Source organism: Equus caballus, chromosome 8 (assembly GCF_041296265.1).
Source record: "Equus caballus isolate H_3958 breed thoroughbred chromosome 8, TB-T2T, whole genome shotgun sequence".
NCBI classification, from domain to species: domain Eukaryota; kingdom Metazoa; phylum Chordata; class Mammalia; order Perissodactyla; family Equidae; genus Equus; species Equus caballus.
In genome coordinates, this window is record NC_091691.1 from 4,892,214 (window position 1) to 5,006,263 (window position 114,050).

The following is a 114,050-nucleotide window of genomic DNA, read 5'->3' on the forward strand; positions in this document are numbered from 1 at the left end:
ATATCCACAGTATGGTCTATTTCTTGACTACTTTCTCCTTTGTGTTGCAAGACTATAAAGTCACAGACAGTGTACTAATATTTGTGTGACTGGAGGTGAGCACCGTGCTCCCAGCAGACCTCTCAGTCACCGTTGAATGATGGTGACAAAGGTCTGGGCATTAAGCCTCAGTAAACCGAGGACACTGCAGATGGACATGGGACCAGCAGGGGGTGCTGTGGACCTGCTCTGGGCCTGCAAGGGGCCTCCTCACAGCTGGGGGAGCCCCCACTGTCCTCAAGACTGGGCTGAGACTGAGCTGCCCCCTGTGCTCACTGATCACAGCCAGCAGTGTGGTGTCCTCAGGGCCTGGCGGAGGGCCCTGGGCAGGGTCCTGTGGATGTTGTCACAACTCCCTCCATGACCCTCCTGGGAACCCACTGGGAGCAGGCTCCTCCTTCAGCCTCCTCTGCCCTGGATCTTTTCTCAGTCTCCTGAATCAGTCATCAGGTGGGTGTGAGACAGCCAGGAAGTGGGAGAGTGAATTGGCATCAACAGCCCTTCTTCCCCTGGGCACAGTAGGGAGGATAAGACAAGGCTGGGCAAGCCGAGCCCCACTGTGGGGGCCAGGGGCTGTGTGCACAATGGCCTGGACTCCTCTCCTCCTCGTGCTCCCCTCTCACTGCAGAGGTTCAGACAGGACTCAAAGATTTGGGGAGCTCCCCAGACTCCGTCAGCCCCTAACACTCAGAAACTCCCAGCTTAAATGCCCCCTCACCATGTGTGGCTGTGCTTTGGGTTCCCTCTCCCAGCCTGTGCTGACTCAGCCTTCCTCCATTTCTGCATCCCCAGGGTCTTACGCTACACTCACCTGCACCCTGAGCGCTGGCTTCAGTGTGGGCAGCTCTGCCATACACTGGTTCCAGCAGGAGACAGTGAGTCCTCTCTGGTTTCTCCTGGGACTTAGATCACGCTCAGATAAGCCCCAGGGCTCGGGGCCCCAGCCACTTCTCTGGATCCAAAGGTACCTCGGCCAATGCAGGGCTTCTGCTCATCTCTGGGTTCCAGTCTGAGGATGAAGCCAATTATTTATCCTGAGATAACATCTACCAATCCTCCTCTTTTTGCTGAGGAAGACTAGCCCTGAGCTAACATCCGTGCCCATCTTCCTCTATTTTATATGTGGGATGCCTACCACAGCATGGCTTGCCAAGTGGTGCCATGTCCACACCTGGGATCCGAACTGGCGAACCCTGGGCCACTGAAGCAGAACATGCACACTTAACCGTTGCACCATCGGGCCAGCGTCTGAAGCAATTGTTACTGTGCAATCCGGCACAGAGGTGCTTCTTCCAGTGGCACACAGATGGGGAAGTGGGACCAAACCCCGGCCTGATCAGAGTCCCAGATTGTTTCTTTTTAAAAGTATGAAATTCAATGTACTCCCATTTTACGTGGAGGTAACTTCTGGTTCATAAAACTCTCCTCTCAGTTTCTCATGCAATGTTTCTGAAGCCTCAGGAAAATACAAAAGTAATATCAAATAAACAAAAAAGAACACCCACAGAAAACTGAAACTATGTCTGGTGATGCATACACGATAGAATCAGAACTTTTGGAGGTGTATACATATATTATACGCATTACATATGAATATATATACATATATATATGTTTTTCTCTTGAAAAAAGGGCAATCAGGGACCGGCCCGGTGGTGCAGCAGTTAAGTTCTCATGTTCTGCTTCTTGGCGGCCCGGGGTTCGCTGGTTTGGATCCCGTGTGCAGACATGGCACCGCTTGGCATGCCAGCTGTGGTAGGCGTCCCACATATAAAGTAGAGAAAGATGGGCACAATGTTAGCTCAGGGCAAGGCTTCCTCAGCAAAATGAGGAGGACTGGCAGTAGTTAGCTCAGGGCTAATCTTCCTCAAAAAATAAAAGAAAGAAAGAAAGAAGGGCAATTAGCCTTCCCTCGCTTCCTTCTGGGGGCATGTACATGGACCATCCAGCAGGTGAACAGTCCTCTGCAGCATGGACCCTGCTCTGGGAGGGGTCGGAGCAGAGCCCTTCCCTCCCTTCCAGGCTCCTGTGCGCATGGCCGGCTGAGGCTCACTGTGCCCCAGGGCTGAGGCGCTAAGATGTGAGTGCTGTGTGAGGATGCAGCCCTGGAGGAATCCCAGGCACAGAGCCTTCTGAAGCCCTCACCGTGTGCCTGAGCCTTCAGTCAGTGTCAGGTGAGGGTGGGTAGGCCTGGGAGCGATGTTGGGCCTCAGGCCGGTAAACCTGTCTGTGGGGCTTTAGAGGGTAAAGGGGAGGCGCCATCATTGCTGGAAAATGCTGATTCCGCCCCAGGGAGCTCTGATGAAGTAGACCCCGTAGATGTGGGTTTCCTACTGCTGAGACCACTCCAGACTCACAGAGACTCCCATAACTGGGTCTCCCTGAGTCCGCAGGTAGCAACCTGTGTCCTCCTCTCCTTTTATACCCCGTTGGAGCTTTGCAACTATCTAGGGTGTGGGGTGGGGCTGTGCGACATCAGGAGCAAGGAACTCCCCAGTATGTGCATGTGTAACTCCCCCTGTGAAGGTCTTGGTGAACCCAGATCTCAGTGTCACCTCCTCCTGCAGAAGGAGCAATAGAGACATTGGGGGTCACCATGGGAGTGCCAAGAGCTCCCATGCAGAACCCCTATGTGTGTGACTTGGGACAGCAGGGAGGGATCTTCTAGGGGTCCCAGCCTGATTCTCCAGACCCCGGTTTGTTCACAGAAACTCTTTGACCAGCTCTGGGTTGAAACCTGCAGATGAGGCTGATTATCATTTTTGCGGAGCTGAACACAACTCCAAAGCCACAAAGAGCCCCTGTTCCATGGGGAATTGTGATTAAATCTGCTCTCCATTGTCCTGTCTGAACCAGCACACCCCTGTCCCTGCCTGTGACAAACACCAGATCAGGTTTTGGTTTCTGCTGTCACTTATGCTACTAAACCAGAGGGTTCGTGCTGGTGACTCAGTCTTCTTTATGGGGTCAATGAAAATTTCTCCTTTGGAGATCAGTGTCTCCCCATGCAAACAGAATTGCATTGTTCCCAGAAGCAAAATAGCCCCCACAGTTACTGGGTGGGGAGGAGAGGGTAAAATGCAGCATGTGGGACCCGGGGGAGCCAGGTGACCCTCGGCTTAGCCACCTGGATGTCCACAGTACCAGCACGTGCTTTGCCAATAATTCCCTGAGCTCTGAAACCTGAAAGAAGCTGTATTTCTCTTTCACCTGATTTGAGAGCTTTGTGGGGCTCCTGAATCCCAAGGTACTGGCAACAACTCTTCATAGAGTATCTCTGAGCATTCCCATTACCAAGGAGGATACACAGATTGCAAATAAACGTGTGAAAGAATGCTCAACATGAGATCACTGGGGTATTACAAATTTATACAATGAGCAGTAAGCAGACTCCTGTTAGAATGGCTACAACTCAACACTGTTCAACAGTAGATGCTGCCCGGGATGTGGGCTGCAGGACCCTCATTCACACTGGTGGGAATGCAAAGCACCACAGCCTTTCTTGAAGACAGTTTGGTGTTTCTTACGAAACTGAACAACCTCTTACATGATACAATATGGAAATCACTCCCCTAGATATTTACCTAAATGATTTACTTGTGTTGACAGAAGAATATGCCCACAAATGTTTACAGCTGCTTTATGCATGATTGTCAAAACATGAAACCAACCAGTATGTCCTTCAACAGGTGAGTGGATAAACAAGCACAGATACATCCATACACTGGAATATGATTCAGCAATAAAAGAACAAGTTATTGGGCCATAAAAAGACATGGAGGGACCTTACATACAGATGCCTAATTGAAAGAAGCCAATCTTAAATGGGTGGAACTGTGAGAGATGCAGGATGGGGAGGGCAGGAGCACCGAGTAGCAGCTCCAGCCCAGGTCTCCTGCACGCACCAGAGGCCGTCAGTGCTCCCCTCAGCTGTGAGCTCCTCTCTCCCCTGCCTCTGGCAGGTGTTTCTGTGTAATCCTCGGGGTGAAGCCCTCCCCTCCCCTACACTTCCCTTTTAATCGAGGCAGGTTGGCTAAGGTTGAAGGAGAACTGTGCACAGGTTCCAGAAAGGGGAGGATTTGCATGGAGACCTCCCACCCTGAGAATGAGGGAGACACTTGAGAAGGTAGGCTCAGGCCTAGCTGTGGGGCTCAGGAAGACTCTGGGGGCATCTCCACCATGGCCTGGTCTCTGCTTCCCCTTAGCCTCCTCCCCCATTGCACAGGTGGCTGCCTGCAGAGAATTCTGGGAGGGCACTTGGATGTTATCTGGGATGGTAACCTCTCCTTCCTCCCTGAGGACAGTCTGTCGTTTCCTCACTGATCTCTCTGTCGCTTCCTCCTTGCTGGGTCTTGGGCTGAGGCTGTGCTGACTCAGCCTCACTCATTGTCAGACTCCCTGGGGCAGAAGGTCACCATCTCCGGCACCCACAGCAGCGGTGACATTGGAGACAAATATGTACACTGGTACCAGCAGCACCCAGGCAGTGCCCCCACCACCACGTTCTACAAGGATGACCAAAGACCCCACCAGGGTTCCTGATCAGTTCTGTGGCTTCACTGACAGCTCCTCCCATGCTGCCTACCTGGCCATCTCTGGGCTGCAGCCTGAGGATGAGGCTGACTAGGACTGTCAGTCCACTCATGACAGTGGCTATAAGAGCACAGTAATTCGGACTCTTGGGAAAGTGAGATGAAAACCCCTCAGAATCTCCTCATCCTATGTCTGCCCTCAACATGTCCCCACCAAGGACGGTTGTGCATCTTGTCCCCTCTTGGAATGTTCATGTTGAGATTATATGTTTATGAGTCCCTCTATTTTCTTTCCAAAGATTTTCCCCTCAGATCATGATGGCTCATTTTCTATCTCTTTGCAATCACATCATGAAGGTCATTTGAATCAAACAGGGTTTCTGAGCCTCAGCACTACTGATCATGTAGCTGGATCATTCCTTGTGCAGGGGGCTGTTCTGTGCATGTAGGATGTTTACCAACATTCTCTGGACTCCAGACATCAGATAACAGGAGCACCCTACTCTCCAGGTCATGACACATACAGACACTTTCAGACAATTCCAAATATCCCCTGGGATGGGGGTAGATAGCCCCAGTTTGAGAACTACTGGGTGAAAAGCACATATTCTCAGCTATTAGGAGGCCTTTGACGTTGAGTCCTGTTCCTGCCATTTAGCTCGACAGAAGGCTGGGTGGGTCACCTCTCTGTGCTTCCGCTTTCCCACCTGTTAGACAAAACAGGTGCACAGACTCAAGTGAAGTCAGAGAACCTGTGACCTGATGACACAGAGTCTCCTCTCAATCCAGAGTGTAGAGTACAATTCTTGTCCAAATAGGATGTCCAATTAATATGATAAATTTTTGCACAATGCATATGAAATATAGCAGAATGCATCTTCATTTGTTCTCTTAGGGAGTATTTCTCAACTATAGGATACAAAGATGAATAAAAACATGACAGAGTCATGTGCTCTTGGAGTTTGCATTGTAGTGTGGGTACAAGACCACAGACGGAGCAGCAGGTGGATGGTGGCATCATTCTGAGGACAGAAGACGACCCCCAGGAGCAAATAAACTGCTAAGTGCACCTTAGTTGTTTGAATGTCTGCTCACATTTCAGTCAACTGAGACTATAGGTATTCAGTTGTCAAGAGATACTAAATACACAGCTCAAAACCCACCATATGATGGATGGAATTTGATATTGAACTTCTCAACCTCAAATCCACAAAGGACCTGGCTAGAAAAACTCAGGAAGGAATAATGACGAGTTTGAAATCTCAGTGTCCAAAGACCCGATCCTGCCCTGGGGAGAGTGCATGAAGGAGACCCAGAGAACATTGTCTGAGGACGAACACACTGGTCTTGACTTTCTTCTGCTCAAATATGTCATCCATGAACCTCACGGCTCCAAAACACAGGATGCCTTGCTCTTCCTTCACTTTCTCAATCAGCACAACAAGCAGATTAGCTCACCATTCAGGAGCTTTCAACATAAATCCCTTATGTGAGAGTACCTGGACTCCATTGTTTTAATGAACAAGAGCATTTGAGCAGTCACAATGTATGCACGTGCTAAGCATACAGCAATGATGTGATATGTTGTTTGTCATGTGTTTTCATGTTTAGTGTGGTATTAGGAGGAGGGATAGAGAAAGGTGGGAGATCAAAGAAGATGAGTCCTACTGATGAGGGTTGAGGTTGGATGATGGGTGGAAGTGGTTCTTTGAAATATTCTGTATAGTTTGTGTAACTTCAATATTGTGCACAATATATATGTATATATTTTTTAAATGTTCTATTCTTATTTGTAATGATACGGGTATGTCCAGCTGTTGAGACACTCAGAGTTGCCACAATGTGTGTTTTCACCCTGATCTCAAGTTTAAGCCCATGTACCCCTGACAGACAGAGGAGGAGTTGGCTTGGTGACCGCAAAAGGGACAAAATTCAGAGTTTTGAAGTTGCAAGAAAGTGAGGGAAGCTGGAGGTCTGAGAACAAGGAGAGGGGCTGGGAGGTGCTGTGGAGGGGGCAGGGACCAGACCACAAAGGCGCCTTAGGGGAGCTGAGGAGTTGGGGTTTGATGCAAACAGCAGCGAGGATCAATGAAGGGCGTTAGGCAGGGGGTTTGTTTATCTCGAGCTGAGTGGGAAGGGTCCCTCTGAGGGCCTCGAGGAGAGACAGCCCGAGGGAAGCAGGGCTCCTGGTCGTAGGTCAGTTAATAAAAGGCCCTGTGAGTCTAGAAGTTTGGGGATCACGTGCACAGATACAGCAGAGTTCATTATGGCGACAGTGAGGAAGCGATGGTTCATGGATTCAGCTGCCCAGGCATTCACCACATCAGTGAGAACTTTAAAATCTCTCATTTGTCTTGTTACTAAACTAAGATGTGTAGGAAAATACAGGTAGGAAAAAGTTTGTATAAAACATAAACAAATTTTATGACACTTAAGACAAAATCCTGATAGGAAATATAGAGCTTAACAAACACAGAACTCAATTCATAAAATAGAGAAGTATGTATCCCATTCACTGGTAAAGGTAAAGCTCACCAAAGCCATTTTTTTTCTAGCCAACATTAAATGAAAGCTAGTCTCTGTCAAAACTTAAATTGCATTGCACTACTTTTGAAATCTTTGTAGAATTGTCCCCTTTTGAATATGCCACTAACTTTATTCCTTGAAAATTCCCATTCTGTTCCATTCCCCTGGACAGCCTCTACATACCCTTCGAGCCAGATAATTGTCTCCTTGTCTGTGACACCCGCCCTGATGCACATCTGGGTCATTTAGCTTTTGTGAGAATGGACTCTAAATAGTTATGTATGTGTGTGTTTGCACATCCCATGGACAAGGACTCCTTCTGAGAGTGAGAAACTATAGTAATCACACACACTGTATCATAATCACAGTATTTGGGAGTCAGAGAGGGATGTGTGACAAGAGACAGTGACCTGCTGAGCTGCAGAACCAGCTGGGCTCTTAGGGCTTTGGGCCATGGTGAGGGGTGTGCCCTGTGACCAGGAGGGGGCACTGTGGGACTGTCCTGTGGTCCCTACACAGCTGTTCAGTGAGGATGATTCACTCAAAGGAGCCATGGCCTGGGGGCTGGGCCCTGTGCTCACTGATGAAGACTCAGCAGCTGTGTCCTCTCTGGCCTGGCAGAGTCCCCTGAGCAGGGACCTTTCTGTTGTCTCAGCAGGTGCTTCCTCCCAGGGCTCTCCCAAGGGGTGAAGACCACCTCCATCCTCCTCAGTCTGTGGTGTGAACTGAGCTCCAGCACCAGGGCTCAGGGAGGGGTTGGGCAGTCACTGGATGGAAACCCATTTGCATGGACAGCCCCTGCTGGGACAGAGGGTGGAAAAGGAAAGGAGGCCTGGGTGAGCCCAGCCTCACTGTGGGGACCAGGGCGTGTGTGCACCATGGCCTGGACTCCTTTCCTCCTTGTGCTCCTCTCTCACTGCACAGGTAAGGAGAGGGCTCGGGGACACAGGGCATCCTCCAGCTTCTCTCCTTCCTTGCACAGGCTCCTGAGAAACCTTAACCTGGTCTTGTCCCGTCATCTAAAGAGTGCCTGTTTTTGCAGGATCCCTGTCCCAGCCTGTGCTGACTGAGCTGCTTTCCCTCTCTGCATCTCCCAGAACATCAGCCAGGCTCTCCTGCACACTGAGAAGTGACATCAATGTTGGCAGCAAGAATACATTCTGGTACCAGTAGAAGCCAGGGACCCCTCCCCGGTATCTCCTCTACTACCACACAGACTCAGATAAGCACCAGGGCTCCGGGTCCCTAGCCACTTCTCTGGATCCAAAGACGTCTTGGTCAATGCAGGGCTTCTGCTCATCTCTGAGCTGCAGCCTAAGGACGAGGCTGACTATGACTGTGCAAGCTGGCACAGTGAAGCTTCTCACAGTGACACAGGCAAATGGGAAATGGGACAAAAACCTCAGCCTGCTCAGTCATTTGGAATAGACTCTTCTGCAATTTAAAAGTAATTTGTATGTACACTAACTCTACCTGGAAGTAGCCCCTGGTTCACAGCGACAGTCTGCTCACTTTTCCAAATAATATATCTGACGTCTCAGGAAAACCAACATGAAAATGAAAATCAAACCAAATAAAACAAAAATCTCATGATTACACTGAAACTTTACCTCGTGGCCCATATGTGATAAAATCAGAGCCTTTCTAGCTGGGGTTTTTTGCTTGAAAGCTGGCAAATCAACCTTTCCCAGATTCTTTCTTGGTGGGAAGCCAGGGTCCATCCAGCAGGTGCACAGTCCTCCACAGCAGGGACTCTGCTCTGTGAGGGGTCAGAGTGCAGACTTCCCTCCCTCCCAGGCTCCTGAGCTCAGATCTGGCTGAGGCGCACTGTGTTCAGGGTCAAGACAATAAGATGTAAGATGCTGTTAGGAGAAACATCCCAGGAGGAATTCCAGCCACAGATCACACCTGGCACACTTCCTGGGTGCCTGGACCTACAGTTGTGATGTCTGTGAGAAGGGTAGTAAAATGCTGAGTCTGCTCCAGGGGAGTTGGGTGAAGTAGGTCCTCTGGATGTGACTTTCCTACAGCTGATCCCACCCAGACCTCACGGGAACCACTGAGGGTGGGTGATCCTGAGCCTACAGGTCCAGAATTGAGTTGTTCTCTCCTCTTATATCCCAGCGGACCTTTCCAGCTAGATAAGAGTTAGGAGGGAGTCAGTGGAATGTGAGGGACCAGAAACTCCCCAATATGTGCGTGAAGTAAATCCATCCTGTGAAGCTCTTTGGAAGGACCCAGCCATCTATTGTAATGACAAACATTGTAGGTTGTCATGGAAACCCTCAGCAAGGACTCCCAGGCAGAGCCCCTAAGTTTGTGACCTAGAACAACAGTGATGGGCCTTCAGGGATTCCAGATAAATCTCCAGATCCGGGTCTGTCAACCTTACCTCCTCAACCAGGCTGACAATGAGGCTGATTATCACTGTCAAACAGCTGCATACACCCTCCATGCCACTCCCAGTCTGTGGGGAGTGACACAGGGATCTGCCCTCCACTCCCCAGTCTGATCTAACTCTCCGCTGTCCCTGCCAGTACCCGACACCAGCCCAGGTTTTGGCTTCTGCTGTCACTTGTGCTACTAAAACCAGAGGGCCTCATGATTTTGAGTCACTCAATTTATGAATGCAATGAAAACAACCCATTTTACTACTGGTTTTCCAAAGCAAGAAAATCACTTTGTCACCAGAACTTATCATAACAAACCCCCTGCCTCATGCTGGCTAGGATGACATGGAGAAGAGAAGGCCAGCCAGCGTGACCCAGGAGACCCAGGTTCTCCTCTCCTCAGTCCCCTACATGTCCCATGAGCCTGGCCCAGGCTTTGCTGATCATTCAGTGAGCTCTGAAACCTTCACAAAGTGGGGTTCTCTTCTTCTCAGATCACATCCTCGAGGAACTCCTGGATCCCAGGTGCAGGAGAGGACTCTTCCCATTAAGGACCTGGCGCTCCGACCCATCACCTCCTCTCTTTCCCCAGTGTAATCCCACAGATCTTAGTTGCGTTGCAGCTCTAATTTTTTGTTGTTTTTTTTGGGGGGGGTTAGAGGATATTTGAAAGTGTCTTAGTTCTTTGGGATCTAGCGTCCATGACCCAACCCTCATTATCACAGAGAACCCTGATACGACAGGACAATTTACAGAAATCCCTGTCCTTTCTTCAATGTCGGCATATGGAGCAGTTACCAAGTAAATCTGATCGGGAACCAGTGTGGGTTGGGTCACAGATCTTGGTTGCCACCAAGTCAAGGAGGAAGGATGAATCTCAAAAAATGAGAGAGATTCATAGTAATGTTTTACTCACCAGTCTTCAGACTGAAAACGATAAAACTAGACTAAAATAGTAAAAACCAACCATAAATATATCATAGATTCAGAAGAGAAAAGAATAAATCTCCAGAATAGCCATTAAGGTTAAATGAAACCACAGACTGGTCAGCAGGAGAGAGGACATGTTTTGTCCGACAGCGTTGTATTCTAGTGGCCTCGAGAGACGCCAGGCAGCGGTACTTGTGCAGTGGGGGTGAGGGGTCTACCAGGAGTCCCTCACAACAACAGCAGCAACAGTAACAGTGACAACACCAAGAAAAGTCAGCCTGTCAGGGTATCCCATATAGATTTTTGGTCTTCATGAACCAACAAGGTTCATTGCAGGATTTTGGGCCTTGAACGTGCTTCAAGGTGATCTTACACTAATAGTGACCCCAGACACATGGCAGAAGCAAAGTTAAATGTCAGTTAATCCTGAAATAGTGGGCAACATAAGGAATGTGCAATATATGCTGTATTCAGCAGCCTGGAGGTCATTAGTTATCTGGAGACAAATAATATCTCAGCCTGTACCTCCAAGAAGAGACCTACTCATTGAATGATTCTGACAGTGACATCACATAAATCCATATGCAAAATAAGGACGCTTTGGAGGAGTGCTGAGTGGAGTCAGAGGGGCTTGTAGCCCCTAGATCCGAGACCAGCAGGGGTGCTCGTGGACGGGTCCTGAGAGGGCAGTGTCCTATGCAAGGCAGGCACAGAGAATGCTCTACTGGCTCTGTCAAACTTGGGCAAACAGTGTCCTCACTGAAGTGTGGCTCTTCTGTACCCTTGTTTGTTTGTTTGGTCAAAATGAAGATTCTCATGCCCACTACAGAGAACATGGTCTATAGCACATAGCCCCATCCTCCCCATTTGTTCTCCCGAAATCTGACCTTGACAGAAAAACATTATCTGATAGTCTCACATTTACCAGATATTTCTCATGGCTGGGTCCCATGGGGACAGAGTTCCTGGTGGGTCAGGGGAATACCAGGGACACAGAGAGTCCAGCTGAGTCTGACTCAGGATAGCCCACTATTCAGGTCCATCCATGCACACTATTCACTGAACACCAACTATATGCTTGGCTTGGATGGGGGATAGGAGCCGTTAGAGGATTTGACAAGGAAGATAAGGAATCTGATTAATTTATGAAGTCCAGCTGTTGATAGAAGATGAGTGGGGAGGTGGGTAGAGTGAAAGCAGGGGCCTGGTGGGGTTAGTGGATTTGGTAGAAAGATCAGACTAGAGTCCTGGATGAGGGCTGGAGCAGGTGAGGTGGAGAAGGATGGTCAGCCTCTGCATGTTTTTTGGAGGTGAGGAAGGGGATGTGGGAAAGAGGTTTGGAGGCTGGTCCTTCGGGACTGGGTGCGATGTGAGTGAGCTGTACCTCCTGGATGAAGGTCTATGGACACAGGTGTGGGGTTGAGGTCCTGAGCTCATCCTTGTGATGGAAATGTAGACAACAGCCCTCCTGCCTTGTACAGCGGTGACGGGAATGTTGTAGTTGTCAAGTGTGTAATCTCAATGGACTTCACTCCTTCTCTGAGATTTATTTGAGTTGTCCAATCTCCTGATCTCACATGTCCCCAGGCCGATTTCCCACACAGGTCAAAAATGTCCCTGCAGTCCCAGCCATCACATCCACACAATAAACCCTCCTGAAAGAGAGAGTTGCCCTCCCTCATCCATTGAACAGGAATCTCAGGCCTGAGCAGGACTTGACTAGATCACTCACACTGTCTCTCCTGACTCCATCACGGTGAGCAGGGAGGGGATTGTCTGATTGGTTTGGAAAATGAAAGGCCTGTCCCTGGGGCAGGAGCTGGGGTAAATCACATGCTCACCACATGACTGAGATATTTGGGTCTGACAGGAGAGGAAAGGACAGAAGTTTCCCTCAGTGGCCCCAGCATGTGCCTCACTCTGTTCTCCACTGTCATCATTCGTTCATGTTGGGTCTTCTACTGTGCACACTGGGAGCTGGGCAAGGGAGACTGGCCAGGGGCACCTGTCTCATTACACTCTCCTTCTGGTGCCTTGATCTTTCTAATGTTCTGCAAAGGATCAGTCTCAGGTGAAATGACACCTACTCCAATCAGTGAGGCCACGGTGTGAAATTCAATAGTCTCCGGAGAGGGAGAAAGGAACAAAACTCCCTCATGAGGATGTCCTCTCCGCAGACGGAGTGAGAAGGGTGATTACATCTCAAGAAACCACACTAGTGGCCACTGTCTGCCATCACCTGGCTCTTCCCCTGCAACTGCCTCCTCTCTCAGGTGAGGACCAGTCCCAGAGGCCCAGCTCATGGATGTCTAGACACACACTCCAGTCCAGATCCCTTTTGTCCCCTTCCCCAAGCAAGTCATTCCTCAGGTCACTGAGGGCTCATTGCTGAGATTCTCCACCTCACAGGGCCCAGGTCTCAGGGGCTCTGTCCCAGTTACCTTCCTCTTCTGTGTCCTGGAGCTGGGATCGAGTTAGCCTGACTCAAAAATGTGAACACCTGACTCTCATACAAGTATAGAACGAGCCATGTGAAACATTTTCTTCAACTCATACATTAGTGAGGAACCAGTCAATAGTAACGATTGGTCAAAGAGAAGAGTGTAGCAAAAATCACAGTACTTACATTCCACCAGGAACAGAACATTTGAAACAAAGTTTTGGAGTGTTGGAGACAGGCTGCTTAATCTGTAACACTGAAGAGATCACATGAGAGGAGAAGAATCTGGGTCCTGCACAGAAGGGGACCTGCCTCCATGGGGCCGCTCACTGCTCTTCACTTGATCCTGATCTAAGAGGAGTTTGTGTAAGAGACACCCCCTCATTCCTGACCCCTGAACAGCTAAAGGAGTTGTGGACAGACTCACTCCTGGAGAGTATGAGTAGAGACAGCCCTGAGGTGATGTGGAGGCTGCACAAGGGGCCACCTGGCCTGACCCTAAGGCAGGGAGACAGTGGACAGAGAGTGGGGATGCAGGAAATGTCTCTGATGGGCTTTGGTCACCCTGTGACACAACTGTGGGTCTTGGCCTGGACACCATGGGGCACTCAGTGCTCCATCCTGAGGTTCCTGGGGCTGATCACAGCTGGGACCAGCCACCTGACACTGCCTGGTGCCCTCTGCTCAGGGCTCATGGCTGAGAATGCCCCACCCCCTGGCCACCCTTGGGCAGGGGGAACTGACCCAAGTCCCAGTGAGGGATCAGAAGGCTGGGAGGGCCTGATTTGCATGTGTGGGCCCGCCCTCTCTCAGAGTATGAAGAGGGGATGGAAGAGATTTGGGGGAAGCTCTGCTTCAGCTGTGGGGCCACTGAAGGCAGGACTCGGTGACAATCTCCACCATGGCCTGGTCCCCTCTCCTCCTCACCCTCATCGCTCTCTGCACAGGTGACTACATATGGGGATAAGAGAAGGGGACCGGGGAAGATGCCTGGGACCCTGCTTTCTCTTGTCTCTAGACTCCAGAATCACCATCTCTGTGTCTCTCTCACTTCCAGGATCCCGGGCCCAGTCTGTGACGCAGCCCGCCTCAGTGTCTGGGACCCTGGGCCAGACAGTCACCATCTCCTGCTCTGGAAGCAGCTCCAACATCGGGAGTGGTCATGTGTCCTGGTACCAACAGATCCCAGGAACAGCCCCCAAACGCCTCATCTATTCTTCCGCTAGCAGGGCTTCCAGGGTCCCCGACCGATTCTCTGGCTCCAGGTCTGGCAACACAGCCACCCTGACCATCTCTGGGCTCCAGGGTGAGGACGAGGCCGATTATTACTGTGGTACATTGTACAGCAGTTGGAGTAGTGACACAGTGCTGCAGGCCTGTGGGGAAGTGAGACAAAAACCTGCTGTCCCCCCAGTGATGGGGCTTCTCTGTGCAGCCCCCACTCCTCGGCCGAGGCAGCTGCTTCCTTGGCTTGTTTGGTGAAAAGCAGCTCTGATATTTGATCCCAGGAACTGAGTCTAGAAGATGTGTCCTCATCCTCTCAACATCTGTCCCCACTGCTTGTCCTTGGTTTCAATCCATGGTCTGTTTTCCTCAAATCGAGCAGACATTCCCGGATGCTGGGGCAGGATGCACTGGGGACAGAGTCCACCAGGGGTGTGTGTGTCTGCCAGGGCTGCCATAACATAACACCACAGATGGGGTGGCTTAACCAACAGAAATGTCTCTTCTCACAGTTCTGCAGGCTGGAAGTCGAAGATCAAGGTGACGGCAGGTTTGGTTTCTCCTTGTCTTGCAGATGGCTGCGTCCTCAGTGTCCTCACAGGGACTTTTCTCTGTGCACTCACCCCTGGTTTCTCTTCCTCTTCTTATAAAGATGCCAGCCCTACTTGTTAGAGCACCAACCTTATCATCCCATTTACCTTAATTACCTCCTTCAATGCTTTATCTCCAAAGAGAGTCAGAACAGGGTTAGGGTCTCAACATAGGGTTTTGAGGGACACAGTTCAGTCCATATCAGGAAGTCAGGGCAGAACCAGGGACAAAGTGTCCAGCTGTGTTTGACTCAGGCAAGTTGACCTTCCAGATTATGTGCATCCACACCATTTACTGAACACCTACTATGGGTCAGACTTGGGTGTATGGGCTCAGGACAGGCAGTCGACATGATAGGAAGGGTTCCCATGCTCAATGTGGTGACACTTTCTGGGGGAAGACAGAGTACAAACAAGAAAAGTACACTGTACAGGAAAGCTGTTTTGGGAGAATAAGGAGGGTTGAGCTTGGTTGGGTGGAGATGGGAGCATTATATGGGTTGTCAGGGGATCAACAGAATCTGATGTAAATTTATGAGGCCCAGGTGCTGCATAGAAAAGGAAGGAGGAGGAGGTTTGAATGTAGATAGGGAGTAGGTAGGAACTGTGGATGACACAAATGTCAGACTGTGAGTCTGGTTAACGGGTGGAGCAGGTGGGATAGAGGAGAAAATTCAGATAATCTGTGTCTTGGAGGAAGGAGGTATTGAAGGATGGGGTTGGGAAAAAGCGGGACTGAGGCTGGGCTCTTGGGAGCAGTGTGGGGTGTGAGTGAGTCAATCAATGGAGACAACGTGATGGCCCCATCTAGTTCAGAGAGGACTAATTGAAGCTCACATTTTCAAGAGATATGATCAGCTCTGTCAAATTGGACTACTCATTAGGAATTCTAGGAATGCACATTTCTAGTTTACTCTCATCTTTCATTTGATCAAGACTTCACCTGTGCCTTTCCAATTTCAGTGTGTTGTTAGAGGAATAGAACGTGAAGGATGAACTCAGTCCCCTCGCTCTCAATGCTGCACCCCTATTAGAAACTTCCCTCCTTATAAAATCACGAAAATGACATTTTCTACCAGATTACTTAATCTGAACCTCATTAGTGGAATTCTGTAATGGGTTTGTGTTTAAATGCTTCCAGAGGGTTATTTTATGCATAAAGGATTGATTACACCTACTTGGTTTCTTTTCTCATTTTCTTGAGGAAGAACGTCAGCCAACAACACAGGAAGGCTGAAGAGGCTGAGACTTGGCTGCAGATGGGACCTCAGGCCTCAGAGCAGGGGGTCTGCTCTCCCACTGGGCAGGGTCAAGGCAGATGGGTCCACACATCCTGATCCCAGACATCCCCTGTGGGGGCTGGAAGGCTGTGCTGGGAAGCGGGTCTTCAGATGGGGTCATGTCCCAGGCAAGCAGAGTCTAGTAGGAGAAATCTAGAAAACACTCCTAGAAAACAAAGCATGATGGACGCACCTAAAGGGAGACAACTCCACAGGGCACTGATTAGGAGGACTCGGGCAATGTTTTTCCCTAAAGTAAAGAGAAAATAGTGGATGGACGTGTGGGGCTCCCTCCTGGGCACTGGACAGTTTCCTTGTTGGGTAGCGTTGGCCCTGGGCCACATCTGAGAAGGGCTGTACTGAGACAGAAGTCTGCTTCAGGGTCCACAGCTAGTGCTAGTCTGAAGGCCTGCTTCTTGTGGCTTGGATTGGCATGTCCCCAGCCCCTTTCCTGGGCTGACAGGAGTGCCCGCAGACCACTATGCACAGGGCTGGAACCAGGGCACATGGCTGCCTCAAGATTCCCAGTCAGACTGAGGTCAGCAGGCCTTCCTCCAGGGGCACTGATGGGCATGTGTCTTGTCTGGTGCCTGGATGGGCAGGATTGCTCCTGGACTGTGGCAAAGAGGGGCTGGAACTGGATCATGGGCTGCTTCAGTGTTCAGATCCAGGGACACGGTTGTCAGGGCTGCTAACTGAGGCATGGGCAGGAGTGACTCCTGCTGGGTCTCTGGCCAAGGGGTGCAGGTGGCAAGAAGAAGGCAAAAAAAAAAAAAAAAAGAAAAAGATTTGCCATATTCACATGGGGATGGCATTGTTCTGGGCCTGTCACCAGGACCCTCTGAGCATGGGGCTGCCTTCTCAGACACCACTCCTCAGCCTCAGGTTCTGCCAGGATTTCACGGTCTCCTGCCTGGATCCAGAAGCTCCCACAAAGGCACTTTTCTGCATTGATGGCCACCAAATCATGGTTGCTGAGTGAGGACACGAGTGGAAGACCTCCTGTTTCATCATCTTGCTGATGTCACTCTCCTGTTAAGCAATATTTTAAAAGTTTAGGTCATTTGTTTATTATTTTGTTCTCTTTTGGTTAGTAATTTTTGTGTTCAATCTAAGAAGACTTTGTCTATTCCAAGGACATGAAGATGTTACTGTATTATCATTAGAACTTTTATGATTTTAGCTTTTGTATTTATGACTATGATTCAAATCAAATTGAGTTTTACATATGGGATGAGGCAGTGGTCAGTGCTCACTATTTCCATACCACAGGCTTGTGATCCATTAAAGAAAAAACAGTGATTATTTCAACAGAAAAAAAATTGATAAAAATTGAGAACTTGTTGGTGATTTAGAAACGATCTCTCAGGAAAGTGGAATCAAAGGGAAGTCCCATTCCCTGATGGAAGTCAGGAAAATAAATAAATCAATGAAAATAATTACTCAAAGTGGTTTTATATTAGAGGTTCTCCATTTAAAACAGAGATAAAACAAACATCACATGTCAAAGAAGCGATGTCTTAGAATTGTTCTGATTTCCCCGTCCTTGGTCCTGCAGAGGATGTTCCAGATTGCGAGTTGCCCCACATGCAGGGAAGTCCCTGTCTGTCACAGTTTTCAAACTAAATCATCATGAGGAACAGTCCTCCAGGCTCTCTAACGTGTCCCATTTTTACAGATCGTCATAGTAAAGATGTTCTTGAATTCAAATGCTACAAAATCTGTTCTTGCAACAATTTGTCCTAGATGTCTGACTCAGTCCAAGGATAATAATTCCCAAACCAAACTGGAAACATGAAATTTTTAAATAAAAAGTAACAGCGCAACATATGTCCACTTCTTTGGAGAATGTAAACAGGGTCCACTCATCAGAAATAAAAATGATGATAAGAATCATAATTATGTTCTTTGTTCAATATTTCTATCCTTAAATTCTACTTAAGAGAATATGCACCTTGGAGGTTAGATTTAACTTTGCAGATTTCCTAGAAAGTTGTTATAATAAAACAAGTATTCGCTCATGTCAGTGTGGTCAGTATCTCCAGCAGGTGATGAGTGAGCCTGGTCCAGAAGGAAGAGGGACTGGAGGACCAGAAGTGCTCAAAGAGAAGCGGGCACTGGGGTTCAGGGTTAAGCATCCTCTTAGCAAAGGAGACCCGCTTCTGTTTTTGTACAGGCTCCAGGGGAGAAGTGAGGCAGGAGGGGGGAAAATGATGGCCACACACAAAGACTTTGAATGTGACACTGAACAGCTTTACATATCTTGATGGGGAGAGAAACTGTGGGAAAGTTTTAAGCAGGGAGGCACTTTTATCAGATACATGTGCTTGAAATATCACTCTAATTACGGAGTAAAGAACGGAATAGAGTGGGCAAACTGCGGGACGAGGCCACACTGAGGGACTCTGCAAGGCTCGGGGAGCAGGGCTGGGCTCTTCACATGGCACCTGGAATGGGGCAGAGCCATGTGCAGCTGAGGGGAGGCTGTGGACAGAGCACAGAGAATCTTGGTGTCAGTGTCCTGAGGAGGTAAAGGGCTCTCAGCCAGCAGGAACAGGCTCCGGATTCCCAGAGGAATTCTGTGAGTCTGTGCACTGTGTGTTTCTCCTGCTGGGAGCTAATCTCCGTGTGAATAGGAACTTTCCACCATTTTATCACTGCTCTATCTACAGAGCCCAGAAAACTGTGGCACAAAGGACAAACTTAGCAAGTGTATGTTGAAAGAATATTTGAATTCTCGTGAATTGCACACCTTGGTGAAGAGCAGATCTGAGGCAAAGATAATGATTCTCCTTCCTGGGCACTCTGAGTCTGGAGTTCTGAGTCAAATCAAGAGGAGACTTTAAGTGATAATGGTGATCTTATTGTCTATAGGACAGAAGAGAAACTCGCCCTTGACCCTGGAGAAGGCGACCAGGGAGATGGACTGGGTTCCACAGATTCATGCAGAGAAAGAGGAGAAGGATGCAATGGGCCAGCAGGGACTGAGGAGAGAAACCACGGGGAGCAGGTGGATGGGGGAACAATTGTGAGCACAGGAGACAAGCGCCATGAGCAAATAAACTGCAGAGTGTGGGTGAGCTGGATGGATGTCAAATAGCATTCCACTTAAGAACATGTGACATGGCCATTTGTCAACAAGATGTTACATATACAGCTCATGATCCAGCACAAGATCAGTGAAATTCTAATATTCAACTTTTAACCCCAAATCCAACAAAGGACCTTAGTGGGAAAACGTGTGAGGAAAGAATGATGGGGTTGGTAAGCTCTGTGTCCACAGAAGAGATGATTCTGAACAGGGAGAGATGGATGACGGAAGCCAACAAATGAGGGTCTCAGACTTTCTCTGCTGGGTTGGACTTTACTCTAATACAAGATGGCGTAATGGGAGCTGCACAGCTCAAATATTAGGATTCATTGTGCTTCTTTGACTTCTCATTAGTACAGAAAATAGATTACCTAAAAATTGGAGTTTAAGCCACAAATAAGGTTATGTGAGATTATTTGGAATTCATTGCTTTAATGCACAAGTGATGGAACACTGAACATGGATGCGCTCTCTAAACCACATAAAAATGAAGGAATATGATGTTTGCAACATCTTGTCTGGTGGTGAAAACACTTTAAATTCCCATTTCTGTACAGTTTTGCACCTTCCATGTGCACTGCCTTCTGAGAGAGTGATACAGGAGTCATCACCTCCAGTGTATGTGAATGCCATTGTCAAACGATCAGACCATGGATGTGTGAGTAGAGACAGTGACCTGGGAGCTGCAGAAACCAGCTGGGCTCTCAGGGATTTGGCCCTGGTGAGGGGTGTGTCCTGTGACCAGGAGTGGGCGGTGCAGCACAGCCCTGTGGTCCCTACAAAGCTGCTCAACCAGGACCATTCCCTCACAAGAGCTGTGGCCTAGGGGATGGGACCTGTGCTCACTGAAGGAGGCTCAGCAACTGAGTTCTCTCTGGCCTGGCAGAGTCCCCTGAGCAGGGCCCTTTGTGTTGTCTCAGCAGGTGCTTCCTCCCGAGGCTCTCCCAAGGGGTGAAGACGACGTCCATCCTCCTTAGTGTGTGATGTGAGCTGAGGTCCAGCACCAGGGCTCAGGGAGGGGCTGGACAGTCACTGAATGGAAACCCATTTGCATGGACAGCCCCTCCTGTGGCAGAGGGTGGAGAAGAAAGGGAGGCCTGGGGCAGCCCAGAACCACTGTGGGGACCAGGGGCTGTGTGCACCATGGCCAGGACTCCTCTCCTCCTCATGCTCCTCCCTCACTGCACAGGTGGGCACAGGCCTTGGGAATAGACAGAAGCCCCCAACATCACTCCCCCCTTGCTTAGAATTCTGAGAAATTTCCCATGGTCTTGCCCAGTAACCATGCCTGTCTGTTTGCAGTTTCCCTCTTCCAGCCTGTGCTGCCTCAGCCACCCTCCCTCTGCATGTCCTGGAATACCAGCCAGACTCTCCTGCACCCTGTGCTCTCGCTTCAGTGTTGATGATTACTGGATATGCTGGTACCAGAAGAAACCATGCAGCCCTCCCTAGGATCTCCTCATTTTCAAGTCAGACTCAGATAAGCCTCAGGGTTGTGGGGTCCGCAGCCACTTGTCTGGAGCTGAATACGCCTCGGCCAACGCATGGCATTTGCTCCTCTCTGGGCTCGAGCCTGAGGATGAGGCTGACTGTGATTGTCGTCCGTGGGACAACAGCACTAATGCTTACACAGTGCTCCAGAGCCGTGAGGAAGTGACACTCAAACCTCCCCCACTCTCCTGGCCTGGTGCAGCTATGGCAGTGACCTTCACCAAGTCTAGCTCAGCGGACAACTTCTGCTGTCATTTCCTTTCTGTCAGCACTTGAATTTCCTTACAAACATTGATCTGACAAGGTCACATACTTTTCTTCAGTTCAAAATGTTCGTTAGGACATTCACACCCTATTAATGTGTCCATGGAAGTGAGCCCTTGCTCACAGAGAAACAGCTCTCAGTGGAGAAACTCGGGGAGCCTGAGAAAGGCTGATTCAGGCCGTGCCCTCCTAGGCGGGTAGAGGGAGTCAGAGATGCTTCTGCTCTGAGGGCTCCAACCTGGGGCTGGGGCACGATACCCGCAGGCAGACGTGCACTGTATTCCATCTTCCAGCAATGAGTCGTCAGAACTGATGTCAAAAATAACACTATTTACAATAGCATCGCACATATGGGATGTATGAGGATGACAGAATAATGAATGTTTATGCACTGGAAACTATAAAACATTCTGAGATAAATATTTAAATAATGTACACATTTATCTAGTTTCTAAGTCAGAACATTCAATGTGTGGTTAAGATAAAGTTCTCCTCAAACTGATCAACACCATCTCTGCAATGACTTTGGGTAAACTAAACTTGCAATGATGAGGAATTTCACAAAAACAATTGCAAACACTAAGAAAATACATAACCTCCATTTAGCACTGGGAGAATCCTGCTCTGTGGCCCCTGCCCTGCCTGTGTCTGAGGAAGGGGAGGCGCAGGAAGGAGATTAGAAGCTTGAGGAACCATATTAAGGTGAGGCGGGAGAGCAGCTTTATCAGGGAAGAGGCACAGGCCGGGGGGGACGCTGCTCTGAGGGCTGAGGGGCAGAGGGTGGGTGCAGCAGGCCTGGGCAGGTGTCACTGGGTGATGAGACTGTGGTGTCACCTGTAATGTGCACCTGGAGTGATGTGTTTGTGATTGTCATCTCACCCCAGTGAAGGCCCCTGTGACCTGTTGGAGGAGAGTCAGGACCATAAAGGCTCTATATTGAGAGGGCAGCATGGGATTTCAGGGCCTCTGACTCTGATCGTATAAGAGTTAGACATGGAGCCTGCATCCATAGTTCCTGGGAAGACAATCTGAACACCCTTCTCATGAAGTAGACACCCCCAAGAACTGCCTCACTCTGTCTCGGAAAGCCTGTGAGGTTGTCTCTGCAGCACATGATGTGGTCTGCTGGTCCTGTGGGCATGTAGAGAGTGGGACGTCATGTCCATTGGGGAGATCTTGTATTCCCTGACCTATGTGTCCTTGAGACTTGGACCTCTCAGGGCCTTTGGAGGACCAAGAGCATGGAATTCCTCATTTTCCAACTCTTATCATAGAGTGTCCCTCAGAACAGGACCCAGGAAGGAGCCAGAAAGACAAAGAGGATGCTGTAGACATGGAATAGAGGAAGGGATGTGAGGCGGCTGTGCCTCAGCTCTGGGGCCTTAGAAACAGACTTGTGGATTGTCTACACCATGTCCTGGATTCCCCTCTTCCTCATTGACCTTAAATACCACACAGGTACAGGATCCTGATGCTCATGCTCATGAGGCACCCTCCCCAGCTCTGCTGTACTCCCCCCATTCAGTGGACCCTGCCCTGTGCTCACAGGCCTCATCTTCTCTCCCAGCTGAGCCAGTCTCCTTCAGGGACGGGCACCCTAGGACAGAAAACCAATATCTACTGCCCTGGGAGAAGCAACATCAGTGGCTAGAACAGTGTAATTTAGACAATCAGCACCAGCGATATCTCATCAAATCTCTGGACCCATTGGATCAACCCCATACTCTTGGAATGTTGGTGATCTTTTTTGTTTCCATGTCACCTACAGCGGAAGTGCTTGATCATGACTAAAGATGAGGTTTAATGTCACTGACCAGCACATCGCAAAGACCCCAGTGCTCCTCCAGTGCCCCGGCCATGGGAATAGCAGTCCATCCCCAGAGCCATTTCATCCATCCAGCAGTGTCAGGTTTAGGTGGATTGTTTTGTTGTTCTTGTGCTTTCAGAGTGTTTCCTAATTTGATCAGGTCAGGAAGTGAAAGACTGAGTTTGCACCTGGACTCTTCCTACCCCCTCACAGCACATGGGTGGCCAAGGCTTTCTTGCCACTTTATATTCACCTTCTGGGGCTCCCACACTTGGTGACACTCCTTTTTGCAATTTCCTCCTCAGTTGCCAACCTCTCTGGCAATCCCAAACTTTTCGCTCTGAATCCTCAAGTGAATTAGGCTATGAACAAAATAAGTAGGGTCCCCAAATCTCACCTCCTTCTATCTTTAAGTTTCCTGCTTCCAGGCTGTGCTGACACATCCACCCACAGTACTGGGCTGAGGTCTCATGAACAAGATCATCTACAGCAGAGAAAGCAGCACCTGGAGATGAGCAGTGTGGCCTGGCGACAACAGCATTCAGGCAGAAGCCCTAGAAACGTGGACCTGGGAGTTCTTGTAGCTTAGCCCTCCGAGATGAAACCCTCTGGCTTCAGGTGTGGCAAGGAATGCTTCCTGAGGGTCTCTTACAACCTGTCATAGGAAGAGGATGACTTTTGAGACCAGACATGAGATAATCCTGACACAGTGCTCCAGATCTGTGAGGAAGCAAGATGCCGCCCCTCCCCCTCCCCCTGTGGGCCCATCACTCTCTGGTCACTTCCTGCATCTAACTTCACATCACAGGTGAGTCTGCTGTGAAATCTACCACTCCCTGAATTTCTGAAGACTTTCCAAGTGTCTGTGGCCTTGAGGATGGCTGCAACATTTCTAACAGCATGTTCTCAGCCTAGTCACCTCTCCCCAGGCAGAAACTTTATGATCAGGGCACAGATTTATTCTAGATAATTGATGGAAGAGTCAACAGAAGGCTGATGCCAATGTGCCCAGCTCAGGAGTTAAGAACCTACCAGAATCTGATCACAAGGAACCCATGTAACCCAACCCCAGATCTTTGTTATGAACCCAAAGCTATGACTACTTTTCCCTGCCTGCACCCAACCTCTGCTGGTGGCCCGCTGCCTGTGCTGCTGAAGTCATCAGCAGTCACTTCCATCCTAGGCTCCTGGACCCGACACTCAGCTCTGGGCATCTTGCTCCCTGGAGGCTCCCTGCCCTCAGACCCCAGGCTCCCTTGTGAGGATGGACCTTCCTGCAGGAACAGGAGACCAAGGGCGAGGCTGCTCCGAGAGTTACAGGACCCACTCGGGCGGAGGGAAAGAGGGGCCCTTGATGCCTGTGGGTCCACGTCCTCAGGATGGTTTGTGTCCCTGATCCCACGGCTGTGTCAGGACTGCAAACGTGTGGTTCTCTGTCCAGATCAAGAGAATTCGGGACAGTTTATCAGGGCAGAAAGGAGAGCACCGTTCTTCATTTATCACTCAATGAAGCCACTGGCCTTAGGCCTGTCAGTTCCCTGGAAGATTCTGGAAATGGAAAAGACTCCATAGCCTGTGTTGGAATCAAGCATGAGAATTAGCGAATGTAAAGCTTAATAGTAATCCAAGGGAGACAGAAGCAGGGCTCAGTCATGAGAGTGAAATGAGTGAATTTATCTCAAAACCATTTTTGGGGGCTGCTATCTCATTGCAAAGATTTAAGTAGAAAAAGACAGATAACATTTTCAATAAACGCTTGAGAAGCTGACAATTAAATTCAATCTCCATTCCTGGCTTTGTAAAAATAAATATAGAAATAAAGCAATACGGATATTTCCTCAATGGCTTAATGACGGTGTAACTTTAAACTAGAGAAAAGCATTATCCTGGAAGACAGAAGACTAGAATTGTTCCATTTCAGTCTTGGACCGCATGTGATAACTGCCGACACAGCTCTTCTGAAAGGTTTACCCTCAGATTTGTGTCAAATCAAGAACAGAAAAAATAAAATATTTAAATGTATCAGTGTCTAATTATGAGTATGTATCTAGAAGTCCAGAGATTGTACTGAAAATTAATTAGGACGAATTAAAAATATTATCCGAGTCACAATTAAGAAAAATAGTATATAATTTTTAAAATACGTAATTTTGGGGCCGGCCCAGTGGCGCAGCGGTTAAGTGCACACGTTCCACTTCTCGGTGGTCCGGGGTTCGCCGGTTCGGATCCCCAGTTCGGACATGGCACTGCTTGGCATGCCATGCTGTGGTAGGTGTCCCACATATAAAGTAGAGGAAGATGGGCATGGACTTTAGCTCAGGGCCAGGCTTCCTCAGCAAAATGAAGAGAACTGGTGGTAGTTAGCTCAGGCCTAATCTTCCACAAACAAAAAACAGAGGAACTAAAATATGTAATTTAAAATATAGTTCAAAGTGTGTATTAATCTGTCTGCAGTGTAAAAAAATAAACACTAAGGCCATATCTGTAGGAAAACAATTACAAAATTCAGCAAGTAATAAAATTTAAAAAAGGAACAAATGGTGGAATGTTTTCTTGCATAAAAACATAGTAAAGATGTCGGCAGTGAGCAGATAAGTTATATGGGCACCTTTGTTATTCCTGTTATGACTTATTTGTATGTGTTTCCCCTTGAGAAAGTGTGGGTCAGTGTAAGCAGAGGTGATGGTGCACATGACACGCCACCACTGCAGAGCTTGACATGGAGCAGGCGCAGTGACCCCGTGTGCTGTCCACTAACTGGCATTTGCCACTAACTGATCCCTCCCTCTGACATCTAGGGGACCGTACTGGAGCAGCAGCCACTGTGGGGACAATGACATCCTCCCTTCAGCACCTCCCTTCTTAGGTTGTTCTGGAGCCTCTGCCCATCAGGAGTGAGGACTGAGGCTCAGCTTGACAGGAAGGGAAGGGTGGAGAGAAAAGAGCGAGAAAGAGACAGAGACCAAATTTCTTGGGTCCCAAAGTGCACAGGGACAGGTCTGTGATGCCTTTGTGCTTTTATTCCTTGTGCTGGGGATGGGTTATGACACCTCACCTCAGCCCAACAGTGGAAACAGTATGGGGACAGTGGAGACAGTTGTGGATGGTCCACAGTGAAGAGGCCACAGCAGTGAATTCTGAGCTGAATGTGACCAAGAGGCTGCAGCCTGAGGAAGGCCTGGGTGTGGCCCCTTCCTGTGGGGAGTGAGAGGCAGAAGCTGAGCCAGGGGTGCAGGCAGGGGATCTCTGTCTAGGGGGCTCCTAACCCCTCACATCAGGCAGAGAGGAATAAGGGCTGGGGTAGCAGGGGGCACTGTGGGCCAGTCGCTGGAGGTTCCATGGGGTGATGGCAGCTAGGAAAACAGCCACTACCTGAGTCTGTGACCCATATCCAGTGGTCTTCACTCCAGGGTCCCAGAGCCTCATGTGGCTCTTCCCAGCCCACTCCTCCCTTGACAAACACGAAGCAGAGGAAGGGGGCTGGGGAGCAGTGAGCAGAATGAAGTGCTGCTCCCCCTGGGGGCTGAGGAGGGGAGGGAGCCTGCAGCTCTGCCTCCTGGGCAGCTCTGGAGCCCCTGGTTGGAGGTCCTTGGGGTGCGGAGGTGACAGTTTAAGACTTGTCATGGACTCCTGTAGCTCAAGGTCCCTTGTGGATACACAATTATCATGTAGACAAAATGTGAAGACGAGGATTCAACTCTGAGAAGTCCTTTGAAGTTGATAAAATCGATGACCTCATAGAGTGTGTGTCTGAGGGAGACCCACAATGTGAACTCCCTCTCCCATCCTGCATGTTCATCACCCCCATCCTGACACGCTGTTGTCAGTGTGTGGTGGGAAGTCTGCACAAGTCCACACTTGATTTCTCCAAGAGCGTGAGATCAGGCAGTGGGGGGAAACTAAGTCACAGCTGCTGTCCAGATGCCCTGTGACCTGAACATCCAGCCCACCCCTGTCTCCTTTCCTGGGATCCCCTTTCTGTGTGTTCTCAGTGTCTTAAGATGCTGTAAGAACATAATTCCAAAACCCCCTGAGTGGTATGAATGATAATTTAAAAATTGGAAAAACACTATTTGGGGATTATAAGTAAATATAAGCAGTCACATTAGAAAGATGAACTTGGTAATCATTTTCTCCTAAATATCTTGATTCTCTCAATGTGGACTGAGGCCTGAGGAGAAAGAGATGTTAGAGGAGTGAGGAGGAGGGGTGGGTGTGACAGCACTGGGCGTGGAGTGGACACTGATGGCAGAGGCAGGGCTGAGCACAGCTTTGCCTTTGGAGCGCTTGTGGGAGAAGGGCCTTGAACCCGGAGTCTCCTGTGAGTCAGCAATGGCCCTTTGATCCTCTCCAGGCGCAATAGCTTACAGGATCCCAGCAAAAAGTAAGCTCAGTTTACACAGAGCAGGGCTTTGCCAAATGAGAGCAGTGAAGGCACTGAAGAGGGAATCACAGAGGAGGCTCAGAGGGCGATTCTAAGGATGAGAGAGAATTGACTTGAGGACATCAGGGGAGTGGGGGAGGGTGAAAATTCCATCTCACATCACGATGGGGCTCGGGTTTTCCTTCATTCCCCACTTATATTTGGTGCCCACTGATCTTGACACTTCAGCCTGACCTTGGACTCTGTGCCCAATGCACCCTCCAAGACCCTCCCCAAAACTGCTCCTCGGGGGTGTAATGGTCTGCAAATGTCACCCAACGGCATCTTCATAGTCTTCAGCATTCCCTGTAACTCTTGCTTTGGGAAGACAAAGAGGCACCACATTGTCCTTAACCTGCACCCTCCTCAACACTTGGGACCTGGAACAGGAGATACAACATCCTAATAAACATGCTGCACATGTGGTTAAGGGGATACAATGAGAGAGAGCCTTAACTCAGGCAATGTGTTTTTAGGACTCTTCTTCCAACTCTGTTCATGAGGATGCTGCCCAGGGTTCTGTTCCAAGCTGTGTCTCTGCCAAGTTTCCCCGCCCTCATCGGTGGCTGCTCATAGTGCCGAGTCATCACTCTCAATGCCACATCACATCTTACTGTCACACAAGGCCAGCGTCAAACATTTCTGAACTAACTTGGAATTCAGTGTTTTTAACTGATTACCACATGTCCAAAAATCATCTAATAACCCTTTTTTCTACTGCATTAAATACCAAAACTATCTGATTTTTATTCAAATAAAATTTCAAATTTTTAATTTACTCTTCCCTCAGTTTTTCCCACAGTTTCTTTTCCCACAGTTCCTTCTGGTCGACAGTCTTAGAGATTCTACCTTTGTATTTGGCTCTAATGCATCCTCTCCTCTTGTGTTTCTTTATAAAATCTTCTTTCAACAAAATGTACTTTCTCAAGGCTGCCGTGCTCTCTCCACCCCTCCCCTTGCTCAGTCCACCATGTCTCCTCCATGGTTTTGCCAGTCTGTGAGATCGCCAGTCCTCCCGCCGGTTTGAGCATCTTCACGTCTTATTTTCATTTTTCTCCTGTTATTCTATGTGGACGTCACTGTCGTCACCCCTCCAAACCCAGCTCCCTAAATGTCCAAGTAGTGAGAGAGTCTCCCACTTTGATGTGTTTTATAGAGACTCTAATATCCACAGTATGGTCTGTTTCTTGACTACTTTCTCCTTTGTGTTGCAAGACTATAAAGTCACAGACAGTGTACTAATATTTGTGTGACTGGAGGTGAGCACCGTGCTCCCAGCAGACCTCTCAGTCACTGCTGAATGATGGTGACAAAGGTCTGGGCATTAAGCCTCAGAAAACCAAGGACACTGCGGGTGGACATGTGACCAGCAGGGGGTGCTGTGGATCTTCTCTGAGCCTGAAATGGGCCTCCTCACAGCTGGGGGAGCCCCCACTGTCCTCAAGACTGGGCTGAGACTGAGCTGCCCTCTGTGTTCACTGATGACAGCCAGCAGTGTGGTGCCCTCAAGGCCTGGCAGAGGCTCCCGGGCAGGGTCCTGTGGATGGTGCCACAATTCCCTCCATGACCCTCCTGGGGTCCCACTCAGAGCAGGCTCCTCCTTCGGCCTCCTCTGCCAGAGATCTTTTCTCAAGCTCCTGAATCAGTCATCAGGTGGGTGTGAGACAGCCAGCAAGAGCAGGAATGAATTTGCATCAACAACACGTCTGCCTCTGGGGATAGTAGGGAGGATAAGACAAGGCGGCCCAGCCCCACTGTGGGGACCAGGGGCTATGTCCACCATGGCCTGAACTCCTCTCCTCCTCGTGCTCCTCTCTCACTGCAGAGGTTCAGACAGGACTCAAAAATTTTGGGGGAGCTCCCCAGACTCCGTCAGCCCCTAACACTCAGAAGCTCCCAGTTTAAATGCCCCCTCACCATGTGTGCCTGTGCTTTGGGTTCCCTCTCCCTGCCTGTGCTGACTCAGCCTTTCTCCATTTCTGCATCCCCAGGATCTTACAATACACTCACCTGCACCCTGAGTGCTGCCTTCAATGTGGGCAGCTCTGCCATACCCTGGTTCCAGCAGGAGACAGTGAGCCCTCCTTGGTTTCTCCTGGGACTTAGATCAGACTCAGATAAGCACCAGGGCTCGGGGTTCCCCAGCCACTTCTCTGGATCCAAAGGTACCTTGGCCACAACAGGGCTTCTGCTCATCTCTCAGTTCCAGTCTGAGGATGAAGCCAATTATTTATTTATTTATTTATTTTTGAGGAACATTAGCCCTGAGCTAACATCTGCCAATCCTCCTCTTTTTGCCGAGGAAGACTAGCCCAGAGCTAACATCCATGCCCTTCTTCCTCTATTTTATATTTGGGACGCCTACCACAGCATGACTTGCCAAGCGATGCCGTGTCCACACCCAGGATCCGAACTGGCAAACCACCGGCCACTGAAGTGGAACATGCGCACTTAACCACTGCACCATGGGGCCAGCCTCTAAAGCAGATTGTTACTGTGCAATCTGGCACAGTGATGCTTCTTCCAGTGGCACACAGATGGGGAAGTGGGACCAAACCCCGGCCTGCTCAGAGTACCAGATTGTTTCCTTTTAAAAGTATGAAATTTCATGTTCTCTAATTTTACATGGAGGTAACTTCTGGTTCATAATACTCTCCTCTCAGTTTCCCATGCAATGTTTCTGAAGCCTCAGGAAAATGCAAAAGTAAAATCAAATAAACAAAAAAGAACACCCACAGTAACGGAAACTATTGTCTGGTGATGCTTATGTGATAAAATCAGAACTTTTGGAGGTGTATACCTATATTATACACACTATATATAAATATATATATATATGTGTATGTTTTTCTCTTGAAAGCAGGGCAATCAGCCTTCCCTCGCTTCCTTCTTGGGTCATGTATGTGGGCCATCCAGTAGCTGGACAGTCCTCTGCAGCATGGACCCTGCTCTGGGAGGGGTTGGAGCAGAGCTCATTGCTCCCTCCCAGTCTCCTGTGTGCAGGGCTGGCTGAGGCTCACTGTGCCCCAGGGCTGAGGCGCTAAGATGTGAGTGCTGTGTGAGGACGCAGCCCCGGAGGAATCCCAGGCACAGAGCCTTCTGAAGCCCTCACCATGTGCCTGAGCCTTCAGTCAGTGTCAGGTGACGGTGGGTAGGCCTGGGAGCCATGTTGGGCCTCAAGCCAGTAAACCTCTCTGTGGGGCTTTAGAGGGTAAAGGGGAGGCGCCACCATTGCTAGAAAATGCTGATTCCTCCCCAGGGAGCTCTGATGAAGTAGACCCCATAGATGTGGGTTTCCTACTGCTGAGACCACTCCAGACTCACAGAGACTCCCATAACTGGGTCTCCCTGAGCCCACAGGTACCAACTTGTGTCCTCCTCTCCTGTTATACCCCATTGGAGCTTTCCAACTATCTAGGGTGTGGGGTGGGGTTGTGCGACATCAGGAGCAAGGAACTGCCCAATATGTGCATGTGTAACTCCCCCTGTGAAGGTCTTGGTGAACCAAGATCTCAATGTCACCTCCTCCTGCAGACAGAGCAATAGAGACATTGGGGGTCACCATGGGAGTGCCAAGAGTAGAACCCCTATGTTTCTGACCTGGGACAGCAGGTTGAGACCTTCAAGGGGTCCCAGACTGATTCTCCAGATCCAGGTTTGTTAACAGAAACTCTTTGACCAGCTCTGGTTTGCAAACTGCAGACGAGGCTGATTATCATTTTTGCAGAGCTGAACACAACTCCAATGCCACAAAGAGCCCCTGTTCCATGGGGAATTGTGATTAAATCTGCTCTCCATTCTCCTGTCTGACCCAGCACTCCCCTGTCCCTGCCTGTGACAAACACCAGACCAGGTTTTGGCTTCTGCTGTCACTTATGCTACTAAACCAGAGGGCGTCATGCTTGTGACTCAGTCTTTCTTTATGGGTTCAGTGAAAATGTCTCCTTTGGAGATATTTGTCTCTGCATGCAAACAGAATTGCATTGTTCCCAGAAGCAAAATAGCCCCCACAGTTACTAAGTGGGGATGAGAGGGTAAAACGCAGCATGTGGGACCCAGGGGAACCAGGTGACCCTTGGCTTTGCCCTCTGGATGTCCACAGTACCAGCCTGGGCTTTGCCGATAATTCCATGAGCTCTGAAACCTGAAAGAAGCTGTATTCCTCTTTCACCTGATTTGAGAGCTTTGTGGCTCTCCTGAGTCCCAAGGTGCTGGCGACATCTCTCCGTTGAGCGTCTCTGAACATTCCCATTACCAAGGAAGATATACAGATTGCAAATAAACATGTAAAAGGATGCTCAACATGAAATCACTGGGATGTTACAAATTTAAACAATGAGCAGTAAGCAGACTCCTGTTAGAATGGCTACAGCTCAACACAGTCCAACACTAGATGCTGCCCGGGATGTGGGGCTGCAGGACCCTCATTAACGGTTGGGGGAATGCAAAACGCCACAGCCTCTCCTGAAGACAGTATGGTAGTTTCTTACAAAACTAAACAACCTCTTACATGACACAATACGGCAATCACTCCTAGGTATTTATCTAAATGAGTTACTTGTGTTGACACAAGAATATGCACATGAATGTTTACAGCTGCTTTATTCATGATTGTCAAAACTTGAAACCAAGCAGTATGTCCTTCAACTGGTGAGTGGATAAACAAACACAGTTACATCTATACAATGGAATATGATCCAGCAATAAAAGAACGAGTTATTGGGCCATAAAAAGACATGGAGGGACCTTACATATGGATGTCTAAGTGAAAAAAGCCAATCTGAAATGGCTGAAACTGTGAGAGATGCAGGATGGGGAGGGCAGCAGCACAGAGTACCAGCTCCAGCCCAGATCTCCATGTCTTCTGCATCCACCAGAGGGCACTGGTGCTCGCCTCAGCTGTGAGCTCCTCTCTCCCCAGCCTCTGGCAGGTGTTTCTGTGTGATCCTCGGGGTGAAGCCCTCCCCTCCCCTACACTTCCCTTTTAATCGAGGCAGGTTGGCTAAGGTTGAAGGAGAGCTGCGCACAGGTTCCAGAAAGGGGAGGATTTGCATGGAGACCTCCCACCCTGAGAATCAGGGAGACACTTGAGAAATAGGCTCAGGCCTAGCTGTGGGGCTCAGGAAGACTCTGGGGCATCTCCACCATGTCCTGGGCTCTGCTTCCCCTCACTCTCCTCCCTCATTGTATAGGTGGCTGCCTGCAGAGAATTCTGGGAAGGCACCTGGGTGTCACCTGGGATGATAACCTCTCCCTCTTTCATGAGGACAGTCTGTCCTGTCCTCACTGATCTCTGTGTCGCTTCCTCCTTGCAGGGTCTTGGGCTGAGGCTGTGCTGACTCAGCCTCACTCGGTGTCAGAGTCCCTGGGGCAGAAGGTCACCATCTCCTGCACTCTCACCAGCGGCGACATTGGAGACAACTATGTGCACTGGTACCAGCAGCACCCAGGCAGTACCCCCACCACCATGATCTACAAGGATGACCGAAGACCCCCAGGGTTCCTGATCAGTTCTCTGGCTGCAGTGACAGCTCCTCCCATGCTGCCTACCTGGCCATCTCTGAGCTGCAGCCTGAGGATGAGGCTGACTAGGACTGTCAGTCTAGTCATGACAGCGGCTGTAGGAGCACAGTAATTCGGACTCTCGGGAAAGTGAGATGAAAACTCCTCAAAGTCTACTCATCCTATGTCTGCCCTCAACATGTCCCCACCAGGGAGGGTTGTGCGCCTTGTCCCCTGCTGGAATGTTCATGTTGAGATTGTATGTTTATGAGTCCTTCTATTTTCTTTCCAAAGATTTTGCCTCCACATCATGTTGGCTAATTTTCTATCTCTTTGCAATCACGTCATGAAGGTGATTTGCTTCGAACAGGGTTTCAGAGCCTCAGCACTACTGACCATGTGGCTGGATCATTCCTTGTGCAGGGGGCTGTTCTGTGTGTGTACGATGTTTACCAACATTCTCTGGACTCCAGACAGCAGATAACAGGAGCACCCTACTCTCCAAGTCATGACACATACAAACACCTACAGACATTTCCAAATATCCCCTGGGATAGGGTACATAACCCCAGTTTGAGACCTAGTGGGTGAAAAGCACATATTCTCAGCTATTAGGAGCCCTTTGATATTGAGTCCTGTTCCTGCCATTCAGCTGGAGAGAAGGCTGGATGGGTCACCTCTCTGTGCTTCCGTTTTCCCATCTGTTACACAAAACAGGTGCACGGACTCAAGTGGGGTCAGAGAACCTGTGACCCAATCACACGGAATCTCCTCTCAACCAGAGTGTGGAGCACAATTCTTGCCCAAATCAGGTGTCCAATTAATATGTTAAATTTTTACACAACGCGTATGAAATACAGCAGATCCATCTTCATTTGTTCTCTGAGGGAGTATGTCTCAAGCATAGGATACAAAGATGAATAAGAACATGACAGGTTCATGTGCTCTTGGAGTTTGCATTGTAGTGTGGGTACAAGACCACAGACGGAGCAGCAGGTGGATGGTGGCATCATTCTGAGGCCAGTAAATGACCCCCATGAGCAAATAAACTGCCAATTGCACCTTAGTTGTTTGAATGCCTGCTCACATTTCAGTCAACTCAGAGACTATAAGATGTGTAACTGTCACACGATACTAAACACACAGCTCAAAACCCACCATACGATGGATGGAATTTAATATTGAACTCCTCCACCCCAAAACCCCAAAAGGACCCTGCTAGAAAAGCTCATGAAGGAAGAATGATGGGTTTGAAATCTCAGTGTCCAAAGACCCGATCCTGCCCTGGGGAGAGTGCACGAAGGGGACACACAGATGATGGTCTGAGGACGAACACACCGGTCTGGACTTTCACCTACTCAAATGCGTCATCCGTGAACCTCACGGCTCCGAAACTCAGGATGCCTTGCTCTTCCTTCACTTTCTCAGTCAGTACAACAAGCAGATCAGCTCACCATTCAGGAGCTTACGACATAAACCCTTTACGTGAGAGTAGTTGGACTCAATTGTTTTAATGGACAAGAGCATTTGAACAGTAACAATATACATACATGCTAAAGCAGAGATCAATGACGTGATGTGTTGTTTGTCATTTGTTTTCACATTTAGTGAGGTATTGGGATGAGGGAGAGAGAAGGGTGGGAAATCAAAGAAAATGAGTCCTTCTGATGATGGTTGAGGTTGGATGATGGGTGCAAGTGGTTCTTTGAAATATTCTGTATAGTTTGTGCAACTTCAAAATTGTTCACAATTTTTAAATGTGCTATTCTTATTTGTAATGATACGGGTCTGTTCGGCTGTTAAGAGACACTCAGATTTGCCAAAATGTGTGTTTTCACTGTGATCTCAAGTTTAAGCCCATGTACTCCTGACAGACAGAGGAGGAGTTTGCTTGGAGAATGCAAAAGGGACAGCAATGCAGAGTTTTGAAGTTACAGGGAAGTGAGGGAAGCTGGAGGTCTGAGAATAAGGAGAGGAGTTGGGGGTGCTGTGGAGGGGGCAGGGACCAGACCACAAAGGACCCTCAGGGGAGCTGAGGAGATGGGGGTTGATGCGAACAGCAGAAAGGATCACTGAAGGGCGTTAGGCAGGGGGCTGCTTTATCACGAGCTGAGTGGGAAGGGTCCCTCTGAAGGCCTTGAGGAGAGACAGCCTGAGGGAAGCGGTGGTCCTGGTCATAGGTCAGTTACTAACAGGCCCTGTGAGTCTAGAAGTTTGGGGACCACATGCACAGATACAGCAGAGTTGGTTATGGGAACAGTGAGGAAGTGATGGTTCATGGATTCAGATGCCGAGACATTCACCACATCAGCGAGAACTTTAAAATCTCTCATTTATCTTGTTGCTAAGGTATGACGAGTAAGAAAATACAGGTAGGAAAAATTTTGTATAAAATAGAAACAAATTTTATGACACTTAAGACAAAATCCTGATAGGAAATATGGAGCTTAAGAAATACAAAGCTCAATTCATAAAATAGAGAAGTATGTTTCACATTCACTGGTAAAGGTAAAGCTCACCAAAGCCATTTTTTCACCCAACATTAAATGAAGTCTAATCTCTGTCAAAAATTAAATTGCATTGCATGCCTTCTGAAATGTTTGTTGAATTATCCCCTTTTGAATGTGCCACTAGCTTTATTCCTGGAAAATTCCCATTCTGTTCCATTCCCCTGAACAGCCTCCACATGCCCTTCAAACCAGATAATTGTCTCCTTTCCTGTGACACCCGCCCTGATGCACATCTGGGTCATTTAGCTTTTGTGAGTATGCACTCTAAATCCTTATGTGTGGATGTGTTTGCACATCCCATGGACCAGAACTCCTTGTGAGAGTGAGAAACTATAGTAATTACACACACTGTATCATAATCACAGTATTTAGGAGTCAGACAGGTATGTGTGACCAGAAACAGTGACCTGCTGAGCTGCAGAAACCAGCTGGGCTGTCATGGTTTTGGGCCATGGTGAGGGGGGTGGGCCCTGTGACCAGCAGGGGGAGCTGTGGGACTGCCCTGTGGTCCCTACACAGCTGCTCAGTGAGGGCTAGTCACTCAAAGGAGCCTGGGCCTGGGGGCTGGGCCCTGTGCTCACTGATGGGGACTCAGCAGCTGTGTCCTCTCTGGCCTGGCAGAGTCCCCTGAGCAGGGACATTTGTGTTGTCTCAGCAGGTGCTTCCTCCCAGGGCTCTCCCAAGGGGTGAAGACAACCTCCATCCGCCTCAGTGTGTTTTGTGAGCTGAGCTCCAGCTCCAGGGCTCAGGGAGGGGCTGGCCAATCACTGGATGGAAATCCATTTGCATGGACAGCCCCTCCTGTGGCAGAGGGTGGAAAAGTAAAGGAGGCCTGGGGCAACCCAGCCCCACTGTGGGGACCAAGGGCTGTGTGCACCATGACCTGGACTCCTCTCCTCTCGTGCTCCTCTCTCACTGCACAGGTAAAGGCAGACCCCAGGGACACAGGGAGTCCTCCAGCTTCTCTTCCTTCTTTCACAGACTCCTGAGAAACCTTACCTGGGTCCCTGCCCCATCATCCATGAGTGTCTGTGTTTGCAGGTTCCCTCTCCCAGCCTGTGCTGACTCAGCTGCTCTTCCTCTCTACATGTCCCGGAACATCAGCCAGACTCACCTGCACCCTGAGAAGTGACGTCAGTGTTGGCAGCAAAGATATATTCTGGTACCAGCAGAAGCCAGGGACCCCTCCCCCGTGTCTCCTCTACTACCACACAGACTCAGATAAGCACCAGGGCTCCAGGTCCCCAGCTGCTTCTCTGGATCCAAAGATGCCTCAGCCAATGCAGGACTTCTGCTCATCTCTCGGCAGCAGCCTGAGGACGAGGCTGACTATTCGTGTGCAATCTGGCACAGTGAGGTTTCTGACAGTGACACAGGCAAATGGGAAATGGGACAAAAACCTCAGCCTGCTCAGGCACTTGGGATAAATTGTTTTGCAATTTAAAAGTAACTTGTCTGTACATTAACTACACCTGGAAGTAGCCCCCGGTTCACAGCGACAGTCTGCCCTGTTTTCCATTCATTATTTCTGGTGTCTCAGGAAAACCAACACCAAAGAGAAAACCAAACGAAATAAAATAAAAAGCTTATGGTGACCCTGAAACTTTGCCTGATGACCCATAGTTGATAAAATCAGGGCCTGTGTAGCTGGGCTTTATGTCTTGAAAGACGGGAAATCAACATTTCCTGGATTTTTTCTTGGTGGGAACCCAGGGTCCATCCAGCAGATGCACAGTCCTCCACAGCAGGGACTCTGCTCACTGAGGGGTCAGAGCGGACACCTTCCCTCCCTCCCAGGCTCCTGTGCTCAGATCTGGCTGAGGCTCACTGTGCTTAGGGAGAAGACACCAAAACGTGAGATGCTATTGTGAGAAACATCCCAGGAGGAATTCCAGCCACAGAGCTGGCCTGGGACACTCGCTGGCTACCTGGACCTATAGTTGTGATGTCATAGAGAAGGGGAGTAAAATGCTGAGCTTCCTCCAGGGAAGTTGGGTGAAGTAGGTCCTGTGGATGTGACTTTCCTAAAGCTGATCTCACTCAGGCCTCATGTGAACTCCTGTGAGTGGGTGTTCCTGAGCCTACAGGTACAGATTTGAGTTTTTCTCTCCTCTTATATCTCAGTGGAGCTTTCCAACTAGAGAAAGGGTAGGAGAGATTCAGTGCAATATGAGGGACCAGAAAGTCCCCAATGTGTGCACGATGTAAATCCATCCTGTGAAGCTCGTTAGGACCCAAACCATCTCTTGTAATGACAAACATTGTAGGTTGTCATGGAAACACCAAAACCAAGGACTCCCAGGCAGAGCGCCTAAGTTTCTGACCCAGAACAGCAGTGATGGGCCTTCAGGGTGTCCAGATCAATCTGCAGATGCAGGTCTGGCAACAGAATCTCCCTAGACACTGCAGGGTCCAGCCTGAGGATGAGGCTGATTGTCACCATCAAACAACTGCATACAAGCTCCATGCCACTCCAAGTCCGTGGGGAGTGAGACAAAGACCTGCCCTCCACTCCCCAGTCTGACCTGACTTTCCTCTGCCCCTGCCTGTGGCCAACACCAACCAAGGCTTTGGCTTCTGATGTCACTTGTGCTATGAAAATCAGAGGGACTGATGCTTTTGACTCACTCCATTTATGAATGCAATGAAAATACCCCATTTTACTACTGGTTTTCCAAAGCAAGGAAATCACTTTGTCACCAGAACTTACTATAAAAACCCCCTGCCTCATGCTGGCTAGGATGACATGGAGAAGAGAAGGCCAGCCAATGTGACGCAGGAGCCCCAGGTCCTCCTCTGCTCAGTGCCCTACATGTCCCATGAGCCTGACCCAGGCTTTGCTGATCTTTCCCTGAGCTCTGAAACCTTCATGAAGCGGAGCTTCTCTTCTTCTCCTCAGATCACATCCTCGAGGAACTCCTGGATTCCAGGTGCAGGAGAGGACTCTGTCCATTAAGGACCTGGCTCTCAGGCCCATCACCTCCTCACTTTCCACAATTAAATCCCACAGATCTTACTGGTTTTGCATCTCAGTTCATTGGCATCAGAAGTTTATGACCGAACGCTCATTATCACAGAAAGCCCTGATATTACAGGACAATTTACAGAGAGGCCTGTCCTTTCTTCATGGTCAGCATATGGAGCAGCTACCAAGTAAACCCGATCAGGGCCCAGTGTGTGGTGGGTAAGAGACCTTGGATGCTACCAAGTTAAGGAGGGAGGACGAATCTCAAAAAAAGAGAGATGCTCATGGCAATAGTTTACTTATCATTCCTCAGACTAAAAACAATGATAAAACTAGACTAAAATAGGAAAATACTACCATAAATATGTCACACATTCAGAAGAAGAAAGAAGAAATCTCCAGAACAGCCATTAAGGGCAAATGAGCCTGGAGTGGTCAGCAGGAGGGACGACACCTGTCCCCCTACAGTGCTGTGTTCCTGCGGCCACTAGAGACGTCACGAGCAGTACTTGTGCAGTGGGCGTGGGGAGTCTAACAGGAGTCCCTCACAACAACAACAGCAACAATAACAGTGACAACAACAACATAAGTCAACCTGTCAGGGTAACTCACATAGATTTCTCATAAGTGTGAACCAACAGAGTACACTGTAGAATGCTAGGCTTGGAATTTGGTTTAAGATGGTCCAGGCACATGGCAGAAGCAAAGTAAAATGTCGCATAATCCTGAAATATCTGGCACCATAAGAGCTGTGCAGTGCAGCCTGTATTATCAGTCCAGAGGTCGTTAGTTACCTACAGAGAATTAATGTCTCAGACTCAAACCCCGTTAGAAGACTGGTTCTGCTATTTTTGGTAATGACATCACAAAGATCCATGTGCAACATCAGGATGCCTTCCAGGAGAGCTGAGTGGAGTCAGAAGCATTAGTGGACCCTGGATCTGAGACCAGCACGGGTGCTGTTGGAGTGGTCCTGAGAGCGCTGGGTTCTGGGCAAGGTAGACATAGAAAATGCTCAACTGGCTCTTGCATACTTGGGAAAAGAGTGTCCTAGTTGAAGTGTGGCTTTTCTGTACCTTTGTTTGTTTGTTTGGCCAAAAGCTAGGTTCTCATACCCACTCTAGGAACAGGGGCTATAGCACGCAGCCCCATCTTCTCAATTTATGCTCCCAAAGTCTGTCCTTGATAGTAACACATTACCTGATTGTCTCACATTCATCAAATATTCCTCAATGTGAAGAGCAGGCTGCCATGAGGACAGAGTCCATGATGGATCCGGGAAGAACCAGAGACACGTACAGAGTCCAGCTGTGTCTGATGTAGGGTAGCCGAATGTTCAACCGACCATCCATCCAGGCCAGTTATGAAACACCAACAATATGCTGGGCTGCATGGGGAATAGGGGCCATTAGAGGATTTGACAAGGAAGATAGGAAATCTGATCAAGTTTATGAAGTTCTGCTGCTGCACAGATGAGGGAGTTGGTGGTGAAAGTGAAGACAGGGGCCTGTAGGGGGTTGTGGATTTACTACAAAGAGCAGACTAGCGTCCTGGATGAGGCATGGAGCAGGCGAGGGGGAGAAGGATGGTCAGACTCTGCATGTACTTTGGAGGTAAGAGGTAAAGAATGGGATGTGGGGAAGAGGTTTGGAGGCTACTTCTTGGAAACTGGGTGGGACCTGAGTGAGCTGTACCTTCTGGATGAAGGTTCATGGACAATGATGTGGGATTAAGGGCCTGAACTCATCCCTGTGATGGAAATGTTGACAACAGCCTTCCTGCCTTGTTTAGCAGTGACACAGGAATGTTTTCTCTCTAGTTGTCGAGTGTGGAATCTCAATAAGCTTCATTCCTTCTTCTCTGAGATTCATTTGAGATGCTCACTCTCCATGATCTCATGTGTCCACAGCCTAATTTCGCACATGGATCAAAAATGTCCCTCCAGTCCCAAGCATCACATCCACACAACAAACCCTCCTGAATGAGAGAGACTTGCCCCGCCCCCCCCCCAGACCCATTGAACAGGAATCCCGGTCTTCACGAGGACTAGACCAGATCACTCACACCATTTCTCCTGAAACCATCATGGCATCCCAGGAGGGGATTTTCTGATCGGTTTAGGAAATTAAAGACCTGCTCCTGGAGCTGGATTTGGGGTCATTCACAGGCTCACCGCATGGCTGGGAGACTTGGGATCTAAGGAGGAGAGGAAAGGGAAGAATGTTTGCCTACATGGCCCCCACCAAGCACATCACTCTGCTCTCCATCCTCGTCATAGTTCATGTTGGCTCTTGTTCTGTGGATACCGGGAGCTGGGCTGGGGACAGAGGCCAACACTTCCTGCTTCAAAGAACTCTGCTTCTGGCTACCAGACGTTTCTAATGTTCTTCAAAGGATCAATCTCAGGTAAAATCACAGCCACTTCCATCAGTGAGGCATCCATCTGAAATTCAATATTCTCAGGAGAAATAGAAAGAAGCAAAAATCCCTCATGAGGACATTCGTTTTCCAGATTGAGTGAGGAGTGAGTATTAAATCTCAAGAAACCACATTAGTGGCCAGTGTCAACCATCACTTGGGCTCCTCTTCTCCACCTGCCCTGTCCCTCAGGTGAGGACCAGTCCCAACGGCCCAGCTTATGAATCTCGGGATACACACTCCATGCGAAGTCCCTTCTGATCCCATCCCCAAGCAGGTGCTCCACGAGCTCACGGAGGGGTCATTGCTGAGACTTTCCACCTCACAGGGTGCAAGTCACAGGTGCTCTGTCCCCATCACCTTCCTTTTCTGTGTCCTGGAGCTGGGATCACAGTTAACCTGACTCAAAAAGGTAAACAACTGACTCTCATACAAGTATAGAATGAACCGGTGTAAAATATTTTCTTCAATTCATATATTAATGGGGAGATTGGTAAGTGGTAAGGATTAGTCAAAGAGCGTAGCAAAAATGAAAGTCCTTACATTCCACCAGGAATAGAAGCTATGAAGCAAAGTCTTTGAGTGTTGGAGATGCACTGCTCAATCTCCAACAAGGGAGGGATTACATACGAGGAAAGAATCTGTGTCTTGCACAGAAGGGGACCTGCCTCCATGGGGCTAGTCACTTCTCTGCATTTGATCCTGATCTAAGAGGAGTTTGATAAGAGACAGCCCCTCAGTCCTGACCACTAAACAGCCAAGGGAGCTGTGGACATGCTCACCCCTGAGGAGTCTGAGTAGAGCATAAAGACTGCCCTCAGGTGATGGGGAGGCCACATAAGGGGCCACCTGGCCTGAGCCTAAGGCAGGGGGACAGTGAATAGAGCAGTGAGGACCAGAGTTGCTTCTGATGGGCTTTAGTCACTGTGTCACACATCGTGAGTCTGGGCCTGGACACCAGGGGGTGCTCAGTGCTCATTCCTGACATTTCTGGGGCTGATCACAGCTGGGACCAGCCACCTGGCACTGCCTGGTACCCTCTGCTCAGGGCCCACATCTGTGAATGCCCCACCCCCTGGCCATCCTAACGCAGAGGGACCTGAACCAAGGCTCCAGATCTGGTCCCTTAATCTCTTTGACTACTCTGGGCTCCTTTCTGAAGATGAAACCGGATGTAAATGAGGATGATTATGACTACATGGGACTTGAAAGCATCCCACTGTTAATGCAGGGAGCTATCCTGGAGGGAAATGAGCTATACACTTCCCATCTGATCCCCAGCCTGGTTCATAGACCCATTGCCACCTCATGTGACCAATGCTAGACTCGGGAGAAGTCCCTACAGGCGTTCCTCCCTCATGAACCAAAATTCCAAGGCCCTTCCCTGGCTGTGGCCCTTCCCTCCAGTGCAGTGCTTATACTGAAGTACTATGATGAAACCTTCCCAGCTGGTTAATGTCACACAGGCAAGAGGCTCAGGTGGAAAATGCCCTTCACTATCCCAGATGCTGGGCATTCGGTCTTCGTATGTATATCTTCCCATGATCTCAGGGTAGGATCGAGAGCAAATGCATGGGATTTGGAATCAAAGGACCCAAACTTCATCACCTGGTTCCCCGTCTGCAGGAGGCACAGCCCTACATGGGTCACCAACTTCTCAAGCCTTCATTTATCATATGAGAAGTAAAGGCACTGATGCTGCTCCTCTCCACCAGGATCAAGCAGACTGCTTGATGTAGCATAAAGGCCTGGACTGAGCAACCATTTAGTACTAAATGAAGTTGTTATTAACCAAAAGGAATGATGATTCTGAGGCACACTTTTGTCTATTTAGAACCCTGTAAACATGTTCTCAGAAAGTGATGGGACTTTTTCTACATTTATGGAGTCATACTTGGAATGCAATGAATCACACACATTCAAAGTGTAAAATTTGGAAGAAATTTTGAAACATACATAAACACGAACTTTTGGCTCGAGATTATTTCATTTAGAAGATGACACTGCCAATTGTGCCATTAATTGAGCCCCCAAACTCCTTATCTGTGGTATCAACAAGGGGCCCTCAAGTGTCCTGCCAAGATTCTCAGGATCCAGATCATGGAACACGGTCCCCCTGAGCATCCCTGGGCTGCAGGATGAGAATGAGAGTGACTATTACTGCTGAACTGGGAGAGCAGGCTCTGCTCATACAGTGCTCCAGGACGGAGGGGAGGGAGACACAAATATGCCAGCTGCCTAGAGATGGGGGTCCATGAGCAGTCCTTGACACGTTTTGCTTATTTGTCCAAAATCTAGCCTTTTAGACTGTATTAGTCAGAGTTTTCTAGAGAAACAAAGATGATAGAAGACATATGCTCACATATGAGGAAATTTATCATGGGAATTGGCTCAGACAATTATGGAGACCAAGAAATCCTACTATGTGCTGTCTGCAAGCTGGAGAACCAGGAAAGCTGCTGTAATTCAGTCCATGTGTGAAGGCAGGTGAGGGTGGGAGTAGGAGTGGGAGGCAATTGTGTAAGTCCTGGTCTGAGTCCCAAGTCCTGAGAAGCAGGAGCTCAAGTGTCCAAGGGCAGGAGAAGAAGGATGTCCCAGTTCAGACATCCAAACAAAGAGAGAGTGGATTCACCTTTCCTCCAACTTTTTGTTCTATTGGAGCCCTCAGTGGATTGGATGATGCCCACCCACACTGGGAGGGACACCCACTTTACTCAATTCACTAATTGAAATGTGAATTTATTTAAGAAACACCCTCGCAGATACCCCCTGAAATGATGTTTTGCCAGCTATCTTGGCATCCACTAGTCCAATCAAGTTGAAACATAAAATTGATCATTACACAGAACCATTCCAGGAAACTTCTAGAAACTGTATCCTCATCCTCTTAAATTCTGCCTCCAAATCCAGTCCTCACTGGTAACACATTGGAATATTGTCTCACGTTGAGCAGAAATCCCTCCATGCCAAAGTCAGCCTGCCTTGGGGACCACGTTCATGATGGGTCAGAGTAGAACCCAGGACACAGTCCAGCTAGGTCTGACTCAGGACAGTCAACTGACCAAGAGGTCCTCCTGTCCATATCATTTACTTAACACCTACTCTGTGCCATAATTGGGTCCAAAAGCTCAGGATACAGTGTGAACAAGACAGGTCCTTCTCTTCAAGGAGTTGACACTGTCTCAAGGAAGAGAGAACAATTAAATAAAACTATCAATACAAATAAGATGTTCTCATGGAGTAAGGAGAGGTGATCATGTTGAGACAGGTATAGTAGCCATTAGAGGGCTTGACAACGAAGATATAGGACCTGATGCAAGTTTATGAGGGAAACTCCAGATGCTGCAGAGGGGAACAATGAGGAGGAAAGATGGAAGGCAGTGGGACCAACTGTGGTTATTGGAAGAGAAGGGTCAGATTCGGCATGTTTTAAGAGGAAGGAGGTAGTAAAGACTGGGGTATGGGTTAAAAGCTGGCCCTTAGGAACTGGGTGGGATGTTAATGGCTGCAATATTAGGGGAACCTTCATGGGCAAGGGTGTGGGGTTGAGGATCGAGCTCATTCTCATGATGGGAACCTCAACAAAAACCTCCCTGCCTTGGTCGGTGTTGCCACAGGAATGTTCCCTCTTCAGATGATAAGCAAGGAATCTCAATGGGCTTCACTCATTCTTCTCCGAGATTCATTTGAGATGTCCCTTCTTTGTGACTTCTGTGTCACCAGGCTGATTTACCACCTTGGGATATTATGCCTCTGCAGTCCCAGGCATCATAGCCACACAACAGACCCTCCAGAATGACAAGACTTGCCCTCCCTGATCCATTGAACAGGAATCCAGGTCTTCCCAAAGACCAGATCGTATCCTTCACACCGTCTCCCCTGACTCTATTATGATGACCACGGAGGTAATTGTTGGATCGTTTTGGGAAACACAAGGCCCATTCCTGGAATTGGAACTGGGGTCAATCACATGCTCACCACTTGGTTGGGAGATTCCTGGCCTGATAGGAGAGGACAAAATCAGAAGGATTGGTTAAGTAGCCCCACCAAGTACATCACTCTGCCCTCCACCCTCATTGCTAGCAGACATTGGGAGCTGAACAACGGACACAGATGAGGTGATTTCTCTCTCACAAGGCTCCATTTCTGGCTTCCAGATCATTCCAATATTCTACACAAGATCAATTTTGGAAAACCCATACCTATTCCTATCTGCCAGACATTGATCTGAAATTCATTGGTCTCAAGACAGGTAGAAAGCTGTGAAAAGTTCTTATGCTGGCCTCCTCTTCCCTGAGCGAGTGACAAGAGTGACAAAGTCTCAAGAGACCACACTAGAGCCACTGCCTGCCATCACCTGGGCTCCTCTCCTCCACCTGCTCCTCTGTTAGGTAAGTGCCAGTCCCGGAGGCCCAGAACAATGACCCCTGGACACACACTCCATGCTAGGTCCCTTCTGCTCCCATCTCAAAGAAACTGCTCCCCCAGGTCACCTAGGGGCCATTGCTGAGTTTCTCTACCTCACAGGATCCTGGTTGCAGGTGCTCTATCCCAGTCACTTTCCTCTTCTGTTTCCTGGGAGCTGGGATCAGAGTTAGCCTGACTCACAGTGGTAGATATCTGACTCTCACACAAATAGAGAATGAACAAGTTTAAAATATTTTATTCAACTCGTTTATTAATGAGACCACTATAATGGTAAATTTGGATGAAAGAGCATAGCACACACGAAGTACTTAGAGTCTTCCTGGAAAAGGGCCTTTGAAGCTATATTTTTGTGTGCTGGAGAGACACTGGTTAGTCACTAACAAGAGAAGAATTGCATAAAATGAAAGAAGCCTGTGTCCTGCACAGAAGAGGACCTGCCTCCATAGGGGCCCATCAGTGCTCTGCACTTGATCTTCGTCTAAGAGGAGCTTGTATAAGAGGTACCACCTCAGTGCTGACCACTGATCAGCCAAGGGAGGTGGGACAGACTCTCCCCTGAGGAGTCTGAGTAGAGAATAACGACTGCCCGGAGGTGATGCGGAGGCCACATAAGGGAATATCTGGCCTGACCCTAAGGCAGGGGGGTAGTGGACAAAGCAGTGGAGAGGCGGGAGCTGTCAATGATCGGTTCTGGTTACCATGTCACACAATGGTGACTCTGTGCCTGGACCCTAAGGGGTGCTCAAGGCCCATTCCTGAGGGTCTGTGGGTGATCAGGGCTGAGACCAGCCACTTGGCACTGTGTAGGGCCCTCTGCTCAAGGCTCACAGCTGTGACCTCCACACTCCTCTGGGCCCCACAGGTCCCACCCCTGCCCCCTCCCCTGACCATCCTCAGACAAATGGACCTGACCCAGGACCAGTGAGGGATCAGAAACCTGGGGGATCTCATTTGCGTGAGTGTGCCCCCCCTCTCTCAGAGATTGAAGAGGGGAAGCGAGAAAATTTGGGAGACTCCCTGCTTCAGTTGTGGGGCCACAGAAGGCGGGACTCAGTGATAGTCTCCACCATGGCGTAGTCTCCTCTCCTCCTCACCGTCCTTGCTCACTGAGCAGGTGACGACACACTGGAACAGGGGAAGGGGCCCTGGGTAGACACATGGGGCCCTGCTCCAGAATCATCATCTCTGTTTCTCCCTCTTCCAGGATGCTGGGTCCAGTCTGTGCTGACTCCGCCACCATCAGTAACTGGGGCCCCTGGCCTGAGGGTCACCATGTACTGCACCGGATGCAGCTCCAACATCGGGGATGGCAATTATGTGTCGTGGTACCAACAGCTCCAGGGAACAACCCCCAAACTCCTGACATATGAGAACAGCAAACACCCCTCTGGGGTCCCTGATAGATTCTCTTGATCTGAGTCTGGCAACTCCGGATCCCTGACCATCACTGGGCTCCAGATTGGGGACGAGGCTGATTATTACCGCTTAACATGAGACAGCAGGCTAACTGCTCACGCAGTGCTGCAGGCCTGTGGGGAAGAGAGTCAAAACCCTGCTGTCTCCCAGTGACGGGGCTTCCTTGTGCAGCCCACACTACTCAGCCAGGGCAGATGCTTCCTCTGTCTGTTTGGCCTGAAACTGGTCTGAGACTCACTGCAGGGAACTTGTATAGAAGATCTGTCCACATCCCCTTAATTTGTGCCCCTGAGCCTGTTCTTGGCAACAACATATCGTGTGATTTTCTCAAATGGAATAGAATTTCCTGCATGCAAGAGACAGGCTTCCCTGAGGGCAGAGTCCATGATGGGTCAGGGTAGAACCGGGGACACAGAATCCAGTTGTCTCTGAGTCAGGACACATCAGAAGTGTCCAAAATGTGTCCTCGTCCCAACAGCTCCCAGGAATAGGCCCCAAACTCCTCATCTGTTATGAGACTAGTTAACCCTTGACCATCACGAGGCTGAAGGTTGAAGTTGAGGCAGTTCCTCGTTGCCACTCCTATGACAGCAGCCTCAACGCTCATAGAGTCTGGGTCTGTGGGGAAGTATGACTAGAACTCCTTTTGTCATCCGCAAGTAGCGGGGACAACCCAGCAGCTGTCTACTCAGGCTCAGCCTGTGGCTTCTGCTTCTCCTCCTGCAGCCTCCAGAGGCCAATACTCATCCAGGGGCACAGCCTTGGAGTGAAGCCTCCTCCTGTCCCTTCTGTACTCAAAGTCACTCACAGAAGCCCATTTTTAGGCAAAGGGGCTCAAAGGAAAGAGAAATTTCAACTTCCCATCAGCTGTGGACGTAGTCTCTTTGCACTGAAGCTCACGGCCTGAGGTGAGGGGTCCTGGTGTGGTCATCTCAGACCTGAACTCTGTGTAGGGGATCCTGCATCTTCATCTTTCCTCACTTACCTAATTCTAGTAGTTTCTAGAGCTATGTCATCCACTCATTAGTTCTTTGTGCTCACTGGGAGATTGCTTCTGTCACTTCTCCTTCAGCACCAGAGTATCTAAATCTGTATCATACATCTGGGTCTTTTGGAATAACTACTTGTCCACCCCCATCAATGCTAAGATCTCAACATTGGGTTTCCTTGTTTAATTGCATTGTCTAACACTGGCAGATTGATGTTGAATAATAATGAAAATAAAAGTCACCTTTGCTTCTTCCTGGTCTTTTGGAAATGCCCACTCCCCCAGCCCTTTAGCTAAGAAACTGGCTGTAGGATCAGATTGTGCCTGTGTGGGAGAAAGTGTATATTACCATATCATAAGTGTGTCTGTCTGTTTCTATTTTTATGTGATTTCTATTAGGGATTTGTTTTAAATTTGGTCAAAGGCTCTTTCTGGATCTGTTGAGATAATACGGTTTTATCTGTCGGTCTATTATTTTGTTGTTCTTGTTGGTAATGCTGCCGAGTCAATTGCAACTCTTAGAGACCCTGTGCACTGCAAAGTGAAACCCTGCCCAGTCTTTCTGTGCCATCCTCTCATCTCCTGGCGCTATATCAGACAATGCTCTGCTGCTATTCATAAGGTTTTAGTGCCCCTTATTTGGAAGCGGATGACCAGGTCATTCTTCCTTTTCTGTCTTGATCTAGAAGCTCCAATGAAACCTGTTCATGGTGGGTGATCCTGCTGGAATTTGAAATACCAGTGACATAGTTTTAGCACCACGGCACACACAGCCACCACAGTATGACAACCGACAGATGGGTGGTGTAGATCCTTGACTGGGAAATGAACTCAGGCTCCTCATATGCTCAGAGGCCCCGCCCTTTGAGGCAGGAGAGAAAGTGAGAGGGTGGAGATGGTGACACCACCATGAGGAGGGAGGCTCCATGGCCCCATTCTTCTATCCAGTGGTCCATTGTCACCTGCCACTTGAAGCCTGTCCCACGGTGTGTCCATCTCTGCAGTGTGACCCCTCTGACTCTGTGCTCCCTCTCTCCCTCTGGGCCTCAATGAACAGTGAGACTCAGAGACCCCACTGTTCCCTGTGGGACTCTTCTTATCCAAAGACCATTAAGAACATCATTTGTTGATTTTACCATACAGACTGAATTAATACATCATTTAGCACTGAAATGGGAGCGCTACTTTGGAGCCTTATAAATGCAATTCCCCAGGCATAACTCCTGAATCAGAAATGTGCATGGTCTCTAACAATCTGTATTTCAATGAGCTCTCCAGGAGATTTTTGAACACTAAAGTTTGAGAAGCCACTCTACTTCTATTATTATGAAAGCACTCCTGGGGATTTCTTTCTAAAATTCAGCCAGAGTAACATTCCATGACTCAGCTCTCCCAAAATATCATTCAAAAATCCAGAAACACTTAGGGATCGATTTAAAATCTCAAGCCATCACTGAAAACTGTGACTTGGTTTCACACTATAGTCAGAAGCTGGGAGGGGTCCCACAAACATAAGTTCTCTAAGGATATATTTCATAGCTCAGATGATTTTTAACCCATTAGAAAGCATCCCATGTAGGACTGGCTTCCAGAAACACTCCTAGCACCCCTGAGCTGACTCACCCAGTGCCAGGATGGGAGTAAAGGGCTAGAGGTTGCATCACTACAGGACTTTTCTCTGAGGCATCCAGCACGAGCTGTGAGGTGGAGGAGGAACGAAGTGTGCAATGTCAGTGTGGGTGCAATTTCTCTGTATCTTTCTTGTCTTTGCCAATATAATTTTTATTTTTCTTGTTTCCTTGTTTAAAGAAACAATATATTATATTAAAAATATGAGTGCTGGCTGGAAGTCATCCCACCTCAGGACAAAATCCAACTGAGATAGAGTGAGGTCTGTTGGTGGAGAGTCAGGAAGAGGTCACTGAGTCCCAGTCACCCACCTGGCTCTGAAACCAAAAGGATCCCTCAGCTGGCACCCTGGAGGTCTTGCTCCTGTGGCAGAGAGAAGACATTATGTGGAAGCCATTGCTTCCCAACCAAGGGCACAAGAGGCCAGCTGTGGCACAATGCCTACTGGGAGATACAGAACTGAGTGAAGGTTCCTGCCCAGTGGATACTGACTAGTCCACAGCCCTCTTGGTGGCACAGACGGAGCATATGGCTTCATGGGGCCATTCGCTCCCAGGTGAGCACCAAGAGACCACAGGATACAAGGAAATAATGGGTTATCTGCTGGTGCCACATTCGGGAAGAGATTGTACAATACTTGAATTTGGATATGAATACATTTTAATATTATATTTCCCAATATTTTGACTTTATCAAAAGCTCTGAATTAACTTTTTAAGCACCTAAAAAATACAGTTTATCTTGCTTCCCCAATGATATTAATATGGACTGTAAAATAACAACCTACTGAAAGCTCGGCCTGCACACGTCCTGTAAGTATTGTCCAATGAAATGAGGAGCCAGTTCTGCTCCACCCCCGTTGGTCATTACGTACATGTAAGTAGCTCATCCCTGTAGTTTCAGACCTGCTCATGGATACAAACCCACACCCAGATTACTCCGTAAGTGAAGTTTCTCAAACATTTACATATGAAGGAAGAAGAATTCTATACAAACTCTAAAGAAAACAGAGGAGGAAGGAATAATTTGCAAAGTATTTTATGAAGACAAGCTTGCCTTTATGTTATAACCAGAGAAAATCTTTAAAATAAAAGAAAATTAAAAACCAATATTCTTCATGAACACAGATACAAATATGTAATAAAGTATTTGCTAACTGAGTCAAATAATACAGCAAAAGTGGTTCACCAGAAATTCAAAGATGATTTAACATTTGAAAATCAGTCAATGGAATTCACCCTCTAAGAAAAATCTGAATATATATATATATATATACATACATATAGTCATCTCAATAAAGGCACATGTGAAAACATTGATTCACTCAGAATTCATTCATTATTTTAAAAATGAAAGCTCTCAGCAAACTACGAATATTGTGGAATGGAATTTCCTCAACCTGATAAAGTGCTTCTATGAAAATTATACAGCTAATATCATGCTAAATGGTCACAGACTGAATCCTTTCCCCAAGATCAGAGACCAACACAGTTACATAATCAATGTGAAAACTCTTAGTTCCGAAGTTCAAGTTTCTATTTCCTCTAAAGCATTTAGGAGCTTTAAAGGAAATGCTCAGGTATGCAGAATGTTCCATTCTGGAAAAGATGACCATCTGAGTGTGGTCAAAACTTCTCCAGCAGGTGATGTGTGATGCTGGTCCTGAGGGAAGGAGGTCAAGGGTGGAGCTGGGGGACCAGAAGGACTCAGAAGGGTACTCTAAGGTCTAGGGTTAAATATCCTCTTTGCAAACAAGATCTGCTTATGCTTTTGTACAGGCTACAGGGGGAGAGGTGAAGCAGGAAGCAGGAGAAGAAATGGTGGCCATACACATAGACACCTTGAATGGGGCACTCAGTATTTTTACTTAATCTTGACAGGGAGAGAATCTATGGCAGATTTTTAAGCAGAGAGGTGGATTTATCAGATACATGTGTTTGGAATGTCCCTTTGAATAAAGTTTAAATAATGAAATATACCATACAACACGATAGATAAGACCACACTGAGGAACTCTGCATGGCCAGGTGAGCAGGGATGGGCACCTGCACTCAGGCATCTGGCATGAGGCAGGGAGGTGTGAAGACGAAGGGAAGGCTGTGGACAGAGCATGGGAAGCTCAGTGTCCACGTCCTGTCTGAGTTAGAGGCTCTCAGCAGTCAGGAGCGGGCTCCAGATTCCCAGGGACATAACCGTCTGGGGAAGGATCAGTCGAGGGAGGCTGTATCTTTATGGTTAGTGACTCTGGTCACTGTGTGTTTCCCCTGCTTGGATCTAAGCTCCATGGGAACAGATCTGTTTTCCGGTTTTGTATCTACAGAGCCCAGAATACCGCCAGACGCACGCAAAACACTAAACACACATTTGTTGAATGAATATTTGAATTCTCCTGAATTGGAAACTCTTGGACAGGAGCAGAACTGAAGCAAAGTTAATGATTTTGGCTTTCATTTTGAGTTTGAGATTTTGAGTTGATTGAAGAGGAGATTTGTGTAACAACATTGATCATATTTGTATAGAATAGGAGAGAAACATGTACTTGAGTTTGGGGGGAGGTGATCAGTCAGATGGACTGGATTCCATGGGTTCAGAAAGTGAAGAAGGACGTGATGAGCCTCCAGGTACTGAGCAAAGAACCCACAGGGAGCAGGTGGATGGTAGACCAAACCCTGAGTACAGGAGACAAGTTCCATCAGCAACTAGACTGCAGAGTGTGGGTGAGCTGGGTGAATGTCAGATGAGGTTTCACTTAAGAACATGTAAGACAGCCACTGCCAACAAGATGCAAATTTAGAGCTCATGATCCAGCATAAGATCAATGAAATTCTAACATTACTCCTTTCAGTCACAAATGCTACAAAGGATCCTAGCAGGAAAACTCATGAACGAATTATGGGGATTGTAAGCTCTGTGTCCATAGAAGAGAGGATTCTGACCAGGGAGAAATGGATGAAGGACACCAACAAATGAGGATCTAATGACTTATCTGCTGGTCTGACTTTATTCTAATACAATACGGCATGATGGGAGCTGCATAGCAGCAAATATTAGGAATCCCTGTGCTGCTTTAATTTGTCATCAGCACGACAAATAAATTAGCTAAAAAATGGGAGATTAAAACACACATAAATTTATGTGAGAGTGGTTTGAACTTATTGCTTTTAAAGCATCAGAGATAGAACCCTAAAATGTATGCAAATTTTAATTACATACAAATGAAGAGATACGATGTTTGCGGCATCTTCCCTAGGGGTGCTAACACCTTACCATGTCACGTTTGTTCATTTTATGCATCTCCTATATATGGGGACACCTGCTGGGAACGCGATACTGGAAGAATCTTATACAGTGTATTGAAATCATCATATCAAGGTATGAGCCCATGGATGTGTAAACAGGGACAGTGACCTGCTGAGCTGCAGGATTCAGCTGGGCTCTCAGGGATTTGGGTCATTTTGAGGTGTGTGCACTGAGACAAGCACTGGGCAGTGTGGGACTGCCCTGTGGTCCCTACACAGCTGGTCTCTGAGAACCATCCACTCAAAGCAGCCTGGGCCCTTTGAGGGATGGGCTGTGTGCTCACTGATGCAGACTTGGCTGATTGGGCCTCTCTGGCCTGACAGAGTCCCGTTAGCAGGGACCATTGTGTTGTCTCAGCTGGTGATTTCTCCCAGGGCTCTCCCAAGGGATGAAGCCAGACTCCATCTCCCTCAGTGTCTGGTGTGAGCTGAGCTCCAGTGCCAGGGCTCAGGCAGGGGCTGAGCAGTCACTGGATGGAAATTCATTTGCATGGACAACCCCTCCTGTGGCAGAGGGTGGAGAAGAAAAGGTGGCCTGGGGCAATGCAGCCTGACTGTGGGGACCAGGGGGCTAGGTGCACAATGGCCCGCACTCTTCTCTTGCTTGTGCTCCTCTCTCACTGCACACGTAGGGACAGGCCTTGGGGAGCACGTCTCAGTTTCTAGCCTGTGTCAGCCCCTCTGGCCCAGACCCTGAGAAACTTTGCCCTGGACTCTGCCCCATCACCCATGTTTATTTGTGTCTTCAGGTGCCTTCTCCCATTCTGTGCTGACTCAGCCATCCTCCCTCTCCACATCTCTGGGAACAACAGCCAGACTCACCTGCACCATGAGCAGTGGTTTCAGTGTTGGCAACTACTGGGTACACTGGTTCCAGCAGAAGCCAGGGAGCCCTGCTCAGTGTCTCCTGTACTACTAGTCAGACTCAGATATGCACCAGGGCTCTGAGGTCCCCAGTCACCTCTCTGGATCCAAAGATGCCTCGGCCAATGCAGGGCTTCTGCTCATCTCTGGACTCCTGCCTGAGGACGAGGCTGACTATTACTGTGATATGTGGCTTGACAGCCCTAAGGCTCACCCAGTGCTCCACACCCACGAGGAAGTGAGATGCAAGCCTCCATCCACTCTCCTGGCCTTGTGCCACCGGCACGGCTGTGACTCTGACCAAGTCTGCTTCAGGGAGTAACTTCTGTTGTCATTGTTTTTCTGTCAGCACTTGAATTTCCTCAGGCAACTTGATCTGACAATATCACATAGTTTTCTTCAGTTCAGAATTAAGATGAATCCATTGCTAGTGTATTCTCACCCTGTTAACGTGTCCACTGCAGTGAGCCCTTGCTCGGAGACAAACAGCTCTCGATGGAGAAACTGGATGAGCCCGAGAAAGGCTGAGTCAGGCTGGGCCCTCCTACGGGGTTGGAGGGACCAGAGATGCTTCTGCTCTGAGGGCTCCAACCTGGGCTTTGAGGTACGATACCCGCATGAAACCATGAATTGTATTTTGTATTCCAGCAAAGACCTACCAAAATTGAATGTTAAAAAATAATGTTGCTTACAATAGTATCATACAAGTGAAACACAGAAGGATAAACCTGACAGAATTTTAACTTATTATGCACTGAAGACTATAAAACATTCTGAGAAATTAAATAAATAAATGTACAGATATATCCATTTCATGTGTCAAAACATTCAATGTGTTCCAGATACGATGCTTCCCAAATTGATCAATACCATCAATACAATGACTTTGGGTAAAATATTCTTATAATGGTGGGAAATTTGACACACACACAAAAATTGGAAACACTATGAAAATATGTAAATGGTATTTTAGCTCTGGGAGAATCCGGCTGTGTGTCCCCTGCCCCACCTGAGTCTGAGGAAGGGGAGGCGCAGGAAGGAGATTAGAAGGTTGAGGAACGAAATCAAGGTGAGGCGGGGAGAGACGCTTGATCAGGGAAGAGGCACAGGCTGGGGGGGGGACGCTGCTCTGAGGGCTGAGGGGCAGAGGGTGGGTGCAGCAGGCTTGGGCAGGCACCACTGGGTGATGAGGCTGTGTTGTCCCCTGTAATGTGCACCAGGAGTGATGTGCTTGTGATTGTCACCTCACCCCAGGGAAGGCCACTGCACCCTGTTGGAGGAGAGTCAGGACCATAAAGGCTCTATATTGAGGGGGGCAGCATGGGATTTCAGGGCCTCTGACTCTGACTGTATAAGAGTTAGACATGGAACCTGCATCCATAGTTCCTGGGAAGACAATCTGAAGACACTTCTCACGAAGTAGACACCCCCAAGAGCTGCATCACTCTGTCTCGGAAAGCCTGTGGGGGTGTCCCTGCAGCACATGGTATGGTCTGCTGGTCCTGTGGGGGTATATAGAGCGGGAAGTCATGTCCCTGGGGAGATCTTGTATTCTCTGACCTATGTGTCCTTGAGACTCAGACCTCTCTGGGCCTTTGTAGGACCCATAGCATAGAATTCCTCATCCTCCAACTCATCAAAGATTGTCCCACAGAACAGGACCCAGGAAGGGGCCAAAAAACCAAAGAGGATGATGCATAAATGGAGTAGAGAGAGAGATGTGAGGTGGCTGTGTCTTAGCTCTTGGGCCTGAGGAACAGAGTTGTAGGTTGTCTACACAAAATCCTGGATTCCCCTCTTCCTCATTGGCTTTAAACTCCACACAGGCACAGGATCCTGACTCTCATGCTCGTGAGGCCCCCTCCCCAGCTCTGCCCCACTCTCTCCACCATGTGCACTCTCCCTTGTGCTCACAGGTCTCTGCAAGTCTCCCCACCGACCCAGCCTCCTCCAGGACCTGGGATTCCAGGACAAAAAGCCAATATCTACTGCCCTGGGAGAAGCAACAAGAGGGGCTAGAACACTGTAATTTAGACAACAAGGTGTAGAGATGCTGCATCAAATCTCAGGACAAGTTAAAACAACCACATACTCTTGGCATCTTGGTTCACTTTCCTCCATGTCACCAGTAGCAGAAGCTCTTGATCATAATTAAGTCTGATGGTGAACATTATTGACCACTTTATCCCAAGGGTCCCAGTCCTCTTTCAATGCCCCAGGCCGGGAGAATGAGAGTCAACCTCTGTGACACCAGAGCCAATCTCACCCATCCAGCAGTGTCAGGTTTAGATGGAATTTTATGTTGCCCTTTGTTTCTTAGTGTCTGGTCATTTGCTCAATTGAGGAAATGAAAAGTGAGTCAGTAGCTGGCCTCCCTGGAGTCTTCCCCTCCTTACACAGCATTGGAACAGCAAGACTTTCTTGTCAGTTTATTTTCGGATTTTCTCGTTCCCATACTGGTGACTTTCTTCTTTTTGCAATTTCTCCCTCACTTACCAACATCTCTGCCAATCTCAAACATGTACAATGAATTCTCAAGGGAATTAGGCTGTAGAGAAAGTGAGGAGGGACCCCAAATCTCACCTCCCTCTATGTTTTATATCTTGTAGATTCCTGCTTCCAGGCTGTGCTGACATGTCCCCCCATGGTGTTGTTCTGAGGAACAGGAGCATCTGCCGCAGAAAAAGCAGCTCCACAGAGATGAGCAGTGTGGCCTGGCAACAACAGCATCCAGGCAGAATCCCTAGAAACATGGACCTGGGAGTTCTTGTCTCAGCCATTTGAGATGGAAGCTCTGGCTTCAGGTCTGGCAAGGAATGCTTCCCGAGGGTCTCTTAGATCCTGTCCTAAGATAAGACTGACCATTGGGCCCAGACATGGGTGACCTTGACACAGTGCTCCAGCTCTGTGAGGAGTCAAGATGCAGCCCCTCCTATTCCCTCTGTGGGCCCATCACTCTCTGGCCACTTCCTGCATCTAACTTCACATCAAGGGAGAGTCGGCAGTGTGCTCCAATTTATCCACACTTCATATAAGCACTACTATCAGTCAAAGGAGCAAGAGTTGTACAGAAATCCATGAGTCATTGAATATTATATCTGAAAAATTGCACATTCAGTGAAATGAGCTCTGAAGTCCATTCCAATATGTGTGTTTGATTCCTAGTGCCACCGAAGAGTTTGGTTATTATCACTCAAGCAGAGGAAGGCCCATTCTCCTCAATCAGTTTTCCTACTAAATGATCATAATGAATCATTCTCCTGACCCGATTGAGTCACATGTGCCCCAAGTTGTCACAGTTACATATGATCTTGAATTCAAGTGCTACAGAGTCTCCTTGTATCTCTATTCATCCTGGAAATCTGCCTCAATCCAAGAAGGGTGCTTTCCTCAGAGGTGGGTGTTGACCAGACAGCTGGGAAACCACTCAGTGGGCTCAAGGGGAGTTGGGCAAACTCTGTCCTCACTCATGTGTGACTTCTTTACCTGTGAAGGCCCCATTATCTTATGAGCTGTTGGGTCTGGCTGTCTGACTACATTCCATCAAATTTGTGTCATCTCATTTTTCTGTGCAGTCCTTGGCCAAGTGACGCAGGTTGGACCTGATAGACAAGGGAGAGCCAGATTGCATTCCCAAAGGAACATCTGTGCAGAGGAAAGACACAGCTTGTGGGCAGAATCCCCACTGGGCCACCTCAGGAGATGAAGCTCTGTGGTGTCTCCAGAATGCCATGGAGTCTTTCCCTCCCAGTCCCTTATACAGGGTCCTTTGCCGGATTTTAGGGCAAGGAGCCCCTGGGGTCACACAGGACCTGCCTCCTCCTCAGTTCCACAGGAACAGGTGCTTTGACCCCAGACTCATCATCCTCTGTCTCAGTGTATTGGTCCCTTGGGCAGAAGGTCACCACTTTCTGCACTGGAAGCCTCTGTCATGTGGGTTATTCTGGCTCCCAGACAGAGGCCCCATAAATGTGATGATTGACAGTAAATAGAATACAGCCTGAGTGGGAGGCGGATGCTCCCTCAGACCTGGGCTGTGACCTCAGAGCTCACAAGGTGCTCTTCACCCCAGGTGGGTGGGTCAAGACCTCGTCTCCCCTCCCCTTGTTCCACCCACTGCTCCTTTCTTACTAACTGTTACCAGCACGAGTCACAGTTAGTGACTGGTCACTCCTTGAGGACATCTCTGCTGTCACTTCTGCACCAGCACCAGAGTGTCTAAGGCCGTAACATTCATTTGGGCCTTTAAGAATGTCTACTGTTCACTCTCATCAATGCCAAGTCCTGGCCACTGATATCACCTCTTTCGTTTGCAGTTTAATCCTTACAGAACAAGGTTGAGTAACAATAGAGATAAAGGTCACTTTGCCTATTCTGGATCTTTGCAGAAATGCCCCCTTTCACCACTCCATCAACTAAGATGCTTATGGAAATTTTCATGTACTTAAATATGAGAAAATATAAAAGAAATAAATTCGAACTATTTGATCTCTGAAAGCTTGTTAGATGTTTCCTGCGAATCTGTGCCTCATGTCAGTCTGTGGAGTATTTCTATAATTTCTAAAGAAATTGATACATTTACTTGTTCTGTCTCTAATGAATCCAACTTGTGCCTTCCCAGGAAAGGATGCATTTTCTGTATTTTTTAATAGAATATCTTTTAGAATTTTTTGTCATTTTTCATGTTTTCCATATGAGACCAGCAGGGGGCACTGGGGGATAGCCCTGTGGTCCTTACACACATACTCAGTGAGAATTAGGGGCTGGGCCCAGTGCTCACTGAAGAGGACTGAGCAGCTGTGTCCTCTCTGGCCCAGCAGAGTTCCCCGAGCAGGGCCCCTTGTGTTGTCTCAGCAGGTGCTTCCTCCCAGGGTTCTCCCAAAGGTTAAAGCTGACCTCCATCCTCCTCAGTCTGTGGTGTAAAATGAGCTCCACCACCAGGGCTCAGGGAGGGGCTGGGCAGGCACTGGATGGAAACCCATTTGCATGGGCAGCCCCTCTTGTGGCAGAAATGGAGAAGAAAAGGAGGCCTGGGGCAGCCCAGCCCCACTGTGGGGACCAGGGGGCTGTGTGCACCGTGGCCTGGGCTCCTCTGCTCCTCGTGCTCCTCTCTCACTGCACAGGTAGGAGCAGGCCTTGGAGGCACAGGGTGCCCTCCAGTTTCTGTCCCTTCTTGCTCAGACTCCTGAGAAACCTTACCCGGGTCCCTGCCCCATCACCTATGAGTGTCTGAGTCTGCAGGTTCCCTCTCCCAGCTGTGCTGACTCAGCTGCTCTCCCTCTCTGCATCTCCCAGAACATTAGGCAGACTCACCTGCAACCTGAGAAGTGGCATCAATGTTGGCAGCAAAGATACATTCTGGTACCAGCAGAAGCCAGGGACCCGTTGCCAGTGTCTCCTCTACTCCACACAAATTCAGATAAGCACCAGGGCTTCAGGTCCCCAGCTGCTCCTATGGTTCCAAGGAGGCCTCGGACAATGCAGGGCTTCTGCTCATCTCTGGAATCCAGCCTGTGCATCTGGCACAGTGAGGCTTCTCATGGTGACATAGGCAGAGAGGGAAATGGGACAAAAACCTCAGTCTGCTTAGACACTAGAATAAGTTCTTCCGCAATTTAAAAGTAATGTGTATACACATCAACTATATCTCAAAGTAGGTTCCGGTTCACCTGGCTGTCTTCCCAATTTTCCAGTCAATATTTCTGAAGACTCAGGAAAACAAACACCAAAACGAAAAACAAACCAAATAAAATAAAATTCTCATGATGACCCTGCATCTTTACCTCACGACCCATCTGTAATGAAATCAGAGTATTTTTAGCTGGGGTTTTTGTCTTCAAAGCTGGCAAATCAGCCTCTTCTAGATTGTTTCTTCATTGGAACCCAGGGTCCATGCAAGAGGTACACAGTCCTCCACAGCAGGGACTCTGCTCTGTGAGGGCTCAGAGCAGAGACCTTCCCTCCCTCCCAGGCTTCTGTGCTCAGATTATGCTGAGGCTCACTGTGCTCAGGGAAAAGACACCAAAACGTGAGATGCTTTTGTGAGAAACATCCCAGGAGGAATTCCAGACACAGAGCTGGCCTGGCACACTTGCTGGGTGCCTGGACCTACAGTTGTGATGTCAGGGAGAAGGCGAGGAAAATGCTGAGCCTGCTCCATGGAAGTCGGGTGAAGTAGGTCCTGTGGACGTGACTTTCCTAAAGCTGATCTCACTCAGGCCTCATGGGAACTCCTGTGAGTGGGTGTTCCTGAGCCCACAGGTACAGATGTGAGTTTTTCTCTCCTCTTATATCTCAGTGGACCTTTCCAGCTAGACAACGTGTAGGAGAGGTTCAGTGGAATATGAGGGACCAGAAGCTCCCCAATATGTGCATGAAGTAAATCCATCCTGTGAAGCTCTGTAGAAGGACCCAAACCATCTTCTGTAATAACACAAACGTTGTAGGTTGTCATGGAAACCCCAAAACCAACGACTTTGAGGCAGAGCCCCTAGGTCTGTGACCTAGAACAGCAGTGATGGGCCTTCAGGGGTTCCAGACCAAACTCCAGATCTGGGTCTGTCATCCTAACCTCCTGAACCAGCATGATGATGAGGCTAATTGTCACTGTCAAACAGCTGCACTCAACCTCCATGCCACTCCAAGTCTGCGAGGAGTGAGACAAGGATCTGCCCTCCACTCCGCAGTCTCACCTAACTCTCCTCTGTCCCTGCCTGTGGTCAACAGCAGCCCAGGGTTTGGCTTCTGCTGTCACTTGTGCAACTAAAACCAGAGAGACTGATGCTTTTGAGTCATTCTAAATTTATCAATGCAATGAAAACAACCCATTTAACTACTCGTTTTCCAATGTAAGAAAATCACTTTGTCACCAGAACTTACAATCACACCTCCCTGCCTCATGCTGGGTAGGATGACATGGAGAAGAGAAGTCCAGCCAGTGTGACCCCGGAGACCCAGGGCCTCATCTGCTCAGTCCCATACACGTCCCATGAGCCTGGCCCTGGCTTTGCTGATCATTCCCTGAGCCCTGGAACCTTCCCAAAACGGGTTTCTCTTCTTCTCCTCAGATCACATCCTCGAGGAACTCCTGGATCCCAGGCGCAGGAGAGGACTCTTACCGTTAATTACCTGGCTCTCAGGCCCATCACCTCCTCCCTTTCCCCAGTTTAATCCAGTGAATCTTAATTGTTTTGCAGTTATAGTTGTTTTCTGTTTATTTTTTGGGTGGTGAGAGGATATTTGAAGGCACCTTAGTTTTTTGGGATCTAGAGTCTATGAACCAACCCTCATTATCACAGAGAACCCTGAGATTACAGGAAAATTTCCAGAGAGCCCTGTTCTTTCGTGAATGTCAGAATATGGAGCAGTTACCAAATAAACCTGATCGGGACCCAGTATGGGTTGGGTGATAGATCTTGGATGCCACCAAGTCAAGGAAGGAGGATGAATCTCAGAAAAAGACAAATGTTCATAGTAATGTTTTACTCACCCATCTTCTGACTGAAAATAATGATAAAACTAGACGAAAATAGTAAAAACAACCCTAAATATATCCTAGATTCAGAAGACAAAAGAGTAAATCTCCAGAACAGCAACAAAGGGCAAATGAGCCCAGAGAGGTCAGCAGGAGATAGGACACGATTTCCCTGATGGCACTGTATTCTAGTGGCCAAGGGAGGCATCATCCAGCAGTACTTGTGCATTGGGGTGAGGGGTCTAACAGGAGTCCCTCACAACAACAGCAGCAACACTAGCAGTGACAACAACATACGTCAGCCTGCCAGGGTATCCCTTATAGATTTTTTCTCTTCATGAACCAAGAAGGTTCATTGCAGGATTTTAGGTCTTGAACTTGGTTTAAGATGGTCCTACACTAATAGAGACCCCAGGCACTGGCAGAAGCAAAGTTAAATGTCAGTTAATCCTGAAATATCGGGCAACATCAGGACTGTGCAATACATCCTTCTATTTAGGAGCCTGTAGGTCATTAGTTATCTGGAGACATTTTATATCTCAGCCTGTGTCTCCAATAAGAGACCTACTCATTGAATGATTCTGATACTGACATCACAGAGATCCACATGCAAAATAAGGATGCCCTCCAGGAGAGCTGAGTGAAGCCAGAGGGGCTCATGGACCCTGGATCTGAGACCAGCAGGTGTGTTGTTGGGTAGGTACAGAGAGGGCAGTGTGCTGCACAAGGCAGGCACAGAGAATGCTCTACTGGCTCTTGCAGTATTTGGGCAAACAGTGTCCTCACTGAAGTGTGGCTTTTCTGTACCCTTGTTTGTTTGCATGGTCAAAAACAAGAGTCTCATGCCCACTACAGAGAACATGGTCTATAACATGTGGCCCAATCCTCCCAATTTGTGCTCAAGAGTCTGTATGTGAAGGCAAAATATTATCTGATTGTGTCACATTTATCAGATATTTCTCAATTTCAGCAGTGGGCTGCCATAACGACAGAGTCCATGTTGGGAGAGAGAAAAAGCTGGGACACACACACAGTCCAGGCAAGTGTGACTCAGTATAGGCCACTATTCAGTGGTCCATCCATCTGCACGATTAACTGAACAGCAATTATTGGCAGGGCTTGGATGGGGGATAGGAGCCATTAGAGGATTTGACCAGGAAGATAAGGAATCTGATTAAGTTTAAGTCCAGCTGTTCATGGAAGATGAGTGAGGAGGAGCTGAGAGTGAAAGCAGGAGCCTGGTGGGGTTTGTGGATTTGGTACAAAGATCAGACTAGAGTCATGGATGCGGGATGGAGCAGGTGAGGTGGAGAAGGTTGGTCAGACGCCACATGTTTTTGGAGGTGAGGAAGGGGAGGTAGGAAAGAGGTTTGGAGGGTAGTCCTTGGGGACTGGATAAAATGTGAGTGAGTTGTACCTCCTGGATGAAGGTCTACGGACACACGTGTGGGGTTGAGGTCCTGAGCTCATCCTTGTGATGGAAATATAGTCGACAGCCTTCCTGCTTGTTCAGTGGTGACAGGAATGTTGTAGTTGTGAACTGAGTAATCTCAATGGACTTCACTCCTTCTCTGAGATTTGTTTGACTTGTCCATTCTCCGTGATCTCTCATGTCCCCAGGCTGATATCCCACATGGGTCAAAAATGTCCCTGCAGTCCCAGGCATCACATCCACACCATAAACCCTCCTGAATGAGAGTTGCCCTCCATGATCCATTGAAGAGGAATCTCAGACTTCGCGAGGACTGGACCAGACCACCCACACCATCTCCCCTGACTCCATCATGGTGAGCAGGGAGGGGATTGTCTGATTGGAAAATGAAAGGCCTGTCCCTGGAGCTGGAACTGGGGTAAGTCACATGCTCACCACATGACTGGGAGATTTGCAGTCTGAGAGGAGAGGAAATGACAGAAGTTTTCCCTACGTGGTCCCAGCATGTGCATCATCTGCTCTCAACCATTGTAATTCATTCATGTTGGGTCTTCTACTGTGCACACTGGGAGCTGGGCACGGAACACAGGCCAGGGGCACCTGTCTCATAACACTCTGCTTCTGGCACCCTAATCTTTCTAATGTTCTGCAAAGGGTCATTCTCAGGAGCAATGACACCCACTGCAATCAGTGAGGTCCCGGTGTGAAATTCAATAGTCTCCGGAGAGATAGAAAGGAGCAAAACTCCCTCATGAGGACATCCTCTTCCCAGAGGGGGTGAGAAGGGCGATTTCATCTCAAGAACCCACACTAGTGGCCACTGCCTGCCATCACCTTGGCTCCTCCCCTGTAACTGCCTCCTCTCTCAGGTGAGGAACAGTCCCAGAGGCCCAGCTCACAGATGTCTAGAGACACACTGCAGTCCAGATGCCTTGTGTCCCGTTCCCCAAGGAAGTGATTCCTTAGGTTACTGAGGGCTCATTCTTGAGATTCTCCATCTCACAGGGCACAGGTCTCTGGTGCTCTGTCCCAGTTAGCTTCCTATTCTGTGTCCTGGAGCTGGGAACAGAGTGAGCCTGACTCAAAAAAGTGAACACCTGACTCTCATACAAGTAGAGAATGAGCCATGTAAAATATCTTATTCACCTCATACATTAGTGAGGAGACCAGTAAACAGCAATGATTGGTCAAAGAGCATAGCAAAAACCAAAGTACTTACATTCCACCAGGAATAGGACGTTTGGAGCAAAGTCTTTGAGTGTTGGAGACACACTGCTAAATCCCTAACAGGGAGGGATCACATACGAGGAAAGAATCTGTGTCCTGCACAGAAGGGGACCTGCCTCCATGGGGCCGGTCACTGCTCTGCACTTGATCCTGATCTAAGAGGAGTTTGTATACGAGACACCCCCTCAGTCCTCACCACTGAACAGCTAAAGGAGCTGTGGACAGACTCACTCCTGAAGAGTCTGAGTAGAGACTGACCTGTGGGGATGTGGAGGCTACACAGGGGCCACCTGGCTTGACCCTAATGCAGGGGGACAGTGAACAGAGCAGTGGGGATGGGGGTACTGTCTGCTGGGATTGGGTCACCCTGAAACACAATAGTCAGTCTGGGCCTGGACACCAGGGGGCGCTCAGTGCTCCTTCCTCAGCTTTCCGTGAGGGATCACAGCTGCCACCAGCCACCTAGCACTGCCTGGTGCCCTCTGCTCAGGGCTCACAGCTGTGAACGCCCCACCCCAGGGCCACGCTTAGGAAGTGGCACCTGAGCAAAGGCCAAGTGAGAGATCAGAAAGCGGGGGCTCTGCTTTGCATGTGTGGCCCCTCCCTCTCTCAGAGTATGAAGAAGGGGTGGGAGAGATCAGGGGGAAGCTCTGCTTCAGCTGTGGGGCCACAGAAGGCGGGACTCGGTGAAGATCTCCACCATGGCCTGGTCCCCTCTCCTCCTCACCCTCATCGCTCTCTGCACAGGTGACTAGATATGGGGACAAGGGAAGGGGCCTTGGGAAGATGCGTGGGACCCTGCTTTCTCCCTTTGTCTCTAGTCCCTGGAATCACCATGTCTGTGTCTCTCTCACTTCCAGGATCCTGGGCCCAGTCTCTGACCCAGCCCGCCTCAGTGTCTGGGACCCTGGGCCAGACAGTCACCATCTCCTGCTCTGGAAGCAGCTCCAACATCGGGTATAGTTATAGTGCTGTGGGCTGGTACCAACAGATCCCAGGAACAGCCCCCAAAACCCTCATCTATGGTAATAACAAACGAGCCTCAGGGGTCCCAGATCGATTCTCTGGCTCCAAGTCTGGCAACACAGCCACCCTGACCATCTCTGGGCTTCAGGCTGAGGACGAGGCCGATTATTACTGTGGTTCCTATTACAGCAGTGATAGTAGTGACACAGTGATGCAGGCCCATGGGGAAGTGAGACAAAAACCTGCTGTGCCCTCAGCCAAGGGGCTTCCCTGTGCAGCCCCCACTCCTCGGCCACGTCTGCTGCTTCCTTTGTTTGTGTGGCCAAAAGCAGCTCTGATACTCAGTTCAGGGAGCTTTCTCTTGAACATGTGTGCTCATGCTCTCAACGTCTGCCCCCACAACTGGTCCTTGGTTTCAATCCATTTTCTGTTTTTCTCTAATCGAGTAGACATTCCTGGATGCTGGGGCAGGCTCCCCTGGGGACAGAGTCCACCAGGGGTATGTGAGTCTGCCAGGGCTGCCATAACATAATACCACAGATGGGGCAGATTAACCAACAAACATGTGTTTGCTCACAGTTCTGTAGGCTGGAAGTCCAAGATCAAGGTGCTGGCAGGTTTGGTTTCTCCTTGGCTTGCAGAAGGCTGGGTCCTTGCTGTGTCCTCACAGGGCCTTTTCTCTGTGCACTCACCCCTGGTTTTCTTCCTCTTCTTATAAACATACCAGCCCCACTTGTTAGGGCACCACCCTTATGACCTAATTACCTTAATTACCTCCTTCAATGCCTTATCTCCTAAGACAGTCACAACAGGGTTAGGGTCTCAGCATAGGGTTTTGAGGGACACAGTTCAGCCCATTTCAAGGAGTCAGGACAGAAACAGGGAAACAAAGTCCAGCTGTGTTTGACTCAGGCTAGTTGACTCTCCAGATTATGTGCATCCACACCATTTACTGAACACCTACTATGGGTCAGACTTGGGTGTAGGGCCTCAGGATAGTAGGTGGACAAGACAGGAAGGGTCTCCATGCTCTGGGTGGTGACACTGTCTGGGGGAAGAGAGAGTACAAAGAAGCAAAAGACACTGTACAGGATAGATGTCCTGGGAGAGTGAGGAGGGGTGAGCTTGGTGGGGTGGAGATGGGAGCATTAGAGGGGTTGTCAGGGGAGCAACAGAATCCGATTTGTTTATGAGGCCCAAGTGCTGCATAGAAACTGAAGGAGGAGGAGGTTTGGATGTAGGTAGGGACTAGGTAGGAACTGTGGACCACACAAATGTTAGACGATGGGTCTGGTTAATGGGTGGAGCAGGTGGGATAGAGAAGAAAATTCAGATAACCAATGGCTTGGAGGAAGGAGGGATTGAAGGATGGGTTTGGGAAAAAGAGGGACCGAGGCTGGGCTGTTGGGAGCAGTGTGGGTGGTGGGTGAGTCAATCAATTGAGACAATGTGATGGCGCCATCTAATTGAGGCTGGATTGACACTCACATTTTCAAGAGATATGATCAGCTCTCACAAATGGGACTACTTGTTAGGAATTCTAGTAATGCACATCTCTTGTTTACTCTCATCTTACGTTTGATGAAAACTTCACCTGTGCCTGTTGAATTTCAGCACGTTTTTAGAGGGAAAGTGCATGAAGGAGGAACTTAGTCCCTTTGTTCTCAATGCTGCCATCATATTAGAAACTTTCCAGTTAGAAAAAGCCAGAAAATGACACTTTCTACCAGATTACTTAATCTGAACCTCATTAGTGGGATTCTGTAACGGGTTCATGTTTAAATGCTTCTAGAGGGTTACTTTATGCAAAATGCATTGATAATGCCTACTTGGCTTCCCTTCTCATTTATATGATGAAGAAAATCGGCCAATAAGACACGACAGGTTGAAGACACCAAGAGTTGTCTCCAGATGGGACCTCAGGCCTCAGAGCAGGGCGTCTTCTCTCCCACCAGGCAAGGTCAAGGCACATGGTGCACACATCTTGATACCAGTCATCCCCTGTGGGGACTGGAAGGCTGTGTTGGGAAGCAGGTGTTAGGAGGGGGTCATGTCCCAGGCCGGCAGAGTCTAGTAGGAGAAATCAAGAAAACTCTCGTAGAAACCAAAGAGTGATGGATGCAACTAAAGGAAGACATCCCCTCAGCACAGTGATTAGTAGGACTTGGGCAATGCTTTACCCTAGAACAAAGAGAAAATAGTGGATGGATGGGTGTGGCTCCCTCCTGGGAACTGGACAGTTTCCTTGTTGGGCAGGGTTGGCCCTGGGCCACATCTGATAAGGGCTGTACTGAGACAGAAGTTTGCTTCAGCGTCCAGAACTGGTGTCTGTCCCAAGGCCTGCTTCTTGGGACTTCGATGGGCATGTTCCCAGCCCATTTCCTGGGCAGGCAGGAGTGCCCACAGAGCAGTCTGCACAGGGCTGGGGCCAGGGCACAGAGCTGCCTCCAGATTCCCAGTCAGACTGAGGACAGCAGGCCTGTCTCCAGGGGCACTGATGGGCATGTGTCTTGTCTGCTGCCTGGCTGGGCAGGATTGCTCCTGGACTGTGGCTAAGAGGGGCTGGAACTGGATCATGGGCTGCTTCACGGTTCACAGCCAGGGACACGGTTGTCAGGGCTGCTAACTGAGGCATGGGCCGGAGTGACTCCTGCTGGGTCTCTGGCCAAGTGGTGCAGGTGGCAGGAAGAAGGCAATAAAGTGATTTGCCATGTCCCCAGGGGGATGGTGTTGTTCTGGGCCTGTTGCCAGGACCCCCTGAGCACGGGCCTGCCTTCTCAGACACCACTCCTCAGCCTTGGGTTCCGTCAGGATTTTACAGTCTCCTACCTGGATCCAGAAGCTCCCAAAAAGGCACTTTTGTCAATGGATGGCCACCAAATCATGGTTGCTGAGTGGGGACACGAGTGGAGGGCCTCCTATTCCATCATCTTGTTGAGGTTACTCGCCTGTCAAGGAATATTCCAAAATGTTAGGTAACTTATTTATTATTTTGTTCTCTTATGGTTAGTAATTTTTGTGTTCAATCTAAGATGTCTTTGTCTATTCCAAAGACATAAAGATATGACTATATTTTTTCTTACAACTTTTATGATTTTAGCTTTTATATTTATGACTATGATTCAAATCAAATTGAGTTTTACATATGGGATGAGGCGGTGGTCAGTGTTCACTATTTCCATACCACAGGCTTGTGATCCATTAACAAAAAACCATTGATCATTTCAACAGAAAAAATTTGATAAAAAGTCGAACCTTGTTTGTGATTTTGAAACAATCTCTCAGGAAACTGGAATCAAAGGGAAGTCCCATTACCTGATGGAAGACAGGAAAATAAATAAATCAACTAAAATAGTCATTCTAAGTCATTTTTTATTAGAATTTCTCCATTCAAAATGGAGATAAAACAAACATCTTGTGTCAAAGAAGCGATGTCTTAGAATTGCTGAGAGCAGCGCCCTTGGTCCTGCAGAGGACGTTCTAGATTGCGAGCTGCCCCACACGCAGGGAAGCCCTTGTCTGTCACAGTTTTCAAATGAAATGCTCATGAGGAACAGTCCTCCAGGCTCTGTCATGTGTCACATCTTTACAGATTCTCATAGAAAAGATGTTCTTGAATTCAAATGCTACAAAATCTCTTCTTACCACGGATCTGGATCTCTGACTCAGTCCAAGGACAATACTTCACAAACCAAATTGGAAATAGGAAACATTTAAATAAAAAGTAACAACACGACATGCATCCACTTCTCTGGAGAATGTAAACAGGGTCAACTAATGAGATAAAAAATGATGATAAGTATCATAATTACGTCTTTTGTTCAATATTTCTATCCTTAAATTTTATTTAAGAGAGTATGCACACTGGGTGTTCGATTTATGTTTGCTGATTTCCTTGTAAATTATTATAATACAAACACATAATTGCTCCTGTTAATATCTCCAGTAGGTGATGTGTGAGCCTGGTCCTGAAGGAAGGGGACAACAGTGGGACAGGAGGACCAGAAGTGCTCAAAGAGAATGAGGCACTGGGGTTGAGGGTTAAGTATCCTCTTAGCAAGGGAGCCCCACTTGTGCTTTTGTACAGGCTCCATGGGAGAGGTGAGGCAGGAAGGGGGAAAATGATGGCCACACACACACAGAGACTTTGAACGTGACACTCAACAGCATTGCATAATCTTGATGGGGAGAGAAACTGTGGGAAAGTTTTAAGCAGGGAGGTGCCTTTATCAGATACATGTGTTTCCAATATCGCTCTGATTACAGAGTAAAGCATGGAATACAGTGGGCAAATTGTGGGATGCGGCCACACTGAGAGACTCTGCAAGGCCGGGGGAGCAGGGCTAGGCTCCTGCACGAGGCTCCTGGAATGGCTCAGAGCCGTGTGCAGTTGAGGGGAGGCTGTGGACCCAGCACAGAGAATCTCCGTGTCCATTTCCTGAGGGAGGTGAGGAGCTCTCAGTCAGCAAGAGTAGGCTCCAGAAGCCAAGAGGAATTCTGTGTCTTGCACTGCGTGTTTCTCCTGCTGGGATCTAGGCTCCATGTTAACAGGAATTTCCCCCTGTTATGTCACCGTAATATCTACAAAGCCCAGAAACTGTGGCACAATGGGCAAAGTCAGCACATATTTGTTGGAAGAATATTTGAATTCTCCTGAATTGCACACCTTGGTGAAAGCAGATCTGAGGAAAAGATAATGATTTCTGCTTTCTGGATATTTTGACTCTGGAGTTCTGAGTCGAATTAAGAGGAAATGTTAAGTAATAACGGTGATCTTATTGTCTATAGAACAGAAGAGATACATGCACTTGACCCTGGGGATATGGACTGCATTCCATAGATTTATGCAAAGGAAGAGGAGAAGGATGCAAAGGGGCCTGCACGGACTGAATAAAGAAACCACGGGGAGCAGGTGGATGAGGGAACAAACTGTGAGCACAGGTGACAAGCTCCAGGAGCAAATAAACTGCAGAGTGTTTGTGAGCTGGATGGATGTCTAATAACATTTCTCTTAAGAACATGTAAGATAGACATTTGTCAACAAGATGCTAAATATAGAGCTCCTGATCCAGCATAAGACCAATGACATTCTAATATTCAACTTTGTAACCCCAAAACCTACAAAGGACCTTAGAGGGAAAACGTGTGAAGAAAGAATGATGGGTTGGTAAGCTCTGTGTCCATAGATGAGAAGGTTCTGAACAGGGAGAGATGGATGAAGGAAGCCAACAAATTAGGGTCTAAGACTTTCTCTGCCAGGTTGGACTTTATTCTAACACAGGATGTCGTGATGGGAGCTGCACAGCTCAAATATTAGGATTGATTGTGCTTCTTTGATTTCTCATTAGCACAGCAAATAGACTACCTAAAAATTGGAGTTTAAGACGCAAATAAGGTTATGTGAGTTTATTTGTAATTCATTGCTTTAATGGACAAGTGATGGAACACTGAAAATGGATGTGCTCTCTAAACCACATAAAAGTGAAGGGATATGCTGTTTGCAACATCTTCTCTGGGAGTGGAAACACCTTCACTTCCCATTTCTGTACACGTTTTCACCTTCCATTTTGCACTCCCTAATGAGTGAGATAGAAGAGTCATCACCTCCAGTGTATGTGAATGCCATCACCAAATGATCAGACGATGGATGTGTGAATAGAGGCAGCGATCTCTATTCACACATCCAAAAAACAGCTGGGCTCTCAGGGCTTTGGGCCATGGTGAGGGGTGTTTCCTGTGACCAGGAGGGGACACTGCAGGACAGCCCTGTGGTCCCTACACAGCTGATCTGTGAGGACCATTCACTCAAAGGAGTCTGGGCCTGAGAGCTGAGCCCGGTGCTCCCTGATGGGGACTCAGCAGCTGGGGTCCTCTCAGTCCTGGCAGAGTCCCCTGAGCAAAGACCTTTGTCACAGCAAGTGCTTCCTCCCAGGGCTCTCCCAAGAGGTGAGGCCAATCTCCATTCTCCTCAGTGTGTGGTGTGAGCTGAACTCCAGCACCAGGGCTCAGGGAGGGGCTGGGCAGGCACTGTATGGAAACCCATTTGCATGGGCAGCCCCTCCTGTGGCAGAGGGTGGAGAAGAAAAGGAGGCCTGGGGCAGCCCAGCCCCACTGTAGGGAATGGGGGCTATGTGCACCATTGCCTTGACTCCTCTCTTCCTTGCATGTCTCTCTCACTTCACAGGTGGGGACAGGCCTCAGACACTCAAAGCAGCCCACAGTCTGTGTCAGCCTCTCTCACTCGGAATCTGAAGCAACTCAACACTGGTCTCTTCCCCAGCACCCACATGTGTCTGCAGGTTCCCTCTCACAGCCTGTGTCCTCCCTCTCCATTCCCTCTAAAACTCTGTGAGACTCACCTGCACCATGAGCAGGGGCTTCACTCTTGGTACCTTCTGGCTATGTTGGTACCGGCAGAAGCCAAGGAGTCCTCCCAGGTGTTTTCTTACATTCCACTCACATTCAGGTGAGCACCAGGGCTCTGGGGGTCCCCAGGAAATTCCCCGGATCCAATGATGCATCAGCCAATGCTAGGGTTTTGCTCATCTCTGCACTCTAGGTTATGATCACTAGGACACATCATGGCAACACAAAGGCTGTCACAGTGCTTCCCACTCATGTGGAGTGAGACAAAATCCTCAACATTGCTCTGCTCTGCTCACAGTAGAAGCCTGGGGGTTTCCTGCACCTCTGCCAACACTGGGTGGGCTCTCAGTTCTGCACAGACAGAGCCTCACAGACATTCCTCAGTCCTGTGCAAGAGACTCTCAGGACATGGCCATGTCCAGGGCAGCAGAGACAGTGGCCCCATAGACCCCATCATGTGGGTGACCATAGTTCACTTCCCAGCTCCAATAAAGACTGAATCGTTGCATGCTCACCTGTGTAAAGGAACTCAGGATCGTCTACGCGATGCATTGTGGGAAGATTAAAGAAATCACTACATGAACTCACCACAGTGTGTGGCCCAGACCAGCTGCTCTGATCTTTGTCAACACTAACTCAGCCTATTCCAGGCCCACACGCTCCAGGAATGATCTCTTCCTTTTCCTTCCCTGTCTCGTGCTCTTCCCCTTTGCCCCATTCTCAACACTGGCCCATTAAGGAAGGACATTTAAAGAGAACTTGTTTTTCATTTGGGGAGATCTGAATTGAAAACCTGTGGCTTCCAAATATGAGAGATGCATCGTGGGCATGCTTCTGAATTTCTCTTTGTGTCAATGACATTATGTGTAACCAAGAGGTGAAGGACATATATACTGAAAACTGTAAGACATCATTGAAAGAAACTGAAGAAGACATAAAGCAATGGGAAAGATACACTGCTCACGAACTGGGGGAATAAACGTAGTGAAAATGTCTATATTACCTAAAGCAATCTACAGATGTAATGCAACCCCAACCAGAATCCAAACGACGGGGCCGGCCCGGGGTCTCACGGATTAAGTGCACATATTCTGCTTTGGCTGCACAGGGTTCACTGCTTCGGATCCCGGGTGAGGACACGGCACCGCTTGCCAAGCTATGCTGTGGTGGGCGTCCCACATATAAAGTAGAGGAAGATGGGCACAGATGGTAGCACAGGGCCCGGCTTCCTCAACAAAAAGAGGAGGATTGGCAGTAGTTAGCTCAGGGCTTATCTTCCTCAAAAAAAAAAAATAAATAAATAAATGAAAGAATCCAAATGACATTTTTCACAGAAATAGAACAAGGAATCATAGAATTTACATAGGACAACAAAAGACTCCCCTGAAAAGCTAAAGCAATTATGAGGAAAAAATACAAAGCTGGAGGCATCACTCTCCCTGAAATTTAAATATACTATCATATAAAGTAACATAAACACTTGGTACTGGCAGGAAAATTAACACAGAGATCAATGGAACAATATCGAGAGCCCAGAAATAAAACCACACGTCCATGGACAGCAAATCCTTGACAAAGGTTCGAGGGGATTCAGTAGAGAAAGAAAGGCTCTTCAATAAGCGTTGTTGGGCAAACAGGGCAGCGACGTGCCAAAGAATGAAAGTAGGCCATTATCTCGCACCATACACAAAAATTAACTCATACTGGATTTAAGACTTGAATCCAAGACCTGAAACCATAAAATCCTAGAAGAAAACACAGGCAGTATGCTTTTTTACTTCAATCTTAGCGGTATCTTTTTGAACACAATGTCTTCTGAGTCAAAGGAAACAAATATATAAAATAAACAAATGGGACTATATCAAACCAAAAAGCTTCTTCAAAGCAAAGAAAACCATCAACAAGACAAAAAGATAATCCACAAACTGGGAAAAATTATTTGCGAATCATGTATACGATAAGGGGTTCATTTCCAAAATATATAAAGAACTCATACAAGTCAACAACAACAAAATAAACATGCAGACCAAAAAATGCATGGAGGATATGAACAGACATTTTTTGAAAGAAGATATAGAGATGGCCAACAGGCTCATGAAAAGATGTTCAACAAACCTAATTATTGGGGAAATACAAATGGAGACTAAAATGAGATATAACTTCACACTCGTCAGAATGGCTATTATTAAAAAGACAAGATGTATGTGTTGGAGAGGATGTGGAGAAGAAGGAACCCTCGTACACTGCTGGTGGGAAAGCAAACTGGGGCAGTCACCAGGGAAAACACTCTGGAGATATCTCAAAGAGTTAAAATAGAAATACTTAATGATTCAGCTATTCCACTTCTGAGTGTTTATCCAAACTCATGAAAACATGAATTCAAAAGATATATGCAGTCTTATGTTCATAGAAGCATTATTCACAATAGCCAGTATTTGCATGCAATGCAAGTGCTCATCAGTGGAAGAATGGATAAGGAAGATGTGGTATATATGTACACAGTGGACTCCTACCCAGTCATAAAAAATGACAAAGTTGTGCCATTTGTGACATAATGTATGGACACTGAGGGTATTATGCTAAGCTAAATAAACGAGACAGCGAAAGGCAAATACTGTACGAATTCCCTCATATGTGGAAGATAAACAGACACACATATGGATAATCAGAGGAGATTCACAGTTACCAGAGGGGAAAGGGGCAGGGGGAGGGTGAAAGGGGTAAAGAGGCTCTCGTGTATGGCCACAGACGGAAGCTAGACATTTGGTGGTGAACTTGATGCAGTCTGTACAGAAGCTGAAATATAACAAGCTACACTTGAAATTTACACAATGTCATAGACCAATGTGACCTCAATAAAATATTATTTTAAATTTACATAGTGTGATTTGTTACATTTTTCTGTATTGATTGATAATGTCTGTGTCCTCTCTAAGAAAACTTTGTCTATTCCAATGACCGGAAAATGTTATTTTATAATTTTTCTAGAATCTTTATGATATTAGCTTTGATGTTTATGAATAACTTGAATCAAATGAAGTCTCATATTTGGGATGAGGCTATGGTCAATGTTCATTATTCCATACTATAACTCTGTGATCCATTAAAGGAAGAACCATGATTATCCCAAGGGGAAAAAAATTGTTGATCCATAATTCAACACCTCTTTGTGATTTTAAAACAATTTCTAAGGAAATTGGGAATAAAATGGAAGTTTCTTACCCTGTGATTAGACAGTAAACAAACAAAATCAAAACTAAATTTTCATGCCAAGTCATTGTCAAGGGTTCCCTATTAGAAGTGATCCATTACAAAAGGGATAAAGAAACACGATGCGTTCAGGGAAGTAGCATCCCTGGGGCAGTCACCAGGGAAAACACTCTGGAGATATCTCAAAGAGTTAAAATAGAAATTACAAGTTTAGTGTCCTTGGTCCTGCAAGGGACACACAGATTACAGAGTTAGACCACATGCAGGGAAGACCAAGTCCACCACAGCTTTCAAATTAAATAATCATGAAGAACAGTTCTCCAGGCTTTCATTTCACAGAGCGTCATCATTAAGGACACTCTGAATTCAAATGCTACCAAATCTCCACGCCTCTCCACTTATCCTGGATGTCTGGCTCAATCCAAGGATGATAGTTTTCTCAAAGTTGGGAAGATTCAATGTTTGAAGAAACAGTAATCACCTAATACACAACCACTGCTCTGAGGAGTGTAAATAGGTTCAATTAATAAGGAAAAATAATGACAGAAAGAATCATACTTGTATTCTTTGTTCAGTATTTCTGTCCTTAAATTTTAGTTAAAAAATATGCACGCAGGTGGTTAAAGTTCCAGGTTTGGAAATTTGTTTGTAAATAATTATAGTAAAAACAAATTATCGCTCCACTCATTGTGGTCAAAATTCATCCAGCAGGTGATATGTGAGCCTGTCCTGAAGGAAGAGGGACAAGAGAGCGACAGGAGGACAAGAAAGTCCCCCAGAGGAGGGAACACTGTCGTCCAGGGTTAAGTGTCCCCTTTGCAAAAGAGACCTGCTTGTGCTTTTGTAGAGGCTGCAGAAGGGGGAGGTGAGGCAGGAGGCAGGGGAAGAAATGATGGCCATGTCGAGAGAGACCTTGGATGTGGCACCTAATATTTTTACTTAATCTTGATGAGCAGGGGATCTATGGAAGATTTTAAAGCAGGGAGGTGCCTTTATCAGACATGTGTGTTTGCAATATCCCTCTGAATACAGTGTAAAGAATGAAATATAGTGCACAAGATGGTGGATAAGACCACACTGAGGGGCTCTGCGTGTCCGGGTGAGCAGGGATGGGCACCTGCACTCAGGGACCTGGAACAGGCAGGGAGGGGTGAGGACCAGGGGAAGTCTGTGGACACAACATCCAGCACTTCAGTGTCCATGTGCCAGGGGAGGCGAGGGGCTCTTGGAAATCAGGAGTGGGCTCCAGATTCCCAGGGTGTTATCAGCCACGTGATGACATTCTTCTGTGACTCTGTTCACTGTGTGTTTCCCACACCAGGATCCAAGGTCCGAGTGAATAGAACTTTTCCCGTGTTCTGTCACTCTGTATCTACAGTGGCCAGGAAACTTCCTGGAACGGAAGACAGACACAACACATGATTGTTGAATGAATATCTGAAATCTTCTGAATGGGAAACCTGGAAGAGGTGCAGATCTGAAGCGAAGATAAAGATTTCTGCTTTTTGGACATTTTGAGTTTGAGATCCGAGCTGATTTGAGAGGAGATGCTGAGTAATAACCTTGATCTTACTGTCTGTAGAACAGGAGAGACACTGCTTGAGCCCTCGGGAAGGTGACCAGTGAGACGGACTGGATTCCATGGGCTCCTGCAGCGAAAGTGGAGGGTGATGAGCCTGCAGGTGCTGAAGAAAGAGCCCTCAGGGAGAAGGTGGATGGGGGAGCAAATGCTGAGCACAGGAGACAAGCTTTGTGAGCAAATAAACTGAAGACTATGGGCGAGCTGGGTGACTGTCAGATACCATTTCACTGAACAACATGTAAGATAGCCATTTGCCAACAAGGCACTAAATATAGAGCTCATGATCCAGCACAAGATCAATGGCATTCTAATATTCAACTTTTTAACCCCAAATCCTACAAAGGACCCTAGTGAGAAAAGGTGTGAAGAAAGAATGCTGGGGTTGGTAAGCTCTGTGTCCAGAGAAGAGATAATTCTGAACAGGGAGAGATGGATGAAGGAAGCCAACAAATGAGGGTCTAAGACTTTCTCTCCCGGGTTAGACTTTATTCTAATACAAGATGGCGTGGTGGGAGCTGCACAGCTCGAATACTAGGAATCATTGTGCTTCTTTGACTTGTCACTTAGTTCAACAAGTAAATTGGCTAAAAAATTGGGGACTAAAACACCAAGAAATGTATGTGAGAGTCCTTGGAATCATTGCTCTATTAGACAAGAGATGGAACACTGAAAATGTATGCATATTCCAAAGCACGTGCAAATAAAGGGCTTTGATGATTGCAGCATATTCTCCTTGGCATGAACATCTTAATTGTCATTTCTGTAGATTTCTGAATCTTCCACAGACAGAGACTCCTTCTGGGAATAAGATAACCACAGAAATCATGCACAGTATATTGGAATCCCATGTTCCAGGAATCAGACCATGGATGTGTGAACAGAGGCAGTGACCTGTTGACCTGCAGAACCAGATGGGCTCTCAGGGTTTTGGACTATGATGAGGGGTGTGCTCTGTGATCAGCAGGGGGCGCTGTGGGACTGCCCTGTGGTCCCTACACAGCTGCTTTGTGAGGACCATTCACTCAAAGGAGTCTGGGGCTGGGGGCTGGGGGCTGGGCCCTGTGCTCACTGATGGGGACTCAGCAGCTGTGTCCTCTCTGGCCTGGCAGAGTCCCCTGAGCAGGGACCTTTCCGTTGTCTCAGCAGGTGCTTCCTCCCAGGGCTCTCCCAAGGGGTGAAGCCAACCTCCATCCTCCTCAGTGTGTGGTGTGAGCTGAGTTCCAGCACCAGGGCTCAGGGAGGGGCTGGGCAGTCACTGAATGGAAGCTTATTGCATGAACAGCCCCTCCTGTGGCAGAGGCTGGAAAGGAAAATGAGGCCTGGGGCAGCCCAGCCCACTGTGGGGACCAGGGGCTGAGTGCACCATGGCCTGGACTCCTCTCCTCCTCATGCTCCTGTCTCACTGCACAGGTAGGGACAGGTCTCAGGGACCCAGAGCAGCGGACACTCTGTGTCAGCCTCTCTGGCTCAGAATCTGAAGCAGCTCAACTCTGGCCCCTGCCCCAGCACCCACATGTGTCTCTGTCTGCAGGTTCCCTCTCCCAGCCTGTGCTGACCCAGCCGCCCTCCCTCTCTGCATCTCCTGGAACATCAGCCAGACTCACCTGCACCCTGAGCAGTGATGTCAGTGTTGGAAGCTCTCTCATATTCTGTACCAGCAGAAGCCAGGGAGCCCTCCGGGGTATCTTCTGAGTTTCTACTCAGACTCAGTTAAGCACCAGGGCTCTGGGGTCCCCAGCCACTTCTCTGGATCCAAAGACACCTCGGCCAATGCAGGGCTTCTGCTCATCTCTGGGCTCGAGGCTGAGGACGAGGCTGACTATTACTGTGCTACAGCTGATAGCAGTGGGAGCAGCTCTGGTTACTCACAGTGTCTCAGACAACGAGGAAGTGAGACAAAAACCCCGTGCCCATAGTCCTTGACTCTGAGCCTCTTTTCAGTGAGAAGCTCCTGTGGAGGCCTCTGGACAGGAGTCTCCTCTGCAGCCAGATTAATCCATGAACAGAGGAAGGAGAAAGTGCAGGATGCGCCTGTTACCTGAGCCAGCACAGGGCATCCCAGGATCACACAGACGATGAGGTGCCAGAGCCCAAGGGCACGTCCCACGGGGTCTGCAGGGAATGAGCAAGAGTAAGCGCTGCTTCTGCTGAGAACTCGCTAAGTGCTGAGCAGCATAACCACACCCATCCACACGTCAACGTCCGCATCTTGTTTCATAGACTGTGAGCGTGCATTACTCCTGACGTATCTACAGCTAATGTACTAATACTCACCCTGGTCACAGACACATTTTCCTCTTTCTGAACCAGCCCACACACCAACTTGCTCACAACTTCTACAGACCTTCACCGACAGCGTCCCTCGCGCGCATCCCTCCTGATCTCTCCTCTTCCCCTGTGTCCCCAGGGAGTTCAGATCCCTCCCTCTGGGTCTTCGTGTTTTAACTCCATCTCCATGTGAGGTTTTCAGAGAAAACTGGAAATGTTCTTGCTGTCATTTCCTTTCTCCAGAGGCTCCATCTCCAGGAAGGAAATGTAGCAGACGTTAGGCCAGCAGGAAATCGCTTCATCATCTTATTCCTATTCTCATCCTCACACTCTGGTTTTCTACTTCACACCATCCTAAGTCACTCTCTTTATTAAGGCAATAAAATTACAGATTTTTTGTAAAAATGACTTGAACATTCCACCGTGTGTATTTGCACTTGGAAGCTATCGATTTATTTTTTCCCTCATTGAGAATTAACTGAGGTCTTACCCAGGGTGAGTGTTGAGTAATCCACAGATGAAAGAATGGCTGCACATTTCTGAAATGACATTTTTCTTCTGCCTCAGAATCTCTGTTTCCAAAGAACTTTCTGGAAAGCACCTCAGCCATACGACCACTTTGCTCAAGTCAATGGAGTCCCATATATTAGCCCTTGTCCAAAATAAAATAATGTCTCTTGACCATCCTCAGGGGGACATCTGGGAGCCACAGGGGCCCTGTGGGGCTGGCCGTGGTGAGAGGAGCAGGAGGATGAAGGCTGTGTGGTCACTCCTGTCCTGTGTCTCCTGAGACCTGAAGACCCTGTGGCTGCGGGCCTCGTGCCTCCATCCAGGTTCTGAAGATGGACGGGCATCTCACTCCACCGGACTTGTTCTCATGATTCAGAGGACTCATTAACACAGCTAGTATGCACCAACTCCTCCTCCCTGTGTAAAGTTCATCCTCGTCCCAGGGAAGTGGCCTTCCAGTCACTTGTCCTTCTTTAGCTCCAGGACCCTGGAGGGTCTTACAGAGAAGCAGCCCCTGGGAGGGATTTGCATGAACAACCACCCTCAGGGTGTAGAGGGGACATATGAGGGGTTAGGGAACACTTGGACTGTAGTCTGCATCTGAGGGATTGAATTAATGGCTTTCTGAGGACACAGGATTCATAGTCTCTCGTTCTCTCTCTTTCTGTCTCTCTGTCTCTCACACACACTCACACACCCCTCTTATGCAGTTTCAGAGTTCTCTGTCCCTGCAGAAGTCAGGGGTCAACCTGTGCTGCCCCAGCCAGCCTCAGTGTCAGAATTTCCAGGAGGAAGAATCTCCCTCAACAGGAAAACCAGTAACATGGTGTGTAACTAGGAGGGGGTCCTCTTATCAGGGTCAGCCAGGAAATGCCCTGGACACAGGCTCTATGAGGAAGACTTTGATGCTCAGGTATCCCAGGATGAGTCTCTGCTCCCTGTCAGCAGCTCAGCCTCCCTGACCATCTCTGAAGGGGATTGTCTCTGTCTCTCTGTATATATACATTACCGTATCATTCTGTTGTTGGGAAACATTTCAGTTGTTTGGGGTTATTTAAAACTTTGTTATTATAAGCCCCCAAAATTGCTGCTGTCAACATTCTTGGACACGTCTTCTGGTGGACATAAGCTTTTATTTCTGCTGGATGAATGCCTAGGACTGAACATGCTGCTCACAGGGAGGGTGCATATTCAGCTTTAGTAGTTAATGCCACACGGATTTTCCAAGAATTTGTATGAATTCTACTCCTAGCAGAAGTGTATTTGATTTCTAGTTGCTCCACATTCTCACTAGCACATGGCATTGTCCATCTTCATATTCTTGGTGTTGTGGTATCTCCTTGTAGTGTTCATAGGCGTGGCCTGGATATCTACTTAGATTGAGCACCTTTCAATGAGTTTACTGGCTCTCCCAACATCTTCATTTGTGAATGTCTGTCCCAGATTCTCGTCCAATTGGTTGGGTTTTCTGTTTTACTTCTTGATTTGCACAAGTTCTTTGTAAATTCTGCATAGGAGCACATAGTTAGCAGTGCATGTTGAGAATATCTGCTCCCAGGCTACGGCTTGACTTTCCACTCTGTTAACGGTGTCTTTTAATGAAGAGAACTTCTTATGATTTCAATGTAATGAAATGCATCAGTGTTTTCCTTTCTGGATGGTGCTTTTTGCCTTGTTTAAGAAGCGTTTTTCTCCCCAAGGTTGTGAAGATTATTTCCTCTGTAGGCTTCTAGAAGCTTTGCTGTTTTGGATTTCATATTTGGATCTGCACCGAACTGGGATGGATTTTTGTGTATGGAGTGAAGTATGGGGAGGGGAAAACTCAGTATTGTAAGGGCAGCAGTTCTCCCCATGTCGATCCATAGGCTCAGTGCCATTCCAATCCAAACCCAATAGATCTCATGTTGTTGTATGAGGGACCTGATAAACTGATTCTAAAATTTATAGGCAAATGCAAAAGGCTGAGAATAGCCAAGATAATGTCGCAGGGGAAAAAATGTCTTTTATTGATATGAAAACTATTATAAAGCTAAAGTAATTGAGACCATGTGATATTGGCACAAAGATAACCAATGGATCAAAATGGAGAGCTCTGAGCCAGCCCCACACATACACGAGGACATATGCTTTGTAACAAAGGTGGCCCCACAGAGCAGTGGGGAAAGACAGCTCTTTCAATAAATTATGATGGGTCAATTGGGCATCACATGGGAGAAACAAACATCTTTGGAGCTCCCACTTTGCACCCTACATGATGCCATGATACTCTCTTCTTACATGCTTGTGTCATGGGGACAATATTGATTGCAACATCACTGTTATATCTTTACAGATTTGCCACTCTCAATGTTCTTTACAATCTACCATTTCTGCAACAACCCTAAGAAGCAGGCAAAGAAGACATTGTTGGCCCTTTCATGGATGATGAAGCAGAAACTTGAAAGGGTGAGTGACTGACCCGGGGCCTTTTACCTACTGCTCGAGCCTCATCTGCTTGATTCCAAGCCCGGGACTCTTTCCAGTTCAAGAGGTCCTAATTCCCATTCCCAGGGGGAATCAGGGGAGCAGGGAGAAGTGGGCTGTGATGGAGGTGGACTGGGAGTGGCTAGAGGTCAATAGCACCCTCCTCACCCCAACCTGTGATGGGCTACTAGGCCGAGTGCCCCTGGACCTCTCCCTGAGGAGGGTGCTCCATAAGACGGAGCAAGAGGGTGAGGAGTTTTGGTGGGAAGAGGAGGGCCAGGGAAAGGGGCAGAGAGTCTGCCATTTGGAATAGCGACTGGGTTGGAGGCAGAAGAGCTGGGGCCTGATCCAAGCTCTGCCAGGTACTTGCTGTGTGCCCTTGGACAAATGACTTTATCTCTCTGGGCCTCAGTTTCCTCATCTCTGAAGGGATTTATTCCAATATCTATCAACTAATGTGGTTGTAAGAATTAATGGGAATTGTGCTTCTCAATTAGTGAGGACTCAACAATTGTTGACAACCAATATTATTCAGTTCACGTCTCCTCACTAATAAAAAGCAACAGCTTCCATTAATTGAACATTTACTTGTCTGTATCTCATCTAATTCTCACGACGACTCCAGGAAGTCGGTGTTCTTTATGTGCCCATGTTGTAGATGAGAACAGAGGCTCTGAGAGGTTGCAGCTGCCCGGGACAGAGCCAGGACTGAAGCCAGGCTGCCTGGACCTTTAAGGCCCACTGTCTCCTGCCTCTGTCCCTCTGGGGCTGTCACTTTAAGAATGCTTTGCTCATGATGGGGAGTGGGTGAGTGTCAGGGACAGGTGGGAAGGTGTGTGTGACATCACTAGTCCCTGGACTCCAGGGTAAGGAATGGTTGCATCTTCGAGGAGGGAGGCACAGGATGGGGAGGGAGGAGGGGCAGCCTCAGAGCAGGGTCTGCCCAGTGGTCCCTGGGTGTGATGCTCAAATCCCCAGCCTGGTCTGCTTCCTCTTGGGCCAGGGGGGTATCTCCATCTTGGATTTCTGGGCAGGGAGACTGGAGTTCCAGCCTTTGCAAAGGATTCATAATGTGCATTTTCCCAGTCTTCCCCATCTCCTGAGACAGAACTGTGTCCATGGATTGATTCTGTTTATGCCAATCGCTTTTACATGGAGGTATAGAAAAAAGACTGGAAGGAACTATGGCAAGGTGCAGATAATCATTATCTTGGGGTGGTGGGAATAGGGTTGATTTTTTTCTGTCATACTTTTCATTATTATCTGAATTATCTGTATTAGACAAGAGATAATCTTATAATTGGGAAGACAATGTGCTCTAATAGAAGAAATGCAATTAGAAATTCTTGTTGCTAGTTCCAGTGAAGAATACTCTGCTAAAAGCCACTTTAAAGCATCTCCTTGAGTCCCAAGCTTAATGGACACTGGTTTTGGAGTCACCATGTTCAGGTTCAAATCCCAGCTCTGCTACATTCCAGCTGTGCTAACTGGGGTGAGCCTCTTACCCTCTCTGGTCCCAGTTCTCTCATCTGAAAAGTTGAGAAGTAACAAGCTCCCTCCTGGGGCTGTTTGATGACTTGAGATGATGTTTGGAAGCTGCACGGCCAGGGGGCTGCACTCAGGACACTCTCACTCACTGGTGGTTCCTGTCACAGGCCACATCATGATATGGGCTCCTTTCCCAGAGAGCCACTTGGGACCCTTTGAAGGTGACCATTACCTATCATCCCTACTTTACAGATGAGGATACGGAGGTTCAGAGTAGTGCTGAGACTTGCCCAAGGTCACAAAGCTCAGAAGGAGTCTTCTGAAACAGTCTAGGAGTGTGTAAGAGATCACCCAAGGCCACACAGCTTAACCCTACTGCCTCTTAAACAACAAAGTCAATACTAGCTTGGCACTTTGCATTATCATCTCAGTTAATTTTCCAAGTAACCGTACAATATGATTCTCTCCAGGCGATTTTACAGACAAGGAAACTCCACAACAGGCCTGGCACCCAGTCTGCCCAGCTCCCTGGGAGGCTGTGGCAGGAGCAGGTGGCATGCAAGGAGGCAAGCAGTAGGCAATGCTGGGGCTCTGTGCAAGGAGTGTCAGGCCGGAGGCACACTGCTGGCACCAGTGGTGGCTGCAGTGACTCAGAGAGCTCAGGCTGGAGACCAGAAAGTCCACGGGGTGAGAAAGCCTGCCAGGGAGGCAGCGAGCAGGCAAGTGGCGAGGAGGCAGAAACTCCGCACCCAGGCACACACAGCTCATGCCTGGCCGAACCGTTTCTGATCATCAGTGGGGCCAGTGCCTGTGCGGGGCCTCACCATGGCTCAGGCACCTTCAGTGCCACCCACCCACCAGTATGCATGAGCAACAGGCTCCCAGGAGCTGGCTGTCTCTTCCTCTCTCCTCCCCTCACCTCTCTGGCTGTCCAGCTCTTGTTGCCACTGCCTCCTACTCCCTGGCCACCTCTGTTGCCCCTGCTGCAATCCAGGATGCACACTCTTCCACATTCCCACTGGGGACACAGAGGATTCCTCTTGCACCACACTTGGAGAAATAGCCCCTAGGCCCATCTGGAGGCACTTGGTGGTGAGAAACGAAATCCAAACTCCATTTTCTTTGACGACATGCAAGGAAATTTCCCGAAGACTAAACAGAGAGCATGTTGCCTCATCTCATTTATGATTCTAGAAAACCCATGGTGCACAACTCAATGTGAACCTAATTAGATAGGAAAATTATAGGGCGATCTCACTTGTAACAGAGATGCTCACATTCTTCAGCATATCAGTTAGCAGAATCCATCGTGACCTGATCAAATTTCTCTGGACAGCCAGGGAGGAATTGGGCTGAGAAAAGGGCATTTGCAAATTCTCCTGGGAATAGCTGAAATGGATTATGGAGGGACTGCATATAGGAAGAGACAATGACTCATATGCACATACCCAATAACAGCCTTGGGCCATGGCGACAGTTTCTGACACAGTTTGGGAGAGGAAAAAGTGATTACAGGCTGTTCTGCAATAGGAAGCATTGATATCAATGCCTTGGTGGGAGCATACATCAACATCACCATTCTGGGATAAAACTCACTGCCCAGAGAAGCTCTTACCTGGGTCAGATGACATCCTCCAAAAGCCACCATGGGAGTTGTTTGCTGCTCTCTGCTCCTTCCTGCATTGTCATGGGCCCTGGAGCCCTGGGTTCGTCTGCCATATCCAGGTCCCCAATCCCTCCGTTCACCACTGGTTACCAGGGCTGGTGAGGAGGTGAATGGGGGGCGGGGATCGTTTTAACAGGCACTCAGTTTCTGTTTGGGATGACGAAAAAGTTCTGGAATTTGATAGTGGATATGGTTGCACAATGTTTTTGAATCTACTTAATGCCACTGAACTGTACACTCAAAAGTGATTAAAATAGTGCATTTTATGTTATGTGTCTTTTATGACAATTACAGGATTACTAGTTCACAATTCAGAACTACATTAAAAAAGTTATGCTCAAAAAGATGTTTCTGACCCTCGTAAAATTTATCCTATTCTGCCTCATCCTCATTAATAAAAATGTACACTAATTTCTGATATTATCAACTGAATTGAGTGCCACACAAAATTCATTGGCTGAACCCTAACCCCCAATGGACAATGTTTGGGGACATATTTAAGGGAGGTATTAAGATTAGACGACGCCGTCAGGATGCAGCCCTAGTGCAATGAGACTGCGGTCCTCATGAGAAGAGGAAGAGACCCCAGGGCTGTGTGTGCGCGGAGCACAGGCCATGTGAGGACGAGGGGACAGGTGCCATCTGCAGGCCCAGGAGACATGAGTCAGTGCAAGTCAAACCAGTTGCCAGATTGGCCTTGGATGCCAGGCTCCTAGAACTGTGAGAAAATTAAATTTCTGTCATTTCAGGCACCCAGTCTGTGTTGCTTTATTTTGGCAGCCCTTGTAGACTAGTGCACTAGCTTATCATTCCATTATTATGTCTGAAAAAATCTCTGGCGTACAAGCATTTAGTTAAGAGAACTTCGTTGCTCATACAGTTTGCAAATGGGGGAGATGTGGCCTTTGGCAGCAAACCAAAAATATACTCATTTTGGTTGTCTTTTAAAGCCAACTGTCCTTTAGAAAAGCTTTTCTAAAAAGTTGTCTTTTAAGCAGTTTTTTTTTAAAGGGTTGTCTTTTTAAAAAGTCTGTCTTTAAAGACTTCTTAAATTCTTTTTAAAAAGTTCCCACCTAGGTCCCACTCAGGTCCCCTTATACAAATGAGGGTTGCAAGCCTGCTTAGTCCTGATTGGTTACAGTGGGTCACGGTTTTATTGGTTAGGTCCAGGGGGCTGCTAGGGACTTTTGTAAAATCCGGAACTTTTGCAGACTCAAAAGCTTAAGAGTGCATTCTGTGGTTTTCTTGGGAATAGAGTATTTGACTACATGCTGTTCCCATCATGGCCACTTGACTCCATTTATTTTTAGATGGTGATTAGCCACATAGAGTCCATCTTGTTCTCAGGAATCTTCTTTATTTCATTTTATTCCACATTTCCCTTTTTGATCAACACCTGCTGCAGGCAGCATGCGTGATCAACTTTGTGTTTTTCCCATTTTGGTACTGAGGTGGCCTCTGCCTGCCTTGGGTCCATCTTACCCCATGGAGTGACTCATGGGCTTGGTAGGGTTTAGTCATCCAATCAAATAACTTGGGCCAGGCAGGGCAGGGGTTCAGCCAGGTATCTGTTATAGGGAAATTAAGGTCTCAGAGTGAAAGTTGGTGGGGATCCCGGTTAAGGTTGCATCAAGGGACTGAAGATGTTGACACATCATGATTCAGGTCAGAGTTTCCCAGAGGCATTTGTGGAAGCAGTCAGAATTTTTTTAAAGAGCAACCTGATGCTGAGTCCTAAAATCAACAATAATGTGAAGATCTGAAGACCTGATCTTAAAAGTGACCCCAGACCTGAGAGTAACCAACTAAAAAGATCTGGGAAGCTCAAGTCAAACCAGTGGGGAGGGGGTGGAATATGACTTGACTTTTAAACATTTGGCAAGTTTGAAGAGATGGACAATTTCTAATTTAACCTGTGACAAAGTGTTGATCCAAGTGCCACAAGAGGTGTTAGCAACAGTACAGACCCCTCCCTGAGCAGCAAGAGGCAAGTCTAAGGCAATGCGATTGTCAAGTACAACCTTGGTAAGGGAGTCTAAAGATCTTTTTTGAGCTGATATGGCCCTTGCTGTGGTCTGGGCAATTAGGTTAACTGACCTAGTTAAATTGTGGATCATGCCATCATGCTAGGCAGCCCCCAATCCCAGCCAAGCGAAAAGAGCTCTGACTGTATGGTCATAAAAGGCGCCAGAGCATGCTGCAGGAAGATTGCAGCCATGACATTGGCCACAACTGTCATCTCATATCCAGTGGGGTCTTCGTCAGAGTAGTCATCTATAATACTCAGGGCCCTGTTTATTCTGGAAGGAGGGGGTTTCCTTGAATGGCAGCTTTAAGAATAGTGAAAGGGGTGGTTTGTTACTCTCAAAGGCATTGGCCGCTAATTTTTTAGCTATCTAGACCGTCAGGTGCCCAGGTTGCACTTTCAGAACTGCACACATATGAGTAACCTGGAAGAGCACATAGAACACTTTGGCCTTTGTTATTTGTTGAAGTGTTAGTGGGCAATGAGGATAAAGCAGTGTGAAACGAAGGGTCAGGGTCATCCCAGGTTTTGTTTTCTTGCAGATGGACAGTTGAGAGCTGGTATACACACTTAGTCTTGCAGGAGATTGGAGGTAAAGCTTGCACAGTGGGGTTGATGGATTTTGATTGGAGTGAGGGTACCTGTTTTGTAGCCATGTTTCTGAGAGAGGAGGTTGTACAGAGATGGATGTTATAGTGGAATTCTTGTCAGGTACAATTGTTTTAGTAAGTGGAGTTGTCCAAAAACTTGGGGTAGCTGAAGGGGCAAAGACTTGTACTCAGTAAGTTAGATTTTGGGGGCCACGGGTTTTATCCACTTGGCAGTTTGGACTGTTAGTAATGTTCGTTATGGGTATGACTATAGCTTACAAATGATCTGATCGGAGAGTGATGACAAACCCAGCAGTCAGAAAGATTGCCAGTGGAGGCTAGGGACTGAGACATCAGAAGAATGGTGTGACCCTTCAAGGGGCGAATTGTGGTTCTGAGAAGGGGAGGGAAAGAGGCAGAGGAAAAAGAGCAACAACAACAACAAAAACAGCATTCAGGTTGGAAATGCCAGTCAAAAGAGAGGGAGGGACCCAACCAAAGGCTTTGAATTATCCAGCAGGGGTTAGGGTATAATAGCTGGGCCGTTGGAGAACAGTTTTAATTAGAACTAGGATAAAGAAGACTAAGAGCAAAGTGGTGTAATTGTTCATGAATGTGACCACCAGCAGAAGAGATCAGCTTGGTGAAGTAAAGCAAACGGCATAAGAAACCCAAAGCTAAGAACAGAAGTCAAAGAGTTTAGCTGTCATGGGCTCGTGCGTGAGAATATGCTGGCCCAGTCCTGAGTCTTGGGAAAGCTGTCTACTCAAATGTCTACTTCTTTTCCTGGAAGTTGTTGTTGGGAGTCAGCTATATCTTTCTTTCTGACAGCAGAATGGATTTCCATTCATCCAAAGGAGCTAGAGCCTTTTTTAAGTGAGAAACGTGAATCCAAAAATCACCTTCTAATTTGGCTGCACAAGGATTAGTTAAGACTGCCTAGTAAGGCCCTCTCCAGTGAGGCTGGAGAGAGTCCCTGAGTGCTGCCATTTCCAATAAACAAAATCTCCAGGATGTAGGTTATGCCTTGATTCTTTGTCTCCCAGCAGCTGCCTGAGGAAGGAAACTTTGACAAATTTCGTATTGACCTGGAGTGTGCTAAGAGGCCTTTGGCAATAGTGGAAGTTTCCTTTCAGGAAATTGAGATCGGTAAGTCTTTTATCTAATCTCATGAGATGCCCCACAACAATTTCAAAGGGCCACAATTCATGCCTTCCTGTTGGAGTGGATCTGAGGTTGAGTAATCCCAAGGGAAGAACCTTTACTCAAGGCAGGCCAATAGCCATGCCAGTTTTTGCCAATTGAGTTTTGATTATTCCATTGGTTCTTTCCACCAATCCAGATGGCTGTGGATGGTAGATGCAATGGAAATGTTTGTAGATGGGCAACATTTTTGAGATATTTTGGACAATTCGTCCTGTGAAATATGTTCACTGATTGCAGTAAACTCTGGAGGCCCCCCCGCCAAGTTGGAATCATTCTCTCTAATAGAAATTTAGACAGACATGGCTGTCACCTATTGGCAGGTAGAAAGCCCCTACCCAGTGGGCAAGCATACAGATCAGGACTAACACATATTTATAGTCTTATGATGGGAGGAGTTGAATAAAATACATTTGCCAAACTTCAAAGGGGGTACCAGAAAGGGAGAATTTTCCCATAGCAGTATGTAATGGTTTTCCATAATTGAAGTGAGGACAAACTTTGCAACATTTGTAATCCTGGTGGACAAGTGTTGGGCAGGGTTTCCAGTAGTATTGTTGTCCCCGTTGAATCATTTCATCTGTGTGCCAGTGCGTTAGGTCATGGATGAAGATTAAAAATGATCCTTGAAGGGGCCGGCCACGTGGCTGAGTGGTTAGGTTCGTGAGCTCCGCTCTGGCGACCGGGTGTTTCGCTGGTTTGGGTTCTGGGCGCAGACGTGGCACCGCTCTTCAGGCCATGCTGGGCAGCGTCCCACATGCCACAACTGGAAGGACCCACAACTAAAAATACACAACTATGTACCAGGGGATTTTGGGGAGAAAAAGGAAAAATAAAATCTTAAAAAAAAAAAAGATCCTTGAAGGCTATTGGGAAGGACCAGGCAGTAGTTCATCCTTATGCAAAGGCCGCGTTGGGTGTATGTGACAGTTTTGTCAACTCCACTTTCCCCTTTCAGATTCTGACTTGTTAGTCTGTACCTCTATGAGGTGTTTCCATAAGGAGGAAGGTGACTTCGGATTGGTGACAGACGCAATGGGGAGAGGAGTTTGAATGGCAGCTGACTTTGCCCTCATGTCTGCCAATTGATTTCCTTTCATCTCTTTCATCAGCAGAAGAATGCCTTGGCTTTTAATTATAGACAAAGCCTGAGGGGCCTGTATGGCATCTAAGACTGCCAGAGTATGGTCTTTATTTTTAATTTGTTGCCTTGACTAGGTCAGGAATCTTTTATTTCAATACATGCTAAAATCTTGGGCTACTCCAAAGGCATAGTGACTATCAGTGAGCATCAGTAGTCAGTCTTCCCTGTGGCCAGTACGCATGCTCAGGCGAGAGCATGTAATTCAGTATGTTGGGCAGAAGTGGCCACCAGTGAGGGGGCAGATTCAATAATTTGTTCTAAGGACACCACAAATACCCTGTGCGATATCGAGCCTTAGAGTTCTTGAGGTAGACCCATCAGTAAACCAGTTGAAATCAACAGTGAGTGTGAGGTGTCAGGAGGTGGTCTGTCAGTGAGATGCAGTCATAGGGTACATGCTCTTGGTTAGGGAATGGTAACAGGGTAGCAGGATGGAGGAGGTTGCAGCATGCAAAGGTGATATGGGAGAAGACAGGAATTGTAGTTCATGGGTTGTAAGATGACTAGCTGAAAGCTGTTCAGTGTGGTGAGAATCAAGGAGAGACTTACATGAGTGTGGAATGAAAACATTCAGAGAGGAGTCCAATAATATCTTTTTAGTGGCTTTGATAAGGGTAGAGGCAGCAGCAAGTGTGCATAGGCAAGGGAGCAAGATGTGGGTCACAGGGTCTAATTGGATGCTGTAGCACCCTAGAGGGCAAAGATGTCCCCTGTGGGGCTGGGTGAGAATGCCTCATGTTTGTGAATAAAAAGCTGAAAGGGAAGGTCGTAATTGGGGTGTCCTAGGTTGGGTGCCTGAATTCGTGGAGCTTTAAAATTGTTAAGGTCTTCCTCATCAGGGGTGTCTCAAACCAGTGAATCAGGGAGGAATTTTTTAGCTTTTTATAGAGAGGCTGAACTTGTAACAAGAAACTTGGTATCCAGTCACGGCAGTATCTGACGAGTCTGAAGAACGCTTGGAGCTGTCTTCTGGTTTTGAAGAGGGGAAAGGTCAGTTGTCCTGTGACCCTGGAGGGATCTATGTTAAGTCCTTCAGGGGGTCAAAAGATGTCCTAGAAATTTAACAAGGGCTTGTGAAATTGTAACTTCTCTTTAGATATCTTGTGGCCCTTAGAGACTAGACTTTGAAGAAGGTGGAGGGGATCCATGTAGCAGCCTTCCTGAGAGGGAGAGCAGAGAATGCATCATCTACATACTGGAGTAGGGTGGAAGATTGGGGGACAGTGATACCGGCTAGATCTGATCAGAGAGTTTGGGAAAATAAGTAGGACTCTCTGTTTACCTTTGGGGTAGCACAGTCCAGGTGTATTGTTGACCTCTCCAGGTAAAGGTGAACAGAAATTGGCTCCCAGGAGAAACTGAGATGCTAAGAAAAGTGCTGCAGAAGTCTATTGCAGAGATGTCAGTTGAGTCAGGAGAACATTAGAGAGGATGGTGCGGGGCTCAGGTACAATGGGGTGTCTGGAATAACTATGTTATTTTCAGCTCAGAGACCTTGGACCACTCTCCGTCCTTTCTCATTTGGCTTCCACACAGGAGGGATGGTTGTTACGAGGGCTGGTGCAGGGGAGGATTAGCCCTGTATGCAGGAAGTCCTCCGTGATGGGCTGGATGCCTTTAAGGGCTTCGGGACTTAGGGGATATTGTTTGAAGTTTGGAGGAGGCTTCTTGTTGTCTATCGGAATGGTTATGGTTGGGGCCTAATGTATATGCCCCACATCTGTGGTGGATTTGCCCCAAAGACTATGTGGTGTGTCCTCTAGTTTTGCAGGGCTGGGAGAGATGTAGTCAGTCAGACTATGTATGGGTATGGGGGGGTGGTCTAGGGTCTTGGCTAGACTGGAGGAATGGCTGGGGACTTCAAACATTAATTCCCCCTTTTCTCAAAAGAAAATGTGTCCCTGATGCTCACAGAGGGAGTCTCTTCCCAAGAGATGCATCAGGGCTGAGGGTAATAAAAGAAATGAGTGTTGTCCACAGGGGGACCCAAGTGGGAGGACATAGGCAGGGTCGTTGGTTGGTTTGAGCCCCTGACCATTCAGATTATCTTAGTAGCCCAGGGACGGATCATAGATAAAGAGTCGGGGTTGAGGACAGACCAGGGAGCTCCAGTATTGATAAGAGCTGTGATCAGTTCTTCCCGTTGTTGAATTGATCTTTCCCAGTGGGTAGGCAGTGAGGAGAGAGAATGCCCCTTGAAGTCCCTGGAGCCCCCCTAATCTTCATGTAATGGAGGGGCCAAAGGGCGGGTGGACTTGTTGGGGTGCTGTTGGAGCCATCTTTTGTATTTCTGGCAGTCTTTTTTGAAATGCTCTCGTCTTCTACAAAACAAACAGAAAAACCCAAGTATTTTCTTGATTGAGTGGTGGCAGTGTTTGTTTGAGGAGGGCTGAGGAGCATTTTTTAAACTGCTGCAATTGTAAAGCCATTAGTTTTGCCATTTTTTCTTGAAAATCAAGCGCACTAAGGCTCATGAGTCTATATTTTTTTCTAAAGTCATAGATAACTGGTTTGCCAAGGAAGCAAGTTCATGTGGACATTTAGCCAGCCAATTCAGGTTGTTTTAAAAGAGTGGCCAGCATGTCTTATAGGCCAGTAAAAAGAGAGATAAGCAGGTTGAAGTTTTCATCAATGAGTGCCTTTATACCAGAGTTCTGCTCAAATCGATCATAAAAATCCAGGAGCGGTTCCTTCTTTCTCTAGATGCAGCAGCGGGTGGCCTTCTTATTGACTTGGTCAGGGGTGTGGTGTAGGGGCATTAAGGGAATGACTTTGGTCAATTTGGCTGCCTGTTTTGGGCCCGTTTGAGGGCTGGGACCCTGGTTAGACTAAAATTGTCTAAGAGGTTCTCCCATTCGGCTGCTTTTGTCCTGAGCAAGCACATTTCCAGCCAGCTTGTGAACCACCTAGTAAAGGTCACAGAAGCCAGGTTGGTAAGTGCTAACTATAAGGCTAAAGTAGCATTGAAATTCAAGAGAATCAACTAACAATTGGAGAAATCTCTAACTAAGGCCAGCAATTCAGATTTAGTCCCAGGAGAATAAATGACCTGTTGGTCCCCATTTCCTACAGTGTTAATTAGAACCTGAAGGGTGCATTAAAGGAGGGAGGTGAGTGAGGTTCAGGAAAGGAGGGTGCGGCAGGGCTGTCGGGGGAGTTGGAGTGGGGAGCTCAGCAAGAGACGGGTGTGGGTTGGAGATAGCGGGGTGGAAGGAGAAGGACAGGAATCTTGAGTGGCATGGCAGGCGGAGCAGCAGATTTGGGTTCATTTTTGCAAGTGCTGTCGCTGGCACAGATGTCATTCTCTAATTTGGCAAGTCTACTTAATTTTGAATTATTTTCTTTTGACGGGGCAATAAAGGATTCCTGGTTTCATTTGGAAGCTTCAAAATACCAATTAAAATAGGCTTCCTATTGGTCATGGGAAGTTCGATATTTCCTTGATTCTCATTGTGTGCAGAGATCAACTAATTCGGGGATTTTTTAAGACACCCAAGGTGGCTAGTGCAATTCCAATTAGCCCTGGTGACTTTTGTCCAGAGCGTAAGATATTTACCTGACCCAAGGCCATAATTCTTAAACCTACACCTGGCCTGGGTACCGGAGGGCGGCTGATCAGCGGGGACTGTCTTTGAACGTGAATTTCCCATGTTGAGCTCAAGCAAACTTTATCTCACTGAAAGGGAACTGCCTGCTGAGAACTTTATCTTACTGCACAAGAAATAGGAGTGGACATCCAAACAACCCAATAGGAACCCACCCCCTTTCCTAGAACCTTAGCGAGGGTCCCCTCAGGCAAACACCTTTCTGAGCCCTCTACATGAAAGCGTGGAAGGTCTTGGATGCCAGAAGACTTGTCCAGACATCTTTCAACACCATGGAGGAGCGCTGAGCTCCAGGGCTCCTGCAGGCACTGAGGTTTTGGTCCTGGATGGTCCAGGGGGTGATCTGGGCTCACTTTAGATTCTGCTCTGACACCAAAGAACGCCAACAAGCATCTCTGCAATACAGGAATTTCCTTGGAAAAGCTGTATTCACGGCTTGCAAATCAGGGAGATTCACTTTCTGCTGCAAACCAAAAGTGCCCTCTGGGAGAACAAAGGAAGGGGCTTTCTTTTATAAGAAGTTCCCTCCCAGGTCCCACTCAGATCTACTTATGCAATTGAGGGACACAAGCCTGCTTAGTGCTGATTGGTTGGCGCAGGTCACAGTTTTATTAGTTAGGTCCCGGTCGCTGTTAAAGATTTTCTTTAAATGAAGAACTTTGGTAGAGTCAAGAGCTTAAGAGGGTATTCTGTGGTTTTTTCAAGAACAGAGTATATGACTGCATCCTTGTTCCATCATGGCCACTTGACTCCGTTTGTTTTTAGGTCCTGAGCAGCCACACAGACTCCGTTTTGTTCTCAGGGCACTTTTTTATTTCATTTTATTCCACGACTATTATTATCATTATTAATTTCAAAAATAAGCTTGGACGGTGAGTCTTCATTTGTGAGAATGCAGATAAACCGCAGTGACTGTGATATTTCCCTTCGGCTGAATTCACACCTTGCCTTTCCCTCTGAAATGCAGGCCTGGCCACAGCATCTTCATGGGTGAGTCACCCCCAGCCTAACTAGGCTCAACGTGTTGAACAGGCTGCAGGTGTGTGCACAGCGTGGACCCGCAGTGCTGCGCTCTGTGGCACAGTCAAAGGGGACAGGATTTGGTAAGCTCCCACCTGGCTTGTTGTAAAGAGCTAGGTCTGGGCTCCACAAGAAACCTCCCCATTGTCCCAACTATGCACCCCAGTGAGTAAGAAGAGATGTGTTCTAAAAACTATGCAGACAGCTACCTTTCTGCTACACGGATCTCTCCTGGTCTGTGTTTGCTCACACTACTTTTTTGTACAAATGTGATATAACTACACTGAAGAAGTATGGAGAAAAGAAAATAATAGGATCAAAACAAAATATAAAAAGATGAGAATATTAAGACTTAGTTATTTATTTTCAGTGTAGTGGAAATGTGTTCACAGTGACCTTGTTATATGAAGGAATTCTCATCTTTGGATACTGGAACTGAAAAGATGAAAAAAGAGCTGCTTCTTGCAAAATTGGTCAGGGCATGTGGGGACATTTAAGACAGGAGGTGACCCTCTACTCTGGATGACTGTCATGTCCCATGCCTGGGAAGTTCCACCAGGTCATCATACATACGAAATATATAAGGATAAATATGACAGAGTATGGAAATGTTATGCCCTGGAAACCATAAAAATTCCTTAGAGAAATTAAAAGTTTAAATAATATAGAGATACGTCCAGTTTATGAATCAAAAATTCAACGTGGTGGAGACATAATTCTTCCAAACTGATTAATACGATCATTGCAATAACTTTGGGTAAACTAAACTTGCAGTGGTGGGGAACTTCACACGAAATATTAGAAACACTAAGAAAATACGTAACCTTCATTTAGCCCTGGGAGAATCCTGCTCTGTGGCCCCTGAGATGCCTGTGTCTGAGGAAGGGGAGGAGCAGGAAGGAGATTAGAAGGTTGAGGAACCAAATCAAGGTAAGGTAGGGAGAGCAGCTTGATCAGGGAAGAGGCACAAGCCGGGGGGGCGCTGCTCTGAGGGCTGAGGGGCAGAGGGTGGGTGCAGCAGGCCTGGGCAGGTGCCACTGGGGGATGAGGCTGTGCTGTCACCTGTAATGTGCACCTGGAGAGACATGTTTGTGATTGTTACCTCACCCCAGTGAAGGCCCCTTTGACCTGTGACCTGATGGAGGAGAGTCAGGACAATAAAGGGTCTATATTGAGCGGGCAGCTTGGGATTTCAGGGGCTCTGACTGTATAAGAGTTACACATGGAAATTGCATCCATAATTCCTGGGAAGACAATCTGAAGACCCTTCTCATGAAGTAGACGAAGAGCTGCCTCACTCTGTCTAGGAAAGCAGGTGGGGGTGTCCCTGCAGCACATGGTGTGGTCTGCCAGTCTTGTGGGTGTATATAGAGTGGGAAGTCATGCCTATTGGGAAGATCTTGTATTCCCTGACCTATGCATGCTTGAGATTCAGACCTCTCAGGGCCTTTGTAGGACCCAGGGCACAGAATTCCTCATCCTCCAAATCATCAAAGATTGTTCCACAGAACAGGTCCCAGGAAGGGGCCAAAAAACCAAAGCGGATGCTGTAGATACGGAATAGAGGAAGGGATGTGAGGTGTCTCTGCCTTAGCTCTGGGGCTGGAGGAATAGAGTTGTAGGTTGTCTACACAAAATCCTGGATTCCCCTCTTCTCACTGACCTTAAACACTACACAGGTACAGGGTCCTGACTCTCATGCTCGTGAGGCCCCCTCCCCAGCTCTGCCCCACTCTCTCCACCATGTACACTCTCCCTTGTGCTCACAGGTCTCTGCAAGGCTCCCCACCGACCCAGCCTCCTCCAGGGCATGGGACTCCAGGACAAAAAGCCGATATCTACTGCCCTGGGAGAAGCAACAAGAGCGGCTAGAGCAGTGTAATTTAGACAACCAGGACTAGAGATACCACATCAAATCTCTAGACACATTAAAACAACCACGTTCTCTTGGCATCTTGGTTCATTTTCCTTCATGTCACCAGTAACAGCTCTTGATCATAATTAAGTATGAAGTTGAACATTATTGACCAGTTCTTCCCAGAGGTCCCAGTCCTCTTTCAGTCCCCAGGCCGCGAGAATGACAATCAACTTCTGTGACACCAGAGCCAATCTCATCCATCCAGCAGTGTCAGGTTGAGATGGACTTTTGTGCTGTTCTTCTTTATTTCGGAGTGTCTCCTCATTTGCTCAAGTGAGGAATGAAAAGTGAGTCGGTAGCTGGCCTCCCTGGAGTCTTCCCCTCCTTACACAGCACAGCAACAGCAAGACTTTCTTGTCAGTTTATATTTGGATTTTCTCGTTCCCAAAGTGGTGACTCTCTTCTTTTTGAAATTTCTCCCTCACTTACCAACGTCTCTGCCAATCTCAAAACAGGCGCTCCGAATTCTCAAGGGAATTAGGCTGTAGACAAAGTGAGCAGGGACCGCAAATCCCACTTCCCTCTATGTTTTATATCTTGTAGATTCCTGCTTCCAGGCTGTGCTGACACGTTCACCCATGGTGTTGTTCTGAGGAACAGGATCATCTGCAGCAGAAAAAGGAGGTCCACAGAGATGAAGAGTGTGGTCTGTCAACACAAGCATCCAGGCAGAATCCCTAGAAACGTGGTCCTTGGGAGTTCTTGTCTCAGCCATTTGAGATGGAAGCTCTGGCTTCAGGTCTGGCAAGGAATGCTTCCCGAGGGTCTCTTAGATCCTGTCCTAAGACAAGACTGACCATTGGGCCAAGACATGGGTGCTCTTGACACAGAGCTCCAGCTCTGTGAGGAATCAAGATGCAGGCCCTCCCCCTCCCTCTGGGGGCCCATCACTCTCTGCTCACACCCTGCAGCTAACTTCACATCAAGGATGAGTCGTCAGTGTGCTCCAATTTATCCACACTTCATATAAGCACTCCTATGAGTCAAAGGAGCAGGAGTTGTACAGAAATCCATGAGCCATTGAGTATTACATCTGAAGAATTGCACACTCACTGAAACTTGAGCTGTGGAGTCCATTCCAATTTGTGTGTGATTCCTAGCGCCACCGAAAGAGTTTGCTTATCACCCAAGCAGAGGAAGGACCATTCTCCTCCATCAGTTTTTCTACTAAATGATCATAATGAATCATTCTCCAGACTCGATTGAGTCACATTTGCCCCAAGTTGTCACAGTTACACATGATCTTGAATTCAAGTGCTACAGAGTCTCCATTTCTCTCTATTTATCCTAGAAATCTACCTAAATTCAAGAATGGTGCTTTCCTCAGAGGTAGGTGCTAACCAGACAGCTGGGAAACCACTCAGTGGGCTCAAGGGGACTTGGGCAAACTGATGTGTGACTTCTTTACCTGTGAGGCCCCCATTATCTTATAAGCTATTGGGTCTGGCTGCCTGACTACGTTCCTTGAAATTTGTGTCATCTGTTTTTCCTGTGCAGTCCTTGTCCAAGTGATGCAGGTTGGGCCTGATAGACAATGGAGAGCCAGATTGCATTCCCAAGGAGGAAGTGGGCTCCCAGGAACATCTGTCCAGAGGAAAGACAGCTTGTGGGCAGAATCCGCACAGGGCCACCTCAGGAGATGAAGCTCTGTGGTGGCTCCAGAATGTCATGGAATCTTTCCCTCCCAGTCTCTTATACAGGGTCCTTTGTGGGATTTTAGGGAAAGGAGCCCCTGGGGTCACACAGGACCTGCCTCCTCCTCAGTTCCACAGGAACAGGTGGTTTGACCCCAGACTCACCATCCTCTGTCTCAGTGTATTGGTCTCTTGGGCAGAAGGTCACCACTTACTGCTCTGGAAGCCTGTGTCATGTGGGTTGTTCTGGCTCCCAGACAGAGGCCCCATAAACATGATGATTGATAGTACTTAGGACACAGCCTGAGAGGAGGCGGATGCTCCCTCAGACCTGGGCTGTGGCCTCAGAACTCACAAGGTGCTCTTCACCCTAGGTGGGTGGGCCAAGACCTCCTCTCTGCTCCCCTTCTTCCACCCACTGCTCCTTTCTTACTAACTGTTACCAGCACGAGTCACAGTTAGTGACTGGTCACTCCTTGAGGAGATCTCTGCTGTCGCTTCTGCACCAGCACCAGAGTGTCTAAGGCCGTAACATTCATTTGGGCTGTTAAGAATGTCTACTGTTCACTCTCATCAATGCCAAGTCCTGGCCACTGTTATCACCTTTGTTGTTGCAGTTTTAATCCTTACCGGACAAGGTTGAATCATAATAGAGATAAAGGTCACTTTGGCTGTTCCTCATCTTTGCAGAAACACCTCCTTTCACCACTCCATCAACTAAGATGTTTATGGAAATTTTCATGTGTCTGAACACAAAAAATAAAAAAGAAATAAATTGGAACCATTTCATCTCTGAAAGCTTGCTTGATGTTTCCTGTGAAACTCTCTGTGTCTCATATCATTCTGCGGAGTATTTCTATAATAGCGATCTTTATAATTTCTAAAGAAATTGGTACATTTACTTACTCTGTCTCTAATGGATCAAATTTGTGTCTTCCTGGGAAAGGATGCATTTTATGTATTTTTTAATAAAAGATATATTTTAGAATTTTTTATCATTTCTCATTTTTTCCACATGATACCAGCAGGGGTCACTGTGGGACTGCCCTGTGGTCCTTACAAGCTTACTCATGAGAACTAGGGGCTGGTGTGATGTCAGGGAGAAGGGGAGGAAAATGCTGAGCTTGCTCCGGGAATTTGGACGAAGTAGGTCTTGTGAATGTGACTTTCCTACAGCTGATCCCACTCAGACCTCATGGGAAGCCCTGTGGGTGGGTGTTCCTGAGCCTACAGGTACAGGTTTGGGTTGTTCTCTCTTCATATATTTCTGTGGCCCTTTCCAACTAGACAAGGTATAGGAGAGGTTCAGTTGAATATGAGGGACCAGAAACTCCTCAATATGTGCATGAAGTAATTCCAGCCTGTGAAGCTCTTTAGAAGGACCCAAATGATCTCTTGTAATGAGAAACACTGTAGGTTGTCATGGAAACCCAAATACCAAGGACCCCCAGGCAGAGCCCCTAAGTTTGTGACCTAGAGCAGCAGTGATGGGCCTTCAGGGGGTCCAGATCAATCTCCAGATCCGGGTCTATCAACCTTACCTCCTCAACCAGCCTGACGATGAGGCTGATTGTTACTGTCAAACAGCTGCACACAACCTCCATGTCATTCCCGGTCCATGGAAAGTGAAACAAGGATCTGCCTTCCAGTCCCCAGTCTGAACTAACTCTCCTCTCTCCCTGCCTGTGGCCAACACCAGCCCAGGTTTTGGCTTCTGCTGTCACTTGTGCAACTAAAACCAGAGAGAATGATGCTTTTGAGTCACTCTACATTTATCAATGCAATGAAAACAACCTAGTTAACTACCGGTTTTCCAAAGCAAGAAAATCACTTTGTCACCAGAACTTATAATCACACCTCCCTGTCTCATGCTGGCTAGGATGAAATGGACAAGCGAAGTCCAGCAAGTGTGACCCCAGACACCCAGGTCCTCATCTGCACAATCCCCTACCTGTCCCATGAGCCTGGCCCTTGCTTTGCTGGTCATTCCCTGAGCTCTGAAACCTTCACAAAGCAGAGCTTCTCTTCTTCTCTTCAGATCGCATCCTCGAGGAACTCTTGGATTCCAGGTGCAGGAGAGGGCTCTTCCCGTTAAGGACCTGGCTCTCAGGCCCATCACTGCCTCACTTTCCCAAGTTTAATCCAGCAAATCTTAATTGTTTTGCAGTTATACTTATTTTTTGTTTATTTTTTTTGGGGGGAGGAGGATATTTGAAAGTGGTTTAGTTCTTTGGACCTAGTCTATGACCCAACCCTCATTATCACAGAGAACCCTGATATTACAGGGAAATTTCCAGAAAGCCCTGTTCTTTCTTCAATGTCAGCATATGGAGTAGATACCAAATAAACCTGATCAGGGACCAGTGTGGGTTGGGTGACAGATCCTGATGCCACTAAGTCAAGGAAGGAGGATGAATCTCAGAAAAAGACAGATGTTCATAGTACTGTTTTACTCACCAATCTTCAGACTGAAAACAATGATAAAACTAAAGTAAAATAGTAAAAACAACCATAAATATATCATAAGATTCAGAAGACAAAATAATAAATCTCCAGAATAACAATAAAGGGCAAATAAGCCCAGAGCAGTCAGCAGGAGGGAGGACACATTTTCCCTGATGGCATTGTATTCTAGTGGCCAAGAGAGATGTCTACCAGCAGTACTTGTGCAGTGGGGGTGAGGGGTCTAACAGGAGTCCCTCACAACAACAGCAGCAACAGTAGCGGTGACAAGAACAACACAATCAGCCTGCCAGGGTATCCTATATGGATTTTTGGTCCTCATGAAACAACAGATTCATTGTAGGATTTCAGGTCTTGATCTTGGTTTAACATGGTCCTCCACTAATAGAGACCCCAGGCACATGGCAGAAGCAAAGTTATATGTCAGTTAATCCTGAAATATCGAGGAACATAAGGACTGTGCAATACATCCTGTATGTAGCTGCCTGGAAGTCTTTAGTTATCTGGAGACAATTAATGTCTCACCCTCTATCTCCGTGAAGAGACCTACTCATTGAATGATTCTGGATAGTGACATCACAGAGATCCATCTGCAAAATCAGGATGTCCTCCAGGAGAGCTGAGTGAAGCCAGAGGAGCTCGTGGACCCTGGATCTGAGACGAGCACAGGTGCTGAGGACGGGTCCTGAGAGGGCAGTGTCCTGGGCAAGGCAGGCACAGAGAATGCTCTACTGGCTCTTTCATACTTGTGCAAACAGTGTCCTCACTGAAGTGCGGCTCTTCTGTACCCTTATTTGTTTGTATGGTCAACAACAAGATTCTCTTACCCACTACAGAGAACATGGTCTATAGCATAAAGCCCCATCCTCCCAATATGTGTTCCCAAAGTCTGCCTTTGACAGAAAAACATTATCTGATTGTCTTACATTTATCAGATATTTCTAAATCTCAGGGGCAGGCTGCCATGGGGACAGAGTCAATGCTGGGTCAGGGAAAAATGAGGGACACACACAGAGTCCAGTGGGGTCTGACTCAGGATGGCCAACTATTCAGGGGTCCATTCATCTGCACTATTCATTGAACAACAATTATGTGCTGGGTTTGGGTGGGGGCTAGGAGCCCTTAGAGGATTTGACAAGGAAGATCAGGAGTCTGATTAATTTATGTAGTCCAGCTGTTCATAGAAGATGAGTGGGGATGTGGGGAGAGTGAAAGCAGGGGCCTGTTGGGCTTTGTGGATTTGGTACAAAGATCACACTACAGTCCTGGATGAGGGATGGAGCATTTGAGGTGGAGAACGATGGTCAGATGCCACATGTTTTTTGGAGGGAAGGAAGGGGATGTGGGAAATAGGTTTGGAGGCTGGTGCTTGGGGACTGGGTGAGATGTGAGTGAGCTGTAGCACCTGGATGAAGGTCTATGGACACAGGTGTGGGGTTGAGGTCCTGAGCTCACCTTTGTGATGGAAATATAGACAACAGCTTTCCTGCCTTGTTCAGTGGTGACAGGAATGTTGTAATTTTCAAGTGTGTGATCTCAATGGACTTCACTCCTTCTCTGAGATTTATTGGAGTTGTCCATTCTCCATGATGTCACGTGTCCCCAGGCTGATTTCCCACGTGGGTCAAAAATGTCCCTGAAGTCCCATACATTACATCCATACAATAAACCCTCCTGAATGAGAGACATTGCCCTCCCTCATCCATTGAACAGGAACCTCAGACTTCACAAGGACTGGACCAGATCACTCACACCGTCTCCCCTGACTCCATCATGGTAGGTAGCATGGGGATTGTCTGATTGGTTTGGAAAATGAAAGGCCTGTCCCTGGAGCTGGAGCTGGGGCAAATCACATGCTCCCCACATGACTGGGAGATTTGAGGTCCAGAGAGGAGAGTAAAAGAGAGAAGGTCTGCCAAAGTGGTCCCAGCATAGGCATCATCTGGTCTCCACCCTCGTTATTCATTCATGTTGGGTCTCCTACTGTGCACACTGGGAGCTGGGCAGGGGACACAGACCAGGGGCACCTGTCTCATAAAACTCTGATTCTGGCACCCTGATCTTTCTAATGTTCTGCAAAGGATTAGTCTCAGGTGAAATGACACCCACTCTAATCAGTGAGGCCCCAGGCTGAAATTCAATAGTCTCCAGAGAGGGAGAAAGGAGCAAAACTCCCTCATGAGGATGTCTTCTTCCTAGAGGGAGTGAGAAGGGTGATTACATCTCAAGAACCCACACTAGTGGCCATTGCCTGCCATCGCCTGGGCTCCTCCTCTGCAACTGCCTCCTTTCTCAGGTGAGGACCAGTCCCGGAGGCCCAGCTCATGGATGTCTAGACACACACTCCAGTCCAGATCCCTTCTGTCCTGTTCCCCAAGCAAGTCATTCCTCACCTCACTGAGGGCTCATTTCTGAGATTCTCCCCCTCACAGGGCCCAGGTCTCAGGGGCTCTGTCCCAGTTACCTTCCTCTTCTGTGTCCTGGAGCTGGGATCAGAGTTAGCCTGACTCAGAAAAGTTAACACCTGACTCTCATACAAGTATAGGATGAGCCATGTGAAACATTCTATTCAACTCATACATTAGTGAGGAGACCAGAAAATGGTAACTATTGGTCAAAGATGAGTGTAGCAAAAATCAAAGTACTCACATTCCACCAGGAATAGGACCTTTGAAGCAAAGTTTTGGAGAGTTTGAGACATGCTGCTTAATCTCTAACAATTAATAGACCACAGAAGAGGACAAGAATTTGTGTCCTGCACAGAAGGGGACCTGCCTCCATGGGGCCGGTCACTGCTCTGCACTTGATCCTGATCTAAGAGGAGTTTGTGTACGAGACACCACCTCAGTCCAGACCACTGAAGAGCCAAAGGAGTTGTGGACAGACTAAGCCCAAAGAGTCTGAGTGGAGACTGCCCTGTGGTGATGTGCAGCCTACACAAGGGGTCACCTGACCTGACTCCAAGGCAGGGGCACGGTGGGGATGCAGGAAATGTCTCTGATGGGCTTTGGTCACCCTGTGACACAATTGAGGGCTGGGACTGGACACTAGGGGGCTCTCAGTGCTCATTCCTGACATTTCTGGCATTGATCACAGCTCGGACCAGCCACCTGGCACTGCCTGGTGCACTCTGCTCAGGGCTCATCCCTGTGAACGCCCCACCCCCTGGTCACCCTTAGGTAGTGGGACCTGACCCAAGTCCCAGTGAGGGATCAGAAGGCTGGGAGGGTCTGATTTGCACGTGTGCGCCCTCCCTCTCTCAGAGTATGAAGAGGGGATGGGAGAGACTTGGGGGAAGCTCTGCTTCAGCTGTGGGGCCACAGAAGGCAGGACTCGGTGAAGATCTCCACCATGGCCTGGTCCCCTCTCCTCCTCACCCTCATCGCTCTCTGCACAGGTGACTAGATATGGGGACAAGGGAAGGGACACTGGGAAGATGCCTGGGACCCTGCTTTCTCTTGTCTTCTGACTCCAGAATCACCATCTATGTGTCTCTCTCACTTCCAGGATCCTGGGCCCAGTCTCTGACTCAGCCCGCCTCAGTGTCTGGGACCCTGGGCCAGACAGTCACCATCTCCTGCTCTGGAAGCAGCTCCAACATCGGGGTGGTTATGGTGCGAGCTGGTTCCAACAGATCCCAGGAACAGCCCCCAAAACGCTCATCTATGCTACTAACACACATCCCTCAGGGGTCCCAGATCGATTCTCTGGCTCCAAGTCTGGCAACACAGCCACCCTGACCACCACCAGGCTCCAGGCTGAGGGTGAGGCTGATTATTACTGCTCAGCAGGAGACAACAGCCTGAGTAGTGACACAGTGCTGCAGGCCCGTGGGGAAGTGAGACAAAAACCTGCTCTCCCACCATCCATGGGGCTTCTCTGTGCAGCCCCCACTCCTCGGCCACGTCAGCTGCTTCCTTTGTTTGTTTGGCCAAAAGCAGTTCTGATACTCGATCCAGGGAACTTTGTCTTGAAGATGTGCCCTCATCCTCTCAATATCTGTCCCCACTGCTTGCCCTTGGTTTCAACCCGTTGTCTGTTTTTCTCTAATCGAGCAGACATTCCTGGATGCTGGCGCAGGCTGCCCAGGGGACAGAGTCCACCAGGGGTGTGTGTGTCTGCCAGGGCTGCCATAACATAACACCACAGACGGGGTGGGTTAACCAACAGAAATGTCTTTTCTCACAGTTCTGCAGGCTGGAAGTCCAAGTTCAAAGTGCTGGCAGGTTTGGTTTCTGCTTGGCTCGCAGATGGCTGCCTTCTTGCTGTGTCCTCACAGGAACTTTTCTCTGCGCACTCACCCCTGGTTTCTCTTCCTCTTCTTATAAAGACGCCAGCCCTACTTGTTTGGGCACCACCCTTATGACCTCATTAACCTTAGTTACCTCCTTCAATGCCTTATCTCCAAAGACAGTCACAACAGGGTTAGGGTCTCCACATAGGATTGTAACGGATACAGTTCAGTCCATATCATGGAATGAGAGCAGAACCAGGGACACAGAGTCCAGCTGTGTTTGACTCAGGTTAGTTGATTCTCCAGATTATGTGAATCCACACCATTTACTGAACACCTACTATGGGTTAGACTTCGTTGTAGGGGCTCAGGACAGACAGTGGACAAGATAAGAAGGGTTCCCATGCTCAGGGTGGTGACACTGTCTGGGGGGAGAGAGAGTGCAAACAAGCAAAATATACTGTACAGAAAAGATGTCCTGGCAGGGTAAGGAGGGATGAGCTTGGTGGGGTGAAGACGGGAGCATTAGAGGGGTTGTCAGAAAATCTCACAAACAGAATCTGATTTAAGTATATGAGGCCCATATGAAGAATATGAAGGAGGAGGAGGTTTGAATGCAGGTAGGGACTAGGTAAGAACTGTGGATGATACAAATGGCAGACTAAGGGTCTGGTTAATGCGTGGAGCAGGTGGGAGAGAAAAGAAAATTAAGATTACCTATGTCTTGGAGGAACGAGGTATTGAAGAACGGGTTTGGGATAAAGAAGAACTGAGGCTGGGCTCTTGGGAACAGTGTGGGTGGTGGGTGAGTCAATCAATTGAGACAACATGATGGCTCCATCTAGTTGAGGCAGGATTATTTGAAGTTCACATTTTAAAGAGAGAGGATCAGCTCTGTCAAATGGGACTACTCATTAGGAATGCACATCTCTAGCTTACTCTCGTCTTACATTTGATCAAAACTTCACCTGTGCCTGTTCAATTTCAGGGTGTTGTTAGTGGAACACAACATGAAGGAAGAACTCAGTCCCCTTGTTCTCAATGCTGCCCCCATAGTAGAAACTTCCCACTTTATAAAAGCACAAACATGACATTTTCTATCAGATTACTTAATCTGAACCTCATTAGTGGAATTCTGTAATGGGTTTGTGTTTAAATGCTTCCAGAGGGTTATTTTATGTATAAAGGATTGGTTACACCTACTTGGTTTCTTTTCTCATTTTCTTGAGGAAGAAAATCAGCCAACAACACAGGAAGGCTGAAGAGGCTGAGACTTGGCTGCAGATGGGACCTCAGGCCTCAGAGCAGGGGGTCTGCTCTCCCACTGGGCAGGGTCAAAGCAGATGGGTCCACACATCCTGATCCCAGACATCCCTTGTTGGGGCTGGAAGGCTGTGCTGGGAAGCAGGTGTTAGGATGGGGTCATGTCCCAGGCGAGCAGAGTCTAGTAGGAGAAATCAAGAAAACTCTCCTAGAAACCAAAGTGTGAGGGACGCACGTAAAGGAAGACAACCCCTCAGTGCAGAGATTAGAAGGTCCCGGGCAATGTTTTACCCTAGAATAAGGAGAAAATAGTGGATGGATGGGTGGGGCTTTCTCCTGGGCACTGGACCATTTCCTTGTTGGGCAGGGTTGGCCCTGGGCCAGATCTGATAAGGGCTGTACTGTGACAGAAGTCTGCTTCAGGGTCCACAGCTGGTGCTAGTCTGAAGGCCTGCTTCTTGGGGCTTGGATTGGCACGTCCCCAACCCCTTTCCTGCCCACAGACCACTCTGCACAGTCCTGGATCCAGGGCACAGGGCGGCCTCAAGATTCCCAGTCAGACTGAGGTCAGCAGGCCTGCCTCCAAGGGCACTGATGGGCGTGTGTCTTTTCCAGCTCCTGGATGGGCAGGACTGCTCCTGGACTGTGGCTAAGAGGGACAGGAACTGGATCATGGGCTGCTTCAGGGTTCACAGCCAGGGTCACCGTTGTCAGGGCTGCTAACTGAGGCATGGGCAGGAGTGACTCCTGCTGGGTCTCTGGCCAAGGCATGCAGGTGCCAAGAAAAAGGCAAAAAAAAAAAAAAAACAAATTAAAAAATAAAAAAAGATCTGCCGTGTCCCCAGGGAGATGGTGCTGTTCTGGGGCTGTGGCCAGGACCCCCAAGCATGGGCCTGCCTTCTCAAATACCACTCCTCAGCCTTGGGTCCCGCCGTGATTTCACAGTCTCCTACCTGGATCCAGAAGCTCCCACAAAGGCACTTTTGTCCGTGGATGGCCACCAAATCATGGTTGCTGAGTGAGGACACGAGTGGAGGACCTCCTATTCCATCATCTTTCTGATGTCACTCGCCTATTAAGCAATATTTAAAAATTTTAGGTCATTTGTTTATTATTTTGTTCTCTTGTGGTTAGTGATTTTTGTGTTCAACCTAAGAAGACTTTGTCTATTCCAAGGACATGAAGATGTTACTATGTTTTTTCTTAGAACTTTTATGATTTTAGCTTTTATATTTATCACCGTGATTCAAATTAAATTGAGTTTTACATACGGGATGAGGCAGTGGTCAGTGCTCATTATTTCCATACCACAGGCTTGTGATCCATTGATGAAAAACCAGTGACTATTTCAACAGAAAAGAATTTGATGAAATTTCAAAACTTATTTGTGATTTTGAAACAATCTGTCAGGAAACTGGAATCAAAGGGAAGTCCCATTCTTTGAAGTAAGACGGGAAAATAGATAAATCAACAAAAGTAATAATTCTAAGTGGCTTTATATTAGAGGTTCTCCATTTGAAACTGGGATCAAAGAAACATCACGTGTCAAAGAAGCGATGTCTTAGAATCGTTGTGAGAGCAGCATCCTTGGTCCTGCAGAGGACGTTCTAGATTGCGAGCTGCCCCACACGCAGGAAAGCCCTTGTCTGTCACAGTTTTCAAACTAAATCATCCTGAGGAATAGTCCTCCAGGCTCTCTAATGTGTCACATTTTTACAGATCGTCATAGTAAAGATGTTCTTGAATTCAAATGCTACAAAATCTCTACTTACAACAATTTGTCCTGATGTCTGACTCAGTCCAAGGATAATAATTCCCAAACCAAATTGGAAACATGAAATGTTTAAACAAAAAGTAATAACGCAATATACATCTACTTCTTTGGGGAATGTAAACAGAGTCAACTCATTAGGAATAAAAATGATGATAAGAATTATAATTGTGTCCTTTGTTCAGTATTTCTATCCTTTATTCTATTGAAGAGAATATGCACACTGGGGGTTAGATTTAACTTTATAGATTTCCTAGCAAATTATTATAATAAAACAAGTATTCGCTCATCTCGGCGTGGTCAGCATCTCCAGCAGGTGCTGTCTGATCCTGGTCCTGAAGGAAGGGGACAGCAGTGGGACAGGAGGACCAGAAGTGCTCAAAGAGAAGGGGGCACCAGGGTTCAGGGTTAAGTATCCGCTTAGCAAAGGAGCCCCACTTGTGCTTTTGTACAGACTCCGGGGAAGAGGGGGCAGGAGGGGTGAAAAATGATGGCGACACACACAGCCCTTGAATGAGACACTCAATATCTTTACATAACGTTGATGGTGAGAGAAACTATGGGAACATTTTAAGCAGGGAGATGCTTTTATCAGATACATGTGCTTGAAATATCACTCTAACTACAGAGTAAAGAATGGAATATAGTATGCGAACTATGGGACGAGGCCACACTGAGGGACTCTGCAAGGCCGGGGGTGCAGGGCTGGGCTCCTGCATGTGGCTCCTGGAATGGCACAGAGCTGTGTGCAGCTGAGGGGAGGCTGCAGACAGAGCACAGAGAATCCCGGTGTCCATGTCCTGAGGAGGTGAGGGGGCCTCAGCCAGCAGAAGCAGGCTCCAGATGCCCAGAGGAATCCTGTGAGTCTGTGCACTGCGTGTTTCTCCTGCTGGGAGCTAAGCTCTCTGTGAATAGGAACTTTCCACCATTTTGTCACTGCTGTATTTACAGAGCCCAGAAAATTGTGGCTCAAAGGACAAACTCAGCACGTGTTTGTTGAAAGAATATTTGAATTCTCCTGAATTGCACACCTGGGTGAAGAGCAGATCTGAGGCAAAGACAATGATTCTCCTTCCTGGGCACTCTGAGTCTGGAGTTCCGAGTTCAATCAAGAGGAGACGTTAAGTGATAATGGTGATCTCATTGTCTATAGGACAGAAGAGAAACTCACCCTTGACCCTGGGGAAGGTGAGCAGGGAGTTGGACTGGGTTCCACGGATTCATGCAGAGAAAGAGGAGAAGGATGCGATGGGCCTGCAGGGCCTGAGGAGAGAAACCACGGGGAGCAGGTGGATGGGGGAACAATTGTGAGCACAGGAGACAAGCGCCATGAGCAAATAAACTGCAGAGTGTGGGTGAGCTGGATGGATGTCAAATAATATTTCACTGAGGAACATCTAAGATAGACATTTGTCAACAAGGTGTTAGCAAGATAAGTGCTATTCTAATATTCAACTTTTTAACCCCAAATGCTATGAAGCACCCCAGTGGGAAAACTTGTGAAGAAGGAATGATGGGGTTGGTAAGCTCTGTGTCCATAGAAGACACGATTCTGAACAGGGAGAGATGGATGACAGAAGCCAACAAATGAGGGTCTAAGACTTTCTCTGCCGGGTTGGACTTTACTGTAATACAAGATGGTGTGATGGGAGTTGCACAGCTCAAATATTAGGATTCACTGTTCTTCCTTGATTTCTCATTAGTAGAAAAAATATGTTACCTAAAAAATTGGAGTTTAAGACACAAATAAGGTTATGTGAGATTATTTGGAATTCATTGCTTTAATGCACAAGCGATGAAACACTAGACATGTAAGCACTCTCTCAACCACATAAAAATGAAGGGATATGGGGGTGGCCTGGTGAGGCAGTAGTTAACTGTGCACATTTTACTTTGGCCACCCCAATTCGCCGGTTCACATCCAGGGTGCGGACATGGCACCGCTTGGCAAGCTGTGCTGTGGCAGGTATCCCACATATAAAGCAGAGGATGATGGGCACGGATGTTAGCTCAGGGCCAGTCTTCCTCAGCAAAAAGAGGAGGATTGGCAGCCAGAAATTAGCTCAGGGCTAATCTTCCTCAGACAAAAAAAAAAAGAGAAGAAAAAACAAGGAATACAACGTTTGCAACATCTTCTCTGAGGGTAGAAAAACCTTCAATTCACATTTCTGTATATTTCTGCACCTTCCATGTGCACTGCCTTCTGAGAGTGAGATATAAGAGCCGTCACTTCCAGTGTATGTGAATGCCATTATCAAATGATCAGACCATGGATGTGTGAATTGAGGCAGCAACCTGGTGAACTACAGAAACCAGCTGGGCTCTCAGGGCTTTGGGCCATTGTGTGGGGTGTGCCCTTTGATCAGCAGGGGGCGCTGCAGGACTGCGGTGTGGTCCATACACAGCTGCTTTGTGATGACCATTCACTCAGAGGAGCCTGGGCCTGGGGGTTGGGCCCTGTGCTCGCTGATGGGGACTCAGCAGCTGTGTCCTCTCTGGCCTGGCAGAGTCCCCTGAGCAGGGACCTTTGTGTTGTCTCAGCAGGTGCTTCTTCCCGGGGCTCTCCCAAGGGGTGAAGCTGACCTCCATCCTCCTCAGTGTGTGGTGTGAGCTGAGCTCCAGCACCAGGGCTCAGGGAGGGGCTGGGCAGTGACTGGATGGAAACCATTTGCATGGACAGCCCCTCCTGTTGCGTCTTCCTGGTCTTTTGGAAATTCCCACTCCCCCAGACCTTTAGCTAAGAAGCTGGCTGTAGGACCAGATTGTGCCTGTGTGGGAGAAAGTGTATATTACCATATTATAAGTGTGTCTGTCTGTTTCTATTTTTATGTGATTTTTATTAGGGATTTGTTTTAAATTTGGTCAAAGGCTCTTTCAGGATCTGTTGAGATAATACGGTCTTATCTGTCAATCTATTATTTTGTTGTTCTTGTTGCTAATGCTACCGAGTCGATTGCAACTCTTAGAGGCCCTGTGCACTGCAAAGTGAAACCCTGCCCAGTGTTTCTGTGCCATCCTCTCATCTCCCGGCGCTATATCAGACAATGCTCTGCTGCTATTCATAAGGTTTTCGTGCCCCTTTTTTGGAAACGGATGACCAGGTCATTCTTCCTTTTCTGTCTTGATCTACAAGCTCCACTGAAACCTGTTCACAGTGGATGATCCTGCTGGTATTTGAAATACCAGTGACATAGTTTTAGCACCACGGCACACACAGCCACCACAGTATGACAACTGACAGATGGGTGGCGTAGATCCTTGACTGGGAAATGAACTCAGGCTCCTCATATGCTCAGAGGCCCCGCTCTTTGAGGCAGAGAGAAAGTGAGAGGGTGGAGATGGTGACACCACCATGAGGAGGGAGGCTCCACGGCCCCATTCTTCTATCCAGTGGTCCATTGTCACCTGCCACTTGAAGCCTGTCCCACAGTGTGTCCATCTCTGCAGTGTGACACCTCTGACTCTGTGCTCCCTCTCTCCCTCTGGGCCTAGAGTAATGAGAGGAGGGGCTCAGCTAAAAATACATCAATGAACAGTGAGACTCAGAGACCCCACTGCTCCCTGTGGGACTCCTCTTATTCAAAGACCATTAACGACATAGCCTCATTTATTGATTTTACCATACAGACCGAATTAATACATCATTTAGCACTGAAATGGGAGCGCTACTTTGGAGCCTTATAAATGCAATTCCGCAGGCATAACTCCTGAATCAGAAATGTGCATGATCTCTAACAATCTGTATTTCAATGAGCTCTCCAGGAGATTTTTGAACACTAAAGTTTGAGAAGCCACTCTACTTCTATTATTATGAAAGGACTCCTGGGGATTTCTTTCTAAAATTCAGCCAGAGTAACATTGCATGACTCAGCTCTCCCAAAATATCATTCAAAAATCCAGAAACACTTAGGAATCGATTTAAAATCTCAAGCCATCACTGAAAACTGTGACTTGGTTTCACTCTATAGTCAGAAGCTGGGAGGGGTCCCACAAACATAAGTTCTCCAAGGATACATTTCATGGCTCAGACGATTTTTAAGCTATTAGAAAGCATCCCGTGTAGGACTGGCTTCCAGAAACACTCCTAGCACCCCTGAGCCGACTCACCCAGTGCCAGGATGCGAGTAAAGGGCTAGAGGTGGCATCACTACAGGACCTTTCTCTGAGGCATCCAGCATGAGCTGTGAGGTGGAGGAGGAACGAAGTGTGCCATGTCGGCGTGGGGGCAATTTCTCTGTAAGTTTCTTGCATTTGCCAATATAATTTTTATTTTTCTTCTTTCCTTGTTTAAAGAAACAATATATTATATTAAAAATATGGGTGCTGGCTGGAAGTCATGCCATCTCAGGGCAAAATCCAATTGAGATGGAGTGAAGTCTGTTGATGGAGACTCAGGAAGAGGTCATTGAGTCCCAGTCACCCACCTGGCTCTGAAACCAAAAGGATCCCTCAGCACCCTGGAGGCCTTGCTCCTGTGGCAGAGAGAAGACATTATGTGGAAGCCATTGCTTCCCAACCAAGGGCACAAGAGGCCAGCTGTGGCGCAATACCTGCTGGGAGATACAGAACTGAGGGAAGTTTCCTGCCCAGTGGATACTGACTAGTCAGCAGGCCTCTTGGCTGCACAGACGGAGCATATGGTTTCACCGGGCCATTCGCTCCCAGGTGAGCACCAAGAGACCACAGGATATAAGGAAATAATGGATTACCTGCTGGTGCCACATTCGGGAAGAGATTTGTACAATACTTGAATTTGGATATGAATACTTTTTAATATTATATTTCCTAATATTTTGACTTTTATCAAAATATCTGAATTAACTTATTATTTTTTTTTTAAGATTGGCACCTGGGCTAACAACTGTTGCCAATCTTTTTTTTTTTTTCTGCTTTATCTTCCCAACCCCGCCCCGTACACAGTTGTATATCTTCGTTGCACGTCCTTCTAGTTGTGGACGAAACCTCAACGTGGCATGACCAGCAGTGCCATGTCCGTGCCCAGGATCCGAACCCTGGGCCGCTGCAGCAGAGCACGCAAACTTAACCACTCGGCCATGGAGCTGGCCCCATGAATTAACTTTTTAAGCACCTAAAAAAAATACAGTTTATCTTGCTTCCGCAATGATATTAATATGGACTGTAAAATAACAACCTACTGAAAGCTCGGCCTGCACACGTCCTGTAAGTATTGCCCAATGAAATGAGGAGCCAGTTCTGCTGCATCCCCTGTTGGTCATTACGCACATGTAAGTAGCTCATCCCTGTAGTTTCAGACCTGCTCACAGATACAAACCCACACCCAGATTACTCCATACGTGAAGTTTCTCAAACATTTACATATAAAGTAAGAAGAACTCCATACAAACTCTGAAGAAAACAGAGGAGGAAGGAATAATTTCCACACTATTTTATGAAGACAAGCTTGCCATTACATTATAACCAGAGAAAATCTTTAAAATAAAAGAAAATTAAAAACCAATATTTTTCATGAACACAGATACAAATATGTTATAAAGTATTTGCTAACTGAGTCAAATAATACAGCAAAAGTGGTTCACCAGAAATTCAAAGATGATTTAACACTTGAAAATCAGTCAATGGAATTCACCCTTTAAGAAAAATCTGAATATATATATATATATGATTATCTCAATAGATGAACACGTGAAAACATTGATTCACTCAGAATTCATTCATTATTTTAAACACAAAAGCGCTCAGCAAACTATGAATATTGTGGAATGGAATCTCCTCAACCTGATAAAGTGCTTCTATGAAAATTATACAGCTAATATCATGCTAAATGGTCACAGACTGAATCCTTTCCCCAATCAGAGACCAATACAGTTACATAATCAATGTGAAAACTCTTAGTTCTGAAGTACGAGTTTCTATTTCCTCTAAAACTTTTTGGAGCTTTAAAGGAAAGACTCAGGTAGGCAGAATGTTGCATTCTGGAAAAGATGACCATCTGAGTGTGGTCAAAACTTCTCCAGCAGGTGATGTGTGATGCTGGTCCTGAGGGAAGGAGGTCAAGGGTGGAGCTGGGGGACCAGAAGGACTCAGAAGGGTACTCTAAGGTCCAGGCTTAAACATCCTCTTTGCAAACAAGATCTGCTTATGCTTTTGTACAGGCTACAGGGGGAGAGGTGAAGCAGGAAGCAGGAGAAGAAATGGTGGCCATACACACAGACACCTTGAAGGGGGCACTCAGTATTTTTCCTTAATCTTGACGGGGAGAGAATCTATGGCAGATTTTTAAGCAGAGAGGTGGCTTTATCAGATGCATGTGTTTGGAAGGTCCCTTTAAATAAAGTTTAAATAATGAAATATACTGTACAAAACAGTAGATAAGACCACACCGAGGAACTCTGCATGGCCAGGTGAGCAAGGATGGGCACCTGAACTCAGGCATCTGGCATGAGGCAGGGAGGTGTGAAGACGAAGGGAAGGCTGTGGACAGAGCACGGGAAGTTCAGTGTCCACGTCCTGTCTGAGTTAGAGGCTCTCAACAGTCAGGAGTGGGCTCCAGATTCCCAGGGACTTAACCGTCTGGGGAAGGATCAGTCGAGGGAGGCTGTATCTTTATGGTTAGTGACTCTGTTCGCTTTGTGTTTCCCCTGCTTGGATCTAAGCTCCATGGGAACAGATCTGTTTTCCGGTTTTGTATCTACTGAGCCCAGAATACTGCCAGACGCACGCAAAACACTAAACACACATTTGTTGAATGAATATTTGAATTCTCCTGAATTGGAAACTCTGGAACAGGAGCAGAACTGAAGCAAAGTTAATGATTTTGGCTTTCATTTTGAGTTTGAGATTTTGAGTTGATTGAAGAGGAGATTTGTGTAAGAACATTGATCATATTTGTATAGAATAGGAGAGAAACATGTACTTGAGTTTTGGGGGAGGTGATCAGTCAGATGGACTGGATTACACGGGTTCAGAAAGTGGAGAAGGACATGATGAGCCTCCAGGTACTGAGCAAAGAACCCACAGGGAGCAGGTGGATGGTAGACCAAACCCTGAGTACAGGAGACAAGTTCCATCAGCAACTAGACTGCAGAGTGTGGGTGAGCCGGGCGAATGTCAGATAACGTTTCACTTAAGAACATGTAAGACAGCCACTGCCAACAAGATGCAAATTTAGAGCTCATGATCCAGCATAAGATCAATGAAATTCTGACATTACTCCTTTCAGTCACAAATGCTACAAAAGATCCTAGCAGGAAAACTCATGAAGAACGAATTATAGGGATTGTAAGTTCTCTGTCCATAGAAGAGAGGATTCTGAACAGGGAGAAATGCATGAAGGACACCAACAAATGAGGATCTAATGACTTATCTGCTGGTCTGACTTTATTCTAATAAAATACGGCATGATGGGAGCTGCATAGCAGCAAATATTAGGAATCCCTGTGCTGCTTTGATTTGTCATCAGCACAACAAATAAATTAGCTAAAAATGGGAGATTAAAACAC

The 114,050-nt window shown here is 47.7% G+C and overlaps 1 protein-coding gene, 2 long non-coding RNA genes, 1 pseudogene and 1 gene segment (V, D, J or C); 4 read left to right on the forward strand and 1 right to left on the reverse strand.

Annotated features, from left to right (window-relative positions):
* Positions 1-13,671: 13,671 nt before the first annotated feature.
* LOC111774596 (uncharacterized) lies at positions 13,672-32,619 on the forward strand. Its single transcript, XM_070275936.1, has 6 exons — positions 13,672-13,804; positions 13,915-14,335; positions 14,594-14,631; positions 29,019-29,192; positions 32,343-32,460; positions 32,553-32,619. The coding sequence occupies exons 1-6, from the start codon at positions 13,759-13,761 to the stop codon at positions 32,617-32,619; spliced, it is 864 nt and encodes a 287-aa protein (XP_070132037.1). The 5' UTR covers positions 13,672-13,758.
* Positions 32,620-49,905: 17,286 nt separating this feature from the next.
* Positions 49,906-83,793, reverse strand: LOC111774597 (uncharacterized). Its single transcript, XR_002809618.2, has 5 exons — positions 83,648-83,793; positions 67,401-67,460; positions 66,975-67,093; positions 58,360-58,579; positions 49,906-53,701 (listed from the first exon to the last, which is right to left on the reverse strand). It is a non-coding gene; the product is annotated as an uncharacterized lncRNA (long non-coding RNA).
* On the forward strand, positions 63,781-64,692 carry LOC100060228 (immunoglobulin lambda variable 1-40-like). The segment is given in 2 exon segments: positions 63,781-63,926; positions 64,040-64,692. Coding segments are annotated over 2 exon segments (684 nt in total).
* Positions 83,794-94,453: 10,660 nt separating the features above from the next.
* On the forward strand, positions 94,454-96,267 carry LOC138915306 (uncharacterized). The gene is made up of 2 exons (XR_011421107.1): positions 94,454-94,601; positions 95,748-96,267. It is a non-coding gene; the product is annotated as an uncharacterized lncRNA (long non-coding RNA).
* A 6,313-nt stretch (positions 96,268-102,580) lies between these two features.
* On the forward strand, positions 102,581-105,521 carry LOC100146858 (immunoglobulin lambda variable 1-40-like; annotated as a pseudogene).
* The last annotated feature ends 8,529 nt before the right edge of the window (positions 105,522-114,050 follow it).

Excerpts from the sequence above, each read along its gene's own strand:
- LOC111774596 (XM_070275936.1), top strand. The coding sequence starts at position 13,759 with ATGGCCTGGTCCCCTCTCCTCCTCACCCTCATCGCTCTCTGCACAG. Across the intron at positions 13,805-13,914 it reads CCTCATCGCTCTCTGCACAG|GATCCCGGGCCCAGTCTGTG; the intron begins GTGACTACATAT and ends TCTCACTTCCAG. Across the intron at positions 29,193-32,342 it reads CCACTTCTCTGGATCCAAAG|GGTCTTGGGCTGAGGCTGTG; the intron begins GTACCTTGGCCA and ends TCCTCCTTGCAG.